At 43.0% G+C, this 144,179-nt stretch overlaps 1 protein-coding gene across 3 annotated transcripts; it reads left to right on the top strand.

The window, feature by feature from the left end:
- The first annotated feature begins 43,138 nt into the window (after positions 1-43,138).
- On the top strand, positions 43,139-121,392 carry SFR2 (Glycosyl hydrolase superfamily protein). 3 transcript variants are annotated; one of them, XM_086482894.1, is made up of 11 exons: positions 43,139-43,257; positions 43,613-43,803; positions 44,652-45,255; positions 46,377-46,515; positions 46,586-46,752; positions 87,090-87,311; positions 118,534-118,708; positions 118,783-119,016; positions 119,415-119,564; positions 119,655-119,784; positions 120,592-121,392. In XM_086482894.1, the coding sequence occupies exons 2-11, from the start codon at positions 43,626-43,628 to the stop codon at positions 120,807-120,809; spliced, it is 2,217 nt and encodes a 738-aa protein (XP_086339020.1). In that variant the 5' UTR covers positions 43,139-43,257; positions 43,613-43,625; the 3' UTR covers positions 120,810-121,392. The 3 variants fall into 3 exon arrangements, with proteins under 3 accessions (XP_086339020.1, XP_086339021.1, XP_086339022.1); XM_086482895.1 differs by having other exon boundaries at positions 43,170-43,278; XM_086482896.1 differs by lacking the exon at positions 43,139-43,257 and adding an exon at positions 43,294-43,397.
- Positions 121,393-144,179: the final 22,787 nt, after the last annotated feature.

Here is a 144,179-nt window from a genome sequence, read left to right as displayed (position 1 = left end):
CGTGTACCGTCGCTTGGCGACAGTACACGTGGCCGGCCACGCACACTGCCATGCGGGCAGCGCGACTGCCATGTGGCCTACCACGTGTACTGTCGTTGGGCGACAGTACACCTGGAACCATAAAAGGCACCACGCGTAGTCCCATGTGTACTGTCGTTGGGCGACAGTACACGTGGAACCATAAAAGGCACCACGCGTAGTCCCACGTGTACTGTCGCCCAGCGACAGTACACGTGGTAGGCCACGTGGCCGACATGCTGCCTGCGTGGCAATGCGTGTGGCCACGTGGCCGGCCACGTGTACTGTCGTTGGGCGACAGTACACGTGGCGAGTCCACGTGGACACGCGACGACCGGCGTGGCCAGCGTGTCCATGTGGACTTCCACGTGTGTGTGTGTGTCCACACACACACGCGCGCAAAAAGTGTGTGTGTGTGTGTGTGAGCACACACACACACACACACACACAAATGCACACACACGCGCCACGGAGGCCCGTATATGTGCACACACACACACGCAGGCGTGCGCATGTGTGTGTGTGTGTGCTCACACAAGCACACACACACACACACCCGCACGCACACGCACAGGTATGCACGCACACACACATGCGTGCATGTGCACATGCACACACATACAGGCCAACACACACACACACGCCACCACACACACACGTACATGCCAACACACACACACACACACTCCTCTCTCTCTCTCTCTCACACACACACACACAAGGATAAAATAATATAATTAAAAAATTAAAATTAATTTAAAAAATATGAAAGCTTTATAAAGTGCATTGATATTCTCTTTTCACTTTCTTCTTCTCTATTTTCTTCTATTGCACAGATCTCTTTCTTTCTCTCTGTCAAGTTTCCTTTTGTTCCCATCTCAAACTCTAACCTACAAATTCTCATAAATCATCCTATATCTATTTTCTCATAAATTATCATGTATCTATCTTCTTTATCGCAAGCATGAGAACAAGAAATCAAACAAAAAATAATGGTGCCATGGATGAGGTTGATGTTACTACGTCACAAGAAGTACCTCCGTTATGCACACAAGATACCCAACAATCTCAAGCCTTGAGTTCTTTAGATCGCATTGTGTCCATCGTAACTGGAGTGGATGGAACATCACAATCAAGCGCCGGACCCAGTCATCGTGTGGAAACACGTACCGCTATTGAAGATGTAAGAGATAAAGCGTTTGAAAACGTTGTCGACAAGCACATTTCATTGGGTTGGGTGGATTCTCATAGAGTACCATACGATGGCAAACTTCCACGATTGCCTTTATGTCGACTTCTTTCATACCCCGCCATCCGCACGCATGATGACCATGTGGCTGATTTGCAACTCTCCATTGCAAACAAAAGCTACCAACCAACCATGGCAAGATTTATTGTTAATGAATGGATTCCTGGGGAGGATCACAAACAATTTACTCGTCGTGGTCACGCTGCAAGGGATCTTGCAATGTCATATGATTTGGATGAGGAGCTTCGCCAAATCCCTGAGCTTAGTCACATGGTCAAGAGTTACTTTGTGATTTGGGATGGTAATCACCGATTGGAGGCATGGATGCAGTGGATGAACGAGAATGACATTCCAAAGGAGAAGGCACCAAAGGTGGAGTGCGTTCTAGTTGATTTTCAGCCCCATGAGACAGCGGAGTTTCTATTGGTTTTGGGTATTATCAATAGGTGAGCCCTTTTTTTTTGCGAATGTAAATGCATCTTATTTTTAAACTATATAAATTACAATCGAGTGTTAAACAGGGCCATGAGGGTTTCAGTGCCTCACACAACTGCTCATGATATTTTCATGATGAGAAAGCTAGGGTTGGCGGACCCTACTTCACTTTTGCAAAAATTCCCCGAAAGAGCACGTTTGGCAGCAAAAAGGGCTTTGAATTTTAGAGGTCCAAATAAGTCAAAGTGGCTAAAATTGCCAATGGATGTCCTTGCGTAACTACTTTGGAAGGTATGCTTTAAACCAATGGTAAATGAGAATATGTTTTGATTGCGAAATCTTATTATGTGTATTTTGATTGAGTCCTTGGAAAATGATAGGAAGAGTTCGATCATATGTTTAGTAGTAAAATGGAAGGGTTGCCATCAAAAGGGAGTTTTGACTACGATTTGGCACCTGGACGCATACGAGAAAAGCATCAATCTAGCGCTATCTCAAATAGAGCAATACTTTACGTGCAAAGGGCTTGAAATAGCCACCATTGCAAATCCATAGAATGGCAGCGATTTTTTCCAACAATGTATATCATTTACAGGTTGGGGCGAGAAGACCACAAAAATGACACCCTCGAGAGTGGCAGAGGTTGTGCGTGCACACATTAGCCTGACAGAGTAAGTAAAAGTCATTTAAATCATTGGATATATTTCTCTTTTTATTATGTAGCAATAAAAAATAAGTCTCGCTTTTTCTTTGATAGGAAGTGCCGCTTGCTTCATTTGCTCCAAGGCGGTGATGCATCCTTGAAGGAGAAGGGCATCGGTTTGACGGAGAAGGCTTGGATCCAGTGGCTTCGATATCACGTGTATTGGTGGCAATTGGAAAGGTTAGATTTAGTGAACACCTGCACCAGCTAGCAATTTGTTGATAATGTAACTTGTGACTTATTATTTGCTGCTGCAGGAGAGTGCTTGAGATGGCCGAGAAAATGGAGGCCGGGAATCATGATGTTGCTATCCAACATGAGAAGGCTGAAGGTAGGCATGGTTGCACACTTGCCCACACATTATTGACATACAGATGCAAGCACTTTGAGAAGGCCTTCAAGAAGTGGAGTGCTCGGATCAAGTCCACACAGGAACCCGAAGAGCAACCCCATTTTCTTATACGGCATGACGCTTGTTGTACATGTTTGACATCTTTAATTGACAAATTAAGAATGTAGTAGGACACACTAATCTTGTTCTATGCAAATGAAAACATTATGGTTTGTCTTGTAGATGGTGGAGAGATGCTCTTGTCTTTCCCATTCCCGAGCACCCCAGTGATGCATGGTGCAGGTCGGAGAGATCCTGACGAGTGGATAGACGACTTGCGGCCAAAGGGAGCATGGCTCAAGTGTCCTTGGTGGCTGGACTACCCGGACAAGGAGTACCCACCCGAAGAGGAAGAGCTATACATAGGTATGCCTCTATATAGTTTTTACCTTTGCCATGAAGCAATAGAATATGGGCTCAATAACTCTTCTTCTTTTAATTAATAGCGGAGCATAGTGCGTCATGGAAGAAAGCGGTTGTGATAGAGGATGCTCTATCTCCAAACACATCAAAGAAACCGGAGAAGAAGAAACAGACCTCAACGAAAGACTCGCAAGCACAACCGGCTGACAAGCAACGTGGGAAGAGAAATAAGAGGGCTATAGTTTCCAGTGACAGTGAGAGCGAGCATGTGGTTGCGGAGTATTTTGTAGAAGTCAGCGATAGTGCTCATAGACTTGGTGCTATGAGCCATAGTTTTCCGACACTATCCTTCACTCCAAGACCAGTGGCGGGCATCCATGAGTCCCCTCCATGTTCACCATCACATGGTAGGGATGCAGAGGACCTATTAGACATGGCTAGAGTTGTGGGAGATAACCATCCAGGTACGTGAAAATGGTTAATGTTGTGTTGTTCTCTTTAGCATTGCTTGAAAGATATATTTGATCTTATGTTGCTACATAGAGATATGCATGTAGAGCCACGCCACCTTGCAGTGCATGCTAGTGCCAAAGAGTTGGCAAAAACTAGTTGTGCAATGACAGGTAAGCCACGCTTATTTACAATCATAGTTATGTGCACAATTTTGGTGCTAACAAAGATTGCATGCAGTTCTATGCAGTCACTACGTAGATTCTTGGGCTCTCTATCAGGAACAGTGCAGATGAACCCCAGCTTGAGATTGGGTGGCGTACGTTTGGTGTACATGGCCTTTCCCTTACACACTAGGCCACATGCAGCCAACACGGGTGGGGTTCCTTTATGGAACCAATGGGATTGTGAGTTTGTGGATGCTGCATTCCTTCTGGTATCCGAGTTTCTTTTGGTTGATGGCATGATTGTGGCGACATGTCGTGCAGAACATATTTCCATTGTCACTTCGAAGGCAGAGGGAGCTGGTTTTCAGTTGTTGAGGATATTGTACTTACGGCTACCGGAGGCTAGTTGTACGACTGTTCATGACTATTTAGAGGGGGTATGTTTTTTTTTTTTGATAATGAATAGTAACTTCGATGTTTGCGGGTCAAAAAATAATGTTTTACTTGCTCCCCGTAGGTTGGTACTTTGTTGCTGGCTATTTTTTCAGCCCCTAGAACTGGTGGGTGTCGGCTTCCGAGGTACGATCGAGTGGATGGAGAGATTGCAGCAAATGTACGTGGCTTCTCTACAGATGACAACATGTTGTGGGAGAAGCTACCAGGATCAGATTCCACACAGTGGAGGCTTGATCGTATGAGCCGGCCTTATCGTAGAGGTGTTGAGAGGAGTCCAGCGTTTTCCAAGTGGTAGAAACTTTTTGGTAGTTTTTTTTATTGTTCCTATAAAATTATAGGTATAATAAATCTAAAGGTTATTTTTCTATTGTAGATGGCTACTAGGTACCTTCATAGACGTGGGAGATGCTGTGTTGGATTGTTTTGTAGGAGTTGGGACATTGGCAGCACAATGTTTAATACTACGTAGACATTGCATCAGTTATGAGAAGGATTGGGCAATTTTTAGTGCTTGTTTAGAGCCAACTCAATGCCTACCTTCCGATTTAGGCTCAACATTGATGTTTCATAGGAGTGTCAGAGCTCAGGTAACTGAGCAACCGAAGCAGGTGTCAGAGCAGCTTCATCCGCTTAACCCACCGTTCCCGACACCACTCAACAGTCAGGGCGGTGCAGTAGCAGCACCATATCCCACTTTCATGGCCCCAGTTTTGGCATGGCGTGCAACTGGACCGTCTCCCAGTGCATTCATTACCTCCACATCTGAGGCCCCGCCCGGGGTTAATCCATTGCCTCTTTCACTACCTACCGCCCCCCCCCACATATAGTTCATACCCTCTGCCATTTGGAGGAGTTCCCCCACCATTTGGTGCACTGCCCCCGCTGGCACGACCTTTGTTTCCTCCCAGAGCATATGGCCCCCCACCGCCCTTCTTCCTCCACGTCACCCATGATGTATCACCCCCCATATGTATTTACTTTTGATGCAATGGAACACATAGATTTGAGGTTTGCTATTTGAAATAGACCGTAATTGTGTGTAAGAAACTTCTATTTCTCTTATTAATAGTGTATTGAATGATTCCATGGTGTTTTTTGAATGTAAGTTGGTCGTGAAATGACAATCAAATTTTAGTTGAAGAGAGAGAGAGAGAGAGAGAGAGAGAGAGATGAGTAGATTGTCCCTTCTTTTGGAAATCCGCTCGCCCGATTCTTAAAAAGCGCTCGCCATAAATTGCTCGCCCAAAAATCGCGTCCAAGGAATTTTCTAAGTTTGTGAAAATAAATTTTCTTGAAACTAGTCTAACATTGCCGACATGCCTTCTTGTGCATCAGCACTTAACACCCCCCCCCCCCCCCCCCCCCCCCACTTTTGCAATATATTTGAGTATTTTTGAGCTCTTCGCTCATGTGGAAACATTATAGTTGACTATCGTGAATATTTTAGGGTGTTGTGCATTAAGACCATCACCTATTTGTTGCTATTTGTTGACGATATCCTTGTTGAGTTTTTACTTAGCTTTTATGAGGAATCTACCAAGGTCCCAAAGACAAAATTGAAGGTCAACTGCAAGCAAGAAGTTTGTGTTGCATTGACTATTGCATGCTTGTCTCCCCACCTTTCTTGAAAAGGAGAGTCTCAATAAAATTCATTAAGGTTTTTTTTCTCCACTTGTTCTAACCCCCCCCCCCCGCCCTCCCTCTCTCTCTCTCTCTAGAAGACCCTAGAGTCCAAACCCTCTGTTTGCATCCGAAAGACCTCCCTCCCCCCCCCCCCCCCTCCTCTCTCTCTCTCTCTCTCTCTCTCTCTCTCTCTCTCTCTCTCTCTCTAAAAGTTTGGTTTTAAAAAACCTGTGATGAGTAGGTGGCGGGAAGTATTTCCACCCAACTCTTAACAGTGTGTAGCCTTACTCGGAAGGTAGGGCGAGATTGTTGCCGTGTGTTGTGTTGACCAGAAAACATTTTTAGCAACCAATGGAAAAAAGGAAAGCATTAGAAATCTCCCAATTTTTAGTAAAAAGTTATGGGTTTTTACTGATTTTTACACTAAAATCCTCCAAATTTAGTCAGAGTTCATCAAGGTGACCCTCCAAACTAGCCAATAATTTTTAATTTTTGTCCTTAAAAAATACACTAAAGATCGATTTTCTATTAACACTGGTTGTGGACGTAATACAATGAGGCCTTGTTAGTTGTGGGCTACTATTATTAAAAGATAGGGTGAGAATCAAAATTGTTAATCATGAATTTTTATTAATAATAGAAATAGTCAATCCATCCAACTTTCGCTCTCTCATTGTAGAGTAAAAAAAATCTCCCTCGAAAGGGCTACACCCACACATATGTTTTGAGGGATATTTTTTCTATAACACATTGCTAAATTTAAAAAAGAAAAGTCTATTCACTTTGCCTTTAGTTCAAACAAAGAGAGAGAGAGAGAGAGAGAGAGGAAAAAAAACCCCTATTCACTTTTGAACTCCATGTCTCTCTAATTTTGCAAGCAGGCCACGTTAGGCAGAATCTACGAAGATGAGAGAGAGAGAGAGAGAGAGAGAGAGAGAGAGAGAAGAGTGGTGATAGTGTGGTGTTAAGCCAACAACATAGAGACACGGTAACATTTTTTTTGTCAAGATTTTTTCCTCCATCTGCAATTGGGAAGCGATTAGCAAGTGCTTGCACCTATTTGTTGCCAAAGGCAGACGCGGATTAAAGTAGAGGAAGTGGTGTGGGAGGGCGTCGTGCTGTAGAGCGGGGTAGCAACCCATTTGTATGTCACTCTGTAGAGGAAGGCATGCAAAATGTCCTTCAAATTTTCTAAAATCCCTGAAATTTCAAAAATTCCCAAAATACACTTGTATCTATTTTGGTTTGGTTCTTCAAGATTTCCTAATCTTTATTCCTCTTTGACAATTGAGATCTGTTTTTGGGTGATTAGCATGTGATTCGTCACAAATTGCCTCACAATTACATCTAAAAATAATGAAACAATTCATCTCCAATGCTTGCATAGCCAACTCAAATTCTGGGTTTAGCATCTTATATGATATACAATCAGTCTTCTTATGGAAAGCAGCATAATTTTTCATTTTTTGAACAAATTTACTGTCACAACCAATGGTATTTGGAAAAATTTGGGAGATGAGGGCTTTGACAGGTGGTGAGTCCTAAGAGGTGGCTTATTTCGGAGGAAAAAAAAACTCCACCGTGTGTAGAAGGGGTGTCTGTATGTTGTTTTACCCTCGTTTTGTACAATGAAGGAAAAGGCAGCAACATAGGCTACGGAGATAGCGAAGAGAGGGAGATGTCTATGTCTAGTGCATGAGTGCGAGGTTTGCAAGGCGAGGACGAGATTCTCTCTCTCCCATGATTCTGTGCACGATCTCTGTCTCTATCTCTCCCTCTCTACCATCCTAGGTGCAAGCACAATTTTGCCTTGTGCATCTCTCTCTCTTCCCGACCTGCACAAGGCCAAACGGGACTAGGATGCAGGGGGGGAGTACGACGGTGCTATGTATCTCTTTCTTTGCTACATGTTTGCATGCACCCAAGGAGAGCACACTGGCCCAACATGTCTCTCTAAAAAGACAAAGTTTCCAAAAAAATTTACTTTTGAACTCACTATAATTTAAAGACAAAGTTTCAAAAAAAAAGCCTCCTAAAGGATCTGTGCCGATGCAGATCCTGTAGGAGGCTTGTTTTTTTAATTTTAGAATTTGTCTTTTTGTAGTTAGTCCAAATGTGAATAGGTTTTTTTCTTCTTGAACTCTTAGGTTATGATTCATGTTATTCTTTACCCCATACAAATTGTCCATGGCAAATCCTCACCGCAATGAGCATCCATCGGCATACTGCTCATCTTCAACAAAGCATCATCAAACACAACATCACTCTCCAAATGCATATCATCATTCACCTTGGATATACCTGACCTACCCTTCCAACCATGTGAGGTGGAGTTCCTCTCAGTATTTGGAAAATTACACACCACATAGCTACGCTTGCCAACATCCCCCTCAATCAGGATTGGAATACCTCCTTTGGAAGCAAAGCCTCCACCTAGGGCTGTTCTTCATCCACCATAGATCATACCTGCTGCACTGGACATTCCTCTATCTTCAGCGCCGTGCTCTCCTCCACACTTGCAAGGCAATCAATCCCAACATCATCAAGCCTTTCCTTGTTCACTTGCCCTTCAAGGTCCACCAACACCACCCGCTTTTCAGCTTCAATTTCCTGCTCTTCAGCTACCTCCTCTACCATTGCATCATGCTCTGCCCGAAAGAAGAGAGAAACCCTCCCCATACCGCATCATCCTGGTCTTCTTCCATAGGCAAGGCTACCTCATCTCTCCTAAAAGGAATTGTACCTTTTGCACCATTGTTGACGGCCAAATACAAAAAAGCTACACCACTTTTGTATTACTTAATTATGATGAGAAGCATGGATATTTTGTAAGGGTAAAGAGATCATTTTTGGTGGGAATGAGCCTCTAACGAGGATTGTATATAAGCCAATGTTTGTAACCCTAAAAAAACTCTTGAATTAATCAAACTATTGCATTCATTCTGTAGTGTCTGTGTAACTGAGAGAGAGAGAGAGAGAGAGAGAGAGAGAGAGAGAGAGAGAGAGAGAGCGAGAGAGAGAGAGGTCTTATCTCTTTGCTACATGCGCTATGGATTAGCCATTACAAAGCCGACATCACCAATGAATTAGCAACGGTGAGGGCTATGCTCCAATGCTAAGCTTGCAAAGTTTCGGTTCTGTCCCGAGGCGAGTTCCCACGAGCTTCCGAGCGAGTTATCTTGCAAACCGTGTGTCTGTTTTGTGAGTTCTTTATACCAACGGATTCACGGTGATAAGATCTACATGTTAGGACCATACATGATGAAAAACGATGACCTGTAATACACTGTTTGTCTTCATACGTGTTTGCTGCACTGAGTGGTTTAGAGGCAGGGTATCGGGTTAGAGTCCATAGGGTGGTGACCTCTTGGTAAGTAGAGTGTGCCCTATGAGTTTTGTAGTGATTCAAGCACATTTGGTCTTGATTCAAAGAATGTGAGTGTCATAGGTTGTGCTGCATTCATGAGTACGTAGGATGTCCATGTTTGATTTCCTCGATTAGTGATTGTCTTAAAAGGTCCAATAGGTGTTTGAAAACCATCCACTTGTTTCCATGCACCTACAGGCTGAGCTCCCTCCTTGGTTGACATTTAGTTTGTTGGTCTTTTTCTTGTTGTGCTAGCATCTCCTCACGCAATATCCATTGACATTGGCACTGTTGCTGGGGACGAGAGCCCTAGGTAGGTGACCTTTAGACAAGTCCTATGAGGTGAAAATCCCTCTGCTTTGCCAGAGTCTTGTTCTTTGATTTTAGGTAAGATTTGGGAGTTGGACTCTTGAGATCTAGGAGAGGTGCTAGGGAGCGTGTGACTCGTATGGATTCTCCACCATAGGTAGGATTAGTCGTGTTTTAGTGCTTTAATGTAGATGGTGTGTGAGTGATTTGTAAGGTGATAAAAATGATAGCTAGTCTGTCTGAGGCAGTGAAGCGTTTTCCTAATCATAAGTACAACACCCCGCATGATGTGTAGGAGTAATTGTAAGATAGGATATGTTGATTATGGTCTAGATCTATCCATCACAAAATTATTTGCTTATATGCTTGTTTGCATTTGCAATCTCTGAAAAGTTGATTTTTAGGGTAAAAATGCAATAAACAAGTTCCAGTGGATATATGTGCATGACTGAATGATGCTGAGTGCATAAGAAAGTATATGCAAGAGATCTATTGAGAGAATTTCCAATTCTATAACTTTAGACATTACACCCGTATGATGTCTTAAGGGCTAGAAAAAGACCAAATTTGGCAAAACAATCTGCACCAGAGTGTTCAAAAGGGGTGTTTTACTCTAAGTTCACCCCGAGACTAAAGTTTTGACCCAAAAAAAAAGTGATTTTGAGCATATCTTCGCATGGAAATTGGTAAAAGTGATTTTGAGCATATCTTCGCATGGAAATTGGTAAAAGTGCTTTGAAACTAGTATTGGAGACTTGGGGATGCTTGTGGATAAATTTTGGCCAAAAATCCATCATAAAAAATCATACGTGTATGATGTCTGAGAAGTGAATTTGACAGTCAAAGTGAACTTTTGACTTTTCACCCATCTATTACAAGTTGAGTAGAGCACATACACCAAGTTTCATTTCATTTGGACATATAGATTGATTATTGAGAGTATTTTACTCTGTCGGGGAGATTCCCTGTCAAAAAGTGGTGAATTTGTGTAAATTTGACTTCCAAGATTTTCTATGAGCACATGTGCATGTTGTACACATCAAGAAGCACCTTGGGTAGAAACAAAACTCAATTCTGAGCTTAGAGACATTATACGTGTATGATGTCTTTGAGACCAGGTTGGGAGCCAAAGGACACATCTGTGTGCACCAGTGTGATCTAGAGAAATTAAGAAGCAAATAGGCAAAGTCCTAATGAATTTTTGAAACATTTTTAAGCTTGTAAGGGCCAAGAGACGAATATAGGTAAAGTGAATGCTTGAATTGATCATATCTAGCACAAAAAGTGTTGAAATTAATTTTTGAAAAGTGTTGTGGCTAGTTGCTTGTGTGGTGGAAACCCTCTAGATTGAGTTTCACTTTATTTGGACCAGATAGACATCATACATGTATGATGTCTACATGGAATTATTAGGGATCAACGCTGACATCATAGTAGACCAGGGTGTTTAACACCACAAAATAAGCTTAGGAGCCTAGTTTCACCCAATTTGGAGCATCCTTGTCTTAGATAACCTCCCAAAGAAGTTGACAACAACCAAGACAAAATTCGGAGGAATAGAACTTCCAAGGGATGTCAGAACCACAAAGCAGAACTTGGGGTGAATAGAGCATATCAAGGAAAGTCTAAACTTGAATTTTGTACGAATCCTGACCTTAGAGACATCATACACATATGAAGTCTCCATACATAGATTGGGGCCATACTAAGATTTCAACAAGCCAAGAGCCTTCCTTGTGACCCTAGGATCCCATCTGTCCTTTCAGACTTGTGCATAGAGGGAATCAAGTCCTTATATACAGTTGTTTGCTTGAGATTAACTCTCTAGTTATACCGACCAACGCTGTAGAGCACTTAAGTGAGAATCACTAGTTTGACGAAGAATTGCACAGTCAAAATTTTGTACAGATAGCTAGAACCAAGGACCTTGCAAGTTGATGATAATTTTGGAGTGCAAAGTACTTTACAAGTTGAGAAAGCAATTGGAAAGCAGAACAGAGCAAAGAGTAGCTACAAGCAGGCTTCTAAGGTAAGAGGTTTGGGTTGATAGTTGTGTGTGTGAAATATTTGATGAATTTGAGATATGGTAGGTGTCTTCAAAGAGACCGAAGGGTGGTAGGAGATTAGGTTAGCTTAGTGTTAGCAGAAGAGAGTGTAAACCAAGCAAGGATAGATCCGCTAGCACCAATCATAGAAGAGGGTAGTGATATTGACACCTCTTCCAAAGGATCATATTAGTGGATGGCTAACCAACAACATGGAGGTTTCCAACAGTAAGGGACTATGGGGGGTAGCACCTCCCAAAAACCCTTAAACACACAAAAATACATGGGAATCTTCCGAAAGGGAACAAATATCCATGGAGCCCTAATGTATGTTGATGTTTGAGGATGTCAATGCATCTGTATTGAAGAATGGTTAGCGAGAGGATTAGCAGTAATCATGGTAATCGACGATGGTGATACGTTCTGCGATGAGGAGGGAAACCACTACCTTATTGTCAAAGACCCAAAAAATTACAATCAGTATAGAGACAATGTAGCAATAAGGAAGATGGTTATGGGGATCCGAGAATTGCCTCCTAAACTCGATCTTTCTGGAGCCTTCTACATTCATGACAAGAGAGTAGAGAGAATGGCCACAATTCAAGAAAATTTGGGATTTACAAGCACGAGGAGAGAAGAGTCACCTCTTACTACCGGTGCATGGAACCCCATGTGAATGAATTAAGCTTAGACAAAGTCCTATAGTTGTTTTTGTACAAGGAGACGTACCGGGCATTGTTCGAGTCAGTGCAGACAAAGGTAGAGGGGGTCTACTCCCTAGAGACACAGACAAAGATGAGGGACATGGAGTTCTTTGATATGATCATGCTATAGACTGATGAGTTGATGTTAGGACACATAGTTCAACCTATGGATGAGACGAACGTAGCCATCCCAATGTTGGGAATGACGCATCCATACATGTGATGAGTAGTCTTGATGATGTGGTGCATGCAGATAACGTTGAGGAGGCTAGTACAACCATGCTTGTGTAGATTTTGTCAACATTTGGGTGTCTCTTGTATGACCTACTAGTGTCAATGCCCCACCTAGTACCTACAGTGGGAGCATTTGCAGTAGGGATTGTAAATCGTACGATGACTAGCACTAGCATGATACATTGTGGAGCTATGTAAACCATACAGAGTTGTTCTACGAGATATTTGTACAGGCTCTAGCATGGATATGTATGCTTTCCCATCACTAGAGCCAATACGACTGCATGTAGATCGAGTGAGCGAGCCAGTGGACATAGGTTTAGAGAGTCTCTCACCTATTTTCTTGTACATACTAGTAGCTTAGTTAGTGTCACTCACTTATCAACACATACGCCTTTAAGTGGGAGGTTGTTGGGGTAAAGGAGACATGCCTTTTCTCGGGGGCTGAACATTTGATGTGCGACTACCCACCACCCACATTTATCCTTATTAGTTGTACATAGATGGCTTTTTTTCATGAGCATCTAGATGAAGACATCTACATGAAACAACGAGGGTTCTGAAGTCAAACCTGAAAAGCATACAAGGGCACAATTGGTGTGTAGACTGCATAAGGCCTTTTATGGCCTAAAGCAAGGATCCAAGTAGTGGTACCCAAAATTTGACAAGTACACAATCCCAAGGTTATGTATGGAGCCAAGAAGATCACTACTTGTAAACTTGGAAGTTGAACAATGGTTCACTTATCCTCTTGATACTTTATGTCGATGATATGCCCATTGTCGAGAAGTATAATAACAAGATTTCCATATTGAAGAAGTCACTTAGCACGTAGTTTTCTACGAAAAACTTGAGAGATGCAAGTCACTTTCTTGGTATGCATATCAAGAGGCATAAGAAACATGGAATATTTAAATCTCACAAAATGTATATCCACAAGGTTTTCCAACATATGAATATGCAAGGGGAAGGTCACATTGAGTACCCCAATGCAAGCATATGCAAAATTAGTAAGAATGATGCTCCCAAATTTGATGCTAAGAAAGAAAAATGGAAAAGGTGCCATATTTTTTAGCAATAGGTATTCTAATGTACACCATGCTAGCCCCCAAACTAGACATTGCATTTGTAGTGGGACTGGTTAGTAGATTTATGGCAAATCCTGACAGGAAGCACTAGGAAGCAGTGAAGCACCATTTTGAGATACCTTAGGGGTACAACTGCTGCCATATACATGTGGTAGTGATGTGTGTGAACACATTAGGACCGCCGGGGCATTTTTTCCCTCTTTAGGAGGTTTTTTCCCCCGTGCATTGTATATACGCCCATCACTCTAGGGCTATTCATCTTTCCATTGCACACTAAGTTATACACTCTCTATTGTGTGCCTTGAGTTTCCTTCGTCTTCTCCAAGCTGTGTGTGTTTCTCTGCAACCCTAATTCCAACAATTGGTATCAGAGCAGGTGCGTCCTCACGGGCTTAATCGCCAGCTGCTCCAGTACAAGCCTGCTCACTATCTCCGATTTTAGTGAGCTTTGGCGAGTGTTCGCAGGTCGACAAATACATCGAGTGAGCTCGTAGAGCATGGTCTATTCAGATTTTCGATTTGGGCTCATTTCGGCCTCCATTTTCAGTACAGGCAGGTCTGCACAGGCAATTTCGTCATTTTGTGCAGAATTTCTGTCAGTGCCGTTCTTTGCATAACAGGTGCCTTACAGTCTTCTACGCTTTGTGCTCTATAGCACATGTTGTTCCCGTTCTGTTTCTCCTATTTTTGGGCAAATTTCACATCAGGTGTAACATTTACCATGGCTGACAACAACAACACAGATGTGTTCAAGATGTTTGTTGCTGAGGACAGGTTAAATGGGGACAATTACCCTATGTGGGCTTATATGATGCAACATGTTCTTGTGTCAAAGGGCGTCTGGAACATTGTGCAGGGCATTGATGTACGTCTTGGTTCTGAGGATGTAGGCGATGTTGAGGATGTTGCAGGTCTTGCTGCAAGGATTGCAGCTATTAGAGTTGTTTTGCCTACGGCAGAACAAGCTCATTGGGATGTTAAGGATGCGTAGGCTCATGCATTGATTGCGTTGTCTGTGAAGCACACCATTGTTCCTCACATCCGTTTAGCAAAATCTGCAAAACAGGCTTGAGATATTCTAGCAGGTCTTTATGCAAGCCGCAATAAGGCTAAAATTGCTTTGTTGCATAAAGAGCTGGAGTCGAAGATTATGCATGAGGAATATGATATGGACACTTTCCTTGCTAGTGTCAAGGATATCAATGAGCAACTTATTTCTGCAGGTGAAGTCATTTTAGACAGTTCCCTTGTGCACAATGTTCTTGATGCCTTACCAGACTCCTACCAGACTTTTGCTAGTACTTGGAGACTGATGACCAAAGGAAATCCTAAAGTTGTCAAGTTTGATGCATTATGCACATTGCTATTGCAAGAGTCACTTTCCAGAAAAAACAGGACTAGGCAGGGTGCATTTCAACAGGCTTTTATTGCTTCTCAAAGAAAGGGTGGTAACAGCAATGCAACCACTTCTTATGGTTCTGCTGCGAGTGGCAAAAATTATGTTCCTAATGCTTCTGCTAGCAGCAATTCGTCTGGAAATTCTGGTGATAAGGGCAAAAATAAGATGCGTTGCCATTATTGTAAAGCTAATGATCACTTGAACAAGTCGTGTCCTAAGTTGAAGGCCAAAGAGGCTAAGAAGAAAGAGGGTGGTTCCACTGAAAATGCTGGTTCCACTACAAATGCAGCCATTGTTGAGTCTTCTGTGAAAGGAGACTGTGTTGTTGATGTTGATGCAGGATGGGCTTTTAGCGCAGAGTGCACTTACAATCCTGCTCTCCATGATGCATGCTTGTGAGTTGCTGTAGATTCACATGTGTGGTATTTCGACAATGGTGCTACAAAGCACATTACCTCACATCGTGAATTGTTTACCTCTCTCGAGTCTGTCCCTCATGGGAATTCTGTCACTTGTGCCAAAAACGCCTCTTATCCAGTTCAAGGAGTTGAAAAGATTGTGCTCACTGCTGCTAATGGCAGTTCCTTCACACTTCTTGATGCACTTTATGTACCTGGGATCAAGAAGAATCTCTTGTCTGTATCCGCACTTGCTAGACTTGGACTTGTAGTCAAATTTGTGGATGACAGATGTACAGTTCATGATCTCAGTTTTGGTGATGAAATTGTTGCATCTGGGCTTTTTGTGCCATGGGCTGTATAAGCTCACTCTGTATGACAAGTGTGGACAAAATTTTGCAAATGCTGTTGCAGATTCAAGGGCTATCTCAGATGCAAAACTTTGGCATGCACGTTTTGGTCATCTGAATTTTGCCAGTTTGCTACGTTTACAGAAATCTGATATGGTTGCTTCTTTGCCGCCTCTTGAAGCACCTATCAAACATGTTTGTGAAGGTTGTATTTTGGGTAAGATGCAGCGTTCTAAATTTCCAAAGGAAGGTTAAGTTCGGGCTACATGCAGGTCGCAGCTTGTGCATAGTGATGTTTCTGGGCCCATGCAAACTCCGTCCTTGGGCAATTATCTGTACTTCTTGACTTTCATTGATGATTACTCCAGGCATGCATGGGTATTTCCGCTTAAAGCGAAGTCCGAAGTTTTTATGTGCTTCAAACAATTTCTGGCTATGGCTAAAAATGTCTCGAAATGTACTATGGGCACCCTCCGTTCCAATCGAGGGGGGGAGTATATGTCTCATGAATTTAATGCATTTCTGGCTAGTCGTGGGATAAAACACCAATGTACAGTGCCTTATACACCTCAGCAAAATGGTGTTGCTGAGGGGAAAAACAGGTCACTGACGGAAATGGCACGATGTATGGTCAAAAGTCAAGCTTTGCCACATTCTTTTTATCTTGAGGCCATCATGTGCGCCACTTATGTACTTAACAGGTGTCCTACAAAAGCTTTGCAGTCTATTACTCCATATGAAGCATGGCATGATAGAAAGCCTTCTATTGAGCACATGCGTGTTTTTGGCTGTTTGGCATATGCTTTGGTGCCATAAGTGCAGCGCAGAAAATTGGATGATAAGGCTATCAAATGTATTTTTTTTGGTTATAGTGTTGAAAACAAAACGTATTCTGGTTTCTCGGGATCATCCGCAACCAAAACGTATTCTGGTTTCTCGGGATGTAGTGTTTGTGGAAGATTCTGTTCAGCCCTTGCTGTCATGTACTAGAGATAGTAATGTAAGCTCAAAGGACATTTATGACACTTTGTTGCCTCTTTTCAGTGGTGGAAATACGAATGTAAGTTTCAATGAGGCAAATGTACAGCCTATGGGGGTTTCTGAAAATGTTTTAGATCAGCCTATTACTGAGCAAATGTACATGATGTACTTGATGAAGAAAGGGCTGAAAATGAGCAGGCTAGAGGTATGCCAAAATGGCTGGTGCATACTTTGCGTGACAGTAAAGTGGATGCACCTTTGTCTAGTCGTACTCGTTCAGGCTCTCACCATGCATCTGATGCATCAGATTGTTATCCTTTGGCTGTGTCTAGCTTACATGATGTTGATGAGCCTCTGTCTTTTAATGAAGCACATAATTCAGAAAATTGGATGGCTGCCATGCAATCAGAATATGATGCACTTATAGAAAATGACACATGGACTTTATGTGATTTGCCTCCTGGCAAAAAGGCCATTGGTACAAAGTGGGTTTACAAGTTAAAATGCAAGCCGGATGGTGAGATCGATCGTCATAAGGCTCGACTTGTTGCAAAGGGTTATGCACAACAAAAAGGCATTGATTATGAAGAGACTTTTGCTCCCACTTGTCGTATGACTACTGTGCGTTTTCTATGTGCATTGGCAGCTCATTTTAGTTGGGATGTACATCAATCACACATTGTTACTGCTTTCTTCAATGGTGACATATTTGAGGAAGTTTATGTAACGCAGCCTCACGATTTTGTCATAAAAGGACAAGAGGACAAAGTGTGTAGATGTAAGAAGGCTTTGTATGGGTTGAAGCAATCTCCTCGTGCTTGGTCTGAGAAAGCTGACACTCATTTGGTGAAACGAGGCTTTACTAACAATCCAACAGAAAGCACATTGTATGTGAAGCGTGAGGATGATGTATTTCTCATTGTGGTTGTTTATGTCGATGATTTGCTGATTAGTGGACCAAATGAGAGACATATTGCTGAATTTAAGGCTGATTTGAATGCTACTTTCAAGATGAAAGATTTGGGGTTGTTGCATCATTACTTGGGTATACAGTTTGAGCAATGTGATGGTGGTATTGCCTTGTGTCAGAAAAGTTACATAGAGACATTGCTATGTAAATTTGGACTTGAGGATTGCAAACCTATTGCCACTCCCATGGAAACAAGTTTGAAATTGAGTCTACATGATGCTGGTGATCCTGCAGATGTCACTCTTTACCAAACTTCTGTTGGATGCCTCATTTATGTATGCAACACGAGGCCGGATATTCAATTTGCAGTCTCACAGGTCAGTAGATTTATGCATAGCCTAGGGTCTAAGCATTGGCAAGCTGTCAAGAGAACTTTTCGCTACCTTAGTGGCACTTTACATCTTGGCTCGTTTTATCCCAAGGGGGGATCATTGCCTCCAGACTTACATGCTTTTTCGGACTCAGATTGGGCTCGTTGTTTTGACACGCGAGTGTCCACAAGTGGTTTTTGTTTCATGCTTGGCAGTTCATATATATCATGGTTGAGCAAGAAGCAACCTACTATGGCCACTTCGAGTTGTGAGGCTGAGTACAGGGCAGTCTTCACAGCTACGGTTGAGTGTGTATGGATCAGACGCCTTATGGCTGATTTGGGTGTTGGACAGGACACTGCCAACACTATCTACACTGATAGTCAGAGCGCATTGGCAGTTGCGAGGAACCCAGTTTTTCATGCTCGCAGAAAGCACATTGCGGTGCATTACCACTATGTCAGGGAGAGGCTCTCAGCAGGAGAGATCAGCTTGGCTTATGTGCCAACACAAGACAACCTTGTAGATCTTTTCACAAAGGCATTGTCTCGTGAGAATCTTGAAGCTTTCCGCAAAGCTTTGGGCTTACTCCCCTTGTGGACTGATCATGTCCTCAGGGCATGGCACTTCCCTTTACTCATGTGCCAGCTCTCGTTCGCCGCATCACTCCAGGGGGGATTTGTTACCATATACATGTGGTAGTGATGTGTGTGAACACATTAGTACCGTTGGGGCATTTTTTCCCTCTTTAGGAGGTTTTTTCCCCCGTGCATTGTATATACGCCCATCACACTAGGGCTATCCATCTTTCCATTGCACACTAAGTTATACACTCTCTATTGTGTGCCTTGAGTTTCCTTTGTCTTCTCCAAGCTGTGTGTGTTTCTCTGCAACCCTAATTCCAACAACAACAAGAAAGCACTCGGAAGAAGTGAAGCACATCTTGAGATACATTTAGGGTACAATAAGCAAGTTCTTATGTTATGGGAACAATGATGCATCCATAGTGGGTTACATGTTTGGCTATGAACTCCTATTTGTTGGAGCAACCGTTCATGGAGATCATGTCACACTTAGTCTTCTACCACATAAGCCATCAACTAAGCACTTTTCAAGGTTTCAAACTCATAGAAATCTTGTAATTTAATCTCATCTAAGAAAATTTATAGTAAGTAATTTCTTGCAAAACAAACATTGCTATGAAAATCCAATGAAAGTGTGTATATAGATTCCACAATTGTGTCCATGTGAGGTATTTTTATATAAATAAATGACATAAATGAACAAATTAGAAGTGAACTTTATTTTAAGGTTAATCTTTAATAAATAAAAATAATGCAATCTTGGGATAGGACTTTACTCACCAAATGTGTCTTGCATAACCATCAAATAGTATTACCTTAAGTAATGAAGTGGTAGATCTCTTATATGCACCATAAGACAATGAAAATTTAGATGTACTTAATTTTTTATGTGATCACTATTTGAATTCAAAAATGTTGCATGTTTGACCTGCATGACTTTCTATATTTAATTCTAGTGACAAAGATTTTTTTTCCACACAGAAATGTCTAGCACATATATAAGTAGTTACTATGGATTATTGCATACACCCTACTCATTGTTTTCTTAGACTAGGGTACAAGTGTTAATGAAACACCAAGTGTTGTTTTGTGTGGGTGTTTTTCATAAATGTAGCTATTATTGAGGTTGTGTAAAAAAGTGAGAGATTATAATTTTTATGAGCATTATGGCTAACATTTTAGCAGTTTGCAAAAGCATTTCTTGAGATGTTTTGGTGGAAAGTATTTAGTTCTTTTTACAAGAGCTATTTGCACATCTATTCCTTCAAGTTTCATGTGTGCTATGAGCATAAACTAAACAAGGTGCATTGGCAAGCACACAAAACTCCAATCATGGAAATGCAAACTCGGATAAGTTTTTGCTAATGCACACACATTAAGTGTTATGGACCTAGTGTTTAGCAAAGACATATTTGCACGGGCTATTTGCAGTAGCATGCAAATTCATATATTTGATAGCTTATGAATCAGTACTGTGCATCATCTAAAGATGCATGGGTAGACTAAATGTGTTAATCCGGTGCTAGAGGGTATGCTAAGAGCGTACATTAGCAAGAACCAATCTGATGAACCAATCTAATTGGGAAGATTATCTCCATACTTTGGAGTTTTCTTGTAATGGTGCAAAGCATGTTATGACTAGGTTTAGTCCCTTCATGCTTATGTACGAGTTTCAACTTAGATCACTAGTTACAGTGGGGTTGTCTATTGAGAAATTTCAAAAATTCAAGGATTTTATCTAAGATTGTATGAATATGCTGAAAGTTGCTCGACAAAGATTCAAGAAGTATGCTAATGGGAAAACCTTGGCAAGTCACTTTCACAGAAAGTCAAGCCGAAGTATTCTTACATGTTCCAAAACCTTAAGAAAGTATGAAAACTAGTCATCCATCCAAATACCTCTTAGGTGTTGTGACCCGTTCAAAGTACTCAAGTGAGTTAGAGATATGGGATGCACACTCTAGTAATCATCCAATTTATTTGGTAATCCATTTACATAAATGCTTACACATGGACAACAATGCAAATGGTCAAGATATTCTTGTTCATTTCATTAAACCTCCCACTCATCCACATGAAACATGGTATAGATCATGGTACAAATCATCTGAAAGACATGACCTAAGTATGGTGCCGCTACAAAAAAATTTAGTGTTCTTAAGAAAAAACAACCCACTTTTGTTTTTGAGGGAAAAAACACTTTTCCAAGGGGGGAGTAATGTCAGAGAAATGGTAGGACTAGGGGGACAAGACCCTAAACTAGCCATGCAGTTCAAGGGACTTCTATAGCCAAGAGCTATATAAGTAGGTTGGAAGAAGAAATACATGTGCCGATTCCCGTAGTCCTTTTAATCTATCCCTCCTTTGTCTCTATGTCTTGCTCACCCTCCTTCAATCTCTGTATGTATTTATCTTAGGTAGCATTGTCTCAGTCTATTCATCTTCATCTCTCTCTCTCTCTCTTTCTCTCTCTCTCTCTCTCTCTCTCTCTCTCTCTCTCTCATGTACCCTATCTCTCTCATCTTTTTGCATTATATCCTCTTTAGAAGCATCACAATGGTCACTTGTAGCAAGGACTTTGTATTGGTTCAGTACATTTACACAACTATTCTCAAAGATTCCATCGATACGTCTGTATGTGAGAAAATGTTACATATAAAATTTTGAGTCAAATACATAGAGTATTTTAATAAAACATGAGACTTGACAAAAACATTATTTATAGTAACTAAAATACCAAAACCACTTTCTCAACCTTGATAGAGATTTTATAATGACTCAGGAAAAATATTACTTTAGTCTTTTGCCTTGTAACAAAATGTTGAGCTCCTGATCGCCCAAACTAAATTGGTGGATGAACACGTTGTGATTTATGCTCATTCCAAACACTTGTATGTGTTACCATATATGTGATAGTGATGTGTGTGAACACACTTAGGACCGCCGGGGCATTTTTCCCTCACTAGGAGGTTTTTTCCCCTATGCATTGTACATATGCCCATCATGTTAGGGCTATCTTATCTTTCTATTGTGCACTAAGAAATACACTCCTTGTTGTGTGCCTTGAGCTTCTTCATATTCTCCAAGCTATGTGTGCATACCTGCTACCCTAATTCCAACAATTGGCAATAGAGCAGGTTACATCCTCCCGACCATAGTCACCAGCGTTGCAAGCATCTGCATGCTCTTCTGTGAGTTGGGTGAGCTTTGGTGAGCACCAATAGGTCACTTAATACTTCAGGCATGTTAGCCACAACTAACACTTCATCAATTGTGTACAAGCAAAGGATGAGCAAGGAATGTGCACCATAATATTTCCCATTTATTTTGTATAGGCTTTGGGCTCATTTGAGTTCCAATTCGTATAATGTTGGAATTAGGGTTGCGCGGAAATGCACACAGCTTGGAGAAGACAAAGGAATCTCAAGGCACACAACAGAGAGTGTATTACTTAGTGTGTAATAGAAAGATAGATAGCCCTCGAATGAATGGGCGTGTATACAATGCACGGGGGGGAAAAACCTCCTAAAGACGAAAAAAATGCCCCAGCGGTCCTAGTGTGTTCACGCACATCACTACCACATGTATATGGTAAAAAATCCCCCCTGGGAGTGATGCGGTGAACGAGGGTTGGAACGAAGAGTAAAGGGAAGTGCCATGCCTTGAGGACAGGATCAATCCACAAAGGGGAGCAAGCCCAAAGCTTTGCAAAAAGCTTCGAAATTCAGGAGACGATGCCTTTGTGAAAAGATCTGTAAGGTTCTCCTGTGTTGGCACATAAGCCAAACTGATCTCTCCTGTTGAGAGCCTCTCCCTCACATAGTGGTAATGCACCTCAATGTGCTTTGTGCGAGCATGGAAAACTGGGTTTCCGACAACTGCCAATGCGGTCTGACTGTCAGTGTAGATGATGTTGGCAATGTCTTGTCCAACATCCAAATTAGCCATAAGGCATGTGAGCCATACACACTCAATTGTAGCTGTTGAAGACTGCCCTATACTCAGCCTCACAAATACAAGTGGCCACAGTAACTGCTTCTTGCTCAACCATGATATACATGAACTACCAAGCATGACACAAAAACCACTTGTGGACACTCGCATGTCAAAACAATCAGCCCAATCTGAGTCCAAAAAAGCATGTAAGTCTGGCGGCAATGATCCCCCCTTGGGTTAAAACAAGCCAAGATGTAAAGTGCCACTCAAGTAGTAGAAAATCCTCTTGATAGTCTACCAATGCTTAGAACCTAGGCTATACGTACATCTGCTCGTGAGACTGCAAATTGAATATCTGGCCTTGTGTTGCATACATAAATGAGGCATCCAAGAGCAGTTTGGTAAAGAGTGACATCTCCAAGATCACTAGCATCATGTAGACTCAATTTCAAACTTGTTTCCATGGGAGTGGCAATAGGTTTGCAATCCTCAAGTCCAAATTTACATAGCAATGTCTCTATGTAACTTTTCTGACACAAGGCAATACCACCACCACACTGCTTAAACTGTATGCCCAAGTAATGATGCAACAACCCCAAATCTTTCATCTTGAAAGTAGCATTCAAATCAGCCTCAAATTCAACAATATGTGTCTCATTGGGACCAGTGATCAGCAAATCATCCACATAAAGAACAAAAATGAGAAGTACATCGCCCTCACGCTTGACATACAATGTGCTTTCTGCTGGAATGTTACGATAGCCTTGTTTGACCAAATGAGTGTCAACCTTCTCATACCAAGCACAAGGAGATTGCTTCAACCCATACAAAGCCTTCTTACATCTGCACACTTTGTCCTCTTGTCCTTTCTTGAAAAAAACACGAGGCTGCGTTACATAGACTTCCTAAAAAATGTCACCATTCAAGAAAACAGTAACAATATTGGATTGAGGCACATCCCAACCAAAATGAGCTTCCAATGCACATAGAAAACGAACAGTAGTCACACGACAAGTGGGAGTAAAATTTTCTTCCTAATCTATACCTTCTATTGCGCATAGCATTTTGCAATAGGTCGAGCCGTATGGCGATCAACCTCACCATCCGGCTTGCATTTCAACTTGTAAACCCACTTTGTACCAATGGCCTTTTTTCCAGGAGGCAAATCACATAAAGTCCATGTGTCATTTTGTATAAGTGCATCATATTTTCATTGAATGGCAGCCATCCAATTTTTTGAATTTTGTGCTTCATCAAAAGATAGGGGTTCCTCTATATCACATAAGTTAAACACAGCCAAATCATAACAATCTGATGCATAAGATACATAGCAAGAGCCTGAACGAGTATGACTAGACATAGGTGCATCCAATTTACTGTCACGCAAAGTGTGTACCAACCATTTGGGCATACCTCTAGCCTGCTCATTTTCAGCCCTTTCCTCATCAAGTACATCATGTACATATGTATCTGTAATAGACTGATCTGTAACATTTTCAGAAACCCCCATAGGCTGTACATTTCCTCATTTGAATTTACATTCAAACTTCCACCACTAAAAAGAGGCAATAAATTGTCATAAATGTCTTGTGAGCTTACTTTACTATCTCTAGTACATGATAGAAAAGCCTGAACAGAATCTTCCAGAAACACAATATCACGTGAGACCAAAATACGCTTTTTTTGCGGCTGGTACAACCTATAACCTTTTCTTTTAGCACTATAACCAAAAAAAGTACATTTGACAGCCTTATCATCCAATTTTTTGCGTTGCGCTTGTGGCACTAAACCATAAGCCAAATAGCCAAAAACACGCATGTGCTCAATAGAAGGCTTTCTATCATGCCATGCTTCATATGGAGTCATAGACTGCAACGCTTTCATAGGACACCTGTTGAGTACATAAGTGGCACACATGATAGCCTCGAGCCAAAACAAAATGTGGTAAAGCTTGACTCTTGACCAAACATAGTGCCATTTCCCTAAGAGACCTGTTTTCCTCTCAGCAACACCATTTTGCTGAGGCGTATACGGCACTGTACATTGGTGTTTTATCCCACAACTAGCCAGAAATGCATTAAATTCATGAGACATATACTCCCCCCCTTGATCGGAATGGAGGGTGCCCATAGTACATTTCGAGACATTTTCAGCCATAACAAGAAATTGCTGGAAGCACATAAACACTTCAGACTTGGATTTCAACGGATATACCCATGCATGCCTGAAGTAGTCATCATGAAAGTTACGAAGTACAATTAATTTTTCACGGACAGAGTTTGCATAGGCCCACAAAGATAACTATGCACAAAGTGCAATCTGCATGTAGCATGAACTGATCCATCCTTTGGAGACTTAGCACGCTGCATTTTACCCAAAATAATGCCTTCACAAACATGTTTAATAGGTTCTTCAAGAGGCGGCAAAGAAGCAACCATATCTGATTTTTGCAAATGCAGCAAACTGGCAAAATTTAGATGCCCAAAACGTGCATGCCATAGTTTTGCATATGAAAAAGCCCTTGTAGCTGCAACTGCATTTGCAAAATTTTGTCCACACTTGTCATACAAAGTGAGCTTATACAGCCCATGAGACAAAAGGCTAGATGTGACAATTTCATCACAAAAATTGAGATCATGAAGTGTACATCTGTCATCCACAAATTTGACTACAAGACCAAGTCTAGTAAGTGCAAATACAAACAAAAGGTTCTTTTTGATCCAAGGTACATACAATGCATCAATAAGTGTGAAAGAACTTCCATTTGCAGCAGTAAGCACAATCTTTCCAACTCCTTGAACAAGATAAGAGGCATTGTTAGCCCAAGTCACCGTATTCCCATGGGGGACATACTCAATAGGGGTAAACAAATCACGATGTGAGGTAATGTGCTTTGTAGCACCACTGTCAAAATACCACACATGTGAATATGCAACAACTGACATGCATGTATCATGGACAATAGGATGATAAGTGCACTTTGCACTAAATGCCCATTCTGCATCAACATCAGCATCACAATCTCCTTTGATAGAAGACTCTACAATCATTGCACTTGTATTGGACCCTGTAGTGGATCCAACCTCTTTCTTCTTAGCCTCTTTTGCCTTCAATTTTGGACACTTCTTGATCAAGTGATCATTAGCTTTACAATAATGGCAACGCATCTTCTTTTTGCCCTTATCATCAGAATTGCCAGGCAAAGTGCTGCTAGCAGAAGCATTAGGAACAAGAGTTTTTCCACTCACAGCAGAACCATAAGAAGTGGTTACATTGTTGTTCCCACCTTTTCTTTGAGCTACAATAAAAGCCTGTTCAACTACACGCTGCCTAGTCTTGTTTTTTTTGGACAGTGACTCTTGAAACAACAATGTGCATAATGCATCAAACTTGACAACTTCACGATTTCCTTGGGTCATAAGTCTCGAAGTACTAGCAAAAGTCTGGTAAGAATCTAGAAAAGCATCAAGAACAGTCTGCACAAGTGAACTGTCAAAAATGACTTCTCGTGCAAAAATTAGTTGCTCATTAACATCCTTGACACCAGCAAGGAAAGTGTCCATTTCGTTCATTTTGCAGCAAAGCAATTTTAGCCTCATTGCGGCTTGCATAAAGACCAACCAGAATATCCCAAGCCTGTTTTGCAGATTTTGTTGAACGGATGTGAGGGGTGATAGTGCACTTCATAGACAATGCAATCAATGCATGAGCATGCGCATCTCTTACATCCCAATGAGCTTGTACATTAATGCCATGCACAATGTTCCAAACTCCCTTTGACATAAGTACATGTTCCATCATGTAAACCCATAGAGGGTAATTGTCCCCATCCAATCTGTCCTTAGCAGCAAACATCTTGAACACATCTGTGTTGTTGTCAACCATGGAAAATGCCTACACCTGATGTGAAAAGTGCCCGAAATGAGGAGAAACTGACTGAGACCAGCACGTGCTATATAGCACAACCCGTAGTAGACTGTATGGGACCTGTTATGCAGTAATTGTCACTGACAAAAAATTTGCACAAAATGACAAAATTGATTGTGCAGTCCTGGCTGCAGTGGAAACAGAGGTCGAAAAGAGCCCGAAATGAAATTCTGAGCAGACCAAGTTCTACGAGCATGCCCAAATTTTTTGTTGACCTGTTGAAGCTCACCAAAGCTGGTTGAAATATGAGAAAATGAGCAGGGGTGTTCTGGCGACGCTGGCGGCCCGGGAGGACGTGACCTGCTCTGATACCAATTGTTGGAATTAGGGTTGCAGGGAAACGCACACAGCTTGGAGAAGATGAAGGAAGCTCAGGGCACACAACAAAGAGTGTATTACTTAGTGTGCAATAGAAAGATAGATAGCCCTAGAGTGATGGGTGTATATACAATGCATAGGGGGAAAAACCTCCTAAAGAGGGAAAAAATGCCCCAACAGTCCTAGTGTGTTCACAGTCATCACTACCACATGTATATGGTAACATATAAGCTATAGGCTGAAGGGCTCAATTTAATTCTATTGTAAAAAAGGATAGGAGTCCATGCCTATAAAAGTAACCTATGCTAAATGATAAGAAAGAATAGGGGTAGACAATGTGCATTTGAACATGCCCTTGTTGGTGCTCAAAGGAAAGGTGGTAACAACAATGTAGACACTTCTCATGGTTCTTCAGCAAGTGGCAAATCACTTGATCATAAAGCTTGGGCTGGCAGCACCTTGTCTGGGAATTCTGGAGAAAAGGCAAGGAGAAGATGCATTGCCATTATTACAAGGCTAATAATCACTTGATTAAGGAGTGTCCTAAATTGAAGGCAAAAGAGGCCAAGAAGAAAGAGGCTAGTTCCACTACAAGTGCAGCTAATGTAGAATCTTCTATGAAAGGAGATTGTGATGCTGATGTAGATGGAGAGTGGGAATTTAGTGCAGAGTGTACTTATGATCCTTGTGTTCATGATGCATGTATGTCAATTGCTATAGATTCACATGTGTGGTACTTTGATAGTGGTGCTACAAAGCACATTATTTCACATCGTGACTTGTTTACCTCTCTCAAGCCTGTCCCTGATGGGAATACAATCACTTGTGCTAACAATGCCTCTTGTCTGATCAAGGGAGTTGGAAAGATTGTGCCAACTGTGGTAGTTCTTTCACACTTGTTGATGCACTTTATGTACGTGGGAATACAATCACTTGTGCTAACAATGCCTCTTGTCTGATCAAGGGAGTTGGAAAGATTGTGCCAACTGTGGTAGTTCTTTCACACTTGTTGATGCACTTTATGTCTGTATCTTCACTTGCTAGGCTTGGCCTTGTGGAGAAATTTGTGGATAACATATGTACAGTTCATGATCTCAACTTTGGGTGATGAAATTGTTGCATCTGGCATTTTGTGTCATGGGCTATATAAGCTCACTTTCTATGACAAGTGTGGGCAAATTTTGCAAATGCGTTTGTGGATTCAAAGGCTGTTTTCAATGCAAAACTTTAGCATGCATGTTTTGGGAATTTGAATTTTGCCAGTTTGCTGCATTTGTAAAAATCTGATATGGCTGCTTCTTTGTCACCTCTTGAAGCACCTTTGAAGTATTTTTGTGAAGGGTATATTTTGGGTAAGATGCAGCGTTCGAAGTTTTCAAAGGATCGTTCAATAAGGGCTACATGCAGATTGCAACTTGTGCATAGTGATGTTTTTGGGCCTATGCAAACTTCGTCCTTAGTCAATTACTATACTTCGTGCCTTATATTGATGATTTCTCTAGGCATGCATGGGTGTATCCACTTAAAGATAAGTCCAAAGTGTTCATTTGCTTCAAGCAATTTCTAGCTATGGTTGAAAATGTCTCTTTAAAGTACTATGGGAGTTATATGTCTCATCATTTCTGGCTAATCATGGGATAAAACACCAATATACAGTGAGATGTACACCTCAACAAAATGGTGTTGTTGAAAGAAAAAATAGATCGCTTACGGTGATGGCACGTTGTATGGTCAAGAGTCAAGCTTTGCCACATTTGTTTTGGCTTGAGGCTATCATGTATGCTACTTATGTACTTAACATGTATCCTGCAAAAGCTTTGTAGTCAGTTTTGCAGTCTATGACTCCTTATGAAGAATGGCATGATAAAAAGCCATCTATCGGTCACATGCACATTTTTTGTTATTTAGCTTATACTTTGGTGCCACAATAGCAACACAAAAAATTGGATGATAAGGCTGTTAAATGCACCTTTGTTGGCTACAATACTGAAAAAAAGTTTAAAGGTTATAACATTCGCAAATAAAATGTATCTTGCTTTTACAAGATCTTGTGTTTGTGAAAGATTTTGTTCAGCCTTTGTTGTCATGTACTAGAGACAATAATATAAGCTCACATGACATTTATGACACTTTTTTGCCTCTTTTTAGTGGTGGAAACTTGAATGTAAATTCCAATGAGGCTGTACAATCTATGGGGGTTTCTGAAAATGCTACAATCATCCTATTTCTGATGCAGATGTACATAATGTACTTGATGTCGAAAGGATGAGAATGAACAAGCTAGAGGTATGCCAAAATGGCTGGTGCATACTTTATGTGACAGTAATTTGGATGCACCTATGTCTAGTCATGCTCCTGTAGGTTCTGGCCATGCATCTTATGCTCTAGATTGTTATTCTTTGGTTGTTTCTAGTTTATGTGATGTGGAGGAACCTGTGTCTTTTGATGAAGCACATAATTCAAAAAATTGGATGGCTACCATGCAATCAGAATATGATGCACTTATAGAAAATGACACATGGACTTATGTGATTTGCCTCCTGGAAAAAGGCTAGTGTTACAAAGTGGGTATACAAGTTGAATCATAAGTTGGATGGTGAGATTGATCGTTACAAGGCTTGACTTGTTGTAAAAGGTTATGCACAACAAAAAGGCATAGATTATGAAGAAACTCTTGCTCCCACTTGTCGTATGACTAGTGCTTGTTTTCTATGTGCATTGATAGCTCATTTTGGATGGGATGTATATTGATAAGATATTGTTAGTGCTTTCTTTAATGACGATATATTCGAGGAAGTTTATGTAATGCAACCTCATGCTTTTGTCATAAAAGGACAAGAAGATAAAGTGTGCAAATGCAAGAAAGCTTTGTATGGGTTGATGCAGTCTCCTCATGCTTGGTATGAGAACGTTGACACTCATTTGGTTAAATGAGGATTTTGTAACAATCCAACAGAAAGCGCTTTGTATGTAAAGTGTGAAGGTGATGTATTTCTCATCGTTGATCTATATGTAGATGATTTGTTGATTACTAGTCCAAATGGGACACACATTACTGAATCAAAGGCCAATTTGAATGCTACTTTCAAAATGAAAGACTTGGGGCTGTTGCATCATTACTTGGGCATATAGTTTAAGCAGTGTGATGCAAGTATTGCCTTGTGTGAAACAAGCTACATAGAAACATTACTATGTAAGTTTGGACTTGAGGACTGCAAACCTACTGCTACTCCGATAAAAACATGTTTAAAATCGAGTCTTCATGATGTTGGTAATCCTGTTGATGTCATTGTTTATGGATGCCTTATTTATGTATGCAATACGAGGCCCGATATTAAATCTGTAGCCTCATAGGTTAGCATAGCCAAGGGTCTAAGCATTGGTAGGCTCTAAAGAGGATTTTTCAATACTTGAGTGTCATTTTGCATCTTGGTTTGTTTTATCCCAAGTGGGATCCTTGTTGCCAAATTTACATGCTTTTCTGGACTCAGATTGGGCTGGTTGTTATGACACACGAGTGTCCTCAAGTGGTTTTTGTTTCATGCTCGACAATTTATGGATATCATGGTTGAGCAAGAAGCAACCTATTGTGGCCACTTCCAATTGTGAGGCTGATTATAAGGCAATCTTCACAGGTACAATTGAGTATGTATGGCTTAGACACATTATACTAATTTAGGTGTTGGATAGGACACTATCAACTATATCTACACTGATAGTCAAAGCACATTGACAATTGCAAGGACCCAATTTTTCATGCTTGAACAAAGCAAATTGAGGAGCATTATCACTCTGTCAGAGAGAGACTCTCAGCAAGAGAGATCAGCTTGGCTTATGTGCCGACACAGGACAACCTTACAGATCTATTCAAAAGTCATTGCCTCATGAGAAGTTTGAAGTTTTTTGTAAAGCTTTGGGCTTACTCCCCTTTGTGGATTGATAATGTCCTCAGGGCATGGCACTTCCACTATGTGCTAGCTCTAGCTCATCGCAGCACTCCCAAGGGAATTTGTTACCATATATCAGGTAGTGATGTGTGTGAATACACTTAGGACCATCGGGGCATTTTTCCCTCACTAGGACCCCCCCCCCCCTCCCCCCCCCGCGCGCGCACACACACACACACACACACGAATTGTATATACATCCATCACTCTAGAGCTAACTTATGTTTCCATAGTACACTAAGAAATAAATTCTTTGTTGTGTTTGTGTGCCAAGTTGTGTGTGTTTCCCAACAACCCTATTTCCAATATTCTCATTCTCTTGTTGTGTCGCATGAAAACACCCTCTAGCAAGCTTTTCAAAAAAAGAAAAGTAAAAAAATCAATTCACACACACACACACACACACACACACACACACACACACACACACACCTTTTTGAAAATGCCAAACCCACTACCAAGCATAACCTATCAATGGACTCACACACGCATGAAAACTCAAATTGAAATCGCAACACTCATGCAACTACTAAACATGCTAAAACAATCCATGGACTCCATTGTGCCCATCTTTTATTGCCAACTTTGTGCACTCGCATGCTGGCACAGTGGCAACACTTGTGCTGAGTAGCAAAACACAAAAGAACGTTTTGAAAAAATAAAAGGAATAGATTCTTTTTCAAAGCAATGTTCCCACTCTCTCTTATTTTGAAAAAGCTGTGTTCCTCCACGAGTCCGTAATTGTAAACAACTAAAGGCGGTATTCAGTAAATCGTTTGGGAATTATGCCTTGGCTTGAAATTCGAGAAGTCAAGAAGGGAGGGAAAAAGAATTTTTTGGATTTTGTAAGAAGTGTTGAAGTGGCAAAAATAGTTCTTAAAGTGAATTTATGCCAATCAATCACCATTCATGCTCATCAAAGAAAGTTAAAAATCATTTGACCAATTGCTCATTATATATGTCGAGTGGCTTGCATCACCGTTAAAGTGCATCCATTGTATGATAATCTATTGACTTAGTGGTATGCATTGCATTTCACTTTGTGAAGATTTATGGTTTAGTTGTAAATGAAACCACCAAACTTTGAGCTATTTTGAAGGGGAATTGACATTTGTAATCAAATCAGAATTTTATTGACCACTTCAAAGACAATTAGGAGTTCTCTTCATTATACGTTTTTCCTTCTTGGCTGTGTGTGCCATATTTTCTACTAAAAGCAAAGGTGTGGACATCGATGGCATGCTATGATTGTGCGATGATTTTTGTGCATAAATGACCTTAATAGCACAAATCTTGGCTTGTGTATAGAGTTAGTGTGTGGCTTGATTGAAAGATTTTCCTTGCACCACAAGGAAATCTCTTTTTGGCTTACATATGAGCTTCATTTTGGAAGTTGTTTTGATTGACATTTTGTGCTTAGAATGGGAATTGCTTGTTTGTTCTTAGTGCTTGAGAAGAATGACATCATGACTATATAGCACTTAAAATTGAGTTACCTTTTGAAGGGTGATTGGCAAGCTGAGATTCCATTGCAAATGCAGGAAGTCAACATTGCATTAACTTGAAATATTTGGCTATTCAGAGACATTCCATTTCATTTCATTAAACTTTTATAATTCCTAATTCTTAGCTTGGTCTAAAATGCAATTTTTTTCCATTTGAGCTAGTGTTAGCCAACTTTTTGGGAGTTTTAAATTGCAAATTTTGGCTTCCAAGAGCCACTTCATTTCATTTAAAGTTGCATTATTTCTAGCTCATAACTTGTTTTAAATTGCACATTTCACGTGAGCTAATGTTAATCAACTTTTAACCATGTATGAGAGATTATAAAAATTGCAAAATGTGCTTACTTAGAAGCATGATCTCTCTCATTTGATGTGTATGCATATATTTGCTATTATGAAGCATCATGTGTGTAGACAAAGGCACTTTCTCCCCGTAGGTTTTGTTTCCCTTTGGCGAATTTGGGTGTTCAAGACCCTAGCTTCAAGTTTTCAATAAAGTTTTTTTGTTTTGTTTTTTTGGAGCTTGTCTTTCCTTTAACGCTTGCTTTAAGAAGCATGGTTTGCAATAAACGAATCAAGAGGCCTCTACTAAAGAGGATGTTGCTCAAGGATGCTCAAAAGGGAATGAATAGGTGAAATACTTTCATGAAATTGTTGTTTTGTTTCTCTCTCTCTATTCCTTATGCTTGGATTAAGTGGTTTTTCTTCTAGCTAAGGATCCCTTGAATCTTCTATTTCAATGCATCCGATGACTCTTGTAATGGAATTTGCCTATTCAATTTGAGAGTAGCGGAATTTAATGAGAGTACTTTCAAGAAATGATTTTGTGAGCATAGCGGGTTGACATAATTGAAGATAGCAACATAATCATAGCAATTAGTTAACTTGGCATAGACAATACTTTTGCAAGAGAGAGAGTTTAGAGAACATGACAACAGTTGAGGACCGGATTTATGTGGAGCCGGTCCCCCCTCCAATAGGCATTTGTATTATGATTTCTCCCATAAAGAGAGACTTGTTACAATACAGTCTTTGTGTTCCTTGTGACCTAGGTGATGCCATGAAGATGGAAGGCTTCATGCATCACAAACATAACATAAACTTGAAGAAAGCTTTAACTATCCCAAGCCTCAGTCCCAAGACCTCAAACACCTTCGAAGGTGGAGAGAGCTAGCAGGGAATGAGGGTAGAGAAGAGGAAGAAGAAACATTTCATACGAGAAAGAGCTAGTTCCTCACTTATCATAACTCTTGTGCTAGCATACATAATAGCATAGTAATGAAGAAGAAATAGATGGCAATCTCAAGCATTGAAGCATGGCTCTTGGATGGATTTGCACTCCATAGCCAAGAGTGTTGGTGTAGGCTCTCAACCTCTACTTGCTTGGAGAAAGAGAGGGAGCTCTTGCACTTTGCATAGTACACACTGAGAGTGCTTGTGAGTGTGTGTGGGTGAGTATACCCCCTAAGCACCCCCTTAGCTTGCTTGGGTCGACCCCCCCTTGTAGCTCATGCTTGAATCTCATTGGACCCCTCCAGGCCTAGCCAATCACAAGCAGAAGCCATTACAAGCAATAGGGATAGCCTTGGGACAAGTGTCCCCCTTTCCCCTTTGAGAGAGAGGACTTGATAAATGCAAAAACAATTAGATAATTCAAGTAATTTATCATTGGACCCCTTTGAAGCCTAGCCAATGGGCTTCAAGCAACACATGAAGGTAACATGGGTAGGGACTTGACATGTGTCCTTGCTGCCTCTTCAAGCTGGGGCTTCCCTTGTGAGTGTGAGTGTGTGTTCTCTCTCTAATCCCTAGGAAAAGGGCTCGCCCCCCCTCTTGTAGGGATGCTTTTGACTTTAGGAGCTCAAGCACCTTAGTCATCAAGCATGACAAGGCACTTGGACTAGGGGGTATTCCCACAAGCATCTCAGGCAAGCATGTCAAGGCACCTCAAGCACCTTAATCAAGCGGCAAGTCAAGCACCTCAAGCATGGAGTAAGTCAAGCACCTCAAGCACCTTAATCAAGCACCTCAAGCAGGACAAACACCTCAAGCACGACAAGCACCTCAAGCAGGTCAAGCACCTCGAGCTTGGGCCGGGTTCCCACCTCAAGCTCAGCCCTAGCTTACCTAAGGTCAAAGGACTTTTACACACATTATTGGAGGTCTTCAATGAAGCTAACCCTAAGGTCTTATGCTCCATTGGTTAGCCTTGCTCTTGATAGACCATCTCCCATTTGGGCCCCTTTACTATTGGCCCTGTGTTGAGATAGATCTATAAGCACATATCTATATCTTAACACTTGTTCCCATTTATTCTCCCACATTAAGTGATCAATTTAATATGAGAAAATCATTTGGGTTGGTTAGATATTAGATTTTATGACATTACCTCTCTCTTGAAATCATAGTCGTCCTCGACTATGAGGTAGAAGAGATAAAGCCTTAGTCATTAGTCAATCGTACTTAGCGGGTAGAGGATCCCTTTTTTACCCTACGACATCTTTCCAAGATGGATGACTAATCCATTTGGTGCTTGGGAGACATAGCTGCCGCAAGCATGTTTGCTCTTTAGTCCATTTCATTCTCCCAAAGTAGAGTGACAAATTCTACTTGGTGTTTGAGAGACGTCGTCATCACAAACATGATTCTAAGCATGCATACTAGTTAAATTTGTGCACAATTAAAAAGAGGACTAGTCATATAAGACAAAAACATGAGTCATTTAAAAGAAAGTTTTACATTTGCTTACTCTAATTTAGCATTGTAAGCATTGACAAGGTTCATACTATCCTTAAGTTGTACTCCTTGCATCCATTTAGCATCTTCAAAAGGATAATTTTTGAACTTAATAAGATACCGTCGGATTATCTTACCATGTCGTAGTACCTTATCTTCATGCCGAAGGACAGCTTCGGGTTGTAGCACCTCTTCTTGGTCTTCAACTTCGGGAGGGTCTTCAATAATTGGTTCAGTTGGTGGCTCTCCTTTGTAGGGCTTAATTAGGCTTACATGAAAGGCATTGTGTATAAGCCAATGGTTGGGCAACTTGAGTTGATAAGCCGTCTCATTGATGGGCTTCATGATTTGGAAAGGACCATAGTATCTTTTTGCTAGTTTAGCATAATACTTTTGATGGCCCGTAGGATTTTTGCCCGTCGTTTGCCTTAATCGAGCCTTAGGAAACTTGAGTAAGACCCAATCATTTTCTTTGAACATTAAGGCTCTTCTGTGCTTATCAGGAACAGCTTTTTGCCTTTGTTGAGAGATGGCTATAGCCTCCCTAATCTTTTGAAAAGATTCTTGTAGGTCACGGCTATACTCATCGGCGGCGAAGATCTTCCCATGTACTTTGAGTAGCAAGGGACTTTTAGGTCTTCCCTCTATGATCTCGAAAGGTGCTTTCCCCGTAGAAGTATGTACAGTATTATTGTAGGCATACTCTACTAGAGGTAAATACTTTTCCCATTGTGAGCGTTGATCTACTTCGGTAACATAAGTCTTGAGTAGATCGAGTATCGTAAGATTGGCTATCTCACTTTGGCCATCCGTTTGTGGGTGATAGGCCGAAGAGAAATTCAATCTTGTTCCTAGATTTTCAAAGAGACCTTTCCAGAAATTACTGGTCATTCTAGGATCTCTATCTGACACGATGGATGTGGGTAATCCATGGTGCTTGAAAATCTGAGATATGAAGAGAGTTGCCATTTGATGTGCCTTAATAGTCTTTTTGACAAGAATAAAATGTGCTTGCTTGCTAAACCTGTCGACTATTGTCCATATTCCTGTATTCCCATGGATAGACTTGGGTAATCCAAAGATGAAATCCATGGATATACTCTCCTATGGTGAATTTGGAATAGGCAATGGCTGGAGTAATCCAGGTTGCTTCCCTCTATCATACTTGGTCTTTTGGCATACTACACATTTTGAAACATACTCTTGTATGTCCACTTTCATGGTAGGCCAATAGAAATACATCTCTACTCCTCGGAGAGTAGGTTGAATACCTCTATGCCCTGCATATGGAGGAGCATGGGATTCATACATAACCTTCTCACGAAGGGAATGGGTAACACATAGCCTATTGCCGTGGAGAAGATAACCATCCTGCAAGGTGAATGGTTCCTCTTTCTTCCCCAAAGCAAGGGCTGACATTATGTCTCTAAAGTCAGGGTGAGTAGCATACTCATCTATCATAGAGGATAGATCCTTGTGAGTAGCTATAGACACCGCATTAACTTTTGGTCGTCGTGAAAGTGCATCGGCAACTTGATTGTGCTTACCAGCTATGTGAGCAATATGGAAATTAAATTGCGAAAGAAAATTTGCCCACCTCATTTGTTTGTCAGAAAGCTTGGTTTGCGTCATGAAATACTTGAGACTTTGGTGGTCAGTTCGTAGGATAAATGGAGTCCCCAATAGGTAGTGCTTCCATGTGTCTAGGGCATGTAGAACAGCTAAAAGCTCTTTCTCATAAATGCCCAAGACTTGTTCATCACTATTGAGCCTTCGGCTCTCATATGCTATGGCATGCTCTTCTTGAAGCAAAACCGCTCCAAGGCAATCACCACAGGCATCACATTGGACCTCAAATGGCTTTGAGAGATCCGGAAGCACGAGGACTGGTTGGGAAGTAAGCTTCTCTTTGAGTTTTTCAAAAGCATTTTGCTCCTTTGCAGTCCATACAAACTTAACGTTCTTCTTTGTTAAGTCGTGTAGTGGTCCTGCTACTTGAGAGAATTTTTCTATGAAGCGTCTATAGTATGCACACATACCAATAAAGCTTCTTAGCTCATGTAGATTCCTTGGGTTAGGCCATGATTTTATTACCTCTAACTTTGATGGATCCATACGAATACCATCGTGAGAGATAATATGACCTAGATATTGAATCTCTTGAAGGAAGAATTCACTTTTCTTTTGGTTGAGAAAAAGTTTGTTCTCCCTCAAGGCTTGAAAAATCACTTGGAGATGTTGCTTATGTTCCTCCAAAGACTTGGAGTAGATGATGATATCATCAAAGAACACTCCAGTGAATTTACGATATGGTCTAAAAATTTTCTCCATGAGACGATTGAAAGTAGCTGGTGCATTAGTCAAGCCAAAAGGCATGACTAGATATTCATAAAGACCAAATGTTGTACGAAACGCGGTCTTTAGGATATCTTCATCCACTATCCTTATTTGATGATAGCCACTCTTAAGGTCAATCCTACTGAAGTAGGTAGAGCCTTGTAGCTTATCAAACAGATCTTCTACCCGAGGCATGGGAAATCTGTTTTTGATAGTGATATGGTTTAGTGCTCGATAGTCCACACACATACGATATGTACCATCTTTCTTTTGCACTAAAAGGACTGGAGAACAAAAGGGAGAGGAACTAGGCCTCACCATCCCTTTGTCTACCAATTCCTGTACTTGCCTCATAATCTCCTCTTGTTGAGCTTGTGAGACTCGATAAGGAGGTTTGTTAGGCGGTGAGCTTCTTGGAAGGAGCTCAATACGATGGTCATCATCCCCTCGTTTTGGAGGTAGGTCCATAGGGATATCATCGATGAACGTAGAGCGTGGTTTGCTCAGAATTTTGATTCGGTTTCAATTGAGCCTTCGTTTCCACTACAGGTAGTAATGTGTAGGCAATTTCATCCTTTTCATAGAATTTTTGTTAGTGCAATTTTCTACAGAACAGGTCCCTTACAATCCTCTTTGGGTTGTGCTATATAGCATGTGTTGGTCTTTCTTTGTTTTCCTCTTTCTGGGTAGTTTTTACATTAGGCGCAGTCACTCGCCATGGCTGACAACAACCCATATGTTTTCAAGATGTTCGCTCTGTTGAGGATAAACTGGGTGGGGATGACAATGTGAGCTTACATGATAACACATGTTCTTGTGTCAAAGGGAATTTGGAATGTTGTGCAAGGCATTGATGTATGTTCGCCTTTTGTGGATACAAGCTCTGTTGAGGATGTTGCAGGTTCTGGCAGGTCTGTTGTGCACAATGCTATTGTAAGAGTCACTTTTAAGAAAGAACAAAGCTAAACAACAATTTGTTGAATAGGCTTTTGTTTCTACTCAAAGAAAAGTTGGTAATAGCAATGTAACCACTTCTCATGGTTCTTCAATGAGTGGCAAATTATCTATTCCTAATGCTTTTACTGGTGGTACCTCGTCTTGGAATTTTGGTGAAAAGAGCAAGAAGAAGATGTGTTGCCATTATTGCAAGGCTAATGATCAATTGATAAAGCACTGTCCTAAGTTGAAGGTAAAAGAGGCCAAGAAGAAAGTTGAAGTTGGTAATAGCAATGTAGCCACTTCTCATGGTTCTTCAATGAGTGGCAAATTATCTATTCCTAATGCTTTTACTGGTCGTACCTTGTCTGGGAATTTTGGTGAAAAGAGCAAGAAGAAGATGTGTTGCCATTATTGCAAGGCTAATGATCAATTGATAAATCACTATCCTAAGTTGAAGGTAAAAGAGGCCAAGAAGAAAGAGGTTGGATCCACTACAGTTGCAACTATTGTAGTATCTTATGGGAAAGGAGATTGTGGTGTTGATGTAGATGTAGAGTGGGAATTTAATGGAGAGTGTATTTATGATCTTTCTGTCCATGATGCATGTATGTTAGTTGCTATAGATTCACATGTGTGGTACTTTGATAGTGGTGCTACAAAGTACATTACTTCACACAGTGACTTGTTACCACTCTCGAGTTTGTCCCTCATGGGAATACAGTGACTTGTAAAAACAATACCTCTTATTCGGTGAAGGGAGTTGGAAAGATTGTGCTAACTGTTGCGAATGGGAGTTTTTTCACACTTGCTAATGCACTTTATGCACCAAGGATTAAAAAAACCTTTTGTCTTTATATGCACTTGCAAGAATTATGTACTTAATATGTGTCCTACCAAAGCCTTGCACTCTATGACTCCTTATGAAGCATGGCATGATAAAAAACCATCTATTGATCACATGCACGTTTTTGGTTGTTTAGCTTATGCTTTGGTGCCACAAATGCACTTATAGAAAATGACACGTGGACTTTATCTGATTTGCCTCCTGGCAAAAAGGCCATCGTTACGAAGTAGGTTTACAAGTTGAAACGTAATATGGATGGTGAGATTGATCCCTACAAGGCTCGACTTATTGCAAAAGGTTATGCAAAACAAAAAGGCACAGATTGTGAAGAGACTTTTGCTCCCACTTGTCATATGACTATTGTTTGTTTTCTATGTGTATTGGCAGCTCACTTTGAATGGAATGTACATCAACTAGACATTGTTAATGCTTTCTTGAATGGTGATATATTTGAAATATTTATGTAACGTAGCCTCGTGATTTTGTCAAGAAAGGACAAGAAGATGAAATGTGAAAATGTATGAAAGCTTTGTATGGTTGGAAGCAGTCTTCTTGTGCTTGGTATGAGAAAGCTGACACTCAATTGGTTAAATGAGGCTTTTGTAACAATATTGTATTTCAAGCGTGAGGGTGTATTTCTTATTGTCGTTCTGTATGTAGATGATTTGTTGATTATTGGTCTGAATGAGGCACACATTGTTGAATTCAAGGCTGATTTGAATGCTACTTTCAAGACGAAAGACTTGGGTCTTTTGCATCATCAACTGGACGTATAGTTTGAGCATTGTGATGGGGGTATCGCCTTGTGTCAAGCAAGCTACATAGAGACATTACTATGTAAGTTTGGACTAGAGGACTGTAAACCTATTGCTACTCCAATGGAAACAGGTTTAGAATTGAGTCTTCATGACGCTAGTGATCCTGTCGATGTAGCTCTTTATCAAATTGCTATTGGATGCCTTATTTATGTATGCAATATGAGGCTAGATATTCAATTTGAGGACATATATTCAGTGTGCAGTCTCATAGATTAGCAGATTTATGCATAGCCCAGGGTCTAAGCTTGTTTTATCCCAAGGGGGGGGGGGGGGGGGGGGGGGGGGGTCTAAATTTACATGCTTTTTCGGACTCAGATTGGGTTGGTTGTTATGACATGTGAGTGTCCACAAGTGGTTTTTGTTTGATGCTCAATAGTTCATGTATATCATGGTTGAGCAAGAAGCAGCCTACTGTAGCCACTTCCAATTGTGAAGCTGAGTACAAGGCCATCTTCACAGCTATGATGGTATATGGCTCAAACGCCTTATGGTGGCTGATCTGGGTGTTGGACAAGACACTGCCAACATCATCTACACTGACAGTCAGGCAGTTGTGAGGAACCCCAATTTTTCATGCTCGCAAAAGCACATTGAGGTGCATTATCACTATGTTAGAGAGAGACTCTCAGCATGAGAGATCAACTTGGCTTATGTACCAACACAGAGAACCTTGCAGATGTGTTCACAAAGGCATTGCCTTGTGAGAAGTTATAAGCTTTTTGCAAAGATTTGGGCTTGCTTCCCTTTGTGAATTGATCATGTCCTCAGGGCATGGCACTTCCCTATAAACTATGGACCAGCCATCATTCACCGCATCACTCCTAGGGGGATTTGTTACCATATGTGTGGAAGTGATGTGCATGAACACACTTAGGACCGTCGGGGCATTTTTTCCCTCAGTAGGAGGTTTTTTTTCAGTGCATTGTATATACACCCAACATTCTAGGGCTATCTTATCTTTCTATTGTGCACTAAGCAATACACTCTCTGTTGTGTGCCTTGAGCTTCTTCATCTTCTCCAAGCTGTGTGTGCATCCCTGCAACTGTAATTCGAACAGTATGTAAATGTAGAGGGATGAGGTGAAGCAAGGATGAGAGGGATGAAAGAGGTAAAGGAATGAAGGGTGGGAGGGATAAAAGGAGTGGAGTGGATGAAGGGGATATGTAGAGGGTATAGAGAAGAGTGGAGAGAAAAAACGTATAGGGAGGAGAGAAGTAGAAAGTTGAGGGTAGAGGGATGAAGGGTGAGAAGGACAAGAGAGAAAGAGGGTAGAGAGAGGTAGAGGCTCGAGGGAGGAGTTACGTAGAGCGTAGCGAGATAAAGCATATATGGGCGGGAGGGGTAGAGGGGATAGTAGCATAATAGAGGGCAGGGGTGAGAGAGGGCGGGAGAGTAGGGTTGGGGTTGATGGGAGAGGGAAGAGACAATGATAGATAAAGGGATAAGAGATAGCTGGTTAGGGGGTCCCTTCTACCAAAGAAGTGGCTCGTGCTCGAGTTTTTTTAAAATAAAAATTATACAATAGCGAGCTCGCTCATGTTTTTTTTAGTTCTCCCCTAGTTACACCATGTATAACTTGCCATTTATGGCCTTTGAGATTTGTATATGTTAGCTTTGAATGGAATTTTTTTTTTGTCACTAGAAATGAAAACTCAATGCATCGGATTCCTCCCAAGCCATAATACATTGGTGTTGTAGAAAAGCTTCATTCACTTGAGATTTCTATTGAGTCATCATGTAGCAAGTGTAATGCATTCCATCTCCCAAAGCAGTTTTTTATGAGTCTTTTGAACTTTTTTTGCTTGCTTCCCATGCAATTGTAGGAAGTCCATGTGAGGGATTTAATGCATCTTTATCATGTACTCCACACCCCTTTCCATGCTCATAACCTCAATTCCCGACTCAAGAAGTGGGAGCATATATGGTGTTTGTGTCTTAACTTATAGAAAGTTTGTAAGAAAATGCATTGGGGTTGGGGTTTTTCACTCTCTCTCTCTCTCTCTCACACACACACACACACACACACACAGAGGGAGGATGGATTATATATACACAGGTGTGCCTTTAGGGATTTTTTTGAGCTGGAGGGTTGAAAAGAAAGAGAGAGAAGAGGGTGGAGAAGAATCATGGGTGGCATTGGTGGTGACTCTAGAGGCCAAAATTAGCGGCACTAGTGGTGCATGAGCAGCCCAAGAAAAAAAAAAGCTCGCTTCACCAAGGTCGTCGCCCCCCCTGCCCCGCCCCCTTTTTCTTTTCTCTACTAGTCGTGCACTCTCTCTTGGTCTCTTGGAGTTGTTCTTGGGACACTCACAAAAGGCTCCCTCGTATTCCCTCTCAAAATGCTACTAAGGGCCCTCTAGAAAAGTGACTTAGGCTCATACAACCTCTATGACAAAGAATACTAGCTATCTAAACATTTGTAGTTTGGATTCTATGGGTTGCTTCGACTAACCCAAAAGAAAGAAGCCCCTTCCATTTGTCCTGGTCTATGGAAGCCCCCCCCCCCCCGGCAAGGGGGGGGGATCTATGGTTGCATGGCTACTCCATTTAGAGACGAGACAATAATCAAGCTACTTGATTTCTATTGATCGGATCAAAATATCTACAAACAAGGAGGAAAGGCTATTCCGAAAAATAGCATAATACCAATCTTTTTGCAAGCGCTAACAATGCTAATTTACACATTCAATTATTGCACCGTGTTTCTCCAAATTGGAAACTATGCTCCCCCTGGGCTACTCCTGTTGGATAGGCTGCACATATGCATGTGTTATGTTGTTCAACAAGCCAAAGAAGTGCAGGCGACCCACCACCAACTCACCACGTCCTTGTATATATCCATCACCTCTCTCTACACTTCACGACGACTGACGGTATTCAAACGATTGCTTAGTGGGAGGCTTGCTGATTGGCACAAACGGCATTTGAGAGACCTTGTATCACTCTCTCTCTAAAATGCCATGCATGTGCTCAAGATCTAAGCATGCAACGATCGACAACCCGTGATCGCTTCTTCATCGTTGGTACCACATGTGTGAGTGGGAGCTTGCAGTTCAACAAGCTTCTCCTTGTCGGATAGACCTTTAAGGTCTCTTGGGATAGTTTCCCACGACGTTAAAATACTCTTCTTCTTCTTCTTCTTCTTCAATTTGAAGTTCAAATTTTGACACGTGTCAGTAATAAAATGTCACCAAGTGGAGGACGAAGAAGGTAGCCAAGTGTTCTTATCCGCCTCGTTGAGTAGGGACGGTGGACGGTAGCACAAGTAGAAGGCCACTGGCAATAGCCGGTAAGGTTCTCTGAGTGTGTTCTTTACTTGATTGCCCATTCTGGCAGGTTTCTGTGTCCATCAAGGTGAGTTGCTTCTCCCGCACGGTACGTTTCCTGTTCCTCATTTTCTGTTTTCCTTTTCTCTGTGTTTCTGCTTCCCGCTCCCGTCTTCTTGTGCTGGCTCCATTAATTATTCTAGCAGCCCTTGCCTCCGATGCTGTTGGGTACCTCGCTTCCTTTTCACTTTAAATTTTTTCTAGTTGAGCTTCTTTTTCCCTGGAAAAATTGGCTTTTCTTTAGCATTTTGAGGGTTTCCGTCATCTTCTCCATCTGTTTTCTCATCTGGGTTTTGTGCATGTTGTGCTCTATGAGCCCTTTTAACGGAGGCAATAAACGCATTTGTCTAATTTGCGTAGTTCTGTTCTCTCTGAATGTGCAGGTTCCACCATAGTATGGCTCCAGTGTTACTCTTGCTTAATGTATCAAAGCTGATTGGAGTTGCAGGTCTTCTTGGGGTAGCTGCAAACGCCTTCTCATATCGCCGATATCGTCAGCAGAACCTTGCCCCATTTGAAAGTCCTCTTGATGAGGATCAAGAAATTCTTGCACAGTTCCCCATTGATAAAGACGGTAATTTTCCAAGATTCTCTTCAGTCTTGGCTCAGATTATTTTTGTAGCCTTTGGATAAAGAGATTGCTATCTATCGAAGAAATTTTGTCAAAAATTTACTGTTTGGCCTTGTACATAATGTGCCAATTTTTTGTCAATAGGGCAGCTCCATGGAGTGAAGGTTAGGTTTTAGGAAACCTATCCCACAATTTGCAAACAACTTTGCTTCGGTCTACTTTTGTGGATTCTGTTGAACTTCTTGTGAAGTCTCCCCATTTCATATGCTTGCGAAATAGCAAATTCAATTTACATCAGTCATGATCTCAAGGTGGAAAGAGCTTTATGTGTTTGGAGTATTGCTGAATAACAGTTTCAGTACATTTGCATGATCAGCTTTATAGGCGTCCTGAAAGGGTTTACTCAGGTGCTTCCTCGTGGAGCACAGGCATCTTGAAGCATGTTGTTTAGTTGAATGGAGTCGTCCCAACTATATGCACTGTGCACTAAGAATGTTCGTTAGCACGTACTCATATAGACGTTGAGCAGTTCTCATGTCACTGAAGCTATCAAAAGAGAAATGCGAAGAATTAGCCCCGGGCCTCCCTTTCGCAACTGTTGTTTGTGATGTTGGTATAACCAGTGAAAATGTTAGTTGCTGCCTTTAACCGCTTGCTCCTTGTCTCCGTCTTTGTTTTTATGAGCATATTTATAGGTTCTTAAAAAGAGTAGTTTAATGCTTGTTGTTATACCTAACAGGCAAGCATTGAAAGAATATGCATCTTAGGTTAGCTTAGTGTCATCTTCTTTGTCTTTTGGGGGTAATTCAGGCAATGCTTTCTTGGGGTCTGTGCTTTGGGATCTCCTGCAGTGGATGATGGTGGATTTTTCTTTGCACTTGCAACTGCGCCTGCCCATGTGGAGGACAAGCTGGATGATGCTTGGCTTCAATTTGCAAAAGAAACTCCTCCAAAACAAAAGAAAGATAGTGGCTTTCGGCAAGCGGTGGAGAGAACCTTAGGTGACGCAACACAAGATATTGATAGTAGTGCTGAAAAAGAGAGCGAGAAGGAGCAAGATGATGATTTGAAGAAAGAGGTGTCTGCAGAAGGAAATAAGGAAGAGTCAACAAGCCCAGCTTCAATGGGAGAGTGGGAGCTTATCAGTCAGGGGCAAGAGAGAGACAAGGCAGCCAATCAAGGCCCGCAAGAGATTGTGGACCCAGAGAGACTTGCACGAGTCAATACAGAACAGATGCTTGAGTGCACTGAGTCAATAAAATTGGATGAAAACACAGACCAATCCCAGCTTGGGAGGGCCAAGGGAAGCACAGAAGATCCTCTCTTGCAGTTTAATATGCCGAAAAAAGGAAGGAGGCTTGTTAGAGTTGCAATGGAAGCTATGATTCGAGGATATGAAAAATTCGTCGAGGATGATAAGACAAATGTGGCTGCTTGGCACAATGCTCATAATCCGTAAGTTTTCACTATATTTTTATGTTTAATCGTCTGCCTTTTCCTATTTTAAATTAGAATGTAGTTTGTATTTTTCCTGCTTGTTTCACATATTGCAAAGGTTTATTCACATGCCAATTTTTTCACTATGATCCAAGGCTTTCTTTAGCTGCATTATATTAAAGCATCATCCTTTTGAATGTGGCAAGAAACCTAAGTATTGTTCTGGTTCCTGATTTGAAGTGTTATCACAGTTTGAGCCATCGATGCTGACATTCTTCTAGATAAAATTTATCTCTTTATTTCTGTTTTTATAGAAGTTGAAGTCATCTTGCCTGGAATTTTTTTTAAACTTATTATTTGTTTGATTCGTCCTTATACTTAAGAGTATTGCGCATATTGGGGTACTTTTATTCGATCCAAAATGCTGGTACCCACTTTGATCGTCTTTATACCGCACATACCTAGAAGTGCCCATTTTTGACCTTCTTTATGCCCCACATACCTAGAAGCAGCAACTACTGAATCATTCACACTAACACCAACGGTGTTTAGAGCTCCTTCAGGTCCGTGCATAGACTTAGGTAAGACTCTACAGCATCCCCCAGGCACCTAGAAACTGCAACTACTTAATAATCCACTCAAACTCTGTTCGGAGCTCCTTCAGGCCCATGCAAACTGTTGGTGTGATGGAATGTTTTCACCTTCATCTCCTTTCTGTGCTAGTGAAGGAGGAAGAGGATGTGCCCTCCTATGGACTACTATCAGACCACAATACGTAAGCCAAGACCTTGTCCGTAGAACTAACTTTACCCTCCCAACTGCAAAACACATTCATGATTTTGAAATTGCAGTACATTTAGCATTCAAACTCCCCTTGAAGCATCAAGTGTAAGTGCAGTCAAGTGAACCCGAGATGCCTGAACTTCAGTGGGAGACAAAAAACCCTTTGGTCAAGCGACCTGCTATGTGCAAGGTATTAGTCCTCGTGTGATTGTCATCCGTGTCCTTTTTGTTGTTTGTCTGTCTCTTTTTCCTTGTGTGTGTGCATGTGAGTAAACTAGAGTGCAGTGAGCTACTGGCTGGTCCAGAAATTATGTGGGAAAAATAGTTCCCTTTTCTTATTACAAGTCATTGTACAGGGAGCAGCGGCTAAAGTTTTGGTCAGACCCTGATCCTGAGATCAAATTGGCTCAAGGGGCCAATGTTCAAGTTTATCGAATGGGCATTGACTGGACAAGAGTAATGCCAACAGAACCACTGGAAGGAGCAGAGCGATCGGTATTATGCTTCCCATTTTCATGGTTTGAATGATCTAGCATAGTGTTTCATGGATAATTTTGAGTTGCAGATGAATTGGGCTGCCTTGGACCGATACAAGCAAATTCTACAGAAGGTGCGCTCCCATGGCATGCGCGTGATGCTTACATTATTTCATCATTCACTTCCTCCATGGGCAGGCTCATATGGTGGTTGGAAAGAGGACAAGACACTGCCTTACTTTTTGGATTTTGTAAGGTAACATGCACTGTTTTTGTAGTAGCATCTAAAACTCTTCTCACACACACACATACACACCAGCGCGTGAGCGCGAGCGCCCGCGCATGCGCGCGCTTACACACAAAGTTTGAGGGACTCAGTGCATGTGTGTTTGAATACGTTCCTTAGTGTTTGCATCGGTGTGCGCTGAAGTAGGAGCCAGTGTAAGATGCACAGTGTATCACCAACTATCGTCTTGGGGGCTGTTTCACTCAAGTAGTATCCCCCACCCATGTAGACTCGATCACCCTTGTTTTAACCAACTCAGCAAGCCTTCATGACAATTGCAGCTGCACAGTTGTACTATTGGATCAAGTTTTGACTAATGGATTATTGTTTTTAATGTTTTCTTCCCATTACACATATTTCTCGGACATTCTATTTGTTTGGTTTTGTTTCATACTCATCATTGGATGTTTGTAGATGTAATCAAAATCTTTCGGTTTTATTTTTGTTCTCTCTCTATTTCTTGTTTCCTGAAAGAATTCTTTAAATAGGGAAGAGGTAAGGAGGTAGGGGAAGAATTTGCAAGATATATTCCCCCTTCTTGTCACTGATTTGTCCAATTTCCATGGGCTGAATATGTGCAATTATTGGTGGGTTTTGATATGCCTGTTGAAATTTTGTAGGAACCACTTGAGAAGTTGCAGAAGAGTTGCGGGATTATGATGCGTTTGGCTAGGTGCTTGACCTATGCAGGACGTCCAGTAGAAGGGAAACTTGCAAAGCATGTAGGGCGACCGATAGTCTGGCAATGAGTGTAGAGAAAAGAGCACGGCTACTGGTGCCTAGCAATCAATAGAGAAAGCAGGGTAGATGGACACGTGGAAGGCCCATCCATGGCACATGCAAGTCAATTGAGTCCATGCTTGGCAAGTGAGAGTCCATGCAAGTCAACCTGAGTCCATGCATGGCAGGTAGTAGTACATGCAAGTCAATTGGAGTCCATGCATGGCTAGGTGGCAGTCCTTGCAAAGCAACTGGAGTCCTTGCAGGGGAGATTGCAGTTCAAGCATGGCAAGTACCAGGCGACCCTAGAGAGGGGCAGCTGAAGCATGGCAGGTACTAGGTGACCCCAAGGAGGGGCAGTTGAAGCATGGCAGGTACTAGGCGACCGTACTGAGGGGCAATCCTCAAAACTTCTATTTTTTGCCAAGGCAACCATACACACGGAGGAGAAACTGGCCACACATGCAAAACAGCCCATTAGAGGCTCAATTAGAAGAAGAAAGTGTAGGCACTTGGCACTTGGGCTATGGTAGACACACACACACACACACACCCCCCTCTATTAAAAGGGATGATTTAGCCATTTGAAAGCGCTTCTTTTGGCACATTCTCTCCTGCAATTAAATCAATCGGCTGATTTAGCCAATTGAAAGGGCTTCTAACACATTCTCTCTATCGTTCTGCTCTCACAGAAGCAGGGCACCATCTCTGACATGAGCTTTGCACTCTACATTGTTACATAAATAAAACAAATATCGAAAGGGACGTCTATTCAAGGGTCTGTGAAGGAGAGGAACTCCGCCTCATTATTTCTCCGGATCCCATCCCTCTCTCTCTCTCTCTCTAGATATAGTTTGAATGAACAGTATTACCTATGGGACTAAAACCTGCTCCCTCTCTCTGTCAGGAAAGAATTGAGGTTTTATTTTTAGATTGCAGAGAATTCTTACTGCTATATATTGATGATATCCTTGTCTACTCTAAGGATGTTGAAAGTCATATCAAGCATCTGAAACGGTTTGTGCAAAAGCTCCAAACTGCTGGATTGGTTCGTAGTCTTAAGAAAATGGAGCTTTGTCAACCACAAACTACTTTTTTGGGGGTGGAGATCTTCTCTGGCCATATCAAAATGCAAGATCATGTTTTAAAAAAGTTATTGGATTTTCCAGATCAACTGCAAGATCGCAAACAAGTTCAATCCTTTGTAGGATGTCTACAATGGATAGCGCCACAATACCATCATCTAGCAAAGGACCTGCTACCCTTCAAGCAGTTAGAAAAAAGCAAGGAACTCTTTTGGTCTGAGAATTTGTCCATGGCTGTGCACACAATAAAGGATATTTGTCAGAAATTACCTCCCTTACAAATTCTTACGAATAATCCTCTTATTGTATATTCGGATGCATCTGAAGAGGCATGGGGAGGAATACTGTGTGAACAGGTTAATGATACCCCTATTATTTGTAGATGGGCTTCTGGAAGATTCAAGGATATTGAGCAACGGTATCATTCAATCCAAAGAGAACTGCTAGCTGGAGTGAATGTTGTGCTATCTTTCTTATTGGGAATGCCATTTACCTTAAGAAGTGATTTGAAGCATTTTGATAAATTCCTCCAGGAAAAGAATGCAGGATAGTGGAAATGCTTATATCTACAGATGGGCATACAAACTGAGTCATTTTGATGTGACTTATGAATACGTGCCTGGTTGCAAAAATAACATTGCTGATTTGCTATCTCGCATCAAAGCAACCTAAGCTATGATGTCACACTCGATTTCTGAAAAAGATACTATTTCAACAGTGACTAAAAAAGATACTGTACTTTAGTATAAATCCTTTCACTAAATATATCCAGCTGACATTTGTAAAGTTATTCGTACTCCCTACTCACTAAAGCTACTCTTACTAATAGGTGCTGGATACACTGTAAAGTGACACCTGTAAAAGCTATCCGCACTTATGCCGCACTAGCGTATGCTGGAAGCAACTCAGACTCATCTACTATAAAGGAAGGAGAACTCAAAGAAAAGAGGGACCTTTTCTCCAGAGCTAAGAGCTTATCACATAGAACGTCCTTATGAGCCTAGTAATCTTAGCAGTTTAATCTCTGCACAATTTGTAATCTTCCGTGTTATCTCTACAAATCTTGTAATCAGCCTTGTTTTGCTTTTTATGATAAACCAACTAAGTCTTTTGTTCCACTTTGTCTACAACATATCTCTCACGTCTGCTCATCTTCTAATTGTTTCTAAATTTGAAAATAAAACCTCAATTCTTTTCTGACAGAGAGAGGGAGTAGGTTTTAGTCCCATAGGTAATACTGTCCGTTCAAACATTCTTTGAGGGACTACAAAACTGGTTTTGTAGTGATCAACAGGATTTATTTTAAATTGCCAAAATCCACTCTTAATATTAAATTTTGAGAATACTTGACTGTCCTTGATTCTGCGGAGTAGATCATCCTTTAATGGTAAAGGAAATCTCCTAGCTTCTAGCTAATCATTAATTGGTTTGTAATTAATGACGAGCCACTTCTTCCCTCGTTTCTGTTCAGAGTGATTATTCACATAAAAAGCTTGACATGCAAAAGCATTGTTAGAGGAAACGATCAAACCATTTTTTAGTAGCTGGTCAATTTCTTCTTTGCAAAGCTTTGTGTCTTCTAAAGACATCCCAAGATGGGTAGCCTTTAATCCTTTTGGTTGTGGGTTGCCAGGGAGTGATCCAATATTCTTCTTTGTCCCAAAAGGTTAAAGGGTTTTAACTGGTTTGTTCGGCCAACTGAGTAGCAAATGATTGTAGCTCATCATGATGTTTTAGCTTTTCTGCCTTAAACCATGCTAAAAAAACGCTCATTTTTGTGTGGGTTGGGGAGTGTAGGAATTACCCCCCCGAGCAAAAGAGCTCCACGAGCTTTAGTAAGAACTGTGTAGGACCGGTCTTCCAGACGGAATCGGATAGAGAGATCAGGGTTCACAATGTAGGGCGTGAGTTGGGAGATAATATCAACACCTAGTGTCAGGTCAGTGTTAGGATGAGGATGAAGATAAAGAGTGACGTGTAACTTAGCATATCCCAAAGCCATTTTGCACAAGACAATTTTTGAAATTCGCCTACGAGTATTGTTGGCATAAGAAACAGTGATACCATGAGGAAGCTCGGTGACTAAATGCTGAGGAACTAGAGCTTGGTTGATGTATGAAACAATAGACCTTGAATCCCATAAGGCATCCAGTCGGAAGGACTTTTCATATGGAAATTTGATCCAAGTTTCTGAATAGAAGACATGATTATACTTTGGATCAAAATTGATAATACTTCAATTGTTTATGGATCGAGTAGGAACCCAATCTCGTTGGGGCTTCATTAGCAATATCTGTCATAGCAACTACCTTAGACAGATGATTAACAATCCCATGAACATAATCAATCTTAGTTTCAAGGGTAGCTAATTGATTTTCGACAGAACGAAGTTGTTGCAGTTGATCACACTTGACATTTACCTCCTGTATAGCCTTGAGAATAGCCTGATCATTTTTACTACAAATTTGAATATACTCACAGGCTTCGTTTAGAGGCTGATCTCTAGAAGTAGAAGCTTCTGGCATATCTGTATGTCACATGGCAGGCACTATGTGCCAATAGAAAAGAACAGACTGAACAGGCTTTTAGCACTTCAATAGAGTATTGGCCCGAAACCTTGGCGTCCCTTTCGGTATTTCTTTATATTACTGCTGATTCGCGAAGTACAACAGTTGGGGACCACTTGCTCTGCAATCTGCGCGCTAAAGAGTGCCAGAGAGGGCCCCCAAGGCTCATATTTAAAGTCCCAAAGCCTAAAAGCATCAAATATGAAAAGCTGACACTTTCCTAAAATTTCGGAATTTTCCTAAAAATCCGCCGCGAATTGCGAAACGTCCGTACAGGTGCCACGTCATCATATTTTGATGTACAAAGTCTTTTGAGTGTTTTCTGCTTTATTTTTAATGTCTTTATGTCACTTGGGGCCCCATCGGACGGGGTCCCCATAAGTTGGTAGGACTTCTTCTTCTGGTACTTGTTCTTCTTAGGGTTTGCAGGTTTTCTGATTAGGGTTTTTAGAATTAGGGTTTGTAGGTTTTAGGGTTAGGGTTTTCAGAATTAGGGTTTCAGCAGTTAGGGTTTCTAGCAAAAATTAGGGTTTAGGCAGTTAGGGTGTATGGCAGAAATTAGGGTTTAGGTCTCTCGGCCACATCTGTAAGTTGGCTCCATTCTTTAGGCTTTGACACGTCAGCAGTTTGTTACACTGTATCCACAGATGATGAAATCTTCTGATATCTTTGTTGTTGTCTACTTGTCTCTTTGTTAGCAAAGAAACGAGCAGAGGCAGGTTCTTTTTTCCTATTCATCATCCTGCGCCATTCTTCCCTTAGAGCTATAGCAGGGGCTTCTTCAACTATATCTCTGAAAAGAGGTAGAGACTGATCTCTTTGTTGCTCTTTGCGGGACAGATCAAGCTTGAGAGGAGGATATTTATTTCTCCATTGCTCTAATCTTTTAGATGAACTGGAATTTGATTCTGGACTAGAGGATTGTAGCTTCTTTTGCTTGAAAAGGAAAAGGCTTCCTTACCATATTTTGTAATCGAGGCTTGCTATCATAAGAGAAAATAGGCTCCTCTGGAGTCTCTGAAGTAGAAGAACTTTCAGAAGTAGATTCCTCATCAGCATCAAAATCCATATACTCAGAAATAGGGAAATCTTTCCTTTGTAAGGTATTGCAATAGATCACCTCATATTCATATCGATCCTTAAGGACAGCATTTCCAAATTTCTTTCTCCTCTTAGGGCATTCTGGAGCGATATGGCCTGGCTTGTTGCAGATGTAACATTTAACTGCCTTTGCTCTTTGTCACTAGCGTGTGACTACTATCTATCCTTTTTGTTGATTTCTTTCCTATTATTTATTTGTTTCCACTTTTTGGAAAACGCCCCTCAGGAAATCTAACTGCCCTGCATTGCATAGCTAGTGTGGAACTGTTCAGAGGGAGTCCAGGCCTGAGGGCAAGAGAGCACTAAGGTTGGACAAGGACTATGGTTAGCCAAGTGGGGTCATTGACTAGCCAAACTGGAATCCTTTGTTACAGAGGCTACATTTCAGTTCTGGGTGTGGTTGCAGTGTACAAAGAGGGTCGGATGACCTAGAAAGTTACAATGGCAGCATCTCCTAAAATTTAGGGAACTGCTATTTTGGGACCTGAAAATGTCTTCGTGTCATTACGTGCAGTTTGACATGTGTGGGTTCATGCGCAATTGCCGAGGCAAGAGCCTCTTGCACAGGTACTGGATTAGCTAGCGGCTAATCCCCCGCACGTACAGGTGAATTCGGAGAGGTTTTACGACAGAAATCTTGTCCGATTCAAAGGGCAAGTAGCCCTACAGGTGCGGGAGCTCGAGGACTTGCTACGGATGCGCGACCGGCATGCGAAACGGAGCCCGAAACAGTAAATTACAGCCTGCTGTGTATTTTTGCAGGTTTAGGGTTTTGGCCCTAAACGGTCCCTAATACCCCCAGGAGGTTCGGGGACGCGAGGGGACCACTGTACAGGTGATCTGGCGCATTTTCGGGGCTGAAAACAGAGAATTCAGCGTGCTGCAGATTCTCGCCAGGTTTTGCAAAGTGCCCGTATGCGTCGGGAAAGTCATTCAATGCGTGGGAATACTGACTATGAAGGGTCCTAGTACAGTTATGTTGCCGAAATAGGGCCGGAACAGTTGAAATTCAGCCAAGTTTGTGCGGGGCAGCTTATAGGGAACCACAACGTTTATTCCCTCTTTTGAACAATAAAGAAATACCGAAAGGGGCGCCTAAGTTAGGGGCCAATCTGGTGTTGGTCTTCTCATACAGATGCAATCTAGCAGCAGCCTGTATCCCTTTCCCCTTTGTTGTGTCTTGAAAGTACAGGTAGAATAGACGACTAATAATGGGTGAAAGCTAAATCAAGGTTTGAAGTAAAGTCTACCGTCCTTTTTGGATTGAATAGGCCGGTTTCACTCTTCCTTACTCAATTTCTTTTTCTTGCGAACAACTTTGAATCTCTTGCTAAATCTGTTTCTGTGAGCTTTGACTTTGCAACTGCATTCCTTAGAGGTTCTGCATCCAAATGCTTTAGCTTTTGTTTCCTTTTCACAGAAACTTGTATTAAATCCTTTTACCTGTTTCATTTCTTTCCTGACTCTGATTCTAGCACGTTCCAGATGTGTGACTTCGGCTATAAAAGAATTTATTTGTGCTAGAGAGATTTTCATCAACATACAAACTTGTAGCTTTAATCCTTTCTTAAATTAAATTAGAGAAAGGCTCAAGAAAAGAATTCAGGTAATATTGTTTATACTTTGACTTGAAATAACCACCAGGACAATGATACATGAGCTGAGTCATGTGCTGTTGATATTTTTTGATGTGGGTCAAATCATAGAGTTTGCTTCTGAAAAACGTCTCTTTATTGCACTCTTGTATCTTGTTGGTTGATCCCAAAAACTGCATAACAAGAGCTGCAAAAAATAGAGAAATCACATTATCGAAATTTTCTCGTCCTTGAGACCCACCTTGCATGATGTAGGCTTTACTGTCTGGACTGAGATCATCCCACCAGGCTCTTAACATTCCCTGGAAACCTGCTATAATCATAAACACAGATTGTCTCTGTGTCAAATCCTTATAGTTAATTCTATAGTGGGTTGAGTTATAGATGAACTCGAAAACCTTCCAGATCTGTTCCTGAGAAAGACTATCGATGTCGAGGATTGTCATATCCCCAATCTTTGTTACCCCTTTTAAATTTGAGGATGTCGATGAGGATGATTCTACCTTGACTCCTTCGGTTTCCATTTTGATAGGATTTATCATCCTATCCTCTTCATTAGAAGAAAGCAGATATTCTGAGCTAATTACTTACTTATCATTAGAGGAAGCCTCGAGAATGGGAAATATTTGTGGTAACAACACATCCAGCTCATCCAATTCTTCTTCCTCATATAGTACACATGTATCATCATGAAAATTTTTCCAGTCACTATCCTCTGGGAGGATAGTTCTGACAACTTCACCTTGTTGTTGCCTCTGTTCCCAAGTTTGGACTTAAGCATTAATTCCCCATCTAATATTAGGATTATACCCAATATTAGGGTTAAACCCATCTTATAGATCTTCTGGGGCAAATGGTGACATGTCTGCAGAAAACTGGGTTACTAATTCAATAGTAGGTTCATGCAGCGCAGCTGAAAACATCCTTGGAAAAGTCTTGTCACTAGATTGATTATCATACTGAATCAACTGTACAGGCTGTATAGGTTTCACTTCCTTTCCTTCCTTCTTATCTTTAATTTCGTGATATATTACCCCCCGTGGAAAAGAAGGTGAGCACTGAGTAAGGAGAGAGAGTTTGTTCAGTACCTAATATTGCAATGCAGCAAGCTCATTCAGAGCGTTAGTGTGCCAATTCGAAGAAGACTCCAAAGGTTGTAACTTGGTATTCGGAGAAGGCACAATATATGGCGTACTATGAGACAAATCTTTATCATTAATTTCAAGACCTCAATTCCATTAGCAACATAAGCAGATGCCATGATGCGATTGCATGATTTGCATCGAAACAAACCTTCTGAATCTTTGTAACTTTCTGGATGAAGATAGGCCAGAGATGGGTGTGATTTTGTCGTTGAAGGAGACTCGGCAGAGCTTGAAGTAGACGCATAGTGCTGGGGTTTAGCGAGCACAACTTCCAACTGCTTCCTAGACTTTGATTGCCAAGGATCTTGTATTGATTTGTAGATCCAAGCCTTTGTACTTGTAAAGGAGTAGGGACATTCACTTCATTTAGAAGCGTTTTAGAAATGTCTAACTGCCATTCATTAGGAAATTAAACCTCTTGCTAGGTAACCATTTCAGCTAAAGTACCCTGAGTGGTCTCGTCAACCTTCATGACGATGTTTTGGCCCTTAATCAAAGAAGCATCTTCTTTAAGGTACCCAGAATTCTACACAGAAGGTAGACATGTGTTCACAGTGCGAATGATCATGCGATATGCCACTTGTAGGTGATCAGAGCTATGCTTAAGATCTAAACCATGGGTCTTGATTAACAGAGATACAATCTTGTCAAAGTATTTGTCTGTGAGACTACAAGGGAAATTAGGAAAACACTCTATGTAGATAGGACCATTTGAAAGGCTTCCTTGCAAGACACTAATGGTCTGATCAACCAGATTTTTATAGCTAGTGTCTAGCAATGCTTCAATGCAAGATACGTTCAAGCCTTTGCGAAACAGGGGGAATATGCCTATGGCTATATGTCACGAGGACGTGGCAGTTATTAACCATATCACAAGGATGTGGCTACTGCTAACCTTGGTTGTTGGTTTCTTTCCAATGGGGTTTATTTTATTTGTTTTGAGACCCTCTTTTTGAAGTAGCAAACGGTCGGACATTGTATGGCCAATGTGAACGGTACATTCACCAGCAGACGGGAAGTGGTCGGCACTGGAATTCGTATGGTAAGAGGATGTCTAGGCTCATAGCAAGATCATATAGGTTTCCCCGTCCCACTTAGCAAGTTGGTGGATACTAGGAAGTGAACTCAATTAAGGCGTAAAGTCAAGGTGGGACTACCAACAAAAAGTATCCGACAGTTGGGCCACATTGCACTTTTGGATGCGGTCCCAATGAGGATAGATGATCGGAAGACCAGTGGGAGCCCAACGGAAGCATCTCCTAAAATTTAGGGAATTGCTATTTTGGGCCGTGAAATGTGTTCGCGTCATTACCTCCGGTATGACTAGGGGAACACTTTATAACTCTGCCGCGAAGTCAGCTAACGCGTCGGTTGGGATATTTTTAAGCGGCGAACCCGAAACGGGAAAATGCTTGTAAATGCGCCAAGTGTCACATTTTCATGCACTTGCCTCTTCCAAAAAAATGGGCGCTGAATTTTTAAGCTGGGAAGGCCTCATTATGCAATCTGTCTCACAGGTTAAGAGCTATGGAGTGCTTCCTTTCCCTCTCATGTACAGTGTGGTGCTAGGAGTGATGCCCTGCACACTACACACTGCTCTCTCTCTCCCCTACGTGCAGTTATGTGATGCCCCACAAGAGGGCTCCTTATTTGACTGATGTACAACTGTGTGGGTTCATGCTTTCGTGCTGAGGCAAGAGCCTCCTTGAGCAGGAACAGGGGTAGCTAACTGTTACTCCAAAGCAGGCACTGGTGAGGGTCATAACCTCACCATACAGGTGCAAAATCAGCGCTGTGTATGCGCTGTAATTTGACTGTTTTTCAGCCATACGGACGCCAGGACACTTGGGAATCGTGCCCCACTGGCAGAGGACAGTAAGGGGACTGTTTGGGGCTGAAAACAGGGCAAAAACCAGTAAATACAGCGTGCTGAATTTACTGTTTTTGGGCAGGAATCAGAGGGTATACGCCAGTGCAAGTGAGTTCTAGCAGGGGAATTGGTTTCGCGCAAGTTTTGGGGTTGTTATGCTGCCGAAATTTGGCCAAATCAAATGGTATCTAGGTGGATACACGTGAAGGATTCCCAGGACCTTACCTTGTAATTTACCCTCCTAAAGAATAAAGAAATACCGAAAGGGGCGCCAATTTTTGGGGCCTACAGGTTGTCAGCGTCTGCTCGGAGCATTCTAGCTTCCGAGCTGTGTCTGTGATTAAGTGATAATTCCCGTTACAGGTCTCCTTTGCAAAGTGCTCTGTGTGTGTGTTTAAAGTAAAGAATATCGGGTGAAAGCCAATGCCTACCGCCCTACGGGCCGGTTTCACTATATACCCTATATGCATAAACTGATGTCCTTTCTTCAAGGCCTTTTGCCTAAAATCAGAAAGCTCTTCAAAGAGATGGATAATATGATTATCCGTCTCACTGTCTCTTACAGTGAGTTTTCCATGTGTTTCATGATACATGGTACTAGCTGAAGGGGCAAAAGCCTTGTGATGTTTATAGATTTGAGCAAAAGATACCTTTGGTAGGGTCCACTTTCTAGAGGGATTAGCTTCATCGAATTCGATATGATCAGATAGCAACTTCTTAAAAGAAGAGATGATCATAGCCATAATGATAGAGGTTAAGGCTTTACACAGTTAAGGGTTGCTGAGAGCGATTAGAGTACTAGGGTGCAAAGCACCTGCTAGTGAGCTTGATTGGAAGATATAAGGAGTTGACAGTGTCTGTGTCTGAGCGGCACCAAGCCTAGCGGCGGCGACTTAAACAGCTAAGGGCTTCCAATGTCACTAATATGAAGGTACTCGTTAATCGGCTTTAAGAGTTTCCATTAAGCTATAATAAAGCACTCAAAACCTACTAAAATTTTGGCTCTGATACCAATTTAGAAACAATTTAGAAGATGAGCAGACGTGAGAGATATGTTGTAGACAAAGTGGAACAAAAAAGCAAAACAAGGCTGATAGATGCATATATATAAATATACATATATGTATATATGTATCTATATACATATACATATATGTACATATGTATATGTATATGTATATCATATATACATATAGATATACATATGGGCGAAAGCATGTTAACCTGTCGCGCTTTTTGTCCTAGTTACCAGTTTCAAGTTAGCACATCTTCAAAAAGTTGGGCGTCTGGTAAATTTTTTACAAATAATATCAAAATTTGTCGGAGGTTGTACATTTGGATTCCTTGTTTCAAGTGCTTTCTATTGATATATCATATGTCATAGATCTTGGAGATGTAGCTCAAGTTATTGTACTAGTTAGCATATGTCAAAATTGTGCTAGTTAGCATTGTCCGGGACATGAAAAAGCATGACAGGTTAACATGCTTTCACCCATATATGTACATATGGATATACATACATACATATACATATTCATATATGTATATACATATACATATATATGTATGTACACACACACACACACACACACACACACACACACACACACACATATATATATATATATATATGTATACATACATATATGTATGTACATATACATATATATACACATATATGTATACACACACACACACACACACACATATATATATACACACACACACACACACACACACACACATACATATATAACATACATATAGATATATTTATATATGTATACATATATATATATATATGTATCAGATCCTGGCGTATGAGTCTGGTGATCTTTGTCCATGTGAGAGACAGGGAGGGTGCATCTAGGGAGTATTGAAACGGAGGTAATCTATCCATGCTGAAACCATGTGACTGAAACCGTGCTGTCATTTGTCCATACCAACATGCTCTATCTCCTTGTAGCGCTAGTTGTCGAGATGTCCAGGGCAAGCCGAGCATATCTCTCCCTGGGGAGATCCCATAAATTGTTGATAAAGGATAGTGATCTAGTCAATGCCTCAACCACGAGGGTGGGAGGGAGGGGCGGCCAGCTCGGCTCGGATAATCTCATGCGGCACTGAGGCCTTAGCTCGAATCATCCGAGCGATCATAGAGATCAGAGGCCTCTCCATACATCTCCATCCATCTGTGTTGCCAGATCTCTCATGATGGTCTATTGAGGGTCCCCATACCTGAACTCCGTAGAGCATAGCTGAGGTCACTAGAGTGTCAAAAAGCCAAAGGTTTGTTCGCAGTTTCTGAAACTGAACCTGCGAACACATCCTCTCCAGTCCTCCCAAGGCTGCATATGCTCTCATCAATCTAGTCTCTGATGCTCTCCTCAGATAAAAACCGGTCCACCGAAAACTATCCCAAGATAGGTATATGCATCTGTGTACTCCACAGTCTCTCGGCCATACGTAAATGTGGGTGTTGACCTCCTGACCCACTGTGGTGTGGTGTTGAACATCCGAGTACAGAGTATTCCTAGTGTGTCATTCAAAGTAATGATGGGAGCACTAAGAACGGGTACTTCCTGATGCGTCATATCGGATGGGTGACGGGGAGCATCGGAAAGAAGTATCCGACCATTCAGAAATGGACATCTCTGATGCGTCATAGGATGGGTAACATAGAGCATCATGAAGGAGATTGTACCTTAAGTTCGGTAGGAAAGACTAGGTGATGGGTATTCCTGATGCGTCACAAGGTGGGTGACGAGTGCATCGGAAAGGGGATATCCATAGTCGAGAGGAAATTCCGAACAGTGTTAGAATTGTGCACAAGGAAAAGCAAGCACTTGAATGAAATGGGTTTAGAGGAAACTTTGAGGAAAAAACAGATGCTTTCTGAGAAAGCGGTATTGCTTTTCGGAAAAGCAGATCCTTTCCCGCGAGGAAGTCTATGTCTGCATTGGAACCGTGCATGTGATTGCATCTAGGGATGCCTGGGAAGTGACGTGAAAGCATTGTTTTTAACTTTTAAGGTTTTATTGAGTTTTTGGGCAGATTCAGACTATTTTTTAAATACGCCGGCCACCCACTTAATAAGTGGGCAGCCATCTGATAAATAAGGCAACAAATCAACCAACTTTTCTCTCTCTTTTTCAGACAGAATAGCGCGAAGAAAAAAAACGGCTGCGACCTCTACGTGAGCAGCTATTCGTGCCCGTGGCCAGGAGCTATAAAAGCATCACATGCCCTCACTTTGAGGGGAGGAACAGTTTTTGCAAGAAGGAGATGGTGCTGTAGAGTTCACCTGCGAAGAAGACGTTTGCCGGTGATGCCCATGACTGTCCCAAGTGTACCCGATGTCGCCAAGACCCAGTGCGCAAGTTCTCTCGTGAAGAAATGCCTACGGAGCGTATTTCCATCGCGACAAGCTGCTGTTTTTCTCTGTTTTCAGCCCATATAAACGTCGTAGACGGGGCTGATTTACGAGAAGGAACCAGAGAACACACCTCTTTTGTGTGTAGGATTGGAAGAGAGGATTTTCTATTTAGAGATCTCTTTCGGGAAATTGCTTTTCGAGAACCGAGTTGCGTTTCGGCGTCGAGACTTTGAAGGTAACGATTTTCATGTTATGATCTCTTGAGTATTTGATTGTAGGTGTACTTCCTCTTCGTGAGGGAGTAGGAGCAGAGGAAGGCATGAGCCTCTGCAGGAGAAAAGCGCTCTGAGGAAGTAGAGCCAGATCAGCCCAAGGGTTTTGGTACCCGAGTTTGGGAAGTAGATCCACGGATCGGAGAGAGGTAGTCTCTCAAGTTTGTGATCCGAAAGTTGGGATTCCCAAGTAAGGACCTCTTGTCCGGGAAAGCAGAGGTGTTCTGCGGGAAGAGGACTCTGGAAACAGAGTTGGAAAAGAGAGTTGCAGGGATGTCATGCCCTGAGTCTGGAAGGTGAGATCGAGAGGCGAGAACCTTGGTTCTCAAGGATTTGGAATAAGGAACGGAAGTTCCTTGGAATAGGGTTTTGCCCTAGGAACTGGAAGCTGAGGCTTCCGGGAACCATCGTCTTATTCTAGAACGAACGTGGTAATTCGTTCGGTTCAAGTGCTTGTATAGACTTCTCCTCAGTAATAAAGCTACTATTATGGGGAGGGACCAACCCATCCTTAGGTCCCAGTACTGTGTCGATCTTCTCACTCTCTATCTCTCTCTCTATCTATTTCTCTCTATATCCTCTGGCTTTAGTAATAAGTGATAAATCCTATTTATCTAAATGTATTTTATATTGTTATGCGCTCCCGTTGTGACAGTGGTATCAGAGCATGGTCTCCTCTCTTTCTTTGTAAAGGAGGACGACTATGGGAAGAAGCCATGACAAGCCAAGAGAGAAGTAAGCAGGCGGAACCATAAGTCCTGCAAGGAAAAGCTCGCAGAGTTAGAAGAAAAAAATTTCTCTCTGCAGAAGTTGACACAAGACTTTGGATTCTCTGAGAAGGCGACAAGAGCATGATGCTCAAGAACCTAGAGAATCCAAGGAGCGGAATGCTCAAGATCCTTCAGAATCCAGAAAATATCCATGAACATCAATCCAGAACCATAGCCATGAAATTCCATGATTCCGGGAAGGATATGAAGAAGGTCTTTAGACCTCAAAACACTCCGGTCAAGTTTGATACTGTTTGACGGAAGGGAAGCTGTCCCGAAAGCTACCGCTTTCATTCGACAATTTGAAGTTTCCTTTGCAAATGGCAATTTCTGAGAAGCGTCGAAGGTGAGGCATTGTGACCAAACACCTTAAGGGGATTGCAAGTACTTGGTGGTATACCAAAGCTCTGCAAGGAACTTACAACAAGACTTGGATTCAATTCAAGGCTGAATTTTTCGACAAATTTTTTTTTCTCTACGCTTTGAGGAAAGCCAAGAAGATTGGGATTGGTTTGCCCAATAGGAAGACGAGCGAGTCAAAGCAAGTAGTGGTTCACTCTTGCCAAGGTATAGCTCCATTCTTGATCCTGTCTGAGGAAGGAAAGATGAACAAATTTAACGAAGGACTTTTGTCCGAATTTTGTAAACCCATCTGCAAGATACTTTGCAGCAGATGGTGGAGTCAGCAATAAAAGTTGAAAGTGTACACCTTAGTGTACATAGAATATAATCCCCGCAGTGGGACGAGAACCATTGAACACAGAAACAACGAATTTTTGTTACCTCTCCTTGAAGGATACATTGCTATCCGGAGAAAGTTTGGAGTAAGGGAATTCAATCTAACTCCTGAATTTTTGACCCTCAAACTTTAAGTGAGAGGGCAGGTCTTTAATCAAAGTTAAATCTTTGAGGAACTCATAAAATGCGTATTGCTTTTATGCACGAGATATGCATGTGTCTAACCAGGACAATCACTCTCGAGTATTTATGAGAGTAGGATTAATTTGAAACATTGTTTTTTGAGATGAATTGGTTTGCTCAACTAGCTGAAAGGTCAACTATTGAGCTGGTATCCCGTAGTTCTCCAACAAATTACCTGCTATTGCGGGTAGGACGGTAGAAAGGAAGGAATCATTCCTCGATTTCAAGCAAGAAAAGCTTTCACTAAGCTTGAGTACCTTATGAACCAACACTCCTTACCTGGGAAGATATGGTAGTTCTTTTCGCACAAGTGAATGAACACTCTCTTTATGAGTAAACGAGCAAGAGACTACTACGGCTTGTGCTCGAGGAATCCAAGGATTGAAATCCTAGCTTATTTGATGAGCGGGTTTTGCTCTAAGAACGAGCCAAGGAATTGTGAAGTTGAGTGTCTTCGCTCTAAGGATCTTACGAAGGGAAGGAAATTTCCCAGGTTCTCCGAAGCTCTAACACAGCTTAAGAAATATGTACACCTTTGAGTACATGGATAACACACGAAGATGCAGACCTATGCAGAATTGGATGAGAGTTTGTTATACTCTCTTGAGCGCCCAGTTGCGCGCAAGGATATTCCGACACGAGAATCTCTATTTGAGATGTGTTTGGTAGAAGGAATTTGAGTTTCTCTACGGAGAAGAGGTTTTTTGATGGTCGTTGATCATTGAGTACGCTATGTGCTTTTTCCAATACAATAGCAACTTTTGGTTGCGGTATATGTTTCTCCATGAGCAGTCAAGTAGCATTTACACGTTGCTGGAATAAATTCGAACTATTATGTTTGTAAGAACATAGTTTGCTAACCGTTTCAAAATGGTAAGAATTACATATGGGAGAACATCCCTGAGAATCAAAGAGGGTTCGCTCTATTGTGAACCGGGTTTAAACGTACGTTCAGAAAATGCTATGGCTAGAATCCTATCTGTCTGAGATTTTGCAAGGCGTCATTGATGCTTGCAAGATGAATCATTTTTTATGATTTTGTAAGGAAGAGACTCTAATGGGCGTCGGGAAAACACTGCTAGTGGTAATAACTCGTAGGAGGAAAAGATTGGAAGGAAGTGCCGCTGTGCACAAGGAATCTTCGGATTGGAACCGTCCGCCTACGTTGAGCGATGGCCCGGAACAAGAACCTTCTTTAAGATGATCGCAAATTGTGAAAGAAAGACATCGAGCTTAATGCTCTATGACTTGGGCATTCCCTATGTTGGAGGACACAAGAGGTTTAATACCCTTTGGAGTAACAGCGCAGGATTATGCGCAAAGACAGATACCTAGATTGATTTCTAGGAAGATTATTCTTCTCGAATTTGAGAAGATGGAATCAAGTTAACAGAGTCTCGGATAAGGAAACTTTGGAATAAGAACTTACTTTGGTAAGATGACACACTTTGTCTGCCACAGGAAGATTCACACGAGCTTAATGCTCTCAACATGCCCTATGCGGGAGGACACAGGAGGTTTAATGTCCTCAAAACTAATAGCGCAAGGTTATGTGCAAGGACATAGACCTAGATTGATTTTTAGGAGGATTATTCTTCTCAGGATTGAGAAGGTGGAATTGAGTTAACAGATTCTTGGAAAGACGCGAATGACGAGTTCTTACATGGCTCGTAAGTTTGATGAATGGTGAAGGATATCCTCAAGGTACTAGAGGAAGGACATGAGCTGGTAAGGTAAGTATTGAATTATGAAATTTTTGTTAAATTTACTTTTTAAGTTCTCTACTGAGAAAGGACCAGCTTAACTCACCATTGAGCAAGATTTGGAATTTTTCCAGTTTCTCCCCGGCAGTTCAGTTGGACCTCTACAGTTGAGGTGTCACCAGCGTGTGACTACTATCTATCCTTTTTCCTGATTTCTTTCTTATTATCTATTTACTTTCACTTTTTGGAAACACCCCTCGGGAAATCTAACTGCCCTGCATTGCATAGCTAGTGTGGAACTGTCCAGAGGGAGTCCAGGCCTGAGGGCAAGAGAGCACTAAGGTTGGACAAGGACTATGGTTAGCCAAGTGGGGTCATTGACTAGCCAAAGTGGAATCCTTTGCTACAGAGGCTACATTTCAATTCTGGGTGTGGCCGCAGTGTACAAAGAGGGTCGGATGACCTAGAAAGATACAATGGCAGCAGCTCCTAAAATTTAGGGAACTGCTATTTTGGGACCTGAAAATGTGTTGACGTCATTACCTCCGGAATGACAAGGGGAACATTTTCTTACTTTGCCGTGAAGTCAACTGGGCAACCGGTTGGGATATTTTTAGACGGCAACCCCGAAATGGGAAAATGCTTATAAATGTGCCAAGTGGCACCTTCTGGTGCACTTGCCTCATGCAACAAGAAGTGGCGCTGAATTTAGGAGGGGGAGAGCCTCATTTTCAGATTTGTCACAGGTTAAGAGCTATGGAGTGCTTGCTTTCCCTCTTATGCACAGTGCGGTGCCAAGAGTGATGCCCTGCACGCTATGCACTGCCCTCTCTCTCCCCTTTGGCAGTATGTTATGCCCCTCTAGTGGGCTCTTCATTTGACCAATGTACAGTTGTGTGGGTTCATACGCGATTGCCGAGGCAAGAGCCTCTTGCACAGGTACTGGATTAGCTAGCGGCTAATCCCCCCGCAGGTACAGGTGAATTCGGAGAGGTTTCACGCCAGAAATCTCGTCCGATTCAAAGGGCAAGTAGCCCTACAGGTGCGGGAGCTCGAGGACTTGCTACGGATGCGACCGGCACGCGAAACGGAGCCCGAAACAGTAAATTACAGCCTGCTGTGTATTTTTGCAGGTTTAGGGTTTTGGCCCTAAACAGACCCTAATACCCCCAGGAGGTTCGGGGACGCAAGGGGACTGCTGTACAGGTGATCTGGCGCAATTTCAGGGCTGAAAACAAAGAATTCAGCGTGCTGCAGATTCTCGCCAGGTTTTGCAAAGTGCCCGTATGCGTCGGGAAAGTCATCCAATGCGTGGGAATACTGACTGTGAAGGGTTCTAGTACAGTTATGCTGCCGAAACCGGGCTGGAACAGTGGAAATTCAGCCGAGTTTGTGCGGGGCAGCTTGTAGGGAACCTCAGCGTTTATTCCCTCTTTTGAACAATAAAGAAATACCGAAAGGGGCGCCTTAGTTAGGGGCCAATCTAGTGTCCGTCTACTCATACAGGTGCAATCTAGCAGCCTGTATCCCTCTCCCCTTTGTTGTGTCTTGAAAGTACAGGTAAAATAGACGACTAATAATGGGTGAAAGCTAAATCAAGGTTTGAAGTAAAGTCTACCGCCCTTTTTGGATTGAACAGGCCGGTTTCATGGTTCCATCGACGGGATTAAATCACTTTTTCCCATAGAAGTGAGCCTTGGTCAGTTTTGGGCTTGAAGACACAAGGGATCATAGACCATACACAGGGAATTGCAATTATGGCTGACAGACTAGATGATGTGACTGAAGAGGTTTCCTCTTCACAGGGTCAACAGACACATGAAGTGGGTGAGTCCTCAAGACCACCACAGACGGATGATGATATATTCAGGACCCAGTTGGCTACTGCTGTGGCTATGTTTACACAAGTAATGCAGAACCCAAGGTTTTTAGCCTTTCTGCAACCTCCTGTTCCGTCTCAGCAAGTTGGGTCACTGGATCATATTCAAAAGCCTGTTAAGGCTCGAGCACAGGTGATTCATACCGCACAGTCAATGGAAACACCTGTACACTTGACGGAGAACATGCAGTCTCCACAACCTATGCCTAAGGTGCAAGAACAGGTGGCTGAGATGCCAGTCTTTCAAGCTGTCTCAGTTCAGCCCGCCACCTTTCAGCAGTCTATAGCTGGTTCTAATGGGCAGGGAAGCAACTTACAGGCTATGCAACAGGTCTTCCCACCACCTTCAGTACACCCTGGCTATTTTGGAGGTGGATCCGTATTCCAGAGCATGGCTGGTCATGCACCTGGAAATCAGTTTTATACGCCAGGAACAGTGTTCGGGGGTGCTCAAACGATGATGCCTAACCCCATGTACAGTGTCATGGGTATGCAACCAGGGTTTCAGAGCACTCAGGGCCAATTTGGGATGCCACAGGCAAATTTTGGTATGGCTGGAATTACAAATCAGCAGCCAAATATGGCATTTCCAGGTCAAGTTAATAGCGGCCAAGGAACACAGATGAACCCTAATAGTGTTCCCATGTTTCAGTCACTTCCATATGACAATTTAACGCCGCTGGAGAGGCCAACTCCGTACAAAGAAGGTGGCAAAGGTGTGTCATTCACGACCTTTACAGGGTTTGATGACAGGAAGAAGGCTCTCTCATTCCTCCAGCAGTTTGACAAGGCCTATGCAGGGGGTAACTTTACAGAGGCTTCAAAGGTCCGCAAGGCAGCCACTTTCTTGACAGGGAATGCGGGACAATGGTGGACAACTTTATTGCTTCAAGGGCAAGCTCCGTCCACATGGATTTACTTCAAGCAGATTTTTGCAGCAGCATGGTTATCTGATGACTTTGAAGCAGATTTCATGACAAAATGGCACCAGCTAAATGCTGCCACTTGCAGAAATCTGGATGATTACAATCGGAAGTTTTGGAAAGCTCTACTTCCAGTAACTTCCTATAGGTTTGTGCCATTGACAGAACAGATTGAAAAATATTGTTGTGGCCTACCTAAAGGATTGAGAAAATACTGTACAAAGACTAAAGTCACTACTTTGACGCAACTCATCGAGGTAGCAAACACTGGCAATGGTTTGCTCAAGGGAGAAGATTGTGAATTTAACACTGGCGTCAAGGCAGGATCAGGCAAGAAAAATTCAGCCAAGAAGCACGTTCCCAATGAGGCTCCTAAAGGGACTCAGGAGTCAGCCAACGCAGGGAAAGATAAAGCTGCGGCTGAATCAGAAAAAGGACCAGCAAAGAAATGGAAAAGACGTTTTCCTCGCAAGTCAGAAGAGCAAAAGAAGGTCCTGAGGACAGAAAACAAATGCTTTATATGTGAGCAGCCTGGCCACATTGCTTACAACTGTCCTACAAAGAAAAGGCCAGCTGATTCTGAAGACAAGGAGGACAGGAAAGGAAAGAAGCCCATGGCTGGTTTAGTGCCAGATATGGTGGGCGACAAGCCAAATTCAGATGCAAGTGAGCTTTGCAGAGCATGGGGAAAGGTCAGGGATCAAACAATGCTTATCTTCTTTGATACAGGTGCCAAAGCCAACTTCATTTCCCCAGAATTGGCTTCAAAGTTGGGAATCAGACCTGAAGAGATGGGGTATACAGCAGAGGCAGGTTTGGCATGTCCTGGCCATACAGAGGCTGTGACACCCATCATTGGAAAGTTGCGTCTACATATCCAGTCCTATGTAGATGTTGAAGAATTTTACATCATGCCACTGGACGGATGTGATGTGTTGTTAGGTATTCCTTGGTTGTTTCGTGTACATGGAATCATGGATGCCTACAACAAAAAGATCACTGTACAGAGCAGGGGAAAGACTTACATTCTGGATGTAAAGCTTTAAGGGGAGTCGATTCCTACTGTATCAGCTTCTGCTATTACTTCTGTAATGAAAAAGCATCTTTCTGCGTACTTGGTTTTTGCACGTGAAGTGTCAGATTGTGATGAATCAAATTTATCTGTGCTAGATAAAGAAAGGTCAATGTTTTTACAACAGTATAGTGACTGTTTCTCCGATTCATTACCATCTCAATTACCGCCAGAGAGACCCGAGGACCATGCGATAGATTTGGTGCCAGGCAGTAGCCCACCAAATAAGCCTCCGTACAGGGTTAGTGCGGCTCACCAGAAAGAGATAATGGGCCAAGTACAGGAGTTGTTAGAAAAGGGGCTGATTCAGCCCAGTTCATCTCCATTCTGTTCTCCAGTGTTGTTGGTGCAGAAAAAGGATGGCTCATGGCGTATGTGCATCGACTACCGTGCACTGAACAAGAATACCATCAAGAATAGTTTACTGGCTGTGATTCATGCGCTCTTAAGTTGGAAACACTACCTGCTAGGTGCAGATTTCGTTGTCCAAACGGACCATCAGACCTTGCGATACTTCTTGACACAGACAAAGTTATCTGAGAAGCATATGCGATGGGCAAATATCTTGTCCATGTTCCATTTTCAGATTGTGCATGTGGAAGGCAAGAAGAACGTTGTGGCTGATGCCTTGTCAAGGAAGCCACAAATTTCAGCTGTGTCGATTCCTTATCATCATGAACTTGATGATATGAGAGAACAGTATGCAAATGATGAAGATTTTGCAAGGGTCTTCGAGCAGCTAATGGATGGACAACGTCATGAACACTATCTTCTTAGAGACGGGTTCATGATGATGCATGGCAGATTGTGTGTCACAAAGCCATTGCGATGCAAAGTTATGGAAGAGAGTCATGTCCCACCGTATGCAGGGCATCGTGGTATCGATGCTACAGTTAAAGCGGTTGAGACATTCTTCTGTTGGCCTACATTGAGAAGGGATGTGGATGCCTTTGTGCGAGAATGCCTAATATGCCAAAAGGTCAAGTTTGACAGGCAAAAGGCACCAGGGTTATTGCAACCACTACCTATTCCAGATAAACCATGGGAAAGTATTGCTATGGATTTTATCTTTGATCTTCCGAGAACGCAAACAGGAAACGATGGTATTTGGACCATTATTTGCAGATTCAGCAAACAGGCTCATTTTATTCCTGTCAGGAAGAAGATAAAGCCAGATCAGATGGCACGCTTGTTTATGAGCAATATTTTCAAGTATCATGGCATGCCACAGTCGATTGTTAGCGACCGTGATCCACGCATGACAAGTTTGTTCTGGAGAGGCTTGTTTGAGAATATGGGCACCACGCTCAAATTCTCTTCGTCATTTCATCCTCAAACAGATGGGCAGTCAGAAGAGGCAAATTCTACTGTCCTAGATCTGCTGAAGTGCTATGTGTCAGAGCATAAAGGAAAGTGGGAGCAATATTTGCCATTGGTGGAGTATTCATACAATAATACAGTGCATTCATCAACTGGCAAGGCACCCTTTGAGATAGTTGAAGGTGGCAAGAAAGTTCCTCCCATACTGCATACAAAGGACAAGATATTTGAAGCAGATAAGTATATTCAGGACATGGATGAAATGTACAAGAAGGTCAAAGTGGCCTTAGAAAGGACTCAGGCAAAGCAAAAGAAAGCAGCCGATCGTCACCGTCGTGAAGTGGTATATTCACTTGGTGATTGGGTGCTTTTACGCTTTGAAAAGGCAAGGTTAAAGAAGATGAAGGGCAAGGAAGACTGTTTCCAAAGCTCAGCATGCGTTACTATGGGCCTTTTCAAGTATGCGACATAATCAGTGATGTTGCATATAGGCTGAAATTGCCTGACAGTTGGAAGATTCACAATGCGTTTCATGTGAGTCTTCTCAGACCCTATGTGGGTGATGTGCCAGAAGATATGCCAGCTGAAGATCAGCCGGAAGTCGAGGAAGTTGACGAGATCTTGGTCCCTGAACAGATTTTGGCACACAAAGAAAGGAAAGTGAAAGGCAAGGTTGCTAGGCGTTACTTGGTAAAGTTCAGAAACTATCCACCAATGGATGCTAAGTGGATGGAAGAAGGTGAACTTGCAGAGTCACCAACTGTGTTATCACTTTACCTGGAAGCCTTCGATTTGCAACCTACCTTGAACCCTTGAGTTTCAAAGCTACATGGATTGTCAGTGTGACAATGGCTTCTGAAACAAATGATGTACATGGTATTTAAAGTGAGCTCAAATCAAATACTTGTTACATGAATGTTAGAGCTGTACAGATTGTCAGTTTGGCAATTGCTCTTATGGAATGTCCAAAAGTTTGGTTAGTGCTATAGAAGTGAGTATTTCTTGTCAGTTTGTCAAGGATACAGTGATTGCTTCTATTGAAGAGTACATGTGTAACTGCATTCTTAAACTGTCGGTTTGGGTATGCTCGAAAGTGTTACGGGATCCAACGTGTACTATAAGACAGTTGCAAAATGTGCAGCTACCATTTTGTCATTGGAAAGTTAGTGACTCAAAGCAATGGCACAGTGCGAAGCTACCACTATGTCATTGGGACAGGGTTCACACGCAGGCAATACATGAGTCGACGAGGTGTTGAATACACCAGGGTTGACAATGAGCATGTATGTGTCGTATATGTGTCGACAGGTGTTGAATACATCAGTGTTGACAGTAAGCATGTACGACATAGATGCAAACGAGGACGTTTGAGATTTCAAGAGGGGGGTATGTCACCAGCGTGTGACTACTATCTATCCTTTTTCCTGATGTCTTTCTTATTATCTATTTACTTTCACTTTTTGGAAACACCCCTCGGGAAATCTAACTGCCCTGCATTGCATAGCTAGTGTGGAACTGTCCAGAGGGAGTCCAGGCCTAAGGGCAAGAGAGCACTAAGGTTGGACAAAGACTATGGTTAGCCAAGTGGGGTCATTGACTAGCCAAAGTGGAATCCTTTACTACAGAGGCTACATTTCAATTCTGGGTGTGGCCGCAGTGTACAAAGAGGGTCGGATGACCTAGAAAGATACAATGGCAGCATCTCCTAAAATTTAGGGAACTGTTATTTTGGGACCTGAAAATGTGTTGACGTCATTACCTCCGGAATGACAAGGGGAACATTTTCTTACTCTGTCGTGAAGTCAACTGGGCAACCGGTTGGGATATTTTTAGACGGCAACCCCGAAACGGGAAAATGCTTATAAATGTGCCAAGTGGCACCTTCTGGTGCACTTGCCTCATGCAACAAGAAGTGGCGCTGAATTTAGGAGGGGGAGAGCCTCATTTTCAGATTTGTCACAGGTTAAGAGCTATGGAGTGCTTGCTTTCCCTCTTATGCACAGTGCGGTGCCAGGAGTGATGCCCTGCACGCTATGCACTGCCCTCTCTCTCCCCTTTGGCAGTATGTTATGCCCCTCTAGTGGGCTCTTCATTTGACCAATGTACAGTTGTGTGGGTTCATACGCGATTGCCGAGGCAAGAGCCTCTTGCACACGTACTGGATTAGCTAGCGGCTAATCCCCCCCGCAGGTACAGGTGAATTCGGAGAGGTTTCACGCCAGAAATCTTGTCCGATTCAAAGGGCAAGTAGCCCTACAGGTGCGGGAGCTCGAGGACTTGCTACGGATGCGACCGGCACGCAAAACGGAGCCCGAAACAGTAAATTACAGCCTGCTGTGTATTTTTGCAGGTTTAGGGTTTTGGCCCTAAATGGACCCTAATACCCCCAGGAGGTTCGGGGACGCAAGGGGACCGCTGTACAGGTGATCTGGCGCAATTTCAGGGCTGAAAACAAAGAATTCAGCATGCTGCAGATTCTCGCCAGGTTTTGCAAAGTGCCCGTATGCGTCGGGAAAGTCATCCAATGCGTGGGAATACTGACTGTGAAGGGTTCTAGTACAATTATGCTGCCGAAACCGGGCTGGAACAGTGGAAATTCAGCCGAGTTTGTGCGGGGCAGCTTGTAGGGAACCTCAGCGTTTATTCCCTCTTTTGAACAATAAAGAAATACCGAAAGGGGCGCCTTAGTTAGGGGCCAATCTGGTGTCCGTCTACTCATACAAGTGCAATCTAGCAGCCTGTATCCCTCTCCCCTTTGTTGTGTCTTGAAAGTACAGGTAAAATAGACGACTAATAATGGGTGAAAGCTAAATCAAGGTTTGAAGTAAAGTCTACCGCTCTTTTTGGATTGAACAGGCCGGTTTCATGAGGACTACTGTTTATAAGTGAGAGGGATGTTGCTAAATTGGCTTTATTTGACAGAAAAATAATTCTAAATGAATCATTGGATTTATAAGTGAAGGGTTTTCTCGCTTGGAACACCAAGAAAAATAATTCTAAATGAATGATTGGAATTTTAAGTGAGAGGGTTTTTCTCGCTAGAGACATCCGAGTACAGAGTATTCCTAGTGTGTCATTCAAAGTAATGACGGGAGCACTGAGAACGGGAATATCTGTAAGGCCACCAGGAACGGGTACTTCTGATGCGTCACATTGGATGGTTGACGGGGAGCATCGGAAAGAAGTATTTGACCATTCGGGAACGGACATCTCTAATGCGTCATAGGATGGGTAACATAGAGCATCGTGAAGGAGATTGTCCCGTAAGTTTGATAGGAAAGGACTAGGTGATGGGTATTCCTAATGCGTCACAAGGTGGGTGACGGGTGCATCGGAAAGGGGATATCCATAGTCGAGAGGAAATTCCGAACAGTGTTAGAATTGTGCACAAGCTAAAGCAAGCACTTGAATGAAGATGGGTTCAGAGGAACTTTGAGGAAAAAACAGATGCTTTCTGAGAAAGCGGGATTGCTTTTCGGGAAAGCAGATGCTTTCTCGCGAGGAAGTCTATGTTTGCATTGTAACTGTGCATGTAATTGCATCCAGGGATGCCTGGGAAGTGACGTGAAAGCATTGTTTTTAACTTGTAAGGTTTTATTGAGTTTTTGGGCAGATTCAGACTATTTTTTAAAATATGCCGGCCGCCCACTTAATAAGTGGGCAGCCATCTGAGAAATAAGGCAACAAATCAACCAACGTTTTCTCTCTCTCTTTTTCTGGCAGAACAGTGCAAGAAAAAAAAAAAAAAAAAACTACCGCGACCTCTACTTGAGCAGCTATTCGTGCCCGTGGCCAGGAGCTATAAAAGCATCACATGCCCTCACTTTGAGGGGAGGATCAGTTTTTGCAAGATGCAGAGTTCATCTGCAAAGAAGACGTTTGCCGGTGATGCCCATGACTGTCCCAAGTGTACCCGATGTCGCCAAGACCCAGTGCGCGAGTTCTCTCGCGAAGAAGTGCCTACGGAGCGTATCTCCATCGCGACAATTTTTCTTTGTTTTCAGTTCGTAAACGTCGTAGACAGGGCTGATTTACGAGAAGGAACCCAAGAACACACCACTTTTGTGTGTAGGATTGGACCAGATATTTAGAGATCTCTTCCGGGGAATTGCTTTTCGAGAACCAAGTTGCGTTTCGAGCGTCGAGACTTTGAAGGTAACGATTTTCATGTGATGATCTCTGTGTATTTGATTGCAGATGTACTTCCTCTTCGTGAGGGAGTAAGAGCAGAGGAAGGCATGAGCCTCTGCGAGGAAAACCCCTCTGAGGAACTAGAGCCAGATCAGCCCAAGGGTTTCGTACCCGAGTTTGGGAAGTAGATCCACGGATCGGAGAGAGGTAGTCTCTCAAGTTTGTGATCCGGAAGTTGGGATTCCCAAGTAAGGACTTTGTGTCCGGGAAAGCAGAGTTGTTCTGCGGGAAGAGGACTCTTGAAACAGAGTTGCAGGGATGTCATGCCCTGAGTCTGGAAGGTGAGATCGAGAGGCAAGAACCTTGGTTCTCAAGGATTTGGAATAATTGGAATACGGTTTTGCCCTAGGAACCAGAAGCTGAGGCTTGCAGGAACCATCAAGTCTTACTCTAGAACATGGTAATACGTTCGGTTCAAGTGCTTGTATAGACTTCTCCTCAGTAATAAAGTTACTATTACCGGGGGGGACCAGCTCATCTTCTGGTCCCCAGTACTGTGTCGATCTTCTCACTCTCTTTCTCTCTTCATATCCTCTGGCTTCAGTAATAAGTGATAAATCCTATTTATCCGAATGTATTTTATATTGTTATGCACTCCCGTTTGTGACAGCTGTGCTAAACTGAAACGTGAGGGTGAAAGACAGGATAGCATGATCAACTGCCACTCCAACTGGCCTAGTGCCCACCATGAAGTCTTGAAAGAATGGAATGAGACCTGGTTGGGCCATTACATAATCCACTGTACTAGCACCATGCCGGCGTGGAAAGCAAGTAAAACCTCCAGCTGTTGAGAATCTTTGTGTTGGAATTAGGGTTGCAGAGAAACGCACACAGCTTGGAGAAGACAAAGGAAGCTCAAGGCTCACAATAGAGAGTGTGTTACTTAGTGTGCAATGGAAAGATAGGTAGCCCTAGAGTGATGGACGTCGTATATACAATGCTGGGGGGAAAAAACCTCCCAAAGAGGGGAAAAAATGCCCCGGCGGTCCTAGTGTGTTCACACACATCACTACCACATGTATATGGTAACAAATCCCCCTGGAGTGATGCGGTGAACGAGAGCTGGCACATGAGTAAAGGGAAGTGCCATGCCCTGAGGACATGATCAGTCCACAAAGGGGAGTAAGCCCAAAGCTTTGCGGAAAGCTTCAAGGTTCTCATGAGAGAATGCCTTTGTGAAAAGATCTGCAAGGTTGTCTTGTGTTGGCACATAAGCCAAGCTGATCTCTCCTGCTGAGAGCCTCTCCCTGACATAGTGGTAATGCACCTCAATGTGCTTTGTACAAGCATGAAAAACTGGGTTCCTCGCAACTGCCAATGCGCTTTGACTATCACTGTAGATAGTGTTGGCAGTGTCCTGTCCAACACCCAAATCAGCCATAAGCCGCCATAAGCCGTCTGAGCCATACACACTCAATTGTAGCTGTGAAGACTGTCCTGTACTCAACCTCACAACTCGAAGTGGCCACAGTAGGTTGCTTCTTGCTCAACCATGATATACATGAACTGCCAAGCATGAAACAAAAACCACTTGTGGACACTCGCGTGTCAAAACAACCAGCCCAATCTGAGTCCGAAAAAGCAGGTAAGTCTGGTGGCAATGATCCCCCCTTGGGATAAAATAGCCAAGATGTAAAGTGCCACTAAGGTAGCGAAAAGTTCTCTTGACAGCTTGCCAATGCTTAGACCTTGGGCTATGCATAAAGTTGCTGACCTGTGAGACTGCAGACTGGATATCTGGCCTCGTTTTGCATACATAAATGAGGCATCCAACAACAGTTTGGTAAAGAGTGACATCTGCAGGATCACCAGCATCATGTAGATTCAATTTCAAACCTGTTTCTATGGGAGTGGCAATAGGTTTGCAATCCTCAAGTCCAAACTTACATAGCAATGTCTCTATGTAACTTTTCTGACACAAGGCAATACCACCATCACACTGCGTAACCTGTATGCCCAAGTAATGACGCAAGAGCCCCAAATCTTTCATCTTGAAAGTAGCATTCAAATCAGCCTTGAATTCAGCAATATGTCTCTCAGTGATCAACAAATCATCTACGTAAAGAACCACAATGAGAAGTACATTACCCTCACGCTTTACATACAATGTGCTTTCTGTTGGACTGTTACGAAAGCCTCGTTTGACCAAATGAGTGTCAGCCTTCTCATACCAAGCACGAGGAGATTGCTTCAACCCATACAAAGCTTTGTTACATTTTCACACCTTATCCTCTTGTCGTTTTTTGACAAAACCGTGAGGCTACGTTACATAAACTTCCTTAAATATGTCACCATTCAAGAAAGCAGTAAGAATGTCTGACTGATGTACATTCCAACCAAAATGAGCTGCCAATGCACATAGAAAATGCACAGTAGTCATACGGCAAGTGGGAGAAAAAGTCTCTTCATCATCTATGCCTTTTTACTGTGCATAACCCTTTGCAACAAGTCAAGCGTTATGCGATCCAGCTCACCATCCGGCTTGCGTTTTAACTTGTAAACCCAGTTCGTACCAATGGCCTTTTTGCGAGGAGGCAAGTCACATAAAGTCCATGTGTCATTTTTTGTAAGTGCATCATATTTTGATTGCATGGCAGCCATCCAATTTTTTGAATCCTGTACTTCATCAAAAGATAGAGGTTCCTCAACATCATGTAGGCTAGACACAACCAAAGCATAACAATCTAATGCATAAGATGCATGGCAAGAACCTAAACGAGTACGACAAGACAAATGTGCATCCAATTTATTGCCACGCAATGTATGTACCAGCAGCCATTTCGGCATGCCTCTAGCCTGCTCATTTTCAGCCCTTTCCTCATCAAGTACATCCTGTACATCTACATCAGTAATAGGCTGATCTGTAACATTTTCTGAAACCCCAATAGGTTGTACATTTGGCTCATTGGAATTTACATTCGTACTTCCACCACTAAAAAGAGGCAACAAAGTGTCATAAATGTCCTGTGAGCTTACATGATTGTCTCTAGTACATGATAGCAAGGGCTGAACAAAATCTTTTACAAACACAACATCCCGTGAAACCAGAATACGCTTTGTTTGTGGATTATACAACCTGTAACCTTTGCGTTTAGCACTATAACCAACAAAAATACATTTGACAGCCTTATCATCCAATTTTTTGCGTTGCGCTTGTGGCACTAAACCATAAGCCAAATAGCCAAAAACACGCATGTGCTCAATAGAAGGCTTTCTATCATGCCATGCTTCATATGGAGTCATAGACTACAATGCTTTCGTAGGACACCTGTTGAGTACATAAGTGGCAGACATGACAACCTAGAGCCAAAACTAATGTGGTAAAGCTTGACTCTTGACCATACATCTTGCTATTTCCGTAAGAGACCGGTTTTTCTTCTCAGCAACACCATTTTGCTGAGGCGTATACGGCACTGTACATTGGTGTTTTATCCCATGACTAGCCAGAAATGCATTAAATTCATGAGACATATAGTCCCCCCCCCCCCCCCCCGATCGGAACGGAGGGTGCCCATAGTACATTTCGATACATTTTTAGCCATAGCCAGAAATTGTTTGAAGTACATAAAAACTTCGGACTTTGCTTTAAGCGGAAATACCCATGCATGCCTAGAGTAATCATCAATGAAAGTCACGAAGTACAGGTAATTGCCCAAGGACGGAGTTTGCATAGGCCCACAAACATCCCTATGCACAAGCTGCAACCTGCATGTGGCCCTAATTGAACCATCCTTTGGAAACTTGGAACGCTGCATTTTACCCAAAATACAGCCTTCACAAACATGTTTGATAGGTGCTCCAAGAGGCGAAGAAGCAACCATATCAAATTTCTGCAAACGCAGCAAACTGGCAAAATTCAGATGCCCAAAACGTGCATACCAAAGTTTTGCATCTGAAATAGCTCTTGAATCTGCAACTGCATTTGCAAAATTTTGTCCACACTTGTCATACAAAGTGAGCTTATACAGCCCACGGCACAAAAGGCCAGATGCAACAATTTCATGACCAAAGCTGAGATCATGAACTGTACGTCTGTCATCCACAAATTTGACTACAAGTCCAAGTGTAGCAAGTGCGGATAAAGACAAAAGATTCTTCTTGATCCCAGGTATATAAAGTGCATCAACAAGTGTGAAAGAGCTGCCATTTGCAGCAGTAAGCACAATCTTTCCAACCCCCTGAATGTGAGGTAATGTGCTTTGTAGCATCGTTGTCGAAATACCACACATGAATCTGCAACAACTGACAAGCATGCATCATGGACAGCAGGATTGTAAGTGCACTCTACACTAAAAGCCCATTCTGCATCAAAATCAACATCACAGTCACCTTTTACAAAAGACTCAACAGTGGCTGCATTTGTAGTGGAACCAGCATTTGCAGTGGAACCACCCTCTTTCTTCTTAGCCTCTTTGGCCTTCAACTTAGGACACTGCTTGATCAAATGATCATTAGCTCTACAATAATGGCAACGCATCTTCTTTTTGCGCTTATCACCAGAATTTCCAGACGAATTGCTGCCAGCAGAAGCATTAGGAACAAAAGTTTTGCCACTCGCAGCAGAACCATAAGAAGTGGTTGAATTGTTGCTACCACCCTTTCTTTGAGAAGCAATAAAAGCCTGTTCAACTGCACGCTGCCTAGTCCTGTTTTTTTGGAAAGTGACTCTTGCAACAGCAATGTGCATAATGCATCAAACTTGGCAACTTCAGGATTTCCTTGGATCATTAGTCTCCAAGTACTAGCAAAAGTCTGATATGAATCTGGTAAAGCATCAAGAATTGTCTGCACAAGGGAACTGTCTGAAATGATTTCACCTGCAGAAATAAGTTGCTCATTGATATCCTTGACACGAGCAAGGAAAGTGTCCATATCATCTTCCTCATGCATAATCTTCGATTCCAGCTCTTTACGCAGCATAGCAATTTTAGCCTCATTGCGGCTTGCATTAAGGGTTGCTAGAGTATCCCAAGCCTGTTTTGCAGATTTTGCTTTACGAATGTGAGGAACTATGGTGCGCTTTACAGACATGCAATCAATGCATGAGCCTGTGCATCCTTTACATCCCAACGCGGTTGTTCTGCCGTAGGCTAAACAACTCTAATAGCAGTAATTCTTGTAGCAAGACTTGCAACATCGCCTGCATTCTCAGAACCAGGACGTACATCAATGCCCTGCACAATATTCCAGACGCCCTTTGACACAAGAACATGTTGCATCATGTAAGCCCACATGGGGTAATTGTCCCCATCCAACCTGTCCTCAGCAGCAAACATCTTGAACACATCTGTGTTGTTGTCAGCCAGGACGTACATCAATGCCCTGCACAATATTCCAGACGCCCTTTGACACAAGAACCAGGATGTACATCAATGCCTTGCACAATATTCCAGACGCCCTTTGACAGAAGAACATGTTGCATCATTTAAGCCCACATAGGGTAATTGTCCCCATCCAACCTGTCCTCAGCAGCAAACATCTTGAACATATCTGTGCTGTTGTCAGCCATGGTAAATGTTGCACCTGATGTGAAAACGGCCCGAAAAGAGGAGTAACAAAGCGGGAACAACACGTGCTATATAGCACAAACCATAGAAGGTTGCAAGGCTCCTATTACGCAGAAAACGGCACTGACAGAAATTCTGCACAAAATGGCGAAATAGCCTGTGCAGTACTGCCTGTAGTGGAAACAGAGGCCGAAATGAGCCCGAAATTTTGTCGACTTGCGGACGCTTGCCAAAGCTCACAAAAATCGGAGAAGGTGAGCAGGCGGAGAAGGTGAGCAGGCGTGTGCTGGAGCCGCTGGCGCGACTGAGTCAGGGAGGACACAACCTGCTCTGATATTCAATTGTTGGAATTAGGGTTGCATAGAAACGCTCACAGCTTGGAGAAGACGAAGGAAGCTCAAGGCACACAATAGAGAGAGTGTTATTTAGTGTGCAATGGAAAGATAGATAGCCCTATAGTGATAGGCGTATATACAATGCTCGGGGGAAAAAACCTCCTAAAGAGGGAAAAAATACCCCGGCGGTCCTAGTGTGTTCACACACATCACTACCACACGTATATGGTAACACTTTGTAGGCCATTTAAAATGGCCAATCTATGTGCAGTTCCCATATCTATCAAGTATGGAAGATACTCAGTGTACTCCTCATCTTGTGATAGTCTAGATAGGCCCATCTCTGTAATATCCAGCTCCCTAAGCATCTCCTCGGAAGTATCATAAAATATTGTCTGGTGATGGGCATTCCTAGCATTGAAGTCCCCTAGTATGATAATGTCACTATCCTTAGAAAATTCCCATATGTCATTATCCAAAATAGCGAAGGGGGACTGTCCTCTAGATGATGCATATACTGACGTACTAGGAGGAAAATAACAAATAGCAATGTAGAGGTATCTGCCCGTCTCTGCCCTGAGCCTCACCCACATGTACCTAGCCTGTTCATCCTTGCGTACTATACATATCAATGGCTGCAACTCCTCTCTGAATAGAACTGCCACTCCCCTTGAACTCCGTCCTCGATGCTCCGATTTGGTCTCCTGTCTGCAGGCTGTCTCCCATCTATATCCGCTCACCTGTGGATAGATTGCCCAGGGGCTTGATGCGTCTCAGAGTAGAACATGATCTCTTTCCCTGTGAAACTATCCTCAAAGGCACCTACATCAAGGCGGAGTGACCCATTACAATTCTAGGTTGCCATCTTTAGTGTGGTTCCATAGGTCTCGCACCGTCATGCGGAGCGTCGCTCCAATATCACCACCCTTCCATCCCTGTAAAAAGCAATCTTCCCTTTCTCCCTTGCCGTTCTAATTTCCGGCATTACTTCTTGCATATGAGCAATCTGCGAGAGGGTGAGGTCATCTCCAAGAAAGATGCCAGTCTTCTTTAGAGTAGGTCTCTTCTTCAAGAAGTCCTTTGCTTCCATGGAAGGGAAACGGAGGATGAGTGCCCTTTCTTTCGAGGTTTCTTCGTTGCTCCCACTTTTCTTATTGCCCACTCTCCAGGCCCTCGTATGCGTCTACTCGTTAACCCCCACCAGAGTCATGAGTTCTTTCACCTCTTCATCCACATTATCTTGGGTCTCTGAGGCCATATATCCTTGCATGTAAGGCCCGCACACATCTCCTTTGCTCCTCTTCTAGTGTCAATTTAATGATGGTTGGTGTGGGGGTGGGGGCTTTAATCGTGTTAAGCTCTTCAATTACTGAGGGTTGAAGCTCTCCCTCTTCGAGGACGTTCTGCGATCGCACCTCTGTAAGCTCTTTCTTGAGTAGTGCAATTTTCTCATCTTGGGCCTTCACACGATGCTCAAGTGTATGTATCGTGCTTTCCTGTGCCGCCACGCGCTCCTCGAGTGCATTAATAGTACCTAGGAGGCGGCGATTGATCTTGCTGATGGACTCACTCATTTCTTCTTTGCATTTTTGAATGGCATCCTCCATAGGGTCATCCTTGCCATTTTGTTTTCTCATGATTGGAGGGCGCAAAAGGAAAGGGGGAGAGATAGAAAAGTGAAGAAGAGGACAAAGCTGTTTTTTTGTTTTTTTTTCCCCTCTCCTCTACCCTCTTTTTCTCTCTACGCTCGTAGATTCTCTCTCTATGCCCCCCCCCCCCCCCCCCCAACAAAAAAACCCTCTTTCTCTCTCTACGCCTTTTTTTTCCTACCCTCTCTCTCTCTCTCTCTCTCTCTCTCTCTCTCTCTCTCTCTCTCTCTCTCTCCTGCGCGCTGCCTCACCTGCGCGCTGCCCCACCCCTGTGTGCTGCTCCCTCCTACGCGCTGCGCTGCTCCCTGCACGTCAAGACGACCAGCCCATCCATTGAAAACACACACCCCATCCCCATCCCCTGCCCGCTGCCCCCTGCATACACACAAGCTGAGTGTTCTCTTCCCCTCTTCTTCACAATATGAAGAGAGGGTAGCTACGAAGCCAACCATGTCTTCCCCCATCATCAAGACGCCGACACCGACAAAGAAGACAACGTCCTTCATGCTCACGAATAAGAGGCTTGCACAATTGGAGAAGGACATGAAAGAATGGCGGATGGAGAGAGAAATATGGAAGGAGGAGAAAGCCAACTTCATCAAGCTATGGAACGAAGAGAAGGAGGACATGAGAGCGGAAATCCAAAATCTCAAAGAGGAGAAGGAGAGAAGGGAACGGGAGAACGAGAAGGAGAGGGAGAGATGGAGGAAAGAGCAAGAAGAGATGAAGGCACAAATCGATCTCCTTCATGCTTCCCTCACATCCCTCACCCCCGAGGAAGGAGAGATTAAAGGGGAGGCTAAGGAAGCCCTCAAGGAGGAGATCACCAAAGCCCTCACCGCAAGCATTGAGGACAAATTAGAGGCCACCAAAGAAGGATGGGTCGAAGTGGTCAAAAAGAACATTAAGAAGGTAGCAAGAGAGGAAGCCCAAAAAGATGAGGTACTCATCGTACACACAACCATCGAAGAGGAGAAGATGCGACAAGCTCGCCGTCTCAATGTGCGAGTGACCGGCATCAAAGAAGAAGAAGGGTCTACACCCGAAAGCGATGGGAAAGCTTTATGCAAGAAAGTGGGATACAAGGAAGAAGAGATCCCTTTCTCCAAAGTTTGGAGAGCCGGCAAAGATCCAAAGAAAAGAGCTCTCATCCTCCAATTCGCCTCCGAGGAGTCTCGAACTTCCTTCCTCCAAAAGAGGGTCATCTTGAGAGGGATAGACGGCCCCCCGATTTATCTTGATGATGACCTCACAAAGATGCAACAAGATCACCGTCGCGCGTGCATGCCTCGAGTCCACCAAGCCCGCAAAGAAGGGAAGAAGGTAGTATATCGGGATGGTAGGGTTATCATTGATGGCAAGACCATCGCATAGGGACTCGCGGCCTGTGGGACACACGAGGAGATTCATGTCACGGTTTGGAATTGCAATGGAGACCTATGGACACACCCAGAGAGACTTGAGGAGGTGATGAGAGGTCGAGACATCATTCTACTTACAGAGACACACGAGAGCCCGGAGAGAGGGTTACCACGGATACATGGATTCCAGTGGGAGTCTCTACATCGAGGATGTATGCGCCAGCACACCACTCGCGGCTCAGGAGGAGTGGCCATACTCTTTAGACAGGGGCTTCACAGCAGACTACAGATTGTTGCCCGGGACCCACAGGCCCGCTACATGTGGATTCGCCTCGAGCTCTCACGAGACAGGATCGTCTACATTGCCCTTTGCTATTTTGCTCCCACAGGCTCCAGATTCGCCCCTATTGAGCAGGAGTCACCGTACGCATGCCTCACGGAGGAGATTATGGAGTACTCCACACTGGGTGAAGTCTTCCTTATGGGAGACTTCAATGCTCGTACACGCAGTGAGCAGTGTGAGACATATGACCATGAGGACCCAGAGACACTACACACTCTAGATGAGGAGGCTACTATGAGAGACACAGCAGACAGAGCTCCAGTCACAGCTTACGGACGACATCTACTTCGACTTGGCTCCCAGCACCGTCTCGTTATTTATAACGGGATGGTCCAGTGGCCCACCTCAGGGGGCCTGACTTGTATGCCACATGGAGTTGCAGAAGGAGGGGGGAGTACAGTCGACTATATTCTGGGACCCAGGGAGGCTACACACCTTATCACATCCTTCACCATTCCACCCATACCCATCGGAGCCGACCACACATACCTCTCTTTCTCCATCACCGGAGATACCATCACACACAGCTCCACAACACGCACTCCACACACCACCATCCATTTCACACATGAGTTAGCCTCTATTTACTCGGCCAAGGTTGAACATGGCCTATGTCTCCTCCACCCATCCACACCACTCTCAGTTCTCACATCACATATCTCTTCCGTTCTCCACACTTCAGCTATTAGCTCTTTTCCACACACCACTCACACAGGACGCACTCCCCCCCCCGGGGCTATGCCTCAGAACCGCTGGTATGATGATGAGTACAGAGAGCTATACCGACGCCTCCATGCACGGCGAGCCTTAGGAGAGATCACAGAGAGAGAGGCCAGACGGCATATGAAGACGCTGACACGCCAAAAGCGGCGAGCATTCGAAGAGGCACAGGAGCTTGAGCTATACCGCCTATTCATGAGCATGGATAGCGCGACGGCATGGCGCACCCTGCGCGAGCCACGTCCGACTACAGCTATTGATGATCCACAGATATGGCATGATTATGCAGAGCGACTTTATGAAGTGCCAGGGCAGCCTCCTATTCCACAACCACACGAGCCTCGCCCCACGTGCTCCTCCTTCTTTACAGTAGAGATGGTAGAGAGGGCCATACGCCGCATGCAGCACAGATGATCAGCTGACCATACTGGATTACAGAGTGAGCACATCATTTATGCGGCCTCCACTATAGCCCCGTTGATTGCACATGTCTTCAACCGGGCTATAGGGGAGGGCTTTCCAGAGGAGTGGACACAGCACACCATAGTGCCTATCCACAAATCTGGCGACACCCTGGACCCAGGGAACTACAGGACTATCATGATTGGCCACACGATGGCCAAGCTATATGGAGCAGTACTTGAGGCACAGCTCAGCTGCTACGCAGAGATCGAGGGTTTACGAGCTCCAGGCCAAGCAGGTTTCAGACGAGCTTTCTCCACCATTGACCACATCTTCGTTCTGCGCTGCCTCATTGATGGGGCAAAGGCGCGGAAGAAGAGGCTTTACTGCTGCTTTGTGGACTTCCGCAAGGCCTTTGACACAGTCCCACGCGAGAGACTCTTCCAGCGCCTTCACAGCATTGGGGTACCAACAGAGATGATTTGGGCCATATATGCTCTATATGAGAGGGTGACGGGTCGGGTTCGTTGCCCAGGCGGTTTTTCAGAGACCATTGCTAGCACCATTGGTGTTAAGCAAGGATGCCCACTCTCCCCGACACTCTTTGGGCTATACATCGACGAGATCTCCGACTACATACTGCGAGCAGGGGGAGAGGGGAGCGACTTGGCAGGTACTCCGGTCCACATCATGTTATATGCTGATGATATTGTGTTGATTTCAGAGTCACCCGAGGGCCTGCAACGCCATCTTGAGGCCTTGGACGAATTCAGCACACACAGGGGGTTGACTGTGAACCTTGGCAAAACCAAGGTTATGATCTTTCACACATCCAGTGCAGTGAGGAGCGCCGCCACCTTCACAGCAGCAGGAGGACAGGTTGATGTAGTCACCTCCTATGTCTACCTTGGCATCACATTCACCAGCCTACCAGGACCCTTCACTATGAAGCAGGCTGCTGTTGACAGGCTCACCCGAGGATATGCAGCTCTGGCCATGCTAGAGCGGAGATGCCACCAGGCACACTTTCAGGAGCCCCGCACGAAGGGGTGGCTTTTCGACACCTTAGTCACCCCGGCCTTGATGTACTCGGCGGCAGTATGGGCACCAGGATTGACAGCTGACCAGTGGACACAACTTGAGAGACCACAGGTATATATGATCTCACGCTTGCTCCGCAGCAAGAAGACAGTGCCACACGACATTATTAGAGCCGAGCTCGCCACACCACCTATGGTTGTAGAGGCACTATTCCAGACAGTTTGCTTCATCCAGAGGATGAGAGAGCTACCTCCTGACAGACTTACCCGTAGAGCATTTGAGGCAGCTATACAGCTATCAGAGAGTGGGCATGAGAGAGCATGGTACTCACAGGTCAGAGCATGGTTTGAGGGACACGGTCTTGACATGGAGAGCCTACCACCATTCCAGTACGACCCCCACTCACCATATGTTCACCTCTCTCGCAGTGAGAGGAACTTAGTATTGAGACAGGATTTGTGGCAGCTATACACTAGGAGAGTCTGGGAGGCACCTAGCTTGGGGACGAGGATGTCAGATTACAGAGACCAGTTTCTCACCATATTGTCTGGGGGGTTCATACAGAGACCACGCTACATGGACACATATATGCCACATAGCTCACGGGTGGCGATTGGTCAGCTGAGAGTGGCTTCACACAGGTTAGAGATTGAGATCGGGAGACATATTGGTGTTCCCAGGGGGGAGCGAATCTGCAGAGCCTGCACAGAGGAGGTGGAGAGTGAGGAGCACTTTGTATGTAGATGCAGAGCATACACTGAGATCAGAGGCAGGTATGAGGCCCTATTTAGAGGACAGCCCACTCTCCGAGAGATCATGGAATCTCGAGATCAGAGACAGCTCGGACGTTTCTTACTAGAGATACAGAGCCATCGGGACACACTACTACAGCCACACACAGCTACACAGACAGAGGGGAGACAGTCGCAGCTCACAGACTTCTTTCAGAGGATTTCCGCCCCCCCCTCACCAGACACTCAGAGGGGAGTGACACTCCCACAGGCGGAGGTGAACCGAGCTAGACGACGACCACGAGTCACAGGCTACAGGGGCGCGAGCTCCCACCACCGACCGATCGAGGAGATCCGAGCCCGGGAGCGCCGTGCCACTGAGGAGCGAGTGGCTCAGATGAGAGCTGACCCGACAGCTTTCATCCGGGTAGCCTTGGCACCACACCCACCCATGTACCACATCTTACACCCCCCCATTAGTACAGGATGGAGCTAGATAGCTTGATGCATTCTCATGATTGTACTACCTTGAGCATACAGACATGCATATACCCCTAGAGATAGAGCTCCATCCCTCCTCAGATACTCCACTACCTACATTCACCTCAGTTTTGTATCAATTTTGTTTCATTTGTCTTTCCGATAGACGGATGACATACACACAATGTACATTTGATTTGTCTCATAGGCCGATTTCGGCCTGACATAGACGTTAAAAATCTTTCTTTCTTTCTTTCTTTCTCTCTCTCTCTCTACACCTAAAATCCCTCCCCACTCTCTCTCTACGCTCGGGCCGGCGGGGGGGTTGGAGCGCTTAGGGTTGGGGTTGCAGGGAGCAGTGGGAGCGGGAGCGGGAGCAGGGGGGCAGCACGAGGGGGAGGCGAGGGCGGGAGCAGCACGAGGAGGGGGGGGGGGGGGGGGGGGGGGGGGGGGGGGGCAGAGAGAGAGAGAGAGAGAGGCAAAGGATTTCTGTGCCATCTCAAAACCAGTACCCTCTGTGCTCACCACGCCTCCCTTTGCCGCCCACCTTGTTCCTTGTCCTTCGCTCCTCGCAGCCTTTTGCTGCTCTTTGCCTCCATGTTTGTGGTGGAGCTGGACATACGGCAACTGGATGTACACAGTATGTGGAATGTCCATAGCACAGACAATAGATATATTTCTAGGAGAGAGAGGAGACTCCATAGGAGTCTACAAGTAAACAGAGATCACAGACAAAGAAAGCTAGGAGGGAAACAGAGAGAAAGATGCATGGATGAAAGAGGCAGATAGAGGTTCCTGGATTACACAGGTCTACAGGTGCTAGGTCCTGCCTATAGATGCCCCCCTCCACGTACATCCTCCTCCTCGGTAGCTATACCACATGTTTTTCATGCAGCCGGAGTCTGAAAAGGCTTCTTGTTGTTGCTTTATGTAGCTTTATGCTGTATTCATGACACAGTATGAGGGTATTTTCCACCACCTGGATTTTAAAGAAAAGCATTTATTAGAAGACCTGAGAAATTGAAATTAAAAAATCAATTCAGATTTTTTTGTTTGATTATTTTTGAGATTTGGAGGGGCAGTGCTCTGTATTGATCGGCAATTTTGTAGATTTTATCTTATTTTGGGTGGGGCAGGGGTTGCTATGTCACTTTTATTTTTAATTTGAGCTACTTTGGTATATTGCCAGATCAATGATAGTTTGGTTATTCTTCTGTGTTCCTTTGTGCAGGATAGTGGTGGAAAAGTTCTCAAGCCTTGTAGACTTTTGGGTCACTTTTAATGAACCTCATGTTTTTGCAATGTTGACCTATTGTGCTGGAGCATGGCCAGGTGGTAACCCTGATTTACTTGAAACAGTTACTTCTGTATTGCCACAAGGAGGATTCAACAAAGCAATGCATCTGATGGGTGAAGCGCATCTGAAGGCCTATGACATCATCCATGACTTCTGGTAAAACTGACCCTGGTTTTGATTCGCATGTTGTTTGGTGACTCCCTTAGTTTTTTGCTGCTGATATTTTTTTTTGAAAACTTGTTGAATGTGGGTATTGGAATTAGAAGGGCTAGCTATCTATGCTAGAGTCTAGAACATAGACATAGTGTATGTATATGTCCTTGAGAAAAGTGATGGACACAGCAGAATAAACAATCAAACAGGCACATATGCACTTTCACATATGTGTGGAAAGGATCTTGCATTGTCTTGATACGGACAACAGGCACACACACACTGTGGGGTTTCCGCTTCCTGTGGTAAATGGCCACCAGTGGTGGTTTGGCCCTGCAGGGTGGTCTGTGATTCCTTCAAGAATGTGAGTATCGGATTGAGGGACTGGCTGTCTGCAACTCTTCACAGGGTCATGTGACTGGTGTAATTCTGCTCCAGTGGCCATGGAGGTACATCTTGGTCCCTCCTTTGAAGTGGAAAGTGCAAAGAGCCCTTCTCAGCGCTGTAACCGAAGCAGCCAAAAGATTCATCGAAGGATCTTCTAGACTTCTACTTAAGGGAGCTGTGGAATTCCTAGAAATTGTGGACTGAAAAACCCTTTCTGAATGATTACAGGCTTGGCAGATTGAACCCCAGGAGTTTACCTTGTGCTTGGTATTTGCACATGTGCATCTGAGTCGTTGGTAGTTTTGATAGGTGCTGAAGGGTTGATCCTGACAAGAGTGCTACTGGCAGTAGCAGATGTCTCCTCTGGGTTTGGAAGAGGAGACGAGAAGCACAGATTCAAGCCGACTAAGGAGAGTGCTTCTGACAGGATTCTTTTGCTCTGGCAGACACATTAAATATTCTTTGCTTTGTGTAGGGCAGAAGAGGCAGGAGGGTTGGTATGCATAGAGCACTGTTGACTTTTACTCAGGCAGAGCACTAGCGTGGCTAGGGCTGATTGTAGGGGTTCTTCTGGGACTTCTGGATATGACTGTGAGACAGCATGCGACCATAGAGGGGTGGTTACACACACACACACACACACACACACACACACACACACACAATAATTAGAACCCCCCAGGTAGTATGCCACCAGTGTTTGAACTTTTCTGGTTGCTTGGACATAGAGGGACTGTAGGAGGAACTTTTGGTAATGCCTGGCGACTAGTCTTTGAAATAGAATTGAGAGAAATGAAATGAGATGAAATGTTTATTTATGTCTACAAAATGCTAAATACCTTTGAGACCTGAAAATCACATCATCATCATGTGATCCAAATGTCAAGTACTTGGCATCATTACATGTAGTGCAGCAGATATGATTGAGAGTTCTAGAAGATGCTCTGGGCCTAGATATGTGGGGAGAATGGGCTTGGTGCATCACATCAGGTCCTGCCCTCATTTATGAGTGTGAAGATTGCAGTTTAGGGATCTAGGACCTAGGAGAGGAAAAGAGAATTACAATAGTGTCCTTCCACAATTCCTTGAGTGCCGGAGGTCATTGTAGCCAGCACGTCTGGACCTTGTTGTGCATGGGCTATAGAGGGAGGACTTCTTGGAAGAGAGGGCAAACCTAATGGTGGGAGGTCATTCTGCTTGGAGGCCAGCTTTGATCAAACTCACTTGCAGTAGCAGAGCTATATGCTGGCAGTATGGGCCAGTTGAAGTAGCAGTCTAGCAGAGTAGTTGTATATTGGCTGTACAGGCCGCTTGCTTAGCTCTTCCCTTCACTTGCTCCCTGCTATAGACTATAGTGGTGTATTTCATGCACCATAATTCACTCACTGTTGTAATTTTTACTGTTGCCTCTTCAAGGTAAGAGCCCGGAGCCGTAGTTCATGAGAAAATTCTCTTACTAGTGGAAGGATCGTTTTCCCAAAGAAAAGGTTTCCAGGAAAGTTGACTTGTGGCTTGAATGCAGAATTTAAGTGTCTTATATTCATATTAGGCATTGTTTGGATTGTCAGGAATTAAGGTGCCTGTAGGAAATTCAATTGCACATGCTATAAAGGCATGGGGTGTAAGTGTTTTAGTGATGGTTATGAAGATTCCTCCCTCAGATGGCCTTCGACGAAGGCGCACAATGGAAGAAGGAGAAAGAGAACTTAAACGCAGAGATATTAGCACTTAAGGCAAACTCACAGACACTCATAGAAGAAGTCTCAGCCCTCTAACGGGAGCTTGTTGACAGAGCAAGCATTGGACTAGAGGAAGGTGAATTTCAGCCCTTTGTGATAGAGGAAATCAAGGTAATCAAGGAACAGGTAAGGATGATCAAAGAGGAAGAGAAACTGAGTGTGGTGAAGACGTCTTCATGGGCGGATATGATAACAAAGACACAGAAGAAGGTGGACGAGGCCGAAAAATGGATTGAGGTCGCTAAGAAAGGGAAAGGTAAGGAAGCTCCTTGTACACCGACGCTTATCAACATAACCCTCGAAGAGGAACAAAGAACGCAGATGCGGCCTCTACATGTGAGAGTGACCGGCCTCAAGGACATAAACAATGTGGAGAAAGAGGTCACAAGTCTCACATCCATGATGGGGGTGGGGAAGCCTTTTGTAATGGAAATGGCCTATGAACTTTGAGAATAGCGGAATTAAGAGAATTAGAGTGAACATTTTTGTGAGATTACTTTGAGAATATGGAGGGTGAACTTAATTGATGGTAGCAACATAAACATAGCCCGTAATGAACTTGGCATGAACAATACTTTTGCAAGAGAGAGAGTATTAGAGAACATGACAATAGATGAGGACCGGATTTACTTGGAGCCGGTCCCCCCTCCAAAAGGCGTTTGTATTATAGATTCTCCCATCAAGAGAGACTTTGTTACAATACAATCTTTGTGTTCCTTGTGACCTTGGAGATGCTATGAAGATGGAAAGCTTCATGCATCACGAGCTTAACATAAACATTGCAAAAAGCATTAACTATTCCAAGCGTCAGTCCCAAGGCCTCAAACACCTTCGAAGGTGGAGAGAGATAGCGGGGAATGAGGATAGGGAAGAGGAAGAAGAAACATTCCATAGGAGAAAGAAATAGTTCCTCACTTATCATCACTCTTCTTGCTTAGCATAGCATAATAGCATTGTAATGAAGATGAAGAAGATGTCAAGCTTAAGCATTGAAGCATGGCTCTTGGTTGGATTTGCATTCCATAGCCAAGAGTGTTGGTGTAGGCTCTCCACTTCTCAACAAACTTGGAGAAGGAGATGGGAGCTCTTGCATTTTGCACACAATGAATGTGTGTGTGTGTCTTGGAGAGTATACCCCCCCTCTCATGCTTGGTCCACCTCTCTCTCTCTCTCTCTCTCTCTCTCTCTCTCTCTCTCTCTCTCTCTCTCTCTCTCTCTGTGCAGCAGCGCGCATAGGGTGAGCAGTAATGTGCAGGTGAGTCTCTGTGTGTGTGTGTGCGCGCGCGTGCGCGCGTGGGTGGCGCCTCAGAGCACCCTGAGGGGTCGCCTTCATCCACGAGCCTACCCGACTGTGGGGGCAGTGAGCAAATACGCTATCACTCAAGAGCAGGTCAGGGGGTAGCAGATAGGACCCTTATCATTACAGGTTTCGGGGCTCCAGACCTTAGGGCAGCGCCCTCAGGTTACAGGTTGCAGGTGCGGGGACAGCAGGCACGTCCCACAGTGGGGGCTGATTTTGGGTTCCAAGCTCCAGCAGAGACAGGCCGCTTGCGGGGCTGGTTATCGCACGATCATCAGGGAGCATTGCTGCCTGTGGTCTCCTTGCACAAGGGGGGCTTCGGGCGTTACTGCTTACTGTTAGACAGAGGAGCAGCAAGGGGCTGTTCCTGGTTGTCAGTGGCGCCCGTACTGGGCTGTGGTGCAGGTCCTCTTCGCGAGTACAGAAGGGGGCAACGGGTCAGCTACACAGGGAGCGAGTGGGGCTCTGGCAGAGGTGAGGTGTTGCCGCGAGCTTTTAGATTCCATCTACAGGTGCAAATGACCGTAGTATAATACAAGGGGCTGACCCTCTCGACTTTTGGGTGAATATTGGTTGTGCGCCCGCAGTGGGCTGTGGATGTGAAGGTACCCGCATCAGGTTGTCCAGAGCGTCGAGTTGTCTTCGAGGTCTCTTGAACGATAAATCATGGAAGCAATCTCCCCTGCACAGGACACGGAACCCGTCAATGTCTCACCTGTTTGCAAGTCACGAGTAAAGGCAACCTTCATGCTGACGAACAAGCGGATGGCGCAGATGGAGTGGAAAATGAAGGAGTGGGAAACAGAGATGAAAGGATGGTGGAAGGAGAAGGCCAACCTCTTTCAGATGGTCTTTAATGAAGACACACAATGGAAGAAGGAGAAAGAGAGCCTTAACGCAGAAATACAGACACTCAAAGAAGAAGTCTCAGCCCTCAAACAAGAGAACCCAAACGCCGAGATACAGACACTCAAAAAAGAAGTCTCAGCCCTTAAACAGGAGCTTGCTGATAGAGTAAGCAGTGGACTAGAGGAAGGTGAATTTCAGCCCTCGGTAATAGATGAAATCAAGGAAATCAAGGAACAGGTAAGGATGATCACAGAGGAAGAGAAACCGAGTTTTGGCAAAGACATCTTCATGGGAGGAGATGATAACAAGGACACAGAAAAAGGCGGACGAGGCCGAAAAATGGATTTAGGTCGCCAAGAAAGGGAAAGGTGAAGAAACTCCTTGTACACCGACGCTTATCAACATGACCCTCGAAGAGGAACAAAGAAGGCGGATGCGAACACTGCATGTGAGAGTGACCGGGCTCAAGGACATAAACAATGTGGAGAAAGAGGTCACACGCCTTACATCCATGATGGGGATGGAGAAGCCTTTGCACACAAAGGCATGGAGGGTAGGTAAGAAAAGTGATGGCACGGGGGAGTCTTCAAAAGGGAGAGCTCTCATACTACGCTTTCCCTAGTTTTCAAAGGGGAGAGCTCTCATACTACGCTTCCCCTCGTTGGAAGAGAAGAAGGAATTCTTGAGGAAGAGGCCTAGTCTCAAAAAGACAGGTATTTTCCTCGGTGATGACCTGACTCTCTCACAGCTCGCACATATGAGAGAGGTAATGCCAGAGATTACAGCTACAAGGGAGAAGGGAAAGATAGCCTTCTACAGAGATGGACGGGTGGTGATTTTAGAGCGGCGCATTGCATGACGGTGCAAAACCTATGGAACCACACTGAAGATGGCTACCTGGAATTGTAATGGGTCTATGAGGTTGGACGTGGGTGCATTTGAGGACAATTTCAAAGACAAGGATATTGTATTCATCTCAGAGACTCATCAGGCCCCTGGACAGGTGATGCCACATGTGGTAGGATACAGATGGGAGACAGCTCACAGGACAAATGCGAGATCTAAGCATGGGAGCAGAGGTTCAGGAGGAGTAGCAGTGCTATTCAGAGAGGAATTACAACCATTACTGTATATTGTATGAAGAGATGGTCGTGCTAGATATATGTGGGTGAGACTGAGAGCTGACACAGGTCGATTCCTATATATTGCCATTTGTTACTTTCCTCCCAGTACATCAGTGTATGCTGTATCCAGAGGGCAGTCACCTTTCTCTATACTAGATGATGACATATGGGAGTTTTCTAGGGCTGGTGATATCATTCTCCTTAGGGGACTTCAATGCCCGAATGGGCAACTCGCAGACTGTCTTCTACGACACTTTAGATGAGATGCTTAGAGAGCTGGATGTGGGTGAGTTGGGACTTGACATATGCTCAGATGACAGAGAGCAGATGGAGTATGGAAGATACCTCATAGAAATGATGACTACACATGGATTAGCCATACTTAATGGTTTACAACGATATCATGGAGCAGCCGGTTTCACATGCTTTCCACACAGACATGGGGCTAGTACAATGGATTATGTTATGAAACAACCGAGCTTTGTCCCCTGCATCCAAAATTTCATAGTGGGAGCCAGGCTAGTGGACATAGCAGTAGATTATGCTCTCTTGACACTGTCCGTTAAATTTCAGTATAGTACAAGCCAGACATCAGGAGGTAGGACACATAGCCGCTATACATTTACATCAGAGACTGATTTCGTTTATACAGAGGAGATCTGGGACCGTCTATTGGAAGGCACAACTGGCACAAATGGTACAGGCCTCTCAGTGGAGGAGTGCACCACTCTATTGACTGAGACACTGCATGGGGCTGCATTAGTGGCATACCCACACACTCAGCCGCGGGCAAGAGACGGCATTCTGGGAGCATGTCCCAGAATAGTTGGTATGATGAGGAGTGCAGAGAGATGAGAGCCCAACTTCAGAGGGATGTTCTTTTAGGAGTCATCACTTACAGACAGTCTCGGATTGCTTTCCGACGCCTTGTGCGACGGAAGAAGCGAGCTTACCTAGCTCAGATGGATCGAGACTTATATCAGATGTTCTTGAGTAGGGACTCAGGAGAGGCATGGCGACTCTTCCATGAGCACTCCCACCCCCAGTGATTACTTCACCTGATGTGTGGGGCCAATATGCAACATCATTACATACGGTTCCTGGACAAGAACCCCTTCCAGACCCTTCCAAGCCTTGTCCAGGCGAGCACTTTCTTTACATCTGAGATGGTACAAAGGGCCATCGACAGGATGAGGACCGGGAAGGCATATGATCATGACGGTCTAGTAGCGGAGCACTTTATACATGCCAGGGATATGCTGATGGGAGGTTCTCGTAGTGTTGTTCAATCGTGCCATGTGTGAGGGGTTACACGAGACTTGGAGGTTGTCTAATATTGTGCCCATCCTCAAGGCTGGTGACCCTACAGAGCCTGGGAACTACCGCACTATTATGGTTGGACACACATTGGCACGGTTGTATGCATCTATCCTGGAGCAACACTTGAGTAATTGGGCAGAGGACGAGGGTGTACGAGCAAAGCGTCAGGCCGGCTTCAGGAGGGGTTTCTCCACTCTTGATCATATTCTGACACTCAGGGCCATCATTGAGGAGGGCAGAGCACATGGGAGACGGATCTATTGTAGCTTTGTGGATTTTCGCAAAGCATTTGACATGGTATCAAGAGCTCGATTGATGCGCAGACTACAGGAGATGGGGGTGCACATAGAGGTGATTTGGGGGATTATGGCTTTGTACTAATTAGTGATTGATGGGACATGTACGCACTCCGAAAGGGGTATCTGATTTAGTTCACTCTACTGTTGGAGTGAAACAGGGCTGCCCATTGTCTCCTACTTTATTTGGTATGTATGTTGATGAGGTGTCTGATTACATTGACAGAGAGGGTGACAGGGGTGCCCAGCTGGCAGGGACGTAGATCCCATTGTTGCTATATGCTGATGATATTGTGCTGATATCTGACTCACCAGAAGGTATGCAACGACATTTGGATGCACTACCCAGTTTTGCAGAGGATAGTGGATTGTGTGTAAACCTAGGTAAAGCCAAGGTTATGGTGTTTAACACCACACCGCAATGGGTCAGGAGATGAGTACCTACTTTCAAATATGGTCAAGAGATTGTGGAGTATACAGATGCATACACTTACTTGGGGGTAATCTTTACTTGGCCGAGATTTTCTTTGAGAAGAGCAGCAGAGACTAGACTAACTAGAGCTGGTGCGGCTCTGGGAGGAATGGAGAGGATGTGTTCGCAAGTTGAGTTCCAGGAACCTAGGACAAAGTTATGGCTCTTTGATACTGTGGTTGCCTCTACTATGTTATATGGGCCGCAGGTTTGGGGACCTTCTGTAGGCCAGGATGGTTGGAGGCGTATGGAGAAGCCCCTGGCATCTATGATCTCTCGGCTGATTAGAGCCAAGGCTTCTGTACCGCATGATATCATTCGAGCGGAATTAGCTGCCCCCCCCCCCCCCCCCCCCCCCCGGAGATTGAGGCGCTTACCAGATCAGTCTCCTTTATACACAGTCTGTGGGATACTACCAGAGACAGATATGCCATGGTGGCTCTAGAGTCCTCCAGACAATTAGCTCTTAATGGAGATACATCATGCTGGTATGCACAAATGGCATCACGGTTTCAGACACATGGCTTCACCATGGACAGATTGCCTCCTTTTTAATACTCTACAGGTACCCTTGAGGTCTCTGACGTGGGTAGAGATTAATAGACGCATTTGTCAGGATCTGATCCAGCTGGACACAAGGAGGACCTGGATAGAGCTGATACAGGAGTTGGACACAAAGATGGCTTTCTATAGAGACCATCTTCTCCACTTCATGGAGGATGGGTTTGTGATTCGACCTAGCTATATGGACACACATCTTTCTCATGGTTTGCTTTGTGCCATTGGCCAGATACGCACGTCCTCACATCAGCTCGAGATTGAGATTGACAGATTCAGAGGGACACCAACAGATAGCAGGATATGCCGCTTATCCCATCTAGAGCCAGAGACAGAGGTACATTACATATGTCACTGCACAATGTACTATGGGATACGAGGTCGTTTTCATTGTCTATTCAGAGAAGGTTATGGGCCTCTATCTAGGGTCATGAGTTATGAGGCTTAGAGATGTCATGGGCTATATCTACTTGAGTTACACAGGCATAGAGAAACTTTACTGAGGAGAGCTGAAGAGAGACCACCCCAGAGATAGATCACAGATTTCTTTACACTAGATATTGTACACCCAGAAGAACAGACAGAGGAGCAGCCAATAGTGGAGAGGTCTGCTCGCACTACTGGCATTCTCATAGACCGAGCATTGGAGCTAGAGAGATCTAGACGACCCCGATGGAGAAGAGGAGCTACATAGTTTCAAAGGAGGCTACAGCAAAGGATACGAGCCATACTTTTTCGTCGTTTAGAGTGTAGATGAAGATGGATCACTATGAAGGTGGATTCTCTACTTCCCTCCCATATTGTCTACACATTGTACTGCTTAGTTCACACATTTCGCGCCTTTCACCTTTCACATCTATCAGCTTAGTTTAGGATTCCGCAGTATTTATATTGTGTTATCCTAGTTTAATTTATTTTGTTAATCTGACTTTGTATCAGATACACCGCATTGTAACTTTCTAGTCTCATAGGTCACTTTGGCCTTTTGAAGACGTTAATATAACATTTCATTTCATTTCATTTCTCTCTCTCTCTCTCTCTCTCTCTCTCTCTCTCTCTTACTATTTTATTATTTCCTTTGGACATGTTTCCTCTTTTTCCTCTTTGAAAAAAAAAACTTAATTATATATTTATATGTATCTAAATTCTCATTGGACCCCTTTAAAACCTATCCAATAGCATTCAAACACATCATGAGGGCCACTTGTGGAGGATCATTTGAACATGTGTCTTTTATGCTTATTAAGTCATTTGGTTGAATGGAATACTTCAAGGACTTATTCATTCAAGCATGGCACGTTCATGTCTCTTGAGAGTTATCTATGAATTGAATACTTCAAGAACTTTAATCATTTAAGCATGTGAGAAACACCTCAAGCTTTTGGGTAAAGTTCCCACTAAAACTTAAGCAAGCCAACAAGCACCTCATGCTTGGGTAGGATTCCTACCTCAAGGTCAGCCCTAGCTTGCTTAAGGTGAAAGGACTTTTGAACACTAACTTTTGGAGGTCCTTAATGAAGCTAACCCTACGGTCTTTAAGCTCCATTAGGCAGCATTGCTCTTTGACCATCTCTCATTTGGACCCCTTTATCATTGGTCGCGTATTGAGATAGATCCGTAAGCACAGGTCTATATTCTAACCCTTGTTCCCGTTTATATCTCACATTAAATGATCGATTTAATATGAGAAAATCATTCGGGTTGGTTAGATATTAGATTTATGTCATTACCTCTCTCTTGAAATCAGTTGTCCTCGACTATGAGGTAAAAGAGATAAAGCTGTAGTCATTAGTCAAATTGTCTTAGCGGGTAGAGGATCCCTTTTTACCTTACGACATCATTCCAAGATGGATGACTAATCCATTCGGTGCTTGAGAGACATAGCTGCCGCAAGCATGTCTTCTCTTTAGTCCATTTCAACCCTTAGTAGAGTGATATATTCTACATGGTGTTTGAGAGACGTCGTCATCACAAACATGATTCGGAGTATGTATACTACTTAAATTTTTGCACAATAAAGAGAGAATTAGTCTTATAAGACAAAAACATTGATCATTTAAAAGAAACATGTATATTTGCTTACTCTAATGTAACATTGTAAGCGGTGGTTGACAAGGTTCATACTATCCTTAAGCTGGATTCCTTGCATCCATCTAGCATCTTCAAAAGGATAATTTTTGAACTTAATGAGATACCGTCGGATAATCTTACCATGTCGTAGTATCTATCTTCATGCCGAAGGATAGCTTCGGGTTATAGCACCTCTTCTTGGTCTTCGGTCTTCAATAATTGGTTTATTTGGAGGCCCCCCTTTGTAGGGCTTAAGTAGGCTCACATGAAAAGCATTGTGTATGAGCCAATGGTTAGGCAACTTGAGTTGATAAGCCACCTCATTGATTGGCTTCAAAATTTAAAAAGGACCATAGTAACTTTTTGCTAGTTTAGTATAATACTTTTGATGGCCCATAGAATTTTTGCCTGTCGTTTGCCTCAATCAAGCCTTAGGAAACTTAAGTAAGACCCAATCATTTTCTTTGAACGTTAAGGTCCTCCTGTGCTTGTCAGCAACATCTTTTTGCCTTAGTTGAGAGATTGATATAGCCTCCTTAATCTTTTGAAAAGATGCTTGCAGGTCACGGCTATACTCATCAGCAATGAAGATCTTCCCATGTGCTTTAAGTAGCAAGGGACTTTTAGGTCTTCCCTCTATGATTTCAAAAGGTGCTTTCCCGTAGAAGTATAGATAGTATTATTATACGCATACTCTACAATAGGTAAGTACTCTTCCCATTGTGAGCGTTGTTCTACTTCTCTAACATAGATCTTTAGTATATCAAGAATCGTAAGATTGGCTATCTCACTTTGGCCATCTGTTTGTGGGTGATAGGCCGAAGAGAAATTCAATCTTGTACCTAGAGTTTCGAAGAGACCTTTCCAGAAATTACTGGTCATTCTAGGATCTCTATCTGACACGATGGATGTTGGCAAGCCATGGTGTTTGAAAATCTGGGATATGAAGAGAGTTGCCATTTGGTGTGCCTTAATAGTCTTCTTGACAGGGATAAAGTGTGCTTGCTTGCTAAACCTATCGACTATTGTCCATATTCCCGTATTTCCATGGATAGACTTGGGTAATTCAAAGATAAAATCCATGGATATACTCTTCCTTATCTCTATCATACTTGGTCTTTTGGTACACCACACATTTTGAAACATACTCTTGTATGTCCACTTTCATGGTAGGCCAATAAAAGTACGTCTCTACTCCTCGAAGAGTAGGTTGAATGCTTCTATGCCCCGCATAGGGAGGAGCATGGGTTTCATACATGACTTTCTCACGAAGGGATTGGATAACACATAGCCTATTGCCATGGAGAAGATAACCATCCTGCAAGGTGAATGGTTTCTCTTTCTTCCCCAAAGCAAGGGCTGAAATTATGTCTTTTAAGTTGGGGTCAGTAGTATACTCATCTATCATAGAAGATAGATCATTATGAGTTGCTATAGACACATCATTAACTTTTGGTCATCGTGAAAGTGCATCAGCCACTTGAATTGTGCTTACCAGCAATGTGAGCAATGTGGAAATTAAATTGCGGAAGAAAATTTCTCACCTCATTTGTTTGTCGGAAAGCTTTGTTTGCGTCATAGACCTGTTCATCCGTATTGAGCCTTCGGCTCTCATATGCCATGGCATGCCCTTCTTGAAGCAAGACTGCTCCAAGGCAATCACCACAAGCATCACATTGGACCTCAAATGGCTTTGAAAGATCCGGAAGCATGAGGACTTGTTGAGAGGTAAGCTTCTCTTTGAGCTTGTCAAAAGATTTTTGCTCCTTAGCAGTCCATGAATACTTAACGTTCTTCTTTGTTAAGCCATGTAATGATCCTGCTATTCGAGAAAATTTTGCTATGAAGTGTCTATAGTATGCACACATACCAATAATGTCACGTGACACATCCAACCCTATGTGTCCGTGGACAAGCTACAACATGATCAGGGTTCAATTCAGTCAAGTCAGTGTAGAATAGGAAGTGATCTGACACTTTTGTGAGTCTATTTCTAGACCGTGCATGCCTAGTCACTTAGTGTAGATGCATATCTTCTGGTTGCACACAACATGATCATAAGCATTCCCATCAGAATCCATCAGAATCCTTCAGGGGAATTTTCCAATGCATTTAGCCTATTTTTCCTATTTTTGACATTTTTCACTTATTATTTTTAAGTGAATTTTGTTGGAAAGTAGGTAGGGAAAATTGAGTAAGTTTGTATATAAGCAAACCTAGGCTAGCACTAATTGGCAGAAGAGGCAGTAGGAGCACCTTGCTCAACAGGCAACTTCTCAGCAAGACCAACCCCCGCGACAACTCTGGCGTCTTCTCTCAACAGAAGGCCTAGCGTTTTTGCATCAGATCAGCCTTGGCGTTTTGTGCACAGCAGATTAGCTTCGGCGTCATCACGACACAGCAGATCAGCCTAGCGTTTTGCATTTGCAGAACATCCGGCGAGACAGCAGAATAATTTTCAGCCTAGCGTTTTTGGTTTGCAGATCAGCCCCAACGTTTGCAGATTCACTGCGACGGAACATCAAGAACCACCAGTTTTTCAGTTTTCAGCCCTTAGACACCGTAGATCAAGTCGCGAACCTTGCAGATCTCACCTTCTCGCAGCAGTTCCTCGCCGCACGGTCAGTTTCTGCAAGGTTTACAATTTCAGCCCGGAAAACGCAGATTTCAGCATCTGCGTTTTCAGCGCGTCATTGTTGCATCGTCGTCAGCGACATCATCATCGACATACTGTCGGAATTCAGCAGATAAAGATTTGCAGATTCCAGTCTCTTAGAGTTTCTAGATTTCAGCCCGTCTCGTCGGCGTCTTCATCGTCGTCGACATCGCCAAGCATTGTAGAGATTTGTGCAATCATAAGTAGACCGCTCTCGCCATAGAGAGTGGGCTCTCGCCATAGAGAGTGGGGCCATCGGAGGAGGGTTTTACAACATCTCTGGTGTCGTATTCTCTTCTCTCTCTATCTCTCAGTCTCATACACTTTCACGCACATTGTCCATTCACTTTGCTTGTGTCCATTGCACTCTCATTAAGAACGGAAGGCTCTCCCTTCCGCAAGAACAAAAGGAACCTTGAGCACAGTTCAGAGCACTCATCTTGAGCAAAGTTCAAACATTCATTCCGCTGCACCTAACATTGGTATCAGAGCTTTGGCAGTGTTCTGTATCACTCAAGGAAAGAACCACATTTTTTTTTTTTGCTTGTTGCGGTCGCACGAACCCAAGTTCGCTTGGGCGTGTCGATTCTTGATCGTGTTTTTGAAGAGTGACAGGAAACCCAAGAAAGAAGGGCTTGTCTAGTCTCCCCTTGTGCCTCTTTTCACTCACTGAGAGCGGACCGTGCACTTAGCGGCCGGCCAATCGACGTGAGGTAGGAAAAAGCAACCTTGGTGTGAGCGCAAGGCCGCCAAGGGGTGCGCCCGCGGAAAAGAGCAGAACTCGGGTGAAGAGAAGATCCTTCTCAAACACAGATTGCAAGTGAAAGAAAACCCTCAAGAACCTCAAGACCTCAAGACCCTCAAGAACCCAAGTTCCTCGTGAACTTAAGAATCCAAGACCCCCAAGAACCCAAGTTCCTAGTGAACTCAAGAATCTCAAGACCCACAAGAACGCACAAGAACCCAAGACTTCAGTGGATGGTCATCACTCGAAGCGGAATGGATACTTCGCTTGGAGGTGATGAGCATGAGCGAGGCGAAGAAGAATTTTCCCCACCAGGAGGTTTTTCTGACCCTCCCCCTTCCCCATCTACGCAAAGGATCGCACCAGATCCTATGGAAGAAGAATTTTCCCCACCAGGAGGTTTTTCTGACCCTCCCCCTTCCCCATCTACGCAAAGGATCGCACCAGATCCTGTGGAGGCTTGGTGCAAGATGATGATGGACATAATGACAACGTGGCACGAAGCAAGAATGGCAGCCATGGAGCGTGAGCGCGAGCAATTACGCTTGGAGGCCAAAGAATTTGACCGCAAGTACGCAGAAAAGAAAAACAGAATTGGATCGCAAGAATGTTGTTCATTCTTCCTCTCTCATTTCTAATGTGCAGGTGAAGATTGAAGAGATTCGGGAAAAGGAGACTCTCTCAGTCTCTTCTTCTCCAAAGCATGACACACATGATTTGCATGATGATGATTTGAATGATAATGATAAGCATTGTAAGGTGCAGCGGAATGAATGTTGTATTTTCTCAAGATTAGTGATCTTTATTGCTCAAGGTTCCTTTTAGTTCTGAGGGAAAGAGAGAGCTTTCCGTCTTGTAGAGTACTGTGGTCACGAACAAAGTGAGTGGATATTGTACGTGCAAGTGAATGAGACTGAGAGAAGGAGAGAGAAGAGATACGACACCCGAGAGTTTGTAAAACCCTCCTCCGAAGGCCCCACTCTCGTCGGCGAGAGTGGTCTATTCTTTGATTGCACAAAGGTGTACAATGCGTATGCAATGGACAGATGCAAGTTGGACTATGCCGATGACGACGACGGTGGTGACGAGGACGACTTGATGGCTGAAATCTGTAGGCTTCTAATCGCTGAATTCGGGGACTGTTTTGGTGGCTGAAAATGACTGTTTTGGCTGCGTTTTTATGGCTGAAAATGGGGGGAACATCTGCAACCAATTGGGGGGAATCTGCTACTGTGTCATAGGGCTGAAAACGCTGTAGATCTGATGTAGTTGAGGCTGAAAGCAAAAACGCTGGCTGGATGTGTCTTCTTACAAAAACGCTAGGCTGATTTATACCTGCTGATGATTTCTGACGATGACTCCTCAATCTGCTAACGCCTAGGGTGTTGTGGGTGAGGGCGAGGACTGCCAGGGAGGAAAAACGCCAGGGATGGAGTTTACTGCTGGGAACAGAAAACGCTAGAGGTCTTTGGGGGGTACTGCTGAGAAGTTGCCTGTTGAGCAGGAAGCTTCTGCTGCCTCTTCTGCCAGAAAGTGCTAACTTGGGTTTGCTTATATATTAACTTAGCAAAATTGCCCTACCTACTTTTGTTGGAAAGTCACTTAAAAATAATAAGTGAAAATCCCAATAAATAGGAAAATAGGCTAAATGCACTGGAAAATTCCCCTAACTGATGCGAATGGATTCTGGTGGGAATTCAGATAATCATGCTGTGTGCAACTGGAGGATATGCATCTATGCTATGTGACCGGGCATGCACGGTCTACGAATAGACTCACAAAAGTGCGAGATCACTGTAAATCTAGACTTGACTGAACTGACTGAACCCTGCTGTGGTGTAGCTTATCTACGGACACATAGGGTTGGGATGTGTCACGTGACAAGCATGATGATTTGCATGATAATGATGAGCATGATGATTTGCAGGATCACGATGTGATTCCTCACAAGCATGATGAGTTGCATGAAGATGATGTGATTGTTCACATTGTTGATGTGATAGTTGATGCTTTTTCTAGCGAAGCTAACCTCGTTGCAGATTCGATCAATCACGAAGGATCGATCTTGGCTCTCGAGCCTAGATCCAAAGAACCCCTTCAGGAAGAACCGATCTTGGCTCTCGAGCCTCGGTCCAAAGAACCCTTACATGAAGTATTATGTGTTCGCATGATTGATACGCACGCATTGTTCGAGTGATTCATTCGTGATCGCTTCTTGTATTTTAGTCAACGTCTTTATGCGATCCCTTTTCCTAGGCATGACATATTGTGCGTTGAGCACGTTTCACTCATGAATGAGCACGAATGTATGCGGATTGTTCATGAAAAGTATGCATTCAAGGAAGTCGCATTCCATGTCTCTTTCTTGGCATGACACATTCGTAGAAAGAGCACATGAAAGTATGAGCACCAAGCATGGGCATTTCCGTTGTGAATTGTCACAGTTGATTGCTTTAGATCATAAGAGAAAGATTCGATCCCATTGTTTGTGTGTGTGTGGTGAACGGTTTGGCACTCCGTATCTTTGTTCATCTACATTGCATGCACAGTCTTGAGGAAGACAAGATTTTTTCCACTCACTTTACATGGAATAGGTATGTTCATGTTTTTGTGTTGGAAATGGTTTCAGGAATTTTCAGCCATGGAGATTCTTGAAGAAGAAAGAAGCATGACTAAAGACGAAGTTGAAGCATCGAAGGAGCCATAAACGACTTTGTGTCGCTTTCGGCGCGGCCCAAAGAAGCAAGCGTTGCAGACCTTTATGAAGTTCAAGTATCGCACGAACTACACCTCAGAGTGGGCCGGCGAAGACTCCTTTCGAGGATTTCGGATGGTGTTGGCGATCTCCCTCGACGTCATATAGTTCGGTACCAGTACCTCACTTTGAAAAGGTGGGGATGTCACGTGACACATCCAACCCTATGTGTCCGTGGACAAGCTACAGCATGATCAGGGTTCAGTTTAGTCAAGTCAGTCTAGAATAGGAAGTGATCTGGTACTTTTGTGAGTCTATTTCTAGACCATGCATGCCTAGTCACTTAGTGTAGATGCATATCTTCTGGTTGCACACAACATGATCATAAGCATTCCCATCAGAATCCATCAGAATCCTTCAGGGGAATTTTCGGGTGCATTTAGCCTATTTTTCCTATTTTTGACATTTTTCACTTATTTTTTTTAAGTGACTTTTGTTGGAAAGTAGGTTGGGCAAATTGAGTAAGTTTGTATATAAGCAAACCTAGGCTAGCACTAATTGGCAGAAGAGGCAGCAGGAGCACCTTGCTCAACAGGCAACTTCTCAGCAAGACCAACCCCCGCGACAACTCTGGCGTCTTCTCTCAACAGAAGGCCTAGCGTTTTTGCTTTAGATCAGCCTTGGCGTTTTGTGCACAGCAGATCAGCCCCGGCGTCATCACGATACAACAGATCAGCCTAGCGTTTTGCATTTGCAGAACATCCGGCGAGACAGCAGAACAATTTTCAGCCTAGCGTTTTTGTTTTGCAGATCAGCCCCGGCGTTTTGCAAATTCACCGCGACGGAACATCAAGAACCACCAGCGTTTTCAGTTTTCAGCCCTTAGACACCGCAGATCAAGTCCCGAACCTTGCAGATCTCACCTTCTCGCAGCAGTTCCTTGCCGCACGGTCAGTTTCCACAAGGTTTACAGTTTCAGCCCGGAAAACGCAGATTTCAGAATCTGCGTTTTCAGCGCGTCGTCATTGCATCGTCGTCATCGACATCATCATCGACATAGAGTCAGAATTCAGCAGATAAAGATTTGCAGATTTCAGCTCCTTAGAGTTTCCAGATTTCAGCCCGCCGTCTCGTCGTCGTCTTCATTGTCGTCGACATCGTCGGCAAGTCCAAGCATTGTAGAGATTTGTGCAATCATAAGTAGACCGCTCTCGCCATAGAGAGTGGGGGCCTTCGGAGGAGGGTTTTACAACGTCTCTAGTGTCGTATTCTCTTCTCTCTCTATCTCTCAGTCTCATACACTTTCACGCACAGTGTCCATTCACTTTGTTTGTGTCCATTGCACTCTCTCATTAAGAAATGGAAGGCTCTCCCTTCCGCAAGAACAAAAGGAACCTTGAGCACAGTTCGGATCACTCATCTTGAGTAAAGTTCAAACATTCCTTCCGATGCACCTTACATATAAAGCTTCTTAGCTCATGTAGATTCCTTGGATTAGGCCATTCTTTTATTACCTCTAACTTTGATGGATCCATACGGATACCATCTTGAGAGATAATATGACCTAAGTATTGAATCTCTTGACGGAAAAATTCGCTTTTTTTTTTTTGGTTCAAAAAAAGCTTGTTCTCAGCTTGTTCTCCCTTAATGCTTGAAAAATCACTTGGAGATGTTGCTTGTGTTCCTCCAAGGACTTGGAGTAGATGATGATATCATTAAAGAACACTCCAGTGAACTTGCGGTAGGGTCTAAATATTTTTTCGATCAAACGATTGAATGTGGCAGGTGCATTGGTCAAGTCAAAAGGCATGACTAGATATTCATAAAGACCAAACGTTGTACGAAACGCGGTCTTTAGAATATCTTCCTCCACTATCCTTATTTGATGATAGCCACTTTTAAGGTCAATCCTACTGAAGTAGGTAGAGCCTTGTAGCTTATCATACAGATCTTCTACACGAGGTACGGGAAATCTGTTTTTGATAGTGATATGGTTTAGTGCGCGATAGTCCACACACATGCGGTATGTACCATCTTTCTTTTGCACTAAAAGGACTGGAGAACAAAAGGGAGAGAAGCTAGGCCTAACCATCCCTTTGTTTACCAATTCTGGGTTGCCACATAATCTCCTCTTGTCGAGCTTGGGAAACTCGATAAGGAGGCTTGTTAGGCGGTGAGCTTCCTGATAGGAGCTCAATTTGATGGTCATCATCTCCTCGTTTTGGAGGTAAGTCCATAGGGATATCATCAATGAACACATCTTGGAATCCTTTTAGAAAGTTAGACAAGTCTAACTCTTCTTGATTCCTACCATTTTCACTTGATAAACCACTAGCGTTATTAGTGGATTCTTTTGACAAAAATCATGTACGCAGAAATCGAGCTTTTTATTGACTTATCAAAATCTAGTGTATTTACAAGTGGTATAGTACGACCAGACTCATTCGCATCTATATACATGTTCTTTCCCCTGTAGGTGAAGTAGATTCTCCTTTCAGGGAACTTCATGTTGGCAGCCATGCGATCAAACCATGGCGCCCCTAGGATTGCATCCTCATGTTGGAGAGAAGAGATGAAAAGTCTTCTTTGTCGACATAGCTTTGGATATGAAGCCTCAACTTCCCAATCAAGGAAGTAACGGAGGCTTGCTGTCCCTTGAAAGCTGTGTCAGCTGTTACAATATCTCCCATCTCGAAAGCTTGAATGCCCAACTTGGTGGCCAACTCCGTTGATATGAAGTTGTGAGTAGAGCCAAGGTCAAACAAGCTGAAGGCATCATGCTTCCTTACCTTTCCCCAAGCATAGGAGAGATGTGATCCTTTGCAATGAGCATCCTCTTTTGGAGCTTCGATAGTGGAAGCTCTAGGAGTCTCATTGCGAGCATTTCTTTTGGGGCAAGAACGATAACCATGTCCTTGCTCCCTACACTGAAAACATTTGTGGTCCTTGCAAAAAGTTTTAAGCTCTTCAGGAGATAGTTTATTTTTACCTTTGTAAACTCCTTTCTCCTTGGATTGATTGTTATTGTTGTTGTTGGAATGGCCTTGGGAAGAATTTTAGGCATTAATTTTCCCTTTGCATTAGTTTTGTCTTTATTTTCCATGGGCTTGACATTCCGTCTAGCCCCTTGTTGGAAATTGATGCGCGAAGCAACCATGGTATGGTGGATTACTTCGCTGATAAAACTAGGCCGTTGAGAGTTGACATACTCGGCCATCTCTTCAGGTAATCCCGCTCAGAATAGTTGCTTTTGCTCGGTGAAGTCTATCTTTTGAAAGTCAGTAGCCTTGAGATGTAAATCCCAAAACTTGTCCACATATTTGTAAATAGACTCATGAGAGAGAAGCCTCAAACTCTGTCATTCAGTGAGCACTTTGTTTTTTGCATCACTTGCAAGGAATTGCTTCATGATGGAAACTCTACGAGATTTCCATGTCTTTGGGGCTTGGCCGTTGCCACGAAGGCTAGCCCACCATTGACGAGCCGATTTTTGGAAGTGCATAGCTACATGGCGTAGCTTGGAGGACTCCGTGAAGCCTTCGTCTCCAAAGGCTGCATCAAATTGTTGGATGAAGGCCAATACTTTGTTGGTAGCACCAAAGGTGCCATCATAGGTGAGAAAAGAGATACTCTTTCCTCCCTCTTTAAACTTCTTTAGCTTTTGTGACCTTCGCCATCCATGGTAAGATTTGCGATGTCCTCCCCTCTTGTATTCTCTAGGAGAATAGCCATAGCTTTCATCGGTAGAGGAGGAAGGTGAAGAAGAAGGAGAAGAGGGTGACCTCTTTCTTGCCCTTTTCTTCCTTTGTTTCCTCTCTTCCCTTTTGGAATGACGAGGAGGACTGTGGGTTAACCGTTTTCTCTTGAGAGGAGTTGGCGATCGTTTAGTCCCTCTTCTTCGTGGAGCCACATCTTCGGAGGAACTTAGGGATTCATTACTTTCTTGATCTTTGGATTCCTCCTCTCGTATGGGGGAGAGAGTTGTTTTGGGGGTCTCATCAAGAGGCCTCCTAAGCTCTCTCTCCTCTTGGAGAGGAAAGGAAATCCCATAAGCACGAAGTTGTTGAGTAACTTTGGCTTGCAAAGCGGGGTTGCCCATAGCTTGTTGCAACCTAGTAACAAGATAATTAAAAAACATGGGGGCATCATCATTAGCACCTTCATGTGCAAAATCAAAGTTGTCAATGTTCATTCTACTCTCTTGGTTATTGTCAGCCATGCTAATTAAACTTATGTGTTTACTTAGTGTATGCTTTGACAATTCATCCTCTTAGCCTTTGAAAATAGGCACTTAAGTATCTACACCCACGGCTTGAATTGGTTAATTATAGAGAGTAGTAGAGTGGGTCTAACATAGCGAAGTTGGCGAGGGATAGCTCCTTTCGGACTTCTTATGGCTCAATAATGGTAAAGCCGTAGGCAAGTCTAAGAAGACTCCATTATTAAGAGTAAAGCTCCCGAGGTGTGCACCCTATGTGGGTTCAACAAAACTGATAATAGATCTTAGTCTCACTTACCCTAATATAATTAACAAAATCAACCATTAATAGGCTACTTAAGGACCTCTCTCTTTAAGCAAGAAAAGAGAAACCAAATGCTCTGATATCAATGTAATGGAAATGGTCTATAAACTTTGAGAATAGTGGAATTAAGAGAATTAGAGTGAGCATTTTTGTGAGATTACTTTGAGAATATGGAGGGTGAACTTAATTGATGGTAGCAACATAAACATAGTCCGTAATGAACTTGGCATGATACTTTTGCAAGAGAGAGAGTATTAGAGAACATGACAATAGAGGAGGACTGGATTTACTTGGAGCCGGCCCCCTCCAAAAGGCGTTTGTATTATAGATTCTCCAATCAAGAGAGACTTTGTTACAATACAATCTTTGTGTTCCTTGTGACCTTGGTGATGCTATGAAGATGGAAAGCTTCATGTAGCACGAGCTTAACATAAACATTGCAAAAAGCATTAACTATCCCAAGCGTCAGTCCCAAGGCCTCAAATACCTTCGAAGGTGGAGAGAGCTAGCCGGGAATGAGGGTAGGGAAGAGGAGGAAGAAACATTCCATAGGAGAAAGAAATAGTTCCTCACTTATCATCACTCTTCTTGCTTAGCATAGCATAATAGCATAGTAATGAAGGTGAAGAAGATGACAAGCTTAAGCATTGAAGCATGGCTCTTGGTTGGATTTGCATTCCATAGCCAAGAGTGTTGGTGTAGTCTCTCCACTTCTCAACGAACTTGCAGAAGGAGAGGGAGCTCTTGCATTTTGCACTCCACACAATGAGAGAATGTGTGTGTGTTGGAGAGTATACCCCCTCCCTCATGCTTGGTCTACCCCTCTCTCTCTCTGTCACCAGGAGGTGTATTTTTCCTGTTGCCTTCCGTAAATAAGTATTAGATATATTTATTTTATTTTTACTTGTTTGTCCCAAAACCCTTGAAAAGGTGCAAGTGGACATTGCATGGCCAGTGTGAAACGGCTGCAGCCAAATGGGTTTCTCACATCGGGGATCTAGGTCGGTCAGACAGGGACTGCCCGGGCCAGTTAGCACTGAATTATGATGAGTATGGAAGCTCGTGTGCGCCAAACTGGAATTTGGGCCACTCGTCAAGTCACTGCAACTTTATAAGTTGAAAGGGGCCAGTAAATTAACCCACATTGTAGATGTTGGTCAAATGGTAGTCTTCAATGATGGTCAGGAGATCGATAGGGACGCCATGGAAGCATCTCCTAAAATTTAGGGAACTGCTATTTTTGACCGGAAAATGTGTTCGCGTCATTAGCTTTGGAATGACAACGGGAACATTTTATTGCTCTGCTGCCAAGTCAACTGACGCACCAGTTGAGATATTTTTAGCAGGGAAAGCCCAAACTCGGAAACTGGGCGACGTGTCAGCCTGTGAGCGATTCTACACTCTTGGGAGGCAAAAACGAGCTGCATATCAACAAAGGGGGCGCCATTCTCAGCCTTAGGTGGATTGTAGCAGGTACGGAAGCTATGGAATGCTTACCTTGCCCTCTATGCACAGTATGGTGACGGGAGTGATACCTCGCACGCTACATACTGCTCTCTTTCTCCCCTACGTACAATATGTTATGCCCCACTAGTGGGCTTCTCATTTGACCTATGTACAGTTCTGGGGGTTTATGCGCGTTTGCCAAGGCAAGAGCCTTCTGAACAGGAACCGGATTAGCTAATTGCTAATCCCCCACAGGTACGCACAGTTCCATCACGAAAGATTGCGAGTTTGGAGAGTTTTCTCACATGAAAACTCGTCCAATTCACAGGGGAACTGTCCCATTGCGTGCGGGAGCTCTTGGGACACGCGTAGGCGTGCTCGTTCCGTTAAAAACGATCCGAAACAGGGAATTACAGCCTGCTGTGTTTTTCTACAGGTTTAGGGTTCCGCACCTAAACTGCAAGGGAACATCGGGGGAGCCTCGTGAGGGCCTTGGGATGCGTGTACTGGCTTTTGGGCTCCCGACAGTGAAAAACAGAGAATTACAGCCCGCTGAATTTCTGTGACAGCTCACCAGAAAGCTTCCAGATATCAAGGGAATCCGTCCTAGACAGGTGTTTTTGACCTACAGGGGTTTTTGCGCCGTTATGCTGTCGAAATCCGGTCGAAAACCTGCGTTTTCAGCCCTCACCAGGTTTGGACAGCTTTGTGAAAGCTTGTGCTAAGTGGTCGGATCGTCTACCTTAATTTGAATAAAGAAATACCGAAAGGGGCGCCAGTCTTTGGGGCCTACAGGGTGTCGGTCTCGTGTGTGCAATGACATTCTAGTCGCTAGATGCAATTGTGTTTTCTTCCCTTCTCAGTGCTCTGTGTAAAGTTAACAGGTAATTGAAATAGTACCACCCTCTACGTTGTACGGGCCGGTTATATGGTTCCATCGACGGGATAGTCACTTTTTCTTCAAAAAGTGCAGCGTGGATTGTTGTGGGTGAAAGCAACACAGAGCTTGTCGATATGGCAGAGAAGAGAGACCAAGTACCTGAAGAGGGATCTTCCTCACATGGCACAGAGAAAATTCCTTCAACTCTTCAAGAAGAGGACAGGTTGTTTAGAACTCAACTGCGTTGCTGCATGGACATGTTTCAGCAGTTGGCTAACAACCCAAGGATGCAGGAATTCTTACAGGCTTCGACACAGGGTTTTCAGCCTCCTACACAAGGCATGATTGAGCCGTTGCAGGAAAAGGAGATTTCCAATGCGCAGAGGACTCATGATGCTCGAGGGAAAGCCCATGTGGGTGAGCAACTAGCGGTGTCCAATGATCCAAAGCAACTTGCTTTAGCTGGGCAGGAACCGTTTGTGAATGGTCAAGGGAGCAATGAACAGGCTATGCGTCAGACCCTTCCATTACCTAATACTTATCCTGGTTATTTTGGAGGTGGTTCAGTGTTTCAAGCTATGGTTGGACCTTCCACAGGTTATATGCCAGGGAATGTATTCGGGACAATGCAAACAGGCATGGGTAACCCTATGTACGCGAACATGGGTGTCCAACCTGGTTTTCAGGGTGCCTATGGCCAGTTTCGAGTGCCTGGAACACAATTTGGTATGGCTGGTTTTTCGCAGCCATACGTACAAAATGCAGATATGACAGGGAAAACAGTTGATGCGAGTGCTGGAATGAACACTCATGGAGCACCACTGTTACATGCACCTGTTTATGATAATGTGGCTCCTTTGAGTCAGCTTAAGAATTTCAAGGAAGGTGGGCAGGGAGTGAAGTTTGAAACTTTCAGAGGAACTGAGGACCAATTGAAGGCTTTGACCTTCATACAGCAGCTCGATGCAGCTTATGCTGAAGGAAACTTCACGGAATCTTCAAAGATACGCAAGGCTGCCACTTTCTTGAAAGGGATTGCGCTCCAATGGTGGACCGCATTGTTGAACCAGGGTCAAGCCCCAACAACGTGGGTCCAATTCAAACAACTTTTTGCGCCTGCTTGGTTGACAAACTCTTTTGAAGTGGATGTAATGACGGAATGGCACGAGTTGAATGCTAAACCGTGTGCGGATCTGGAAGAGCACAATAAACGGTTTTGGGCCGCACTGTTGCCAGTCACCTCTTACAGGTTTGTGCCTTTGTCAGAACAAATTGAGAAGTACTGTTGCGGATTGCCCAAGAAAATCAGGGACTACTGCACAAAGACTACTGTCATGAATATGTTTCAATCGATAGAGAATGCAAGAGTGGCCAACAATCTGTCGAAGGGAGATTCCGATGGATTTAATAGCCACAAGAAAGGGGCCCAAGGCAAACAGTTTTCAGCCAAGGGCAATGTTGCAGGTAGCAAAGCCTTCTGAGTCTCCTGCAAAGAAGCCCTCCACTCAAGAAGCTGATACGTCCAAGAAGCAGTCTAAATCTTCTTCGAAACGAGGACAAGGACAAAAAAGGCATTTTTCTGGCAAAACTTTTCAAGAAAGGAAAGCTCATAGGGAGGCCAAGAAATGCTACATTTGTGAACAGGAAGGACACTTTGCAAATGAGTGCCCACAGAAGAAGTCACAGGATAAGGATGACAAGTCAGACCATAAAGGGAAGAAGCCAAAGCCGAGTGCAGGACTTGTTCCAGATTTGGTTGGAGATCAGCCAAACACAGATGCCACGGAGCTGTGCAGAGCTTGGGGCAAAGTTAGAGACCAGACAGTGCTGGTTTTCTTTGATCCAGGAGCCCGTGCAAATTTCATATCACCAGAATTGGCATCAAAGAGAGGAGAGGCTAGCCAGTCTCAAAGACACATCACAGATTTCTTTAGAGCGGACACTGGACACCCAGAGGAGTTTCTACCACAACAGATCTTGTCGCCTCACACTAGAGGTGCACTGATCGATTGAGCGACTGAGCTAGGGAGCTCGAGACACCCACGATTGCAGAGGATTACACAGCATCGATGGAGGCTACATCAGAGGATTCGGACCACCTTGGCCCGACATGCACAACGCCTGGTCAGACTGCTGTCCATGGAGGAGATTGATGAGATCCGCCAGCGACCGATGCTGGATCTCCTGTGACTTGTGATTTAGCTACCCCCAGCTAGCTGCTTAGTTCACGCCTACCAGTTTAGGATCCCATAGTACTTTTATTTTATTAGTTTATCATTTTGTCATTTCATTTTGTTACTCTGCCTTTGTATCAGATTCACCACATTGTAACGCTCTGGTCTCATAGGTCATTTTGGCCTTTTGAAGACGTTAATATAACATTTCATTTCATATCTCTCTCTCTCTCTCTCTCTCTCTCTCTCTCTCTCTCTCTCTCTCTCTCTCTCTCTCTCTCTCTCTATAGGTGATCACTCCCAATGTAAGCTCCCGTTGTATCTGAGCTCTACTCTGTCGACACTCCTCATCATACCAGTTGTTCTGAGGTATGTGCCCAGAACGACGTCTCTGACCAGGCTGAGTGTGTGGGTATGCCTCTGTCGCTGCCCCATGTAATGTCACTGTCAGCATAGATGTGATCTCCTCCACTGTGTATACTGGCTCTGATGTGCATAAAAGCCTACGTATCTCCTCTGCATAGACTGAGTCAGTCTCTGGTGTAAAAGTATAGCGTGGATGTCTACCACCCCATGAGGCCTGAGATGTACTGTACTCAAAGGAGACTGATAATGTCAAAAGTGCATGATCTACTGCTATCCCTACAGGCCTGGGCCCCATTGTGAAATCCTGAATGTGAGATAAAGCTCGGATGTGTCAGAACATAGTCTACAGTGCTGGACCCATGTCTATGTGGAAAACAAGTAAAACCTGTAGACAATGGGAAGGTCGATGAGCCATTCAGTATGGCTAAACTGTGAGTAGTCGTCATCTTCCTCAGGTATCTCCCATACTCTGTATGTTCTCTGTCGTGTGAGCATCTCTCAAGTCCCATCTCCTCTGGCTCTAACTCTCTAAGCATCTCCTCTGAGGTGTCATAGAAGACCGTGTGTGAGCTACCTGTACGGGCATTGAAATCCCCCAGGAGTATGATGTCTCCATCTCTGGAGAACTCCCAGATATCATCATCAAGTACAGAGTAAGGAGACTGTCCTGTGGGTGAAGCATATACTGAAGTGCTGGGAGGAAAATAGCATATGGCAATGTACAAGAAACGTCCAGTCTCTGCCCTCAGCCTCACCCACAAGTATCTGGCCTGATCATCTCTCCGAACTATGTGCAGTAGTGGTTGGAGCTCCTCTCTGAAAAGAACTGCTACACCTCCTGATCCTCTAGTCCCATGCACAGATCTGGTGCATGTCCGGCAAGCTGTCTCCCATCTGTATCCTGATATGTGCAGCATCAACTGTCCTGGAGCCTGATGAGTCTCTGAGTAGAAAAGAGTGTCTCTGTCTCTGAAGCTGTCCTCAAAGGCCGCCACATCAAGTCTATACGAACCATAACAGTTCCAAACCGCCATCGTGAGAGTGGTCCCATAGGTCTCACACCGTCATGTAGAGCGGTGTTCTGTAATCACTACTCGTCCATTTCTGTAGAAAGCTAACTTGCCCTTCTCCCTTGCTGCTATAATCTCTGGCATGACCTCTCTCATATGTGCAAGCTGTGAGAGGGTAAGATCATCTCCTAAAAAGATACCTGTTTTCTTGAGGGTTGGCCTCTTCTTTAAAAAGTCTTTCTTTTCTTCCATGGAGGGAAAGCGCAAAATGAGAGCCCGTTCTTTTGAACTCTCCCCATTACCTTCACTCTTCTTGCCCACTCTCCAAGCTTGTGTGTGCGAGGGCTTCTCCACCCCCATCATGGACATGAGGCTCTTCACCTCTTGGTCCACCTTATCTGAATCTTTTAGGCCGGTCACTCTCACGTGTAGAGCGCGTACCCTTCTTCGTTGTTTCTCTTCAAGTGTCTTGTTGATGATGTCGGGTGTAGTCGGGATTTCCTTGCCCTTTCCCTTCTTGACAACTTCAATCCATTTTTCAGCCTCATCCATCTTGGAGAGAACCTCCACCCATGAGGTCTTCTTTTCTCCTTCCTCCTTTATTTCTTTGACTTGTGCTCAAATACTATTCAGTTCATCGATCATTGATGGCTGAATTTCTCCATCTTCAAGGCGTCCTCCCTCTTGTCGAGTTCCTTCCTAAGGGCTGAGATGCTACCTTTTAAAGCTTGAATTTCATCCCGGAACTCCTTGCGTTCTAGTTCCCTCGCCTGTTCCTCCCTCTTTTTCCATTCAAGAATTAAATTCTTCTCTTTCTTCCACTCATCCATGTGGGCTTTGCATTCTTTCAACTCCTTTTCAATGGCTGTCTTTCGCTTGCTTGTGACCATGTAGTGCGCCGCCATCCTTCTTGCCTTATTTGTTTCACTTATCTGATTCACTTTCCAATAGAGAGGAGAGAGAGACCTATACGCACCGCATTATGCATACATGTGTTTCCACATTCAGCCTACATGGCATATATTTGCTTTCTGTATGTGTCAATGTGCAATTTCTGCGATTTCTGCTGTTTCCAAATTCCTTGTAAAAATCCCTGCAGGTCTGAAAAATGCAGGATTTTGAAATTTCGAAGGTTCGGAAAATCTGGAAAAGCCGAGACTGTGGAAATTCCTCCTATAATTTGAATTTTGCTGGGTGTATGTACCTGCGGGCTGAAGGAGGGGGGGGGGGGGGGTTGGTTTTGATGTATGTCCCTGCGGGCGGACGTGCTATCACAGCAGCAGGCGGGGGAGGGGGGGGAGTTGGGCGCGTTGTCACAGCAGCAGGCGGGGGGGAGGATGCGCAGCGCGAGGGAGGGTGCAGTTTGCGTGAGTGGAGTGCAGGCTACGCGAGGTGGGTGGCAGCAGGTTACACGACGACTAGTGCGACGGAAGAAGCGAGCTTTCTTGGTCCAGATGGAGCAAGATTTATATCAGCTCTTAGTAGAGATTCAGGAGAGGCTTGGCGTCTATTCCATGAGCAATCTACCCCACCAATGATTACTTCTACAGAGATATGGGGGCAGTATGCAGCATCTTTATACACTGTACCTGGACAACCACCACTAAGATTTATTTCTTAGTAGAGATTCAGGAGATGCTTGGTGTCTATTCCATGAGCAGTCTACCCCACCAGTGATTACTTCTACAGAGATATGGGGGCAGTATGCAGCATCTTTATACACTGTACCTGGACAACCACCACTACCAGATCCACCACAGCCATGTCCGGCTACGAGCACCTTCTTTACCACTGACATGGTAAAGGAGGCCATTGACAGGATGAAGACCAGACGGGCACAGGATCATGAGGGTTTGGTAGCAGAGCACATTATACATGCTGGGGATTTGTTGGCAGAGATGCTTGCACGGTTATTCAACCGTGTCATGTGTGAGGGCTTCCCTGAGTCTTGGAGATTATCTACTATTGTACCTATCTTCAAGACAGGAGACCCCACAGTACCGGGGAATTACCGTACTATCATGGTAGGACACACATTGGCACTGTTATATGCATCCATCCTTGAGCATAGGCTGAGCAGTTGGGCAGAGATTATGGGCATACGGGCACCTGGGCAGGCTGGTTTCAGGAGGGGTTTCTCCACACTAGATCATGTCTTTACACTCAGAGCTATCATTGAGGAGGGTCGAGCACATGGTAGACGGATATACTGCAGCTTTGTGGATTTCCGCAAAGCTTTTGACACAGTACCGAGGGCCAGATTGATGCGCCGGCTTATAGAATTGGGGGTACCCACAGAGCTGATATGGGGGATTATGGCATTGTACACTTCAGTGATGGGTCACGTACGCACGTTAGAGGGGATATCTGACATAGTTCACTCCACTATCGGAGTGAAACAGGGATGCCCACTGTCCTCTACTGTATTTGGTATGTATGTTGATGAGGTCTCTAATTATATTGACAGAGGTGGAGATAGAGGTGCTCAGCTTGCGGGGACATGGATCCCTCTTTTATTATATGCGGACGATATTGTGTTGATATCAGACTCACCAGATGATATGCAGAGACATTTGGACGCATTGCATAGTTTTGCAGAGGATAGTGGATTGTCTGTCAACCTTGGTAAAACCAAGGTCATGGTATTTAATACCACGCCATAGTGGGTTAGGAGATCAACACCTACTTTCACATATGGGCAGGACAATATGGAGTATACTAATGCATGCACATATCTTGGGGTGGTCTTTAGTGGACCGAGGTTCACATTGAAAGTGGCAGCAGACACTAGATTGACTCGTGCCTATGCAGCCCTAGGCGGTTTAGAGAGGATTTGTTCGCAGGTTCAGTTCTAGGAACCTCGAACAAAGCTCTGGCTTTTCGATACTTTGGTCGCTTCAGTTATGCACTACGGGGTTCAGGTTTGGGGACCGTCTGTTGACAGTGCTAGATGGAGTAGTATGGAGAGACCCTTGATATCTATGATTTCTAGGCTGATTAGAGCCAAGGCCTCAGTCCCACATGACATCATACGAGCGGAGCTGGCTGCCCCACCTATGGAGGTTGAGGCTCTCACCAGATCAGTATCATTTGTACACAGCTTATGGGACACCACGAGGGACAGGTATGCCAGGCTTGCTCTTGAGTCATCTAGACAGCTGGCATTACAGGGAGATACATCATGTTGGTATGCACAGATGAGCTCATGGTTTCGGAGGCATGGTTTCAGCATGGACAGGCTGCCCCCTTTCCAGTATTCTCTTGATGCACCATCTTTGGCTCTTACACGGATGGAGACTACTAGACTCATTCGGCAGGATCTTATCCTGCTTGATAGCAAGAGGACATGGATAGAGCCATCACGGGAGTTGGGTACGAAGAGGGTTTTCTATAGAGAGCATCTTCTCCAACTCACGACAGACGGATTTGTCACACGTCCCAGTTACATGGACACACATCTATCTCATGGGTTACGATGTGCTATAGGCCAGATTCGCACATCTTCACACCAGCTTGGGATTGAGACAGGTAGATTCAGAGGCATACCAGTAGATAGTAGGATATGTCAGTTATGCCATGCAGAGCCAGAGACAGAGTTTCACTACATATGTCGCTGCACAGTCTACTATGAGATACGGGGACGCTTTCATTGTTTATTCAGAGATGGTTTTGACTCGTTAGATAGAGTCATGAGATATCAGGATCAAAGATGTCTCGGATTATTCCTACTTGAGATACAGAGACATAGAGATGTTCTATTGAGTGGGAAAGACAGAGACAGTCTCAGAGACGCATCTCAGATTTCTTCAGCCTGAGTACCACAGAGGCAGAGGGGACACCACCATCACAGAGCTCGGTTCCCACCCATACACACACCAGCGGTACTCTCATTGATCGAGCTATAGAGTTAGGGAGATCGAGACGACCGCGACTGAGGAGGGGAGCCACGCAGCACCGGCGGAGATTGCGGCAGAGGATCCACAGGATTCTAGCACGACACCCAGAGTGTCGATCAGGATAGGCTTCATTCTACTGCTATATTGTATCATGGTGACACTTATCCCCACTTTGTACCTTTATGGCATGATACCATTGATCAGCCTACCAGCCACCCATAGGAGTCGGTAGCACTCCTATCAGTTTCTTTGTTTGTACCTTTATGGCATGATACCATTGATCAGCCTACCAGCCACCCATAGGAGTCGGTAGCACTCCTATTAGTTTCTTTGTTTGTAGTTTTCTTTGTTTGTACCCAGACTTGGTACTAGACTCATCATTGTAATCAGTTGGTCTCATAGGTCATTTTGGCCTTTTGTAGACGTTAATATATCATTTCATTTCATTTCTCTCTCTCTCTCTCTCTCTCTCTCTCTCTCTCTCTCTCTCTCTCTCTCTCTCACACACACACACACACACACACACACACACACATAACAGGTCTTGAGTTCAACTCTCGTCGGCGGATAGATCTTTGAGGTGTCTTGGGATAGCTTCCTACAAGGTTAAAATTCTCTTCTTCTTCTTGTTCTTCTTCTCTCTCTCTGATTTAAGTAGTATAATGCACGTCTTGAATATGTATGCATTTGCATGACATACATGGCTTTTGGTTGTACAGTAAGAGACATCAGAGGCGAGCGAAAGTTGGTGTTTCCCATCATGTCTCCTTTATGCGTCCGTACGGTCTTTTTGACATCACAGCTGTGGTACTCAGTGACCAGATGACTCGTTTTCCATACATAGACAGCATTTGTCACAAGCTTGATTTCATCGGCATAAATTATTATGGTCAGGTGAGTTTCCTTCTATTTGTTTCTGGTTACTTGATAGCCTTTATGCCCTTATTGAAGATCTTGCTTGAACACAGGAAGTGGTTTCTGCACCAGGGCTAAAGCTCGTAAAAAATGATGAGTATAGCGAATCAGGGCGAGGGGTTTATCCTGATGGCCTGTATCGTGTTCTGATCTCGTTTCATGATCGATACAAAAAGCACAACGTTCCATACATAATAACAGAGAATGGAGTTTCTGATGCCACTGATTATATTCGCCGACCTTACCTTCTTGAACATCTGTTGGCGATTCGTGCAGCCATGAATAAGGTAACTGTTGATGACCTTGACATGAGTTCTGTGATAGAATTGCATTTGCATTAATTTGGTTTTAGATCACCATTTGTCCTGAACCTAAGGAAATTTGCATGGGTGCTTCTTGCCCTTTTAAAGTTTTTTTTTTGGGGAAAAGGGTGGGTGTGTGCGGGTTGGTGTTGGTGTTGCAGGGTGTTTTGTCGTTTTCTATCAGCTTCACATGTTAAATGGGTTGCTTTTAGATGTCTCAAGTACCGAGTCTCGATTTAAAAAGCAAAATGTCAATGAAAGAAAAACCTCAGCCAGTTTACTTTGGCCAAAAGATTTACTTCTCAATGTGTTTCTTGATGTCATTGTCAATTCTGGCATTATGTAGATATTATTGTTGGTTTGAAGATGTATGTCTTTGCCAGGGAGTTCCTATTCAAGGTTACTGTTTCTGGACTACAAGTGACAACTGGGAATGGGCAGATGGCTATGGCCCAAAATTTGGTTTGGTGGCTGTTGATCGTGAAAATAATTTAAAAAGAATACCTCGTCCTTCATATTACTTGTTCTCTGAGGTAAGACATTTGGCTTGCAATTTCTAGTAGACATTTCAATATTCTCAACTGCTGGTGAAAATCGAAATCACCTTTGATGTGTGCTGACAGGTCGCCAAAACTGGTAAGGTTACAAAGCAGCAAAGAGACCAGGCATGGTTTGAATTGAAAGCAGTTGCAGCACAGGGGAAAAAAAGGCCTTTTTGTCGTGCAGTTGATAAGAGCGGTTTGATGTATGCAGGTAAAGCTCATTATAGTCTGGTACTGTATGCATACTTGTTTTGAAGTCAGGAAGGGAGCATGGGGAAGAGGGAAGGGAGCATGAGGAAGAAGGTCAAGAAGGACCTCCCTAAGTGAATTTCCGTTGGCATGTGGTGTGACTCTATTCTGCTGTGAGCATGAGTTTGCTATGTTGTGCTCTCCGTGTTGCTTGTGAGGGTACATTTGTAGGGCTTGGCCTATGGGCAGTTTCGTGGGCACTGACAGGGGATGCATATAGTGTTTTCACTAAGAGTAAAGCTTTTGAAACCTATTTGAGAAAAAAAATCTGCCAAGCTTTCGCTGCACAGTGAAACTGGGTTTCAGCATAGCAAGACGATTCAACAGTTTCTCACGCTCCAAGCAACCTGTAATGGACAGTTTCGTTATCACTCCTCTCGGCGTATTCGCTGTATATACAGCTTAAATATAGCATTCTGATCAAGATAATCTGTGCTACTTTTGAGAAGGCAAGGCATCCTGAGGAGACCAAAACAAGACCCATCCGTAACCAGAACTTTTACACTAAAATGATAACCCAATTATTGGCCCAAACAAAGAAGCCAGTCCCCAGCCGAGCCCTTGATTAGGTTTTGTAAGTCAGTAACCTTCTTTGCATAAATTCTTTGTACATGGCAGTACACTATATGAATACCATCTATATTTACCATTGAGTTATCAAGGCACGAAGAACTCCTTAAGAGCCATTGGGTCATGTCTTGTACTCTGGTAATCTTGAAGTTTTCGTGTGTGATATGGTTGCTAACTGAATCTGTTGTGGTGTACACAGGGGGATTGGATATTCCAATAGAAAGGCCCTTTGTTCAGAGGGATTGGAGGTTTGGTCATTATGAGATGGAGGGCTTACAGGACCCAGTAAGCTGTCTTTTCAGATTCATTACTCATTTGATTCCTCGTAGAAATCCCGCTCTCAAGGATCGAAGCAAGAGTTCTAGTAAATCCAAGACAAAGTCACAAGAGACAGCGAGGATCCCTGTCGCTGCTTAGTCATTCTCTAGTCACATTGGCACTGACAGGACAATGCGGTGAAGGCCACTTTTCAAGCTTGCCCATGTAAAGTTGACGGAGTGAACTGACCTTTTGCCAGTTTTTAGGGCTGCCAGATAAATGAATCGACACTTACTGCCAGTCCTGGTGCTTGTCACCTTACCTGCCTGGTATGAGCCTTCCTTCGAAGTTGTACATATAATTTCTCAGAAAGGGAGGGTTTGATTGTAATGATATCTATATGCATGTGCCATTTATCCAATGCTCGGTGAAGAATCCTTGCTTGCTGAGCTGTTTTATGGTGGCCTACGAGTGCCAAAATATGGTTCACTTATGGGATTGTTTATGCCTATCCTCTATTTTCTGTGACCATGGCAGATCTATAAGTGGTATTCATAAACATATGTTTGGGGGCCAGTTTAGCTGTCAAATTCATAGCAGCATTTAATGTTGTTACAAATGGTATCACAAAATTAGAAAATTGGATATCCTTCGAATATGTAGAAAAGCTCCCAACAATTCTTGTGTATTGAAATTTGTTCATGATAGAATTTATAATTATTGCAGTGGACCTTAAGCTTGATCTCTGGAAAGTGTGTTCAGCACTAAAGCAGTGGTCACACAAAGCACAGTTATTAGTTACTTTGTTAAATAACTATGCGTGCACAAGTTGGTTGTTTTGATATGACTATCCAAGTTATTCTTGGGCATGGTTGCACCATATAAATAACCGATAAGTTAACTGATGCCTGTGTGATCTGATGGCCAAAGGGACAATTTCATTACCATGCACGAGAGACTAGAGTGCATTGAGAGAGAGAGAGAGAGAGAGAGAGAGAGAGAAATGAAATGAAATGTTATATTAACGTCTTCAAAAGGCCAAAGTGACCTATGAGACCAGAAAGTTACAATGCGGTGTATCTGATACAAAATCAGATTAACAAAATAAATTAAACTAGGATTAACAAAATATAAATATTGCGGAATCCTAAACTAAGCTTATAGGTGTGAAAGGTGAAAGGTGTGAAATGTGTGAACTAAGCAGTACAATGTGTAGACAATATGGGAGGGAAGTACAGATCCATCTTCCTCTGCACTCTGGACGATGAAAAAGTATGGCTCGAATCCTTTGTTGTAGCCTCCTTCGAAACTGTGGAGCTCCTCTTCTCCATCGGGGTCGTCTAGATCTCCCTAGCTCCAATGCTCAGTCTATGAGAATGCCAGTAGTGCGAACAGACCTCTCCACTGTTGGTTGATCCTCTGGAGAGAGAGAGAGAGAGAGAGAGAGAGAGAGAGAGAGAGAGAGAAATGAAATGAAATGTACTATTAACATCTTCAAAATGACCTATGAGACCGAAAGGTTACATGTGGTGAATCTAACACCAGGTCGGGGTACAAAAAGTACCAAGAATTGGAAAGAGAATAGTGGGTAGGGGTGGGGTGAAAGTTGATACAAAGGGAATATAAAGGGTGAGCTGATACAATGGAGCTCTCTAACAGTCAAGGCGTCATATACATATACATCAGTATCCATGACGGCTCCTATGCCGCACCAGCATGGTATGGATCCTCTGTCGCAATCTGTGTCGATATCGAGAGGGCCCTCTCATCCATGGGCAACAGGACCGCCCCAACTCTATCGCCTGATCACGCAGTATGCCTCTGGCGCCTATAGTGTTGTTATGCTGTGGGGGTTGCTCGAATTCCTCTTTCTGTGATTGAAAGAAATCTGTAATCGTCCACTGTCGCTGGATCTCTCTCATTGTGCCCCTCTTCTAGAGGTCCTCTGTGTTTGCGAATCTCCAGTAAGTATAATCCATGGCATCTCTGATCCTGGTATCTCATGACTCTAGAAAGTGGCCCAAAACCCTCTCTATTTGGCACACCTGACAAATCCTGAACTCAGCGGGTTCTTCTCTAAATCTGCCTGTCTCGATCTTTAGCTGATGTGAGAGGAGCAATTTGAATGTCGTAGGAACAATCCCAAGATACCTCAAAGATCTATTCGACAAGAATTGAACTTGAGACGCGAAACTCACAGGATCGGGGAGGTGTGTGTGTGTGTGTGTGTGTGAGAGAGAGAGAGAGAGAGAGAGAGAGAGAGAGAGAGAGCAGACTTGAGACTTCCTGTATGGGTGTGTTTGGGTGTGGGTCAGTGAAGCTTTGTTAAATTCCAGCCTGTTTTTTTTTGGGGAGAAAAACTGAGTTGAATTAAAATATAGAAGGGAAAGATACAACCACCGCTAAGGAAGGAAAGGAACAATCAGAGGAATCCTTGAAGGTTCATATACAGGGAGAAAATTAACTACATCTTTGACATCTAAGAATTTTATGAAGATCTTTGACTTCCATGCTTATTGCGTCTGATACCATACCATAAATATCCTTCATGATGCCAATGAAACTAATGTACCGAAGATAAAAGAGTAATTTTGCCCATGCATAGCTTTATTTCTCTCTATCCAAATCTGCCATAGTAGAGAGCCTCTCAGGCAAGTCCACGAAGGAACATCCCTGAAGCTACATTCCCTAAGTAGGAAGGATCTTCAATAGCTTTATTTCTCTCTTTTTTATGTTTTTGTTTTGTTTTGGTCCTTTATTTTTCTTTTGCGTAGGCGTGCTGTGGTTTGTCTCTAATAGGTTTTTTCACGGGGCTTCTAGTTTACTTTCCTAGAGTTTTCCTCCCTAGCTCTAGATTTTAGGAGCCACCTTTAGCAAGTGGACTAGATTGTCCTCTACACTCATTGACGTCTCCTTGATTGCTCCAATTATAGCACTTGGTTGGCCATCTCTCAGGGCTCCTTTTGGGGGATCTCTTGGTTATGCAAGTTGTCTCTTCTCTATCTTCGATGTCATCGATTGCTCCCTTGATTTTGTTCGTGGTTTTGGATGGAACGAGTTGGCATGCTTAGCCCGACATTGAGCGGTTGCCATGGCAGCCCGTTCCTTACTCTTATCGCATATGGTGGCTTTTAGGTGGTCTCGGTCTTTGGTATGTAGTTGCAGAGGTTTTAGTGGAGTGCCCATCTTTGAGGAGAAGCTAGCACCCCCTCTCCCTTAGCTTGCTGGGGCACTTTTTATTCTCTTTAGTTTTTTGTTTTTCACAACAGCAGTGATGTGATCTAAAAAGTTTGCCCCTCTTGAAGATTCTTGTTGAATTTTTAACAAATTTAAAGGCTCTATTTATGTTTGTAGTTTCTTTTTATGCATGTGTACTCATGTACATCTTGTATGATCTCTGAGTTTGAGTCTACCTAAACTCGATCTTGGGTTGATTGTAATTGAGCTCAAATCCTAAGGAGCTTGGATTGTGCAAACAATACATTTTAAAAAAATAAGATGAAGTACTACTATCTCATGTTTGACACTCTTATCTTCAAGCATAAGAGTATTTCTCAGTATATTAGAGGTGTACCTTCTATACATTAAATTTGTTCTCTCTTAAATACATGAAGATTTAATGCTTGTAAATATAAGGTGTACGTGCAAAGTTTTGTGACAAATAAAATTCATTGATTTTAGAAAACAATCATAAAATACAAGCGATCAAGGAGAAAACATGCCCTCAGTGGATAGACCTTGGTACATAAAGCTGTTATTGCTATTGCCATCTCCTGTTGCACACGAGACCCTCACTCAGCCTCCACAAGGGTACCAACATGCTTTGTGAGCATTGTTTCGTTGCATCTTCTCATGGCAAGAGAATGGATTTGCTATTGCATGGTCACAAAGCCCATGTAAGGTTGCTCTAAGGAGGGAACTACACCGTAGAGAGGTCACCCCACAGTTCTCCTACTGCCAGCAAAAACGCTTGGCTGTACTAAGCAAAGATGGTACCCGTGCCCTTAGGGGGGTAAAGGGACGAGTAAAAAACCGCCCCCCCTAAAATAGAACTTGCTAACCCCCCAATTCAAATATCGTTTGGGTCCATTCGTGACACATACAAAAGGCAACGTTGAGCTGGTTGGCGCATGGGCAGACAAGATCGCCACCGTCAGATCATAAGATCAAGACTTGTTGGCTCGTTGGCTTCTGTCTCACCCTTCATTGTCTCCCCAACGACGGCTGATTTTATTACACACAAAATTTTGTGCGGCGTCGTGCGTCTTGCGTGCCTCATTATACTTCTTGCTTCCTTTGTCCCAGATAGCGCTCACGCTCAGCTCTTGAATGCGCTCTTTGAATCTGAAAATAGTGCAACAGAACTGTTACAGCTCCTCGCGCTGCTGAAGTGGCCTTAACTTGGGTACCCTATTGGACTCTATTGGTGGCTGCCTAACCCACCCCTCTAGCCTCACGACCTATAAAATAGGGAGAAAATATGAGGCACTTTAGGGGAACGACAAGAGAGCCCCATAACGCTCATAAGGAAAACATGGCGTGGATGGGGAAATCTACTCCCAGCCTACAGCCAAAGTCCGAGGACCAAACATAGATGGGAAATCCCGACGTGAGAAAACTATCTCCCTTTGGTTGGGCACAACCACAAAACAACCCTCACTCCCTATCACCTATCCTTGGGAGATTTTGGGACCGAATGGAAAAATCTAGAGAGATGTCATAACTCGAACATCCCTCTCAAATCTTGGGAAGGAAGACGACTAATGTTCATATTCCCCGCATCTGTAGCACAAAATGGGCGAGTCGAAGGGCGAGGTGGTCCTTGCTCCTGAGTGAGCAATTTGCAACTCTAGGGTGAGGGTTTGTGAACGAGGATATCTACAACAGAACTCCGAGGTCGAACAATATGAGGCCACCATACCATCCAACCGCTACTCCTAAAGGACATCCACGAAGTAAAATATTGTCCAAAGCCTAACAAGAGTCTCCTATAGCTTGTGCATGACCAAGATTGTGAAAGACAATTCACTCAAATGGTCATTTATTTGACCATTCATATTTATGCTTTCAAGGAAAGAAGTTCTAAGATGTCAAGGGGCAACATCTAAGAGTTCAACATGAGATTCTTAAAGATCGACACAACAGTAGGGACCAAAGGATGGACTAGTCTCCCCCGCGAAGGAGGTATCTTTTAATTTTTTGAAATGTTACAAGTACGTGAATCCTAAACAAAATTTACTCTTCATGTTCCAAATACTTCTTTGATGCATAAAGATACATATCATAACTCATCATACATGTAGTCGAGAATGGCTATGTCTGCTTCGTACTGGAATTTTCTACACAAGAGAAGCTATTGTTATTATTTGCTTGCGTAGGAGGTATCCTCATGAGTGCTTCTTGGCTGAAAATTGCTTCTAGAATTTGTTCAAATGCTAAAAAAAATTATGGACAACCAATACAACGCTTGTCTAAGTGTATCTCATGAATAGCCCACTGCACATCTAAAACTTCCATCATACCTTTCAACTAGGACTCACATACCTCCATTGGAAGCTTGGCCCCAACCTTGGACTACACTCCATCTACCATGGGACATACATGTTGCATTTGAAACTCCTTTATCTTTGGCTTCACTCTCTCCTCCACGCCTACAATGTACTCAATTCTAGGATAATCAAGCCCGTACTCATTAATCGGAACTTCAAGGTTGATCAACACCTCCTGCTTGTTGACTTCACCTACCCATTCTTCAACCACTTGTTCTACCACTTCATCATGCTCTACTAGAGAAAATAGAGCCTCGCCCCATACCACATTACCCACTTGCTCCTCCTCATTAGTCGAGTCTACTTCATCCTTCTTGGCAAAACTCTGCACATGTTGCACCTCCATAGAACATTTTAACGTAACCTTCACAAGCATAGCCATTAGCATGGCACTGCATATCTTCTTCAATTGCATATCCTCATTGACAAGCTCTGATGCTTCAATGTGTTCTTCATTCACATTGTCGATCACCATATTCTCAGATATACAATGAGGTAGATTTGCTCTTATTAGCACAGGCTCAATGAAATCTGTCCACTCGCCATAGGATGTGGACTCATCTGCTCTATCCTCATCGCTCGTCTTCTAAAAGCTAGAGCTTGTATCCTCTTCACCATCCCCACCATAGGCTAACTTCATATTTGTGTCTTCGTCCTACTGCTGCTCCATAAAAACTGGACCACCATCCTTGCTTCACACACACTCTTCATCCACTTCCAGGGTCTTAGCATCTGCAACCTAGCCATAATGTGCTACATTTTCATGCATAAAATCTATGAGAACAAGGTCTCTTACGTCTTCACTTAGCTCTTGAGACTTGACATCGGCTAACTCTTCAGCACAGAGGTCCTCCTCCATAGAACGCTCATTCTGGTTGACAAGATCGTCCACCATCGGCATTGGCACAACACAAACATGAAATTTCCAGGGAGCATAATTGACCATTGGACTTACCTCAGCAAGCTCTGCACTTTGAATACTTGGCACCACTTTTGATTCAACCATAGAACACAGTGTCACCACCACACGCACATAATTCGCAAGCTTATGCAAGCCCAACTCTAGCTTTTGCTTCACCTTTCTGTTGTTCACTTTGGCCAAATACACCATATGATCATAGCTATCTGCACTAAACTCCACCTTGTCTCTGGTCTTTGGATAAAGGAAATCAAGGAACTTTAATAACTTGAAGTATTGCTTGCTACTAAACCCCATAACAACCTCCACTTGCTTCCAAAAAGCTTCAAATTGCTCAACAAAAACCATAAAATCTTGACTTACATCTCGGCAGTGAGGATGACCTTTACTTTAGTAAACCGCCTTTGTTTCCCAAATCAAGGTAGAATCAAACTTTAGATACTACAAGAAGCTCACGATATACCTATAACAGGACACCCATGATACATTAAGACCTACTCTACTGTAAGAAAGAGTTTCTTTTGGCTAGGACTAAAGCGTGATGTGTTGACCTATGTTACAAGATGTTTAACATGTCAACGTATTAAAGCTAAACGAGTTCGGTACCCCGGTAAGCTTCAACCTATTGATGACCATAGATGAAGTGGGAATGCATATCCATGGATTTTATTACAAGACTTCCTACATCTCTGGGATATGACTCTATTTTTGTGGTTGTTGATATGCTTACAAAAATGACCCATTTATTTTCAGTTAAGACAAGGTTTATGGCTAAGGATATAGCTCAAGTTCTTCATGAAAGGTGTCTTCATGTATTATGGTTTACCTCGCCGGATAATTTTTTATCGCGATGCGAAGTTCACCTCAAACTTTTGGAAAGCCTTATTCTCAGCTACAAGAACCTAGTTGGCCTTTAGTTCTGCTTATCACCCTCAAACTGACGGCCAGACAGAAAGGACCAATCAAATCATTGAAGACATGCTAAGAGCTTATTGTATGCATGAGAAAAGTAGATGGACTAGATATTTGTATTTGGTTGAATTTGTGTATAATTCCTCATTCCAACGCTCGATTGGGATGTCTCCTTTTCAAGCATTATATGGACAAGAGTTTCTTACTCCACTCAAATGGACATACCCTCTCATATGAGTTCAAGTGTTCAAAGAAATGTTGGATGAAATGCAACTATAGACCGATCTTATACGGCAGGATATTAAGCCTACTCAAGATAGGTAGAAGAGTTATGCTGACCCTAAACGATCTATCAAGAGGGCGATATGGTATTCTTGAGAGTGAAGCCCAAGTGTAGCTCTTTATCAATGGGTAATTGTAAGAAGCTCAGTGCCAGATATTGTGGACCTTTTGTAATAATCACAGAGAGGATTAATGATCAAGCTTACAGACTCTTGTTACCACCACACATAAAAGTACATGATGTTTTTCGCGTCAGCTTATCTAGAAGTGATACTTCAAAGTAGAACTAAGCCTCTACGTAATCAAATCATTATTGAACACCTTGGTAAATGGTCAACGTATCCTCAGGAAGATGCCACTTGGGAACGTGATGATGTAATGAGACTAAATTACCCAGATTTCATGTCGAAGTGAGGACACCTCAGATCTTTCAAGTGTGGGAGGATGTAAGATCCCCAATGTAAGAGTCTCTTTTAAAAATAAGAAAATTAGCTTTCAATATCTATTTTGTCAAATTTTGATTTAAGATGTTTGATTGACAGCATTGTAAGGTTCTAAAGTAAAAAGCAAGGTCGTTTCCATGTTCCAATAGGTCAGACAAATGTTTGGTTGAGTTTTGGAATAATCCGTTATTGTAGCTTTTTTATGCTTTTTATGCTTTTAGGTGCTTTGTTTTTGCAAAAAGCAAGGTCGACGGATCCTTAATCTACTTGTTCCAGTGAAGCTATGGTTCAATTTTCTAAAAATCTGCTTTTTGAGTTCTTTTCACGCTATTTTTAGCTTTTTATGATTTTTAGTACTTTTTAGTGAAAAGCGAGTCCGTTTTCTTATTCCAGTGGACAAGGGAACCCGTGGTTCAATTTTAGATTTTTTCTTTCTTTTTACGCTATTTTTAGCTTTTCGTGCTTTTCGGTGTTTTTGAAAAGCAATATGCTTTTTAAGACGACCTTAGCATAAAAATACTAATTTTAGTCTTCGTTGGATTTAAAAATGATCACCCGGAGGAAAAACGGGACTGAACATGATTTTTACGAAAATTATTTTATAAAACTAAGTACCGTAAATACGTCGGAGCAGTACGGGAAAGTCAGAATTATGTCGGGACATCACGATGCAGCATAGTTTAGTCAAGGTTCTATTAGTGGCCGGATACTGTTCAATTGATCAATTTTACTGTAAAAATTGGATGGTAAGTGGGAGAGTTGACCACCAAAAGCAAAGGCATGTTTTTAAGAAAGTTCACAAAAAGCTGCAGCTATTCCTAACCCAAAAACAAGCACTACTTTTCTGCTTTGGAGCCACTCCAGCCTGGCCCAATGCTTATAAATTCACCTGCAGTGCTTAGTTTTCAGTGTCGTCTGTTGCGTCTACTACCGCAAGGCAATACTTACCTATTGTGCAAGCTCTTCATGACCATCTTTATAAGCTCTTCTCTCTCGTATACGGGAAGAAGAAGAAGACAAAGAAGGATACTCTCTCTCTACTTGCTTACTATCTCCTCTCTCGTTTCACAGTGTATGCGCTCTCCGAAAGCTCTCGTGGTAAATACCTCTACGTAGCTCTCATCACTGCTCTCTTGTGGCAAAGGAAGAAGCCTTTCGACAACCCTTAATCGATTCTAAAGCATGGTGAGAAGCTCTAAACTCCATAGCCATCATCATCTCTCTCTCTATGTTGTTTTTCAGAGTAGTCACTCACTCGGTGATTGTTTTTCATATACGAGTGTATGTATGGATTTGCCAAGTACGTAGGAAGTTGCCTTATGATTATTTCATCATGTTTAACATGATGTTTTATGCACACGATGTGTTTATAATCACGTGCGTGCATAAAAAGCGTTTTTTGTTTCACGTCATAGAAGCGGTAGGAACATTGTTTTGGTCGTAACTCACAAACCGGAATCAGTCCGAACCCTTTAAACCAAAGATAAAACACATCATTTAGAATATTTCCTCTCTTTGGTGTCATATGAAAATCATGCACGAGCTAAGAGATAAGGTCCAAAAATAGCTTGCTACCCACTGCACTTAATTCAAAATTTTGGGCCTCAGGCTCCTTGAAGAACCACCATATAGATTCACCGGATGGGCAAACCCACTTAACCAATTGAAACTATTGATTAAACTTGATGATAAATTTATTTAGGTCTCCGTTATCACCTTGGGTATGCGAGTTATTAATCACTCCATAATCAGTTTTACCTATGCGTGTAGGGTGGCTATCAAGGGGGAGTACCATATGACGTTGTGAGTTAACCAAGCCGCTTATGTATGATTTATGGTTTATTTTGGTGAGTTCATTTCAGTTATTAGATGTCCATAAACTCATGTGAGGGTATATGGTTAGTCGACCCGAACTGCATAGGCAGATATGAATAAGGTGACTTTCTTTCTGTGTTACCGTTTGCTATATGAGTATCATATGGGTAAAGTGATGTTATAGAGTGTTAGTATATATTATAAAGCTGAGCTTGATGCATTGGTTTGAGGTCAAATACTTTCATTTGCATGTTATGCATGCTCCCGAAAATGGTAAAAAGTTGTTTTTTGTATATATGTGAAGTTATGGTTTATGATTGACCTAAAGGTCGATGTTGTTTTGCATCATGTTTATGATGATGGAATGTTATCATATGATGTACGGAACCTTATGGGTTGATGTGGATGCCTCATGTGCACAGGTATGATTGCTTTCCACTTTCTAGGTCAAAACTAGCCCAATGTGTTAGAGAGGTGAAGTGCAGATATGATGCATCAACTTTGCTTAATTAGATGTTGTCAAAATTGGATTTTATATCATGTTCAGTTGCTGGTCGGACTTATTTTATGCATGAAAATCTCATGTCTTAAGAGTCATGTGTGTGGACCCCGATTGACTACAATGGATATGTCAAACTCCAAGTGTGGGAGTTGGTTCAGTGTGAATATGATTTGTGATAAGGACTAAGATTCCATCATGGATTATGGTTGTGATTTTATGGTGGAAGCCGGTGTGGCTCTTGGTTTTTTTTCTGGATATGGTTATGCTGCCAAAATTTTTGCAGCCATGTTATGTTCTAAAGTGGTTATGCAGGATTGGTTGTGCCTCACCCGAGTTGGGTGGAGTGCTCACCCGTGTGATGTGATTGGATTATAGTTTATGGTTTTGAGATTAGATCATGAAGTGATTTTGATGGTTTATGGTAGACGTGTAAGGGTTGAACCCCTGTACATATTGATTGCTTGGCAAAGATTGTTTGTGCATATGTAAGGTGCTATTGTGATTGGACTCAGGTGGTATGTTGCGCATGGCAGCGTCACTACAAGACTAGGATCACCTACATCGCTTAGCCTTAGACAAAAGGGTCGTTGATCTGGGGCTTTGCTGGATCGGGGTGTTGCCTAGGTCTTCTTCTTTTGTTAGGCTCATCTACACGGTTAGTGTGTCGGGGGTTGAATGACCTACACGGATAACGCCTCGGAAATTTTGCCTAAACACTCAGTGTTGGGCATGAAAGAGACGTGGCGCCTAAATTGGTATGGCTGGTGTTGATACCCTACCACCTATTGGTACTTGGGATCCTTTTAGAGCTCGGGTTCATGGAGGGAGGCAAAGCGGTCTCAACTTATTTTTGGCTTAGATAGGTTGGAGGTGTTCTGGCTCGCTCCCAATGAAGTGAAATTCTCTCTGTCCATAGTAGATCGAAAGTGGATGGGTGGACCGGTCGATCCCTAAACAGGGTCCGGTGATGTGCTAGTTATTTCTTCATAAAATTTTTGATGTTATGGTATACCCAGATTTTGTCATTGCATTAATATATGGTTGTCCGTTTCATTTAGATGGGGCATTTAAAAGATTATTTTTTGTCATTCTCTCATGTCTCTGTGCACTCTATTTCATCATCCACTACTCTCTCTCTCTCTCTCTCTCTCTCTCTCTCTCTCTCTCTCTCTCTCTCTCTCCCTCTCTCCCCGCAATGCGGTGTACATATATATTCACCTTCCACAATGTTATTTTTTACTTGAGTACGATTTCATTCATAACACCCATTCAGGGGTAGCACTGGCCGCTAGGTGCCTTCGGATGCAGTCCGGCTCATGGCCTAAACTCCATGCTTAGTTAGACGCTGAGAACTCCTCCCCTATGCAAATGCTTTCGCAACTCTGATGTATATTGAAAATTTGAATAAAGATGTAAATTGTATATTTTGTGCATAGATCCCTAGTGAGGGGTATCTCTCAAATTCCTTGGTCATGGGATTGAATATTGAGGAGTCAACTTCAAAAAATCTGGTCATGAATGCCTCCTCAAAGGTTTGCATGTAGTGTGAGGGCAAAAACATGACTCTTGCATATAATCCCATTATGATATTTATGCTGGAAACTTTAATTTCTACATTCCAGCATAAGCCTTTGGTTCCTTTCACAAACACCTTCCAGGGATGCTCCGTTACTTCAATATCATTAAACATTGTGATGCAGGTGATTAGCATTTTGGCAATTTTCATTAGCATTTGGCATGCAATATTTGACACCTCCTTCATTATGTTGATGATTCCTTTGAGTGTGGGAATCATATATTTCTCTAAAGGGAAAAGATTATTGGCTGGCTTTGTTATTACGGGGTAGTTGAGCACTGCGAGTTTTTTGCTTTGCCAGGAATAGAAATTATCCTAGGATCGCCTCTTGTTGATGGGACAATAGGTTGGGTTGATCCGAAGATGCTGTGGGACACTCCTGTAATCAACTTTGTGGTTGGGCTCGATGGTAGTCATCATTTTTCTTTTCCATAAGAGAGCCTCCTGTCTCATCAATAGAAGTGCAATCATTTCATGCCCTAGATTCTTCACAACTTCATCAGGTGTAATCATGAGAAGGGCAGCTAATTCCAACGTCTTGACTTCATATTGCAAATATTCTTTGTACGAAGTATCACTTACTTCCGATATCCACCACTGAATTTTATCTTTGGCAATTTCAGGGATTTGTGTTTCGGCTGGATCTTCAAACTCATGCAATACTGTTTTTGTACTTGTACTAGGTACCTTTGTGTGTTGAGTTTCCAATGTGACCTATCCCTCCCTGTCCTATTGTGTGAGAGATTTCTATAGGGACTGGCTGGGCTTGCATTGTGTTTATGGTCTGATCATAATGTCATCCAATGTGCCGTACCCTGAGAAGCCATGTCCTCCTTTGCTTTTGCAAGTTGTTTTTGTAGATGTTCAATCTCCTCATCTTTAGCTTTTTGTATGCCCTATGCCTGATCATTTTGTTGTAATGTCATCCAATGTGCCGTGCCTTGAGAAGCCACGTCCTCCTTTGCTTTTGCAAGTTGTTTTTGTAGTTGTTCAATCTCCTCATCTTTAGCTTTTTTGTATAGCCCTATGCCTTGCTGTTAGGATTTGTTTGTCATACTGTTCTTGAGCTAGGGCAATCTTTAGATCCTATATTTATTGTGTCAACAAAGTTGGTTTAGCTGACGTACTTGTTGAGGTTGACATTTCTTGCATGGCTAAGAGTTGTGTAAGAGTCCTGCTCACCACGGCATACGACTCTCCAAGTTTTGCGTTTTGATGCTTCTCTTTGGCCAACTCTTCTTCTAATCGTTGCTGCTCTATCTGAAAGTTTGTATTTATTTCATTGAAGGCTTGAACCTCCTTGTAGTAATAAGCAGCATTCTCTTGTTCTCTCTGCAGTTTTGACTGAAGTTGTGTTTGAACTGTTTGTAACTCCTAGATCCTTTGTTGCAGTTCCAGATTGTCTTTGTCTGCTTTGGTTGCCTCTTTTTTTGTGTCTTCCAGCTCTAATTTGTGCAGGTTGTACAGTGCTTTTTGACATTGAAATTGGAGCTTGACTTGTTCTAAATGTGCATCAATGTCAAAGGACCTGATCAGTTGTGACCCTTCATCTACCACTACCTACGAATGAGGTGACCTTGGATTTTGTTGTTTCCCTTGAGCTTGGTCGGAATTGCTAACCTCTATTGTCTTTGTTTCTTTTGTTATCTTCTAAGTTGCATTTATACACCTGTCTATCATAAATTATATGTATATTACGGAGTTATACGTTGTATACCCATATGATACACGCATATCCAAATAAATAGTATTTTGATCGAAGTATATTTTGATCAAAATATATTTAGATCGAAATAATGTTTGCCTTATAAAAAAAGGTGCCGCGACAGTTCAAACGAACTGCCATGATTGCGATTCTAGAGAGAGAGAGGGGGGGGGGAGAGCAGTAGAGAGAGAGTAGAGCAGACCACCAGGGTCGAGCCGAGCCGAGCCGGACAGAGCAGGTAATTTTGCTTGTACTTTTTTATGTTTTTTTTTTAAATTTATTTGCTAACGCTGTTGCTGTGGAGCTTTGCTCACACCTTAGTGTTAGTTTGTATTTTGTTTTTTGCTAATGCTGTTGTTGTGGAGCTTTGCTCACACCTCAGTGTTAGTCTGTAGGTTTAGACCCCAGGGGATTCACCATGGAAAACTTACCGCACCACGTAAGTGCAGGGGAGGGGGGTTTTTTCTACAAGTTATAAGTGTATAAGTTAGGGGCAGGCCCCCAATAATTTATCTCCCAAGATTAAGAATGGGGGGGGGGGGGGGATTATATTTAGGGGGGAAGGAAGGAAAAATGAAAGGAAGTTTCAGTGTTTCAAAATCATGGCTTCCCAAAAGAGTCTTCCCTCAAACTTGTGAGTCAATAGCTACAAAGATACATGCAAGAACTAACACTGCTTTGTATCAATTGCTTGGTTTGTGATTATAGTTCTTTCAGGGATGAAAGCTATAAAGAGCTTGTATAGATGTAAATTTACACAAAGAACCTAAAAAAACTTTATAACTATGTTTTTTGAATAATTTAGATGGGTCCAAATTTGACGAGTAGCTAGAGTGTAGGTTGAACGGGCACATAGTTTGAAAGTCAAACTAAGATACATTGAGGGTACATCTAGTTATCAATAGAAGTGGTTCCTTTGTACGTTGCCGATCACTATGCTACACACTCTTTGACTAGTTTTACTCAGTTAGATCATGTGAGAACTAAATTGTATATGTAAAATAGGGATATGATAGTTTTTTACATTGATTATCGTATAAGCGTAGAAAGGGGAGTCATATTACCTAAAATGAGTTGTATATAGGGTTTTATCAAATTTGTCCACTCGTAGGTGGCGTCCCATTTGTATATAGAGTGAATCCCCCGGGGTTTAGACACCCGCCCTTGACTGTGTTGATCCTCGTGACACACTGTAAGGGGGTTAGACATAGACGCTTTGTTCTTGACTGTTGCTGACCTCCGTGCCGCATTGCAGGGAGTAGCTTAGGTTATACAATTAGACTTTCCATCCCTGGTTGTTGCTGACCATCGAGTCACACTACAAGGAGAAGTTAGCTATCTTACATCTTTTCTTCCTAGATGTTGTTGACCATTCCGTCGTACTATTGGAAGATCGGATTTAAAAAAATAGATTCCTCATCTCTGGTTGTTGTTGATTACCATGTCACACTGCAAGGAGGGGTTTAGGGTTGTCAAATCCATTGTCCTTCGTTGTTGCTGACCATCGTGTTGCACTGCAAGGAGATTGGATTTAATAGATTCCTCGTCTCTGATTGCTGCTGACCACTGTGTCGCACTGCAGAGAGGGGTTTAGTATTTTAAAATCCATCATCCTTGGTTGTTGTTGCTGACCATCGCGTCGCACTACAAGGAGATTGGATTTAATAGATTCCTCGTCTCTGATTGTTGCTGACCACTGTGTCGCACTGCAAGGAGGGGTTTAGGATTTTTTAATCCATTGTTCCTTGTTGTTGCTGACCATCGCGTCGCACTGCAAGGAGATTGGATTTAATAGATTCCTCGTCTCTAATTGTTGTTGATCATTGTGTCGCACTTGCAGGGAGGGGTTTAGAGTTTCTAAATCCATCGTTCTTGGTTGTTGCTAACCATCGCGTCGCACTACAAGGAGATTGGATTTAATGGATTCTTCGTCTCTAGTTGTTGTTGACTACTGTGTCACGCTGTAGAGAGAGGTTAGGTAGTATCAATCCTTCGTTTCTAACAGATGCTGACTTCCACGTCGTACTGCAAGGCGATTGTTATTATATGTTTTTTTGTCTTAAGTTGTTGATGACCACTGCGTCACACTGCAGGGAGAAATTATATATGTTTTAAAGTCTTTCATTACTGGTTTATTGTGCATGAAATGTTTAGATCTTTCATTATTGGAACTTATTACTATCCATGAAATTTTTTTATTTAAAATTATAACAATCATATATGTCAAATTTTTATCTATTCCAAATTCACCTTACTTATATTTGCTTCATGTATTTTTAGGCTTCAGTCATGGTAGAGACAAAGTGAATGTGTCAGCGCATCACAAAATCATTAGTGATGCTCTAGTTTTGTCTCTCTATGGAGCTTCAGACGATCATTTGCAACGAGCATTTGATCTACTGCATGCAAAATTTGATGATTTTGTGATTGAACTTGTGGAACAATGTTGGCTGAAGCTGTGCAGTGCATTCCCAATTTCATTTGACCCAGCTTTGCACACTAACGGAGTGATGCATAACACAGTAAAGCAATTATTAAGCCAGGTCACTAGAAGCTTTCAGAGTATGGTTCATCCAGAAATCAAAACCAAACCTGGAATCAAAGAGCGAATATAGATTATAGCACAGCTACATGAAGAATTGAAGAGAAATGATAAGATTGAAGGCTCTTCCAAACGTCCTAGGATAGAAGAGGATGTACCTCCTCTGTTAGGTGCTTAGTCCTTAGCTGTACACCTGGATGATATGACATATCCTCCTGTCCTACACTTACCTGGGGAGCATTCCATCTTTCAATTGCAAGCACCCAAATTAGGTGAGGGACATTTTGCAAATGTGAAACAAGTTTTAGTGGCACATCCTCTCTTTAAAGATCCTGTCTATGCAGAAAAGATCTACAAAGACCAAATAGGAAGCAAGCCGACATTAAAGATTGTGCTAGAGGAGGCAACTGCTACAACTGTTCAGCATTGTGGCATGATATTGCCCCGTACTCTTGTTCAGTATAGCAAAAGGCCTATGTTGATCTTCAAGCTTTGGAATGGAGGTCACCTTGAGTAGTGGATTTAGACATGTCATCATGATGGAAGCGAGACTGCTATCAGAGAGTTCCAACACACGTATAGAACTATACAGCAGTTCATAGACAACATTTTTTCGATCTGCAACGCTCTTCTGTAGACGATTAAATTTGTGCATAGTCACAAATTCATTCACAATGATCTACACACTAGAAATATTCTACTCCATTTTGGCGAGCGAGAAGTGTATGTTGGCATTGCGGACTAGGGACAAAGTACACCATCAAGCACTTTGGCAACATTTCCCAAGCTGCCAAATGTCACCCCTCAATATAGAGCTCATATCCATGGACTGCCCCTAAAAATATCAGCACCAATCCTTCTCCTTTCACTAAAGCATCTGATATATATAGTCTCTCATATATTCTTAGACGCTTGATTGCGTGTATTCCAGAGCCCTCCGAGGTTCTCAAGTGCGAATTTTTGCAAAATGTAAACAAACGTCTTGCCATTGGAAAATCCCCCAAACCCTTAGATAGACCTAAGATATGGGATTTAAGCTTTGTTTGAATGGAGGCCATAATGTTGGCTATCATATTGTAATCAAATATGGCTTGAGGCTTGTTGATGATTGGACCAGTATAATCAACTTTTTTGGCATTAATGGTGTGCAATGTGTGATGATATTTCAAACTACATTTTTAATCGTATTTTTCAGTTATGTCTTTAAAGTTCTTCAAGTTAAGGTTTTAAAGTATTTCAAGTTGGATCGCTCAATTCTCTAAACCATCTCTCTTTTCCAAGTGCTAAGACCTGTCTCATTAAAGTTTATGATTTTGCATTTCAGTTATGGAAGATATTGCTCCCAACTAGAATGCATAGCAGCCTAATGATCCTTTTCTTAATCATGCATGTCTCAACAAATTTACAAAGAGGAAGAGATTCGGGTGGCCCAAGGAGATCTCAGTGCTTTGGCTGTGTCCCAACAAGACGAATCAAAACTTGAAGGGGAGCCACTGAATTAAAGGAAATACAGACAGCTATGCCCGAATCACTTTTGTACGCAACACATTATTTCGAGTCAATGGAAATGCTAAGGCTTCCTCTCCCTTGAAGGTTTCAGATTTGCAACACACTATCCTCGCAAGAAATATCCTTGCAAGATTTATCCAAGTGTATAGATTTCCACCCCAAATAATAATCAAGTGGCAATTTACTGTGTGCAACAATGCTATCGTTATTATGTATTGCGGCTCAAAGTTGATTGAAACAATCATCCCACTACAAGAGGTGTTGGCAAAGGACGCCCAGCCTAGAAGATTCATGCACGGGAAGCCAATCAAGAAGACTCTCCTCGCAAGAGAGGTTACAACATACTTGCCCAAAGAAACCGCAGTCATTGAGTAGCTTGCAACCCAAGGCATGTATTTGGCAAGTCAAGGAGAGATCCCCGCCATGCTGCGCGCTCGTATACCAGTGCTAGAAAGAAAGTTGGCATGGTACGAGACAAAGTATGGGCGTGTTATCAAAGAAGAGATAGGCAATACGAGTGCAAGTAATTCATTTGGCTAATCAGAATTTCTGATCTTTTAGGAGATGCAGCCCATGATTTAAATTAAATCTCCCTAACAAAACTAAGCTATTTTTTTATCATAAATCTTTAGATTTGTAACTAAAACCTCTCTTTGGTATGTAAATCTCTATTTATTGCAACAAATGAACATATCGGATGTTGTTGTAATTGTGTAAGTTCTATTCTCTCTCCCTTCCTCTTTTTGACAATGATAAAGAGCAGATGGAGAGAAAGGGAGACAATGAAAGAGAGAGAGAGAGAGAGAGATTGTGAAGCTAAACTCTACATAACTTTTGTATTGCAAAATTAATAGAGAATATAGTATAAACTTTATAGCTCATCCGTCCCCTCAATCACAGGCACCATGTCATCAATTTCTTCAACATCTGAACATTCCGTATCAATATCTTCCGGGTTCCATTCCATTTCATCATCGGAGTTGAGTTCATTTGCAATTGCTTTGTGTGTTTGAAAGCGCCCAAAGCTTTCTTCTGTGGCAGGTGTGGCTAACTTTGCTGGCTTATGCATAAGTCGCATGTTACAAAATACATACACCAAGTCCGCAGCTCGTTTAGGACTAATCGATTTTATTTTTTAGTATGCACGAAAGCAAATGAAGACCAATTTTTTTCATAGCTACCACTCGAGGCGGCAATAGACAATACTGGCACAGCCACATGTTGAAGTTTCACTTTTTCTCCACCAAACTGGTGCGCTCATCGTCTTGATAGCATCTATATGCCCAGGATCCCTAAACATTCATTCTCTGCTATATATGATGTCTTTTGTGTGTATGCCACCTATCCATCCACATTGCCTAATAGTTGAGCACACACTTTCTTGAAATCATTGATCACTTCATTGTTTGAAGATTGCTCGTGCATGTGGAACTTAGGATCTAAGACAAAACCTGCTCCATGTAGAGGAGTATGTAGCTGCTCCCATTGTCTTTTGACAAACGACATCATCATGGATTTCTCTTTTCCTGCATAAGATGTACAATCTTTTAACTTGCGATGGCTTCATGCATGTACCAGTAAACCCATCCAAAGATAGAGGCTTCTTTGTCCACTAATCATACCAGATGAGCAAAGGGTTATGTGACGGTAACAATTTTGTCTACATTTCTCCGAAAAAAAAGGAGAGTTTACAAGCTGATACCATTTGGAAGCAGTAGGTTCATACTTGGGATATTTATCAAGCCAAATGTCCCATTTTCTATCTGCCACCACTGTTTCAACAAGGGCTGCTTTAACCTGCTGCAGCGTAGAGAGAACGTAATATGTTGTGGCAAAACGGGTCACATAAAAAATCTGTAAATCTTTTGTTGGGGAATTTGTTCTAAACAAAGCATAAGAAAATGAATGCTCTCTTATAAACTTCACCAAGTGGTTTGTATCTAGAAGAGTTTGCTTAATAGAAGGAACTTTCCCAAAGTTCTTTAAGAGCAGATTCAAAGTGTGAGCAGCACATGGAACCCATGTTATCTCTGGATACTTTGCTTCAATTGCTTTTCTAACTGCTTTGTAGTTAGATGCATTATCTGTGACATTGGCTGTCACATTTCTAGGTCCTCCTGCTCTTTTGATTGAACGTGCATATACACCAACAAGATATCCACTAGTTTTCTCTTTCAGGGATGTATCAATCGTCTTAAGAAAGATGGAACCTCTTGGACAAATCAACATCAAATTAATCAATGGTTTCTTCTGACAATTTGTCAAACCATCTAGAGCAATTGTGCATCCATACTGTGTGGCACATAATCAAGAGTTGTGAGCTTTAAAATATTTTCTAATGTAGTTTTCACTTTATCTAAGTATTCTGTATGCATCTTATTATAATCAGGTACCACAAAATCCTTCTTTGCCGTGCTCATTAAAGCATCTTTGAAGATGTGATTTTGAATGACATTAAAAGGAATTCCACATGCAACAAATGCTTGCGCCCACTTAAGATGGAATTCAAGTAGCCATTGTTTATCAAATGCCTGATGCAAAGTAGAACCACTTGGTGTAGGTTCTGCTCCAGTCCATGCTTCACTTCGGCTTAGGTTAGCAGAGCTTCTGGTAGGATTAGAGCTACAATCCCCAACAAAGGATGAATGACACCCTCCTTGACCTGAAGCGGGATTCAAGGGAAAGTTTTGATCATTCTCGAATGTCATCTTGATGTTCCTAGCCATAGATGGAGCCATCATTTTAGGACATCTCTTTTTTTTCCCTCAAGATGTGCTCTTTGCCCTGAGCGGCCACTCGGCAAATTTTTCTTCAATACCTCTTGGGGGGTATTTGCAAGCTAAAACGTTTCTGAGAATTTTGAACACATGTTTTTATATCCTGTGAGCATTTCCGCTAAAATATTGGACGCAGGTCTTACACCTCAACTTTGATGTAGTCTTTCCACTGACCAATTCATCTACGTAGTTCCACTCATATCCTTTCACCATCTTCTTAAGATCTGCATACTCAAACAAAACTAATTACTAAATACACGTGTAAAAATTGAACTCTAATACCATTTACATTACTTTATTCGCAACATTTTAAACATGTTTAATTAATAACTTTTTTTTTTTTTCAAGTGTGAGATCTCACTTTACACCTGAATCATGATAAATAAATCGCTTTATCTAACTCAATAACTTCCAAGTGTGAGTAAACTCTACACATGAAAAGATATTCTAAAAGAACCTATCTAAACTACCTCCAAAAGTGTGAGTGTAACTCTACACATGGCAAGCAATCAAAATTCATTATTTCTCTAAATCTCTTCTAGGTATGAGAATACCTCTACACAAAGAGAGAGATTATTATTTAATTTACCTAAATTGTCTGTAGTGTGAGTACTACTCTACACATGATCGATAATCATTAGATAAATATAACCTAAGTTACTTCTAGGTGTGAACTTAGTTCAACACACAACCAGTAACTCTTAACTTTAAATATCTAACTTAAGTTACTTCTAAGTGTGAACATAGTTCAACACAAAGCAAATATCTGGTAAATTTAACTTTATTAAATCACTTCCAAGTGTGAGTTTCCTCTACAGAAGGCAAGTAATCATTAACTACCTTACTTAACTTACCTCCTAGTGTAAGATATACTTCACACAGAGTAGATAAAGACTAAACTCAAAACTCCAAACCCTATAAAACACATTTGTCCAAAGCTTAATTAAATGTTATATAACAAATTTAAACTGATTTTTAAATATTTTTCTTGATGATGATGAAACTCACCTATAAATGATCAAAATGTTATTCAATCGAAATTCCAAGAAATTATACGATACGGTGGTTTTGCTAATGTGGCACCATATAATACAATCAAATAAAAATAGATATTGTATAATACGTCCATTTAAAGCATATTATACGTGCAACTTAGGTTATCTTTGCTTGTTCATGTTGTGCTTCATAATCAGTTGGAGTTGCGGTGATCTTTGGAATTGCGGCCTCTTCCTCTTGAACTATTTGTGTTGTTGGCAACTTTTTGTCCATTGTTTATTCAGGTATGTCCATGGTGTGCTCTTTTTGTTCCTTTTCAACCTCTCAATCAGCTAATTCTTGAGTAGGGGAAGGTACGTTTGCCTTGATTGTTGATGACGTGTTTTCTATATGACTAACCACATCATCGATGCGTTGGTGTTTGGCTTCTTCACTTTCCCTTTGTTCCATCTTGCATTTGATCTTGTTCTGGATCTGTTGCTGCATATCACAAGATTCAGATTTTTTGCTGCCTCTTTTATTCTTCACTGTTTGATTTATTCTAGAGCTTTAGCCTTCCTGTGTTCCAGAGGCATTTCCTCCTCATCCTCTCTTTTGTCGTTTGCTTCCGTTTCAAGGCTTGTTTTTTCTCATTCCTTTGTTGTTGGAGTATTTTCCTTTGTGCTTGAGCCTCTTTCATAGATCCCCGTGCTTGTGTAATGGGAATTTCTTTGGGAGCCTTGATTGATCTTACCTTTACTCTTGTTTGTCTATTTGTAAAGTCGTCTTCTTTTCCTTCCTCTGAAGATTGAAACTCTAAGGGAGTTTCTCTCTCCTTTGATTTAGCTTCATCACTGTGCGGCATATCTGATTCTGTCTCTTTGCTGTCAATGTTATGTTTTTTAGAGCTTTGCCTAGTTTGCTTTGTCTTTGATGGTCATCCTATACATGGTCCTACCACCGTATTCACCACTCTTTTGGATTTATATATTAAATCCCATTGTACTTCTGTAGGTGGTAATTCATCAATCATGCCTAAGGCTTGGTAGGCAATTCTGGTCAGCATTGGTTCAACATTCATATATGATTTTTATTTATCACTCCCTTTGATGTTTGCTTCCACTAATTTTTCGAGGATGTAATTTCCAAAGTCGCAATTGACCACCCTTCTTTTTGTCAGCCCCGTTGCCATGACCACTGCCATATGCAAGATTGGTTCCATGTATCATGATGGATTTTACACTTTGAAGTGTTTTGATATTAATCGGAGTAGATCATATCTTGGTAGGTCAATCTGTGTCCCTTCTACTTCAGGAATTCCTTGTCATTATCTATGGATTTGGTCTTGCGCAATAGATTGTGGGTTTTGTGCTGTAAGTGAAGAGCTTCGTTGATGATTTTTGTGGTGATTTTACTTTGACGGTAGCCTCATCTTTGTCTGTCAGTGTTTCTTCCCCATTGTATTGAATGGAGCTGATTAGTTCATGGGCTCTCCAAAAATCTTCTCTCCGGTGGTAATCTCAAGAAGTTGTCCAACTGTAGAAATCTGGCCCCTTCTAGCACTTTGAATTTCTAGTGTATCATCCACAATTTCTATGGAAATAAGGTGGGCTTGACTATCACTCCATCTGCCTCTTGGAATTTCTCGATGAAGATGTTTGCGGGTATTGCTTCTAGTTCCTGATCCGTGATGTGATCTTTCTCATTTGTGATTTTGTTCATGGTAGCCTTTCCTTTGTTATTAGGGTTTTTTGGATAGTGTGGAATTAGATGGTCATTTGTACATCCCTCACAGTACCCAAAGTTTTTGATACGCTCTCCTTTGTGTGGACAACTTCTTGCCCAATGATCACCGCCACATTCATAGGGAATCTTGTGGAGCCGCCATTGGTTGTCCGGTTCTAGGAGGGTATCCCCTAGGTCTGTAGTTCTGATTTTCCATGAACATGAGCATATTTTCATTGACTAGGTAATGGTTTTTTGTTGGTTGTGTTATGTATGATGATTTTGACATCCCTTCAAA

The sequence above is a fragment of the Adiantum capillus-veneris genome, chromosome 15, assembly GCF_014529385.1.
Source record: "Adiantum capillus-veneris isolate H3 chromosome 15, ASM1452938v2, whole genome shotgun sequence".
Lineage (NCBI taxonomy): Eukaryota > Viridiplantae > Streptophyta > Polypodiopsida > Polypodiales > Pteridaceae > Adiantum > Adiantum capillus-veneris.
This window is presented reverse-complemented; position numbering and strand designations above follow the sequence as displayed.

Bases quoted from the DNA above. Each gene is read 5' to 3' on its own strand.
- SFR2 (XM_086482894.1), top strand. From the start codon at position 43,626: ATGGCTCCAGTGTTACTCTTGCTTAATGTATCAAAGCTGATTGGAGTT. The intron at 119,017-119,414 runs GTAACTGTTGAT...TGTCTTTGCCAG, and splicing joins TTCGTGCAGCCATGAATAAG to GGAGTTCCTATTCAAGGTTA. The intron at 119,785-120,591 runs GTAAAGCTCATT...TGGTGTACACAG, and splicing joins GAGCGGTTTGATGTATGCAG to GGGGATTGGATATTCCAATA.